Source organism: Molothrus ater, chromosome 1, assembly GCF_012460135.2.
Source record: "Molothrus ater isolate BHLD 08-10-18 breed brown headed cowbird chromosome 1, BPBGC_Mater_1.1, whole genome shotgun sequence".
Lineage (NCBI taxonomy): Eukaryota > Metazoa > Chordata > Aves > Passeriformes > Icteridae > Molothrus > Molothrus ater.
In genome coordinates, this window is record NC_050478.2 from 118,111,703 (window position 1) to 118,233,598 (window position 121,896).

Consider the following 121,896-nt stretch of genomic DNA (forward strand, 5'->3'; position numbering starts at 1 on the left):
AGCCAGGAGTTGTACTCTCAGAGAACATCCTATACAATGAACATCCAGTTGCAATTCTTCCTTGCTGCTTTTTTTTTTTTTTTTTTTTTTTTTTTTTGTTAGTATTTATCATAAAATCATATAAAACGTTGGGGAAGACCTTGTACTGAGTCCTACTGCTAACCTAACACTGTCAACCAAGTCTACCACTTAACCATGTCTCCCAAAGTGCCACACCTACACTTCTTTGAAATAACTTCAAGGATGGTGACTCAACCACTTCCTTGGGCATCCTGTTCAAATGATTGACACCCTTTCCATGAAGAAACTTTTCCATAATATCCAGTGTAAACCTCTCCTGGTACAACTTGAAGCCACTTCCTCTTGTTCTATCACTTGTTACCTGTGAAAAGAGAACCCCACCTTACTACATCCTCCTTTCAGGGAGTTGTGGAGGGACATAAGGTCCCTGCCGAGTCTTCTTTTCTCCAGGCTAAACAACCCCAATTCCCTCAGCTGCTCCTCATGAGACTTGTGCTCCAGACCCTTCCCCAGCTCTGTTGCCCTTCTCTAGACTCACTCCAGTACCTCAGTGACTTTCTTGCAGTGAGGGACCCAAAACTGAACCGAGGACTCAGGTGTGGCCTCACCAGCGCCAAGTACAGGGGGACAATCACTGTCCTGGTCCTGCTGACCACACTATTCCTGATGCAGGCCAGGATGCCATTGGCCTTCTTGGCCACCTGGGCACATTGGTGGCTCACATTACCCAGTTGTCAACCAGTACTCCCAAGTCCTTTCCACCAAGAAAATTGACACCAGAGTGCAGGACCTGGCACTTGGCCTCATTGAAGCTCATACTGTTGGCCTTGGCCAATGGATCCAGCTTGTCCAGATCCCTTTGTAGACCCTTCCTGCGCTCCAGCAGATCACCACTCTTGACAGCTTGGTGTTGTATGCAAAACGAGTGTGCCCTCTATCCCCTCATCCAGATTATAGATAAAGATACTAAACAGGACTGGCCCCATTGCTGATTCCTGGAGAACACCACTTGTGTCTGGCCAGCAACTGGCTATAACCCCATTTTCCAGCACTCTCTGGCCTGGCCATCAGCAAATTTCTTGCCCAGTGAACCATGCACCCATCCAAGCCATGATCAGCCAGTTTCTCGCAGAGAATGTGGAAAATTATGTCAAAGGCTTTCCTGGAAAATGTCTACAGCCCTCCCCCCATTCGCAAAATGGGGCACCTTGTAATAGACAGAGATCAGGTTAGTCAATATCACAAACTAAGGGTATCATTGGTACTGCAGTCCATAAAACACAGTGCCAAATTTACCAACTTTTTTATGGGAAATGACATTAAAGCAGCCGCTTCTATATCTCTGGTGAGCTCCACATATTGTACAGACAGCTCTGAAGTTGCCTTTAGATCTGTCATATGGTGCAAACAGCTGTCGATGAGCCATGTGAACTGCTTTGACCTCCTGCATGCCATTTTCCTCTGGCTTCCCTTTGACTTTGAGCATGCGGCCTCTTTTACACAGCTCACAGGATTGCAAGGCAAAAGGTTTGCTCCCATTTGAAGGGACCACTGATTTTTCTTGGAGAATACAAATACAAATCAATGTTTTCTCATTTTGACATAAGGGAAATGCTTTTTTTTTCAACAAACTCTGTTTTCACCCCTAAGACTAGTAAAAGCAACAAGAAGAGGCTAGAGATGCATGAGTGATTTTAAGACTCTGCTTCACTTGCACCCACTTCACATTGTCAAAATATGTAAAGAAAAGGATTTCATTTCACTTACAAAAGACATGTCAGTAAGTGTACAGCTTCAGAAGTTTAATTGCATGATGAATTCACAGGTGACAAGGTGCTAGCATTTGTATATATAAAAACTACCTGACCACCTATGTGAAACCACCACGCTTTCAGAAGGATTTTTTGTTCAACACAAGGAAATTAGGTCTACTATATCTCACTTTTATTTAAGGTCAAGAACTCCAGTCAGATGAGCACATAGGACCCTGGGCTGACTGAACCAGCAGCAGAATAAATGCAGAATGTCCCCTTTGAATTGTACATTCCCTTTTCCTCCTGGACACCACAATGCTGGGGTTTTGACATGTATCTTTTTATTTTAGGTTCATTTTATCTATTTAATATCTGACTGATTTACCTAGGAAGTAAAGTCATCTTTACATAACATGCCTCAAACACCAAGTGGTCTGCTAGGCAGAAATTTCATCAGAAACTTCTGCCCTTTAAATTCCTCTTGCAGAGCAAGAAGCAGCATGAAGCCATAGGAATTGAGCAGAGAGCTGTTCTGGGGACCATTACCAAGCCATGACTCTGGGTACAGCTGGAATTAGGAGCAATGGATTTCCTTATGGGCACTTTATGTCAGTTCAGGAAAATGCCACATGCCCCAGCTCTGTCCCACCCTCTGCCATGGGGGAAAATGCCCCAGGAGGTTTCAGTGCCAAAGTGCTCAAATAACATTTGAGTATCCTATGCTCAGGGTGTCACTGAGCAAGATATGATATCAGATGCAGGTCTGGAACCCAAATTTTGCTCCAGTAACCTGTGTGGCTTGCTGAAATCTTGCAAGTCTTACACAGGACTGAACTGTTTAAGACCAAAGACAAAATTTGTTTTCTTTTGTTTAGACTTAACAGAGCTCCATTTCATTTCACGTTCCTTATTTGTACAGCAAAGAAGCAGATTGATATTTCAAAACCTTTTCCAAATGTTTATTTTAAGCAGTGATACAGGAACTCTGTATTTTTACATATGGTTAGTGGTGCTGTTTGCAAGTTATCAGTCATCAGTTTAACTTTTAATCAAAGGGTTTAAAACATTTGTGTATCTTTGAAAGTTTCACACATATTTAAGTCAAGCTTGATGAGTAGCAAAGTTTTAATTGAGCAGGTGGTCAGGGATGGATGCACACTTCCTGATTGCCCTCCTTGGGGCTATCCCTGGGTAGCAAGACACTGAGTGGCTGAGAGTACAGGTAGCTGAAAGTAGGTGTGCTGACAATGCACTTTATTTAGTACAAAATCTCTAAAGAAAAAAAAAAACAAACAGGAAACAAGGACAGGCTTTGATGATTATAAAAGTTACAGAGATAATTCTACAGCTACCATTACATTTTGCGCATACTGCATAAATTGTATCCTATTCTGTAATAGAAATCTTCATACATTCAAGTTTCCTGGGTTTTTTGTTTTGCTATTGCCACTTTCTGATGATTGTCTTTGATTGTATTACTTCATTTGAGTTGACTGTTTATTCCTCTGCTGCTAGAAACAACAGAAAAGGATGTAAATAGTGCAGGGAAATAATCTAAGCCTGGGGGGTCTAAGTACCAGCATTTCTGATTCCTGTTACTTCTCTCCATTTTGGGTCACATATATAATATACATGTGTACAATATGCCATACACAGCCTTAGAGACTTTATTCTTACTAGTTAAAATGTCTTAGATTTTGATGCATACATGTTACACAGCTAGAGAGACAAGAGCAAGTATTAAACATTCACAGGCAAATATGAAGATTTAATTATACAATCAGTTTTGAAGCCTTGGAATCAATGTATTCACACACACATGCAGACATATACATATAATCATAAATACACTTAAGTGCAAAGTGATATTATTACTGGATATTGTTTTCTAAGTGACAGTGAAAAATAAGTATATGTCTGTCGCATTCAAAAGTCAGCATTCAGTTCCTCTAATGAGTTAAAATGTAAATACACCAAAAACTAAAGACAAACTACAGATTTCAACACAGGAAGAATAAAAAAACTTAACTTCACAAAAATAAAATATATAAATTGGATCCAATTATCTGAAAGGTTCTTGATGTATATAAAATTCTAAACTATTAATAAATATATCTGATAAATAATGATGATATTCTCCATATTTCTTTGTTTAATTCTCAGTTTTCTTGCAAGATCTTCTTGAAGTTTGGTTGTAATGGATCATTACGTCCATAATGTGCTCAATGTTGGAGTGAATTTTGAACAGTTTTTCGGCTGCATACTGTTTTCTTCCAGATAATTTACTGGATTAAAATTAGCAGTGTGAAAAGCTGTAGAGAAATCTAAATGCCTGCCAAATCAAAGAAATAATCACATTTTTATGAATATTTAATATCATAGTCATGGCAAATAAGGCAAGTAATTAGTACTTACCATAAATTTGCAAAGTATTATTTTATGTAAATGTTACATTCTACTAGTTTGATATGAATTATTCATTGTATTACCAGACAGTGACACAAACCAGCAAACACTAAAATCTATGTGTTATTAGTTTACTTACCTTTAATGATATTGTTTAGAGGATATTCTTCTGAGATTACTATTTTTTCTCAAACGGGATGGAAACAACAAGAAAGTCATTTAAAGTCACCTACTGCACATTCCGATATTGGAGGAACTCAAGATGCAAATCAACAGAATGCAAGTTCTTTCATGTGTGCAGATGAAGAGCTCTCAGCTATGTCTCCAGTTGCAAAGACTGCACAGGTGATTACTATTATTGAAGTATGGTAAAAGCTGTTTATAAAAATAATGGATGTGGGAGAAAAACACACATCTTTACAGATAGCCTCCATAACCCCTCACAGTCAAGGGGCAGAGTCCTTGGGTCGGGTAACTAAATGATTAAAAGAGAATCTAGCCCTGACTATAACACACAATATCCAAATAGCACTTTGGGACAAAGAGACCCACCCTCAGTTTATCTACAGGTGTGGGCTATCACCTGTCTTTCAAGCCTTGACTCCTAACTTTCCTTGATTCCTAAAAATATCTGTTCCTTTTCCTGATTTGTGATTAGCACCTACTGATCCCTGAAAACATCAATCTTCATTGTACTTCCAGCATTATAGTCTACTAAATGGCCAAAGCCACCGAAAACTCTTGTTCCATCTTATATATAAACTTAAATATAATTTATATAATAGTATAAATATCATGTCTTTCTGGTGTTAGTAAAACCTTTCACTTTAAGTGGCAAATTTTCACTGATACTCCTTTAGAACCACCAATATAGAGAACTACTCAACACTAATTACTGAAACATACACCCCTTTGCAATTACCTTATGATGTGAAAAATAACCAATAACTTCCTCATCTATCTTTCACCTACCAAACTATTTTATTGAATCTTGATGAGCAGCATCTGACTGTTTTTCTCGTACAAAACAAGTCTTCTCCAAACAGTAAATCTTTCAGTCTAAATAAATTACATCCACTGCTTGTCACCTTGCTCTGCAACAAACTTACCAAAATTAAAATCAGCTTATGCCATACAGCCTCTCCTTTGCTAAATCCATGCACATTTCCTGCAGAAATTTTGATCTACTCTAGTATTCAAGTCTCCTAGTATAAACCAATTAATTGCTCATGAGGCTTTCAGACTAATTGGTTCTGGAGCCTAATTCTCACAAAAAAATTCTGGTGTTCCTATACAATAAAAAACATATATTGGTCTTTTGAATCACAATTCAACTTAGACCTACCATAATACATTTGGCATCTACCAAAGGGTATTGTAACTTTCAGTGTCTGCTTCACTCTTCATCTCTCTGGCAGTGTCTATGGGCAATAGGGTTCACAGTACATAGTCGAAAAGAAAATATTCTGTTTCTATTTTTTTCCAAAATTCATCAAAGCAGCAAAGAGTTTTCTTGTCCTAATAAAACTCTGAATAATGAAAGTGTGAACTACCTATATACAGTAAAAAGCAATATTACCATCTTTGGACAGAGACTGGAACAACTGGAGTAATTATTTTACTTGTGGTAAATAAATCAGATTACAGGCTGATAATAGATTACAGTTCTTTCTGAGCCTTTGGCACCTCTGAATGGGGAATTTGCAAGTATGAGCAACACTGGTTTAAATTTTGTTTATTTTATTTAAATACAGCTTTCCTTATGCAATCTTAGCTCTGTGTTACCTGTGCTTTTCACTGATTGGTATCTGGAGTTTTGTTCAGCAAAGGCCTTTCCTGCTATCACTAAAATTGTAGGTGTGATTTTGAACAATGTCATGCTAAGGCACACACCTACCATAACACCTCTACAGCTTCTAGTGCATTTCACAAAATTAAAAATATCCCATTTCCAGAGAACTGAAATACAAGGATTTTAGCTAGGGGAGAAGATGAATATCAAATGTGTCTTCATAAAATGAACTATTTCAAAGTACAGAGGAAAAGGTGCTGTTACAATAGCTCCTTGCTATGAGCTCATGGTTTCATGCTGTACTTGGGAAAGTGCATCAAGGAACTGGCAGCTAAGCTTCCAGTATTAGAAGCAGCTTTAGAAACCACAGCTCAGTACCCCCCATTTTAAATAAAAGCTTGCCAGCTGGCAAGTGGGAGAGAAGGAAATTTCTTGTCCTTGTGGGTGGTTTGGACTGTGCACCAGTAAATCATCAGTCTTTACCCTAACAAAACTCTCATCAGTCTTTGGAAGTTGCATGTTTTCCCCTAAAATCACCCTTGTGTAACATATTTTATTTAGGTTCAAATTTGTTTTCACCTCAAGTAAGTAAGGTAGCAGGGTCTGTAGAAAGCATAGAGAAACAGATACAATGGTCAAAAGCTCACACTAAAAGAATCCTTCAATCCCTGACTCTTTCACCCTTTGGTATGGACTCCCCTGCACCCCACTCTGGCCTCGTCTCCCCCGATCATAATGATAAGCAACATGTGCAAAACATCCAATTAAAAGCAAAATTTAAAGTGATGATAGAGAAGAACACAGCACAATGGACAGCAAAAACGCGGTTCACATAAATGTTTGGTTTTAGCTTTAATATTTTAAACAAACATTTCCTTCCACTTAGACTCATCCTAATCTGAAATCTCCACCTGGTGTTTTTCAAACCAGATGGAAATGTAAATTATTTAAAATCATGAAATTCCATTAGCAGTTGGGCTTAAGTGCTTAAAAAAAAAAAAAAAAAAAAAGGAGGATGAAAGATAACTTTTCAGGGTTCCAAAATGCGACTGCGCCACCCATTGTGTGTGGCTGTGGCCACAGAGCAGGGCCCAGGAGTGCTCTGCTCCATGCATGCCCTGGCTGAGCTCTGAACACTGGGGGAGAAGCCCTAGATCCAAGCCATGGCTGAGATTTGCACTGCAGCAGCACCTGCAGCTCACTCTCTCCCACAGCAGAAAGAGTGTGACCCCTGGAGAGCCTGCAGAGCTGACATCCATTTCACCTCCCAGACTGCTCCAAGCAATGCTACCTACTTTGCTTCTGTTCCGTGGGGAGAAAGAATTTCCCAAAAATGTTTTTTTTTTTCCAAAGTGCAACCAATGCCCATGATGATGGCTGTTCATTCCTGTTTGTAGCATAAAAGCCTGTGAAGAAAGCCCATACAAAGAACATGCCTGCATGAACAAATACCACAGTGAAATGAGAAGGACCACAAAGAAGAAAATACAAACAAACTTCATCTTTCTATATGCAGGACTTTTGGCCATGACAACTAGTAACAAAAAATAGATTTGGGGGCATGATATTATTTTAATTCTCTTCTTTGTTGAGGCCTTGTACAAAAGGAGACTAACAAGAAGCAAATGCTGATGTTGTTGAGGCCACTGACAGCTCTCAAGTGCATCACAAGACAGGAGCCTACAGCCACTAACATGAACAGGCTGTCACACGGTCTTCCCAGCTCCCATCTCTCTTCCTTTAAGTTGATTGAGTTCTGCCAACCAACATCACCCTCTGCTGAGCTCCCTATTGCCCTGCACAGCAAGAAATCAAGCAGAGACCTCTTCACCACTGGCTGAAGGATTTTCTTGCACTTTCAATATCTGTTTTTGTGAGACAGGAGTTCTCTAACTAATCTTTCCTTGGATTTTCTACTATTGGCCGCATCATACTGTAAAAAATATCTCTAAAGCTCAATTATATTAATTAATGTAGAAGAACTTCAAAGTATTTAGAAAATGTGTAAGAAGGTATATGTACAAGAGTCTATCCAGTGGCATGGCTATATTCTATTCACATGTACCATTCATGTACCATTCCACATGTACCATGTATTCTATTTACATGTACCATTTACAAATCCCACACCAGACATACCCATTCTGGCTCTGTGATTAGACTCCAGTTATTAACAAGCACACTATTCTTACTAACCTCCCAGCTTGAGCTAGATGGTAACCACACCTCCATCTTTAATCCCACTTTCATTGACCAGGGAAGAACAGCTGGATTTGTTAATTGTTCATGGACCAAACGCACTGCAGGAGATTTAGGCACTGTAACATGATCGTAGCTCTCTTATTATGAATCCAGAACTCTCTGAGAGGTGGCTATGGCCCTGTTGCAAGGCAGGAGAAGAACTTGATGCTTGTGAAGGGAGTTCACAAGAATCAGCTCACTGAATGACTGTTAATGCCCCTCTTACACCCTAGGCCTCTCAGAATACTGACCTGCTGCAAGCATTGCCTTGAGGTGGCACAGATCTCTCTGCTTGGTTTGGATCACAGATCTGAATCCAGGTCTAGTCTAACAGAAAATTACTTCATAAGAAATCTTGAGCCATACAATCAGAGGATACAGCAGATTGTTAAGGGCATTGGATAGATGAGTGGCAAGTGAGCAAGGAGCTGGAGTTGGAAGTTTGATTTTAAGTTCTTTGTTTGAAGGTGGTGCCAACTGTATGAGTTTGGCCTTCTGTTTGCACATTGCCTAGTCCAGTATGAGTCCTGCCTGCTGCAAGTTTATATGCTCTGTGAAACTCAGAGAAACTATGCTTAATAATGATCATATTTACTGTGGAAACAATCACTTTTGATTTTTTTCTTGCTTTGCTCCTTCACACCAACACTTCTGCAAATCTTTTATGCCTTTGATGCTCGGGCCAATGTAATAGCAAGACTTTCCTAGAAAATCATGTACCTTCCTCTTACCTCTAAAAAATTGGCATATTGGCTAAGGAATAAACTCCTGAGCCTCTACAGGACACTATCTACCTACAATTCCTGGTATTTCATACCCCTGGAAAAGAGAACTCTCTTTCATAGGGAAAAAAACATATTAAATGTTGTAGCACTAAAAGCACCCAGAAATGGCAATGCAATCAACAATCCAAATTTCAGTATCTCCAAACAAATTTAAGAGTAGCTGCCTTATGGAAGTTCCTGCCTTATGGAACACAGAGCTGGTTGCTTCATATGGCTCTGCTCTTCTCTGGTCTGCTCCTTTTTCTCATTACATCATTTAAATTCTGGAGATGTTCTTGCCATGGCTTTTTGTCTCTCTGATTTCAAAGAATGAACCTGCGGCTTCTGATCAGGATGCAGAAGCAAGGAGAAAAATAAGCATTTCTCTAACAAAGAGAACCCTGTCAAAACACATTTTAAAATAAAGATAATATTATATGTATACCTATTTTATAGGTATATCTTTATTGTATTTGTTGCAGTTTGGGCAAAGAGAGCTGTATTCACTGTATGGATCCTGGGGATGATAGCTCTTGTTGCACATAAATTGGTGGGACTAAATGTCTCAGTGTTTTTTGAGTTCCTCAGAAGGGCTTTGCACCCTGCACAGAGCTCTCTTTCATGTCACCAGGAGCATCCAGGCAAGCCAGTTTAAATCTAGCTAGGATTTCCATACTGCAGTCAGCTCAGCTGCAGAATAACTGCAGTGTATTCTCTCCTCCCGTGCAAAACAAGTGACTCTGAGTTGTTAATTTTCTATAAGCTTGCATACCCCACAGGTAGTCCAAAATTATCCTGCTTCATGGAAAGAAGTCATCAGCCATCTGCCCCAGAGTGAATGGCGCTCAGCATGAGAGACGTCCCAGTGGGGACCCAGTCTTCCTCTCATTCTCATCTGAGACTTCCCTCTTCCCCTAACAAAACCCAGAGAAGCCATCAAAAAGTACTCTGAAGTTTCCATAGCTTTATATCCATATAAAGCTTCTTTTGTACTCTCTGCGTAGACCAGCTTGCAATATCTGGGGGTATTTCCATTTTGGGGGTAGAGCCTCCAGAAATACAGTCAGTTTGGCCACAGCCCCCAGGGACAAACTCTGCTGTGGTTCCTTCATCACCATCCTCCAGATGATGCCAAAGGTAAAAAGGCAAAAGAAGGTCCAGCTGGGGCTGTACTGTCTATCACTTTGGACTCAGAGCTGCAGAAAGAGAAAGCTTCTCTCCAATGCTTTAGGGAAATCAGAATTAGCAGGGATTCCCCTCCAGCCCATGTGAATCAGAGGGCAATACAACTTGGACAGGTCATCCTTCTTAAAGCAGGCACAGCTATGAGATCAGGTGATGTTACTCATCACACACAAATTCTAATTCTGTCAACATGGGGGTGAGCAGGTAGAGCATCCTTTTCCATGGCTTCACTGTTCTCATGGAGAAAGAGTTTCCCCTCATATCCACTAGGACATGTTTTTCCTTGTTTTATTTTCTCCTTCCAATGTCTTTCAGCATACACTGCTGTTAATTTCTTTCTGCATCTTCTTGATAAATTCATTGATTCTGGTACACTTTTGATAGGTCCCCCAGAAGTCATATCTTCTCAAGGCTGAATGAATGCAGACTCCTCAGCCTCTCTTCTCAAGACTGGTGCTCCAGCCCCTGATAACCTCAGTGGCCCCCTGCAGAATTCAGCTTATTGAATGTTTATTGACTTCAGTTTATTGATGCCTTACTTATGTTGGCATGCCCAAAACTGGGTTCATGAATTAAGTCACTAGGAAGATCAGAAGGAGTCAAAGCAGGGAGACATTCTAAGAACTCTCTGTGGTTTTGACCGGGCATTTCCCTGCCCTGTTTGGTATGTTTCAATACAAAATCATAAATGATGGCACACCCAGAATGCAATAAGTTATTCCCTTCTGGCTAACAGGAAACGAGGAACCAATGGAATGCACACATCTTTTCCCAGTGTAGCCTAGTTGCAGCCATTTAGGAACCTGCGCACAGCATTCTCACCAGTGAGCTGATGGGTAAAGCCCATTAACCTTCAAGTTTAGTTTATCTGCTCAGTCTGGTTTATTTGACCAATGAATGCAAATTAATCTCAGTATTGTCTCCCTGTCTCCTTTCCTGCATTGCCTTTCAGCTCTTTATTCCTCTAAGCTGCCCAAACCTTTTCTTCCTCCTTCCTCTGCCATCTTCCTTTCTGAAACTCTGTGGGAATTCCTACAGCAATTGTCAGCCCCCCCTTACCCCCAGCATGCAGTTTGGGTCTAATCCATTTCAGTGACAGGCTTAGTAGACATGGGACCAGTAGCCACTTCAGTTTTGACCAATGTCTAGAGTTAGGGGGCTTCTTGTTTTTCTCCATAGGAAACAGTTATTTATAATAACAAGAGATGTCACAAATTAAGTGTATGTATTACTATGGCTGTATCTTTAAGATAGGTCCAGTACAAGGATGCTAAGGGTGGATTCCTATTCAGATTGAGGGATCTGAAGTTAGGTGTTTACAGCTGCAGCACAGACCTAAATTCCCATTAAAAAAGTGGATAGTTGAAAGAGTTAAGGTTGTGAGCTTCCCACATATCACTGCAGGCTGGTTTTTCCACATACCCTGCAGGCTATTTTTATCTCAAATCACATCCTACCTGAAGAATTAAAAAATGGCTTTATATAACTTAGAATTTTCTTTTCCTACTGCAGACACAGGAAAGAAGGACCAAGTTAAGTAATTACACTTTTTGTGCTGGCACAGGTCTCGCAGTGGCTTGCTCCAAATACCAAACCTTGCTCCCTTAAGATGTTAAATGCAGCAAATCAGCTGCATTTCTCAGAGCTCCCACATGCTTTGTGTTTTGCTGCAGGCCAGCTGTGGCACAAGGATGCAAGACCCTCCAGGGGCCTCCAGCCCACCAGGCTCCCCAGTCCTGAGGCACATCAGTGAGCACAGACTCCACCTGGGGAGTCAATCCCCACCTGGGGCACTGAGGGGGGATCCCTTCCACCAGCAGGTCCCAAGGAGAACTTTACTACCAAATGGAGGCAGAAAAGAGCTCCCAGGTGAAGGGGCCTGTCTGAAACAGTTAGCTGGGGCACAATATCAAGGGGGAAAGATTGCATCCTCTGCAGTAGTCACTGTGCCTTCTTTTTTTGTTTTCTTCTTTGTTTGGATCCAGGGCAACTCAGGTCCAGATGAGACCATGTTCAGAGCCAGGGGACTGAAGCAGTTTCCAGTTAAACAAAAACCATTCAAAGTTAATAAACAAGTCTCTGCAAATGGGAAGAAATACATTCATGCATTAAAGCTGCATTAAGAGAGCAAAGAGAAAAATAATTCTCTGCCTGCCACAAGCTTCACTTTAGCTGAACACTATTGGGAAAGAAATGCTGTTGGTCCCCAGTGCAAAAGTGGAAGGGGTGGGAAGGTTACGTGGGGAGAAGAAGAAATCACTTTATTTCTATCACGATGCACTAAGATATAAATACAATCAAAAGGGGTTAATCTAATCCTTTTGTGAAGCACTGAGTCAGAGAACAAGACAAAAACAAATCTGTGATCTGGAACTTCCTGAGCACCCACTCAGGGTGGATTAATGAGGAGTACACGGCTGTGAAATTACGTGCCCTCTGAGTCAGGAAAATGGTCCTAGTGGTGCATGACCTTGAAATGAGGGGAACCAAACTTCACCTGATCCACAATTATAAAGACCTAAAAGGAGGGGGACTAAGGAGGAGAGAGAACACATTAAGAGCTGAGAAAATGTTTCTGAATATGAAACCAACAAAATATTAAACAAACCCAAGGCTTGAAAGATGAATTAAATGTAGCATAAAAAAATCCAGAGGCTTTAAAGGATACTGGCATTAGTGTTTGAGCATTATAAGGAAAGCTTGTCCTCTTTATTTACATGAAGTGGATATTTTGTTGCTGTTGTTATGGACTTAGCGATGTTTGTCTGCCTTCAATTTTCTCTTTGCAATGAAAAATTGTTGTGAGATGATTTCTAGTCTTAGCTGCTTTACATGACAGTATTATCAAGGATTCATCAAGAGGCCATCTGTCGAATTTATGAAAAAAAATGCAAAAACAAAACAGATGAAAAGGAAAGAGCAAGACAGAGACTAGTCCAGGGGACGATAGATGTGGCAGCATGTGCCTCAGTGTGAAAATTACAACATTTAAATACTGTAGAATAAATTACTGTGCCGAAAAATTAGTGATGCTCTCCCACTTCAGATTCTCTCCTTATGATGAGAACATAATGAAATAGATCACAGACCAAATCATTTTTTCCTGTGGCTATTATTATATTCTAATGAAAAATTAAAATGGAGTAAAGAGATAAAACCTGTAAGGGAATCAAATAAGCTTAGCTACTGAGTCATTTCTTAGGTATCTCCAAAACATACAGCTGATGTGGAAACAATAAATTCATAGCTTTTTATGTCTGTAATCAACTGATCTCCCCCTGTTTTTCATATCTTCTTGCATCTTTATTGTTGGTATGTGCAGACTCAAATACATGCCTGTGACATAGAAAAGATAATGAAAGGGCAAAAAAAACTATTTGGCTTCATTACAACTGGTTGAGTTGCATAGCAAAGTAAGTAAAATATAAGCATCTCTTCCCAAAAAATATATATTACATATAAAATTCACTATTTGCTGTTTTCTAACTACATTGATACTTATTTTTACATACTGTGTATAAGAAATAAATTTGAATCAAACACATTCATATTGAAATCAAGCTGTTTGGATTTAATCAGAATTTAAGAGTTTTAATCCAGCTTGTAGTGTATTTTAAAAAATTACGTGTCCTTCCTAGCCTCTGCTTTCACCTGTCTTCCATAAGGAATGCACTTGAACTTCTGTGAAAATTTGTCATAAGCTAAAAGGGGAAATATTTCACTGATTACTGCACAAATTCAAAGATTTTCAACAAGCTTTCCCCAGACACAATTGTGTTTTACTCATTATGTTTAAAGTTATGGAAAGCCAGCCATCAGGCTATACCCATAAAAGTGCAAAAAATCAGAATCTTTCATACCATAGATTTTTAAACATAACTGTAATACATAATGAAAAATTTTAATTCTACATGTCCACACAGGAAGAAAAACTGAGAGAAAAAAGGCTGATACTGCTGTTATACCACACTTAGAAAGACACTCACAATAGTTAACTCTGACTTTCTCCACCAAAACCTCCCCCAAAAGTAGATGGCTTACCAATGATGACCTACCTAATGATGATCCAAAGCAGATGAAATTTCCCTCAAGCTTTATTAAAGACCTTCCTCAACTATTCTAGTTTATGTGTCAGAAACCAACTTCTGCACTAATCTCCTTGAGTTCCAATTGTTAACTAACAAGTAAAGAAAGGCTACATCTGGAAGTCCATCAAACAGTCCTCAAGCACGCAATCACTCAATTTAGATGATGAATATTCTTGGTGCATGGAGAAGGCAACACCCCAAAATGTTCAGTTGGCTTGAAAAAAAAAAAGCACCAAGATAATCATTAATTTTAACATAATTGAATTGGGAAGATCATCTTGATGCATCAGTAATTAAATGACAGCAAACATCATAAAAGCAAACTGTGCATATATCTTAATGGCACAGAGCAAAGCAAAACTACTTACAAGGTCTAAGCTCTGTGTCCTTCTAAAGCTACAATAGAGTTTATGGCTAAAGACCACTGTATCATTCACTGGAGCCTGGGGAGGCTGCATGAGGGAGGATTTGCAGGTTTAGACCTGGAAATATATGCTTACTTATTTAACTTTACTCGTGAGGGTAAGCTCACGAATTTCAGTTGTACTTGACCCAACTGTAAGGGCAAGCACATACAAATCCCTCTGAAAGATGGGACATAAAATTTACATTCTGGAAACTTTTTTTTAATGCAATTATGCAAATATTACTATCATGTTATTATGCTTTAAGGATCAATTCTTTAATTATATAAGCATCAATATTCACTTGACAACTGTGATGTAATTACAAGCAAAAGAAGAGGTAGTTATGCTGGGTGGGGGCTAACAAAGTAAAAGTCTTCTGTGGAGTATTTTCTTTTGAATCTACTCAAATATCTGAATATTAAACAAAGTCAGGAGAATGAGTCTATTACAAAAATATTGTCTGCAGGACTTGCCTTCTGATTTAAAAGATTGGTACATGAGTACCAGACTTGGTGCCTTTTTTGAAGAAGGACCTGTCATGCACATGAAGTGAACCCAGAGTTTCTCAGGGATCAGTAATCTTGCTTGTGAAAATTAACAGAGAAGAAACCCACAGCAATCAAGTATATTCTATCACATATACTCTATTAACATTTATGATATGACGAAGCATTTAGATAAAGATTGTGCCATAGTAAAAGGGAAACAAAAAACTTGTTGACAGTGACTTTTGCTCCTCATTTCACTGCATCTCTAGGAACAATTCAGAAGCAAAAAATGGCATCAACAAACCACCAGTGTCTTCTGTGACTGATTTTTATTAATCCAGATGCCTTGTTTAGGGCTGACCATTTCTTTTTCCCTACATTCTGCAAGGAAAAAAAATTTAAAGCCTTTGCCTCGACCAATGTGAGGACCAGCTCATGATGAAATAGTACGAAACTCCTTCAAGTTTCAAGGGAATGGTGTTTCTCACACAGATGCAGAATTCTGCAGATGTCCAGCCCAATTCCTGCAATTGATGGATCATTTAAGTGCTTCACCCATGCCAAACCATTATCTCTGTACTATGCAACAAAACCCAATGGTCACACACAATAACAGTCAGCACCAAAAAAAATTGTCATGCAAGCACTGGAGGTCTGGTTTCATCAGGAGCAGAGAATTCCTGGTAACTCAAATTAATTTACTAGGCTCAGACTCAGTTGTTTCACTGGCAGCAGATTTACCACAGGAGTTGTGGTGCCATTTTGGGGAAATCAAGAGCTTTTGTGCCACTCTTTACCTGTCCCGAATTGCTGGCACCCCGAGAAGAGAATTATGCTCAGGCAGAGCTGTGTGGGAGAACATGAAAACACATTCCATTAAATTAGTTACTCAAGTGTGTAGCTCTGCCATGCACAGGAGTCAATTACCCTGATAGCCCTGCTCTGCCCCACTCCCTATCACCATATGACTGAAGATCCATTGTGTAATAATATCCTGCAATAAGGTGTCAAGATAGGACATTAGGGGTCTCTGAAGCAATGAGCATTAACTGGGTACAATATTTTCCTGGGTCCATTTTATTGGGATAATCCTTGAACTATTCAAATACATGAACTCCCATATGAAACAGGTATCTCTCCATCTGCACTAGCCCTGTTACTGATGAACAGGCTGGAAATATATGGGAAGCGACGAAATTTTAAATAACTGTTCCATAAAATAAATAGTAAGCACACAGCTCAGCATTTCAAGAGCCATAAAATAAACCATCATCAAAAAAGCTTGTTTTATGAACCCATAAATCGCCTGAAAATAAGCGTTTTCTTCATCTTCCTGTGTTTTAATAAAAAATTCCTTTTTTTACTCACTCAATTACAATATCACTATCATTTCAAATTACAGGTCAAAGATATGGGGCTTAATGTATGTACAGCCAGTTCTCTTCTCCTAATAACCTGTCATTCCCAGGATTTGAATGTCAGAACAGAGCCTGCCGTGGTAATGCTACCCGGCAGCACAGTGATGAAAACTTTGGACAAATCATGAAGAACATTCCAGATCCAAATCATCAGAAGGTTACTGGGGAGAGCCTTTCATCCCGCTCTGACCCCTTGATCTGACAAGTGACACCTACAAAATGAACAGCTCTCCAGCTTAAATTGTTTAACTGTAGCCTGATCAGTTTTATTATCTTGCTAATCCGGATATCAGCCATTTCATCAGAATGGAAGATATGCATATCATGAATTATTTTGACACCAAGACCTTTTAATTTTTGCCAGCAATATTTCACTACACCAATCAGGGCCTGCAGTCAGTGATGCTGTTCGCCTCCTGGGATGTCAGAGGACAGTGCACTCCTGACAGCACCAAATCATCTGGGAGCTGTAACGAGCTATTGCTGCAATTATTATTATCTCTTGTAGTCATGCATTTCATTACAGTGCAGGCAGACAGAGGTTTCAGTTTCAGGCCGCTCTTATTTAGGAATCTCTGCCATTTTATGGGCTGTAGGGCTCTGTAGTGTAATTTCTTTTCTCCTCAGTAGACAAGGATAGGTGAATTTCTAATAAAAACAAAACACTAGCGAGGTACTGTAGAAAGAGGGAGCACAATACAGTACATTAACCAGCAGTGAAACAGCTTAAATGGCCCACTTGTAGTTTATGAAAGCAGTGGTTAATCAGCAATATGGTTTGCTGCAGAGAGAAATAAAGAACAGTTTATCTTTAAATACATATATATTATCCTTTTCCAAATTACCCACTGCTAAACTTTTTTGAAGGCTAACACTAAATCTTGAAGGGCCAGATCTATGGCTTATAGTGAACTTTTTTCTGCCGCTTCATAAAAAAAACCCCTAAAATAGTTTAGTGCATATGCCTGTTTTTTTGTCTAAGCAGCTTAGTGGCCATTATTAGAAAGCACGGGTATGCAAAGCACGTTGGAGAGAAAGGGGAGAGGAGTAATCTCATCTAAAATTATTAAAAATTATAAAAATTTTTAAATGGATATTTACAGGTAGAATATACCATGTCTTATGAGTAACAGCTGAGGGAGCTGGGTTTGTTTATTCTCAAGAAGAGGAGGCTCAGTGGATCTCCACAACTCCCTGTTGGAGGTTGTGGTGAGGTGGGGACCAGTCCCTTCCACCATGCCTGCAGTGAGAGGACCAGAGGGAATGACCTTAAACTGGGATAGGAGAGATTCAGATGAGATATAAGAAAAACCTTTTAACTGTTTGGATGGTCAGGCATTGGAATAGGTTGCCCATGGATATGGTGGAGCCACCATTCCTGGAGATGTCCAAGAGCTGCCTAAATCTGGGTGATGCTTTAGTGGTGTAGGGGTTACAGTGCTAAGGCTGGGTTTATGGTTGGACTTGGTGATCTTGAAGGACTCTTTCACCTTTGATGATTCTCTCATTCTAGGACCAGAGGCCCTTCCCAGAGAAAGCAACAATCACCATTTTACTTCTTTCTTACATCTAAGGATAAGTGGTGGGCCAAAAGACCTTGTCCTGTCTACCATGTGTTGAATGTCCTTTGGAGGGTATTACCAGCTTCCACAAGCATTACAAAACAAAAGAAGATGACAAAATGTGAGATGACTGTCTTCAGGAATTCCTTTTCCTCAGTTTCCTTTCTCCTTTTCAAACCCACTCCTTCTCAATGTTTAAGCTACAAATGACTTAATTTCAAAATAGAAAAAGAAACACCAGCAAAAACAGGGATAGAATTCATCAGTTTCCATGCTCTTTAGTAATGGTAGGAGATACCATGAGTAAAAAAAGTAGGAAACTTTCTCTTAAGTGTGAGGAGCACAGCAAAGCTCCTGGCTATCTGTATACACGTGATAAAACACTGGAAAGTCAACCACACATTCAGAGAATCTAAAACTAAGTTACCACTGATACGGACAGAAATTGCTGCTACACTAAATAAAATAATAATTTGAAGAGACTAATTTAAGTGTCAACAATAAAAAAACAACTTCACACCACCTATCCCCATGAAAACTACATGATGTCTTCTGTGCTGAGGTATTTAATTATGCACTTTCTGTATTCAGCCATCTCCTCCACATGTATAGTTTCTTTGACAGCAAGAGAGACAAAGTTCTGAATATTAAACTTAAAGTAACATATTCTGCCTCATCACTTGTGTAAAGACAGCTGATATTGCCTGAGAGTTTGGCACCAGGGGCCAGGCACCATATTTTCAGCCACCCACACATAAACCCTTTCAATACAATCACTAGCAACTTGACTGTGAAATTTCCAGACATTGATGGCTAGCAAAGACTAATAGCAATGCTCCTGTGATGGACTCCCGTCAGGAAAACGCAGTTCTTCAGCTTTTTGATCCCATCTGTGTGATGCAAAGAGAGCAGGGAAGAGTTTGCCTCAGCAAAGATAGGATAATGTGTCCAAAAAGGAGCAGAGCAGCACACCAGGGTCTGTAGTGTTGTGTTTATTTACAGATGCCATGCAGTTCTACATAACTCCCTTGTTAGTTAAGGGTTGCTGACCCTACAGACTCTTACACATGTGAGCAGTTCCGTCAAAGTCACTGGGACGTGCATGAATTAAGATTCCTCCTTCAAGAAAGGCTTAGCAGGATCAAGGCTGGTCCTCGTGGCTGTTGAAATCTTTGAGATTGACTAAGAGGAGAAGCTAAATCCACTCAGTCCTAAACAAACTAGAGAATAGTTTCTCATGACCCGTGTCAGTGTCTCTTTGTCTGGTAAGGCAGTAATTCACACCTCTGAGGGACTGGCTCTGCTAATCCATGCTCCTGGTGTGCAGCTCTGGAGGAAGAGAGCTGGACCACAGCCCCTGAACAGAAAACTGAGGTTTGCATGAAGAGCATCAGATCAAGGCACTGAGATGGGCAGCTAAGGTTGCTCTATTGCCTGAGGGTCATGATGCCCCCTGCTCTGCAAGGGCTGGCCCATGGGTGACTTGGAGCTAAATTCTCCAAATCACCCATGGGTGACTTGCTAAAATAGGCAAGAATCATTCCCTCCTCTCTTTGCCTGCAACACTTCAGAAAACAACTTTTCTAAGTCACTGCACTTTGCAGGTCCTTTACCATGAGGTTTACATTGGCTGTGGCTATCACAAGTCAATCACAAGTGAAGATATTTAACATAAAAACAAAGCAAGACAGCTCAGCCAGGAGGATCTAAAAGCACCCCAAACCCAGGCTGGAATATTTTGGACATTTGCCGCTTTTTCTCTACCTTGAAATCCAAACTCTATGCTTTGCTTCATCACAGCGAAGAACAGGGAGCAACTGAATCAAAGTCAGAAGTGTTCTAGCTGTGCCAGGTGGCTTCTTTTTGAGAACAGGTGGGAAGGCAAAAAATTGCCTTCAAATTACTGCAAAACTTTAATGTAAAAGAATTTTTTTTTAATTAGAACAATTCATTTGAAAAATTTAAGAGGGAACCCAGGCAATGGAGTTCTCCCACTCCCACTCTACAGCCTGTCACTGCTTTCAATGTCCTTTATTTTATTCATTTTATAATAATTTTTATTCCCTTTTTAAGACAAATGTTTTCCTAAATGACTGTCAAATCCCTTTTTAAAACTACAGTCCCCTCTTTATTATCACTTTAACTAGATATACTTGATGAAAAGTCTTTTTAACTCTTGAAAAGATGTAATTCTTTCATGTGCATGAGGAAGAAATTAAGAATGCGATGCAATAAAAAAGAAACATGAAAGTTGCCATTCTTCAGGTCAGTGAGAAGCTCTTCAAACACATTCATGCAAACACACAAGAGTACAGACTGCATATAGACTCTTAAGATAGTTTTGAATTCTACATTATTGTGAATAAAAATTCATAGGAAAATATGCTAATAACATCAAAACCACCTGCATTTCAAGCATATGTTAGTGTGTAAGTGGTGGTTTTTTGTTTAAAAGAACACAAGAGCACCTGACTGTAAGGACGGCGCACAACAGATACAATTACTTAATTGGATCCTCATAATATTTCCAGACAATCAGTTCCAGAATTCTCAGAATCTTTGGGGGTCAAATTCCACAAAATCCACTAAAGTGAAACAATGTGGTTCATTGATCTGGCTCAGATCACACTCCTTATTTTTTTCAAGGATTTCAGCATACATTAGCATGTTGCTTAAATCTTGAAGTGATTATTACTTCTTGTTTACTACATATTACACTGTCTTAGTAACATCTCAGCTTATTTATTTACCCTAAGAGCCAGGTCCTTTGTATTACAGCCTAAAGAGTGTTTTAGCTTATAACATCAGAATTTTAGTTATCTTTAATGGAACACAGCAGATTTGCACTAAAATAAACATAAGTTCTTCATTAACTTTAGAATGTGTACAAACTCATCTTTTCATTTTTTACAAAATCAAGCCTGATAGATTCCCAAGACCTCTTAAAACAGAACTTGACTTCCATCTGAGTCCTGACGATGAGCTGCAGTGTAACATTGCAGCCACCAAATACAGTGCATCAGCATTTACCATCTCAGTTTATAGGTGCATTTAGTCAGCTAAATGATTCAACAATAATTAAGTAAAAAAAACTACAGGGATTTTTTTTTTATCTGGCTCTCAGCAACCTGTCTAAAGCTTTATCCTTAAATCCAGGGTAATAATTCAATACTTCATAGGTATCATGACTGAGCTTCAGCCATCTATTGGTTCCTTGTAGTAACTCATGGAAAATTTTTTTCCTTCCCCCTTTGCCCTCCTGTAATGTATTGTGTCTTTCATTCTTGCCATGCTAAAAGGCTAAGGATGCAGTGTGCACCAGTAAGAGCACTTTTTACTTTTGCACTGGTAGCCTCATGTCCATGCAGGGAATGTAACACAAACTGCTTAAATTACAGCCACTTCTACCTTTGGTTAATATAATTTCTTAAATATCCTGCAGTTTATGCCATACTTACAAGTAAAAAACCAATTTAATGAAAAATTTCATGGTTTATGTATCACATAGACATGAATACTCATTTTAAAAACAAAACCAGAAATCTGCAATCCAATGACCTGATAAAGGTTGGACCAAAGTTTCCAAATGCAGTTCCTGGTGGCAGGCTTCCAAGTCTATGTTAGGCTCCCAAGCCCACATTAATCTTACAGCTTCCATCCAAAAAAAAGGGGGTTAAGCCCTGTGTGAAGGAGCCTTACAGCATTTCAGTAGGCACCTGCTGTTTTTGCAGAGAAGGAGCCAAGCACTGCCACAAACAAGTCTTGCTGGATCTGTGCTGTGCCAAGGTATGGGCTGGGAATGGAGCAGCTCTGCTGGCTGTGCCAGGAAGGAGATCACACTCAGCATCCAGGGAAGAGCTGCAGGTTTTAGGGAGTCAGTAAACCCCAAAAGCTAAGTGATCTGGAATAATGTTCTCAGCAGAAATCTTTAGGGGTATAATGTTGGACATTAAAAGCTAAACTCAGAAATAATTAAGTGACCAGACTCACATTTGGTTTGACTTAAAACCACTAAGTGCCTGTATGTCCCACTAATGCCAAAAGCTACTGTGGCTTTTTTATGGAAGAGACAAATCTGGAATGTACAATAAAGCAAAATATTTGAAAACTTTGGCCTATAAACCGTGTGTATATAGCCAGTCTAAACTAAACTCCTAAATATTTAAAATCTTGTTTGCTTTTTATTAGACATAATTTTGATTTCAGGAAAAAGAAGAATGGAAATAAAACCTCTTATTTTTACTCATAGGATTCATTTAGATGACTCCATGAGATCACAGTCAGATACATAAATTAAATTAAACTACACAAATAAGTCTTCTTAGGCTTGAAAAGAAAGGGAAGAACAAATGACCATTTTTCCCCTTCTGCTTTATTAATTTTTAACCATTCTTCCTTGTGCGACCACCACTACCATTCATAGTGAAGTTTAAGGGAATTAAGAAAAAGAGTGCATGGTACTCTGCTGCATCCACAACCACTTACTTAATTTTAAATATTGCACATAAAATTTTACAACACTAAATCTGAAAGTCTAATCTTGAAAACTTGTTTGGAATCCTGACCAGTGGAGGGACTTCACCACTCTCATTTTTCAGTGGAACTAAGAGAAGGGCCCCAAGCTGCAAGCCAGTGTAGGGTAATGACATTTGTGCCTTCCCTCAGAAAACCCACTCTTGGCTGGAGGTTTGGCAAGTTTAGAATCACTCCCTCTGTTGGTGTTTACATGCTGCAGAGAACCTGACATGTTCCAACAAAGCCTGTGTGAAACTTTCAGAATATTTGCTTCCCATATACTGGCTGTGTTCACACTTTTCTTTTAAACCTAAGGCAACAGTACACTTACCTGGGCTGTCAGTTTGTTGTTAAACCACCACACTGGACAGAGAAACCTTTTGAAAGAGGGCTTGTTCAGTCTACTTTATGGAATGCTTCAGGATTTCTTTTGCCTTTCTCATTCACACAAGGAAGTTTTCATTTCCAAATCAGTCAGAATTAACTCATATACTGCTCCACAGAAATATTTATAATTTTGTTTTACCCTGTACAATGTTTCCTTTTAAAAATTAAAAAGCACTTGGTTGGTATAAGTCAGTAATTCAGATTTGCTGTTGTCATTCTATAGTAAGTAACCTTCTGAATTACTTGTAAAAGGAATGGTCTCCTTAAAAGAGGAGAAAATCTCTTCAATTAAATCATAAACATTTTATAACATATACTGTCATCCTGGGAAAAAATGTGTAAATTTTTGTAAAACCATGCTACCAAAATTGGGGAAAAGCATAATGCAACTCAAATCTTATGAAAACAGTTTTAATAATGCATTTTACTTTGTAAGCAGGTGGCCAACTAGAGATCTCACACACTATTACAATATGCAGGGGTGGGCCACTTCTTGTAGAGGTGCTGAAACTCAATGGTGTGTTCAAATGTGTGTTCACATCCAAGAGTACGTAACCAGTTTTGTTGGGGAACAGACAAAGCTACTTCTAATTACAGTCTTCATATTAAAAGCTGAGCATGTACTTGTCTTCGCAGAACTGTGGCCAAAAGGATTTTACAATGCAAAAGATGAGGCAGGTTACTCATTTGGTGAATACTTATGTGTGCCCCTGGGTTAGGTAGACAAAACAGTACTTCACTGTCAAATTCAGATCAATCATACTTTGCTTTATTTGCAACCATTCTGCCACAGGAGCCTTGCGGTTCAGTCTTCATTATTTGTGGGTTTGGAAAGCAAAATTAAAATGTGAAACCCTATCAACATGTGAACTCTGCACCCTCTGACATATGGGGCATGCCCCTCATCCAACACAATCTTTGGTTAACAGCTGTGAGGAGTTTTACCAGGCTAAACAGCTTTTTAGTCTAACCCAGGGGAACTGGCATGTGTTAGCACAGCTACAGAAGGTCTCTACAGTCCCTAAATGCAAAAACATATTGAGGATTGCAAAGAAAAAGTTACAAGGGGGACAGAGTTCAAATAAAATTTGTTCTCTGCTTCATGGCAAGATCAATCTATGCTCACAAACACATTCCAGACAGGCTCATTTGCTACAGGTTTGCATTTGTGAATGCTCAGTACGAAAAGCTCCCGTTGACATCCCCAGGAGCACTGGCACACAGAAACACCGCTCCTCTGTGGAGTGCAGACAATTTGAGCCACCTGAGGATTCAATTCAAAGTACTTACAAGATGAGGTTAGAGGGCTCTGTTCCATTACAAGCAAAATAAGAGGCAGCATCACTTTTGTTTCTTTTTTTTTTTTTGGGGGGGGGGGGGTGGTTCTTGTCAGTGGAATATCCTTAAAATTCATCCTGGTATGCAACAATCCATGGGCATAGCAAGACTTGAATATGGCAAAGCACAAAGATTCACCTAGGCAATTTTTGGGTGTGGCCACTGTCTGAAGGTAATCCTAGCAGCACATATTGATGTTTTTGCTCTCAGAGTAGCAGTGGAATATTAACTGCATGCAAACTGGTGTCAGTGTCTAGGGCTGCCATACTTCTGCACCTGAGCCTTCTATAACGCAAGTGATGCATATGGATCTTAACAAATCTTGTATGCAAATATAGGCAGACCATTACATCCCAGAACCTGAGGCTTACTGTACCTTTAGAGTTCATCTGTCACGCCCAGCTGCCCTTCAGTGCATGCAGAGCCTGGTCAGACCCAGTAGCCTGAGTAGGCATCAGACAGCCTGAAACACTGAGCAAATGGCAAAGTGTTCTTTTCTTGCCAAACAAAGGAAAAAATAAATTATTTTCTAGGAAAACTGGATATATGGTAGCAGTGTCCACATAATAAAGAATCCAGACTAGTTAAAGTAAGTCTGACAGCAGGGCAGTCTGCTCAGGCCAGTGTAGCCTGCACATGGCCCACTGACCACTTCAAATCACCACCATGCTACATGGAGGGGGGACATGAACACTTATGTGCCACAGGCATGTGAGAGTCGGAGAGAGGGGGGTGTTCACTCCCTTGTCAGTGTGAAGGGTTTGTTTCATTATTCTGGCTTTGACTGAGTTCCTCTGCCTCTTGCCAAGTTAAACTTCCATTATCACAATAATTCTAGGTGCTGCTAAAGGCATTTGGCGAAGCATGAGGAAAGCTAATTGACATGGAAAAGGAAAATTTGCGGGCCATGTTTTCTCCTGTGGAAATTATGTTAAATTGTTGCTGCTGCATTACACAAATAATTTTGACACATTAACTTGTCTTTTGCTTGTCTTTACCTCAATCTCACTCAAATACTATGGTTTTTTACATACCTTTTTTAGTTCTTAATTGACTGGTTTCTGGAGAACTCACAAAGGGCATCCTAGAAAGCAGCTTCCTTCGCATCGCTTCGAATGCTGGTATGGAACACCAGTTATTCAACAATACAATTATTTCTCTAAAAAGGAGCACTACTTTATCAAGCCAACCAGCATTTCTCTGAAGGACTGACAGTACTGACTGCAGTCAGGCTCTGCTGTGCCTTGTGCCATGGCACGAGCTGAGGCTCTGCAGTGCAGCAGGGCTGCTGCCAGGTGAAGGTTAAGTCCTTTGTGGTGGCTCTGCTGTGCCCTGATGAGCTATTTTTGCCTGTCATCATCATCCTCATGCACCACCTCAGGAAAAACCCCGACCTAGCCCATGCTGCTTGAAAGTCATATTCACTGCTCCTGTGGTGACAACTTCATGTGACAACAGGGTTGCCTTCCTTCCCCATCAAAGGTACAAAAAGCATCACTGCCAGAAAACAGCAACATTTCTGTAGCATTTAGTTCTGCTTTATCTCTGTCTTTGTTCAGCACTCACCCACACTGACTCTGTCATTAGTTTCTAACAGTTTAAGGCATTCCTGTTTTCAGCTTTCTCTGAAGCAGCGTGTAAGCCTCTGACAGTCATATCTCACTGATACTTTTCTGTAATTTAGGAAATCTAAAGATAGATCAGAATCTGACTCAAAAAATTGAATCAACAGACACTTTATAAATTTTACACAATTTTCACCTACCCATTGCAATGACAAAAGCAGGGACTATTAGTTTTTTATAGCGTTAAAACTATGCAACATTTATAATTCAATTTTATTTTATAAATACATAAAAGCTTAAGCAAATTATTTCACTGCAGAGTGCTGAAATACACACCCACTAAATTGTGGCCAAATCTGAAGATGGCTATGAATGAGTCCCTCAGAAATTTAAAATAAAGAAAGAACATATATTCATATTAAATTATTTTTAATTATTTACATCTCTGTTGTTTCATTGTATCTTAGATGTCATTTTAAAAATGAAGTGATATTTTATCTTGATTACTAATAAATATATTATCATTGTTTTGCCATAGACTTCACAACACTATCTGTCTCGCTAATGGATATTTAGAGAAAATGAGAACAATTCTGTTTTATTCAGAGAACAATAATATTCTTGATTTTTCATCCTCACTGTTCTGGAAGAACAATGAAACAGCACTTACAAGAAGGATTTACTGGTTTGCATGCCAGGACAAAAACAGATGGACAAAACAAGTTTAGACAACTGAATCTGAAAAATTGGATGACCTTTATTTCACAAGCAAAGTTACAGAAATCCAGAAAAAACCAAACACTATTTTATTGCCTTCAATGAAGAAATTTCAGTATTTGTACTAGAGCCAACCCCTTGAATTTAAACCTGATGATGCAATGTAAAAAAACCCTTATAGCAAACACAATATCATTCCTAAAGCACAAATATCTCAAATGCTATAAAAATGCCCCACTCCATTCCCCAAAATACTTATCATTAACTTAGCTTAGGTAAGATCAGACCTAACGAAGGAGATATATGGATTTGGTCTTTTGGTTGTTTTTTGGCACTTGATAGCATTGACTCACAGCCAAGATCAAGTGACTTGCAGTGACAGTGTCAAGCTTGGGTTGATCCTGACTCTGGCAGCTTGGGGGTGAGGATAAGACAGAAATAACACCAGGCAGACAAACAAGAGGTCTGGTAGGCTGCTAAAGAGTTAGGGAGGAAAGAGAAAAATGCACCCTTGTTAGCAACAAAGCATAAGGTTCAGATCACTGGTTTTAAGGTATGCAAAAGGAAATTACGCAAAGGAAGCCTTCCATCGATGTTTCTAAAATATCCAATATTGCTCTTTGCTGAAACCATGAGAATTGAAGCAGTCAATTCTGCAGAGAGCAAAGACATGGCAAGGCCACTGCAACAAGTAAGTATTGTAACTATGCCCATTTATATTACAGATTTGGAAGGTGTATTTAAACTCTGTAAAATCTATTGAATACAAATACTGAATTAAAAACATTCCCACATGAATTCTTCACACCCGTTTGAGAGCACAAGTGCAAACTGTGATTATCATGAAAAGCTCATCAGTGTCCTTTCAGCTTTAAATAAAATGTGTTCTAAGAAGCTGGAGATTCAAGCTAAACAAAAGGAAAATTTAAACCTACACAGGAGAATCACCTTATATAGAAGCAAATAGGAAACCTTTCAAAATATGGAATAGCAAAGTTTAGGAATCAAAACTAAGTTCATTCAACAATCAAGCCCCAGAAACAGCTAGGTATTGGGTACATTTGCAGGTAAACATAGAAAATTGCTTCCTTTTCATCTACCTATGGTCAAAAGATCAATATATGATTGACACAACACACTAGAAATCAGCTGCTATTGTAGGAAACAATCAAGGCCACTTCTCATGTTCATGTGGTCCTTCTCAGAGAAGTATCCTACTCACTAAGGATTCCTGTCAAGCTTTTTGTCCCTCATTGTCCTGATCACACTGGGAACTTATGCTCCCACACAGCAAGGGATGAACATGGGCTCATGTGAATGGGTGGGTACTTCCTCCATACAGCCCTTATGCAAAAATCAACTTTATTCATGATGGATAGGGGAGTCCTCATGAGAATACATCAGGCAATGCAGCAGAGGGACAGCCTAGCCTGGTCATTTTTGAATGAATACTTACATTCCTACTGTGGGAATACGGGTTTGTTATGTTCTATGCAGTTTTGTGTAAATTCCATATCTAGAAAATTCATCTAGTACCATGATTTTTCGAAAAAGAGACATCTCTGAGGACATAAGGACATTTGCCCTTCACTTTGTTGCCTGTCCCAGTAGTGTCCCCTCTACAGTCATGTCACACACAGAACACAGACGTCTGCACCTGCTTGAAGTGGCTGGAATTCTAAACTGGACACTGCCATGTCAGAATACCATTTTTAAGAGACCCCTCTGCCTGGATTTCTGGTGGTTATGACTTTGGTTCTGACTCAATCCATGCACATCCCAATGCCCAAGTCATTCTCCATTAACTTTAATGGGACTCTGCCGTGGCTCAGGAGAGGCAGGATCAGGCCCCAGGAACAATCTGTGACTGCAATAGAACCAAGAACTTTTGCTTTTGAGTGAAAAAGCGTCTCTTTTTCAGAATCACTTTCCTGACTGCTTGAGTTGTGAGCCAGGAAAGATGCTGAGGCAGACCACATAATATTGTTACCTTAAGGATTTTTATTTTCCTTTTGTGGCAGGGATAAAGTGCTCCCTCTTCTGCATCTCTCAGCTGTATCAGCCTTTGTTTCTCAGAGCTGTTCAAAGATCCAAAAAGACAGAATCCTCCTGTTCTGCCTTTTGCTAAACAAGCTGCTGTATTCAGAGTGAAAATGCTCTGCAAAGACACAGCTTTTTATTCTCAGTAATTCCGATTTTCGTTTTTAGCAGAAAATGGTTTAATTCTGCCTAACAAGCAATTAATATGTTCTTCCAAACAAATCAGAACTGGAGAACCAAATTAACACCCTTCAAGACTGATATATCAGCGCCGGATTTCACAGAATGCTTTATGACCCTTCCACCTAATCTAATGGATGGATTTTAAGCAGAAGAAAGCCTTAACATGGCTTGAATTTGAGCACTTCAACTTCTTATAAGTGTGTGTCACAAATTACAGTGATACTTTATTAAACCAAGTAGTCATCTGTGTATTTCAAAACAAGAAAACCTTTTAAAAAAACCAGCAACCACTAAACATTACATTCACTCTTATTTTTACTGAGAAATACCCAGTGAAGGAATATTTACCATTTCAGTACTGCATACATACCAAGATTATTTGTAAATCTAAAATCAACTAAATATTAAACACATAGCAGTATCTAGTCAGAACCAGGGATATCAGCTGCTAATTTTTTCCACTTGTCTTTCACTTCCTTCAGCTCATAAACAGATTTAATAAAAAAAGAATCATGGAATCAAAACAACATATTCATGGGGAAGTATGTTCATTTAAGCAACAGGCTGTTCCAATGTAGCTTTTAATAAGATAGATGAAATTGAGTAAGTGACAATTTAACCAATGACAGAAATGGTTTTGCATACATTGCAATAATGCCAAGCTTTGAATTTTAATGAATCCTCTGTTTTTCTCATAAAATCTCAGCTCTTATAGTCAGTTAATTAGTCAGTAATTTCATTTTTTATTTGGAGGAGTGTGCAAAAAGGTACGATTCTAGGGGTTGATTTAATTTAGAAAAAAAAAACTTGATATGAAGGAAACACCTTAGAAAACAGACAGTAAAGGAAAAAAGAACACAATGTTCAAAACCATGCAGGTTTTGTGTTGTATGGTGGGCAGAGCTCATGATTATAGATATATTCAAAGTATCCACACCAGGATGTAGATGCTGGAAGTCCAGGTGGTACAATTGCTGCAGTACCTGCAAAAAAGATGAGGCAGACTGGGAATATCATTTGTGCTACTGAGCTCTTCATGGACTAATATCCAGGATAAAATCCAGCATCAGGGTTTATAGCCCCCATGAGAGTGGTCAAGTGTACACAGAGTTAAACAGCCTAAATAAATGGGCAAAAGCAGGGCAAGATTCTAATGATGCCTCACTCACTTAGGGTAACCTTGTCCTGAAGAATTGCCTCTGAAAACAAGACTAAATCAGCCTGCATGCCTGTACAGCTTCTTCACTGCCAAATCTGGCAGCAGAGGTTTCTGCCAATTATTTTTTGTTAAGGGAATTGGACTGCAGCCTGTGATTCATTTTACATATAGTAGAGCAAGAGTTGGCCTACATATAAAAATTCACTGGTAAAACTGTGTCATTTTGGGGTGTGATATTTTGCTGACAGTTTTACCTTTAAAAGACCTAAAGTAGATGTGGTGAAATCTGTGCCGAGATACCTTATACTCACTGAGGTTCTTTGTTGGGTTGGTATTTTTTCCTGGTTTTCAGCTAGAATAAACAGGCTAAACTATGCAACTATGGCACCTTACAGCAGGCTGCATATTTATCTGTTCTTATCAAAATGATAGAGATGCCATGCAAGCCCAGACATGTACCAGAAGCTCCCTTCCAAAAAAGGGAGGATCATTAATAAGCCCTTTGCACGAATCATCCCTTCACAGAATCACAGAACAGCTAAGGCTGGAAGGGGTCTCCAGAGGTCACCTGGTCCAATGGCCCTGCTCAAGCTGGACCACCCAAAGCTGGTTGTACAGGACCATGTCCAAACAGCTTTTGAATGTCCTCAAGGGTGGAAAATCCACAACCATCCTGGGCAGCCAGTCCTCAGTCATCCTCACAGTGAAATAGTGTTTCCCAATATTCAGACTGAATCTTTACGAGAAGAATAAGCTTGTTGGGTACAGATATTTTAAAAATCTACCAAATATACCAGAATTCTAGAGAGGTTAACAAATATATATAATACCTAGTATTACCAGAAATGAGTCTATGTCTGTTCTGAAAATGGTACCAATGCAATGGCCTCATTATTCACACTTTCTAGAAATCAGGGTTTATACTGAAAAGGGCAATTCACCATATTTAATTGAAAGGAGTCTGAAACCAAATCCTCTTCTTGGATATCAGCAAAGTGAGACTTGTCAGAAAGGCACAACCAAAAATGAGCTTAATTTTTCAGGTGCACTCCCAGTTTATTTCTCATGTTAGTTGTAGATGGGAAGAGACCATAATGCAATACAAATGGTTTAAGAGTCAAGATTTACATGGGGAAAAATTAATTTGTTAACCAACTACATCTTGTTTTATTAGAATCATTATTTCTAAGAAGACTGAGCAATGAAAAAAAACTGGCTTTCATTTTTAACATTTCCTTCGCCCATTAATACTCCTAGTCAATTGCAGTAAATCAATTTCAGTTTGACCCACTGAGATTTCAAATTGTAGGGTCTGGAGGGGGTAGATGGCTTTTACAACTTTTCCATTCCGCTATTTCCTCCGACAAAACTGGTTTGGCAACCACATGTCAGGCTCTTGGCAAAGGATCTGACCTGAACATTTTAAGCACTGTTTTCTTAATATAATGTTGACATATGGCTATTGTGCTCTTAATGTAGTTATTTTGTGTCTGCTGTGTTGTTGCTATCTCATCTTCTGAATTTTCTTCAGGCAATTACTGTCAGAGGCATTTAATTTCTTCTGCTACATATTAAGCAGTTGCCAACATTCCCTTCTTTTTGGTGTGGAGGGGATATTTGTGAGGCCAAAGAAATATGATTGCAAGGCGTCCTAGGTATGTCTCTATACTTGCACGGCCATGTAAAAACATCCTGATCACACACCAAAGAAAGGTAGAGAAGCTTTGGGGAGAATAAAGCTGTTCTTTTGGCCTTCACGTGTCATGAAGCCAGACGAAAAAACACACTATGTTGCTTTCATGTCTAATATGTTGAATAGTTGCCTGTGGTTAATTACACTGCATCGTGGAAGGTGCCACAATCAGGCAGTAGGTTTAAGCCAGTTGAAAGTGATGTGAGGAAACAGATGGAAAATAACTCAGGTAACCATAGAAAGCAAGTACAAAAGCTCTAGTCATAAGTAGGCAAAATACCACATTTAACCATTTTACACAGTGAAAAAAAGGAAATATCCCTGCAAGAAAAAAACAGTACAAGCTAACACACATTGTGCACTACCACGTGTTGACAATATTTTGACCTTGAGCATGCAAGACCAAAGGTACATGTGATAAACTGAGAAATTAAATAGCTTGTAGTCACAGATTTAACACAGGACAGGGGAGGGGATGTCCTTCACATTAGCTCTTGCTGGTTCATCACACACTCCACATCCTGTGATGGGGAGCAGTAGCTGCCCTGCTGCAATGCTGTCCAACATCCATCAAAGCTGCATCCTCCCTGACCAGCCTGTAGGATTTATTAAAGTGCATGCCTTCTGCTGGGTTCTTGTGTCTTGTTCTAATGTCCCTTAACTCTAAACTATGAAAAAACTGCCATGTATGAGAGTACATGAGTATGATCAGGAAGTTTTTATTCTACTAGGCTAAGTCTGAATGGTCCTCTGAGGAGCTTTTCTATTTTTCCATTACGGTAAATAATTCACCTCACAGGCACCTAAACTGTGTTGTTTTGTTGCAGTGTTTTGTTCACATTCCCATGCATGACACAACCTCATTTTCCTGTGTCTCTACTTACAGAATGGGGTGGCAAGACCTACTTCACCAGCTGCAAGTGTTCCAGCATGTTATCAGGTGATCAGCTTTGCCTTTACAGGCATGGCTCATGGTCATAATGCTTGCTTTCACAGAACAAATTGCAGATCTCTAGAAAATCAGCATCTAAATTTGTTGCAGAAACTCATTTTGAATGCAAGCTAAGTCCTATGTTTTCAGATTGTACCCCACAAATACTAAAATAAGCACTTCCTGGGGGCTGGAAAATAAACCTTGAAAAAAATATACACTTGATTTCTCAGAGAATCAAGAGTAGATATTTGAAGAGAAAGAATGAAAGATATGCGATCTATTCCTATACTTTGTAGTTTTCCAGATTCTGTACTGAAATTCAACCAACCATTAAGTCGTAGGATAATATGCACTATTTACAACAACCTAAATATAACAGTTGGTTTTACTCACAAATGCTCATATTTTTCTTTAGTGATTTCTAAAGGAATTTTATCATATGACCATAGGTTTCACAAATGCCAGTTAGACAGACATGACAAGGGTACTGATAATGTCATAAAAGCAGCAGTTACACTTTACTTGAGCACTTAGAATAAATTGTATCTGTAGCAGCTAATCAGACAACTGGTTAGCAATTTAGAAACCAGTTTATTCATAAAATTAAATGTAGCATCAAAAACAATGTGGCAATATGACTAAGCTGTGATCATATAGGTTGAAACATATTGGACAAGAGACCTGTTTGCAAAGTTCATGAGAATTCGGCTGTACTGCAATATTCTATCAGCCATCATCATTATCTTGTACAGGTACCTAGTGGACAAAATAATAATCTGAACTACAGACAAACTGTTAAAATTCACAGTTGAGTGAAATGCTGATTACAGCAGCAGCCCTCTTTTCTTCTCCCTGTCACTCCCACCCTTTTGTTCTCTTCCACTTTGCTTTTCTCCTCGGAGCAGCAGACCGCGGAACAATGGCGTGGGTAACATGTGGTATATTGGCCTTATTAGCACTCGTTTACACCGAGCTGCACTCCTCCCAAACCCACTCTGCTCAGCATCCCTACTGCCACAGCACACACCTGCCTGCGCAAGGGATCAGGACACCTTCTCCTCTCATGGGCTGTCTTCTTGTCTGCCCCAGCAAAGAGGAGCTGCTTTCTGCCCAGTTTGTGCATTCGAATGAATAATTGTTTAATCAAATTACAAGCTTACATTACAGCCAATCTCTTTATCCACTGAAACCAAGTTTGAATGGATAATACAGTATTCACCATAAATATTACTCTGTTCCATGACTGTATTTTTGTCTCTTAATTGAAATATTTCTTATTTTCCTTTCCTCAGTGAACTATTTTAAGGAATAGGTGAATGAGATTGTGTCGGAAGACACACAGAGTATTGCTCAAAACAGGGATTTTTTTCCTTCAGAGTGCAAAATATACCAGTTCCAAAATAGGTTTACCTGACATGAACCTAGATTGTTGAAAATTGGCCTTTCCACCAGCTTTCATAGCCAAGTCATTATGAAAGCAGAACTCATTAAAAGTTATCCAAAGAACACCTATATGTCATGGCTGGATATAATCCTTGTGTGAGGACTAAGACTACATAGACAATAAAAATGCCCACCCATCTAAAACATCCTTTTGAGTGCCACAATGTCACTGTTGCTTGCTGAAAGAGAGGTCTCATTTTTTAAGGGACATTGTAAGATCCCTTAAGCCTCAGCAAACAAAACTTTGCCCAATATTTTTACTTCAAAATGTAAAGAATTACTTTAAATTTTTCAGAGTTATCTTAAAATAGGAAGCTATGGGGGAAGAAAATAATTTCAGACAACAGCCCAGCAACTGAATGGATTACTTGATGCCATCCCCAAAACCTGGTTCACAAAATATCTGGCTCATTGGTCAGGGAAATGGGAAGTCTGTGCAGTACCTGATCTATTATTCTGAGCTGCTAAATTTTTCTTCTTATCTTTCCATCCCTAATGCATTTAAGCAAGCACAATCAGTGTGATTAAAAAGATGTTCTAAGACACTGCAAGTCACCTGTGAGACAACAGATACATAAAAGCAAGGGTCAGGAAAAGGAGCTGCTTTGGGGCTTGGATGGAGCTGCCCCTCCATCATGCAGCAGAGTGAAAAAGCAGGTGTCGGCTTTAGGACAAGCGAAACATTAAGAAAAAGAAAGGTATAAAAAATGGGAAAAATACAACTGGTGGGTTTCCATCTTCCTTTTGTTTTCCTGCCCCCTCACCACCAACAGAGAGATAATAAATTGAAAGACTTGGTGCTGTCAGTGAATCAGGGTCCAGCCTCCATCGGCGTCTAGAATCCAATTTGAAATCATCATGCCATTTTCCAGGTAATAGATATAAAAGTTTCTGTAGGAGACAAAGCACCTGAAGTTGGATCACCTCATCAGTTTTGTACTGATGAGACATTGGATGGGTTTTCTATTACATATCCAAAGAGCGAACATCTGTCTTACCAGAAAGCTTATTCAGGCTCAGCCAAAAGCTTTCATATTCAGGGATACATGTCATAATTCGAGCCTAGTGAACTGGAGATATTCTAGGGGAAGAAACATGCCAGCACAGAATATTTTAACACAGACAAGATTGATCTAACATGGAAAGGACACAGAAGAACCCCAGAATTTTTGAGTTTTCTATTCCTGTTTAATTCTGAGAAATTTGTTTTTCTCTGTAATTCTAGTCTGCTATATACACAATGGCACTTAACAGGAGATAAAGCCACTCTCAAAAAAGAAAAAAAAAAAAAGAACATTAAACAGAACAGTAAAGAACATTTAAAAAGAACAGTAAATTTCAAAAGTATTGGCTCTCTAAATAATTAAAGTATGAGTTTTTTGAAAATGACATAACAGAAAAATTCTCCCAAGCTAAAGCAGACCTCCTGAGACTCAGTAAGCCTCCAGAAAGTGTTTCTTTCTGGCCATCAAGGAGATCAGGCTTCAGGGAAATTTTGCTTTAAAGTACACGGGGAAAAGCAAGCTTTGATCATGCATGCTCTGGTTTGCCTCCTGAAGGTGACCTCCTGCCTGTGCAGTGACCAGCCTCCACACCACATACCTTCCCAGAACACCTAAAGTCACCTGGGGTCAATATTGCCCAATGTGACCATAAAATAGAAGCCTCCTGGAGTCACACCATGCTATAAATCAAACAGCTAGAAAATTTATCTTTCCAAGAGGGCTTTTAGAAGACAATCTATTTTGGATGCTTAAGTATTCAGGTACAAAACAAGAGGGTCCAACCTGGAAACAACTTCCTCACACGGGCAGAGCCATCAACTTTAACGTAACCATTTGCATGAGTAAGTACTTTGCAGAGTCGTGACTTTATTTCTTAAGTACCTTTTGTAGAAATGGCATCCTAAAGCCCCTTATAGAATTAAATAATGCTGTCCACTCTCTTGTATCTCATATAAATTACAGAAAACAGCATCATAAAGATATTGCACAGTGAATAAATTAAACCATTCAGTCGTAAGGCCAATGACCAAAGGAAAGAAAAATTAAGAGACGTAGGCAAAGGAGGAAAGATATGTTTAAAGCTCAGGTTTGAAAAGAGATAGAGTTGATGAAGCAGAGAGACATATTCACGCAATGGGAATGAGTACCAAGAAAAACTTTCAGATGTCCTGATAGCCAGACAAAACAACCATGGACAGGCTTGACTAGACACATGGTACATGGAGGCTGTCACACATCTTCCTACACAAACAGCAATTCTCACACCTCACAAATTAATTATAGGGAGAAGCCTGGTGCTTGACTGGTCTATAACTTGTTATGTCTCTTGTTTTTCAGTTCACTGCCCTATAAAAGGCATTTATGCTAGCACAAATCCAGCAAGGCACTAGGAGCATAGCTTCAACCCATAAACCAGAGACATACGGAGTGTTTCCTGAGAGAAAGAGCAACATTTGTGAAGGTACTCCAAAACCTTGTGCAGTTATGTGCAGCCATCTTGAGGTGCCAGCAATCCAAGGTGCTAAACAGGTGGACAAGATTACTGCAGTAACAGCAGTAGTTACAGCAGAAACTCCAGCCAGGTGGCATTGGGCTTGGTTTTCACTATTGTATTTGCAGGGAAGCCCTACGAAGGCAGGAATGATGCATCTGACTCCATGTTCTCAGAAGGCTAATTTATTACTTTATAATACTATATTATATTAAAGAATACTATACTAACCATACTAAAGAATACAGAAAAGATACTCACTGAATGCTAAAAAGATAATAATGAAAACTTGTGACTCTTTCTAAAAGTCTTGACACAGCTTGGCCCTAATTGGCCAATGAGTCAAAACAACTCACACCGAAGACCAATGAAACAATCACTTGTGGGTAAACAATCTCCAAACACATTCCACATGAGCAAAACACAGGAGAAGCAAATAAAATAAGAATTGTTTTCCTTTTCTCTGAGGCTTCTCAGCTTCCCAGGAGAAAAATCCTGGGCAAAGGAATTTTTTCAGAGAATATGAATGCCACATTTCACTTCTATCAAACTCATGGGCCATACCCACATTCATGTTTGGGTGTCCTGTGCCACTAATTTCAGTGAACCTAAATACCTCCATAAGAACAGGTTTTATGCTTGCTCTTCTGCAAGTCATTTAAAGATTGTGTAATTCAAACCATTCTCTACCAAGCTGGGATGTTAGCTCTTGGTAACAATAAATTAGGCCAGTGAAAATTCCTGTAATAACACTCAGCGCTAGAGCAGTAATATCTGCCTAACGCTTCCTGTGTCACATCAACCAAGAGACAAACAGCCCAATGCCAGAATTAGAAACAGTTGCCTGATAGGGCTTACTGCCTTTACATGCAAGAGCAAGACACTGTCAGACCCAGAAAGAGATTCTGAAAGTTCATTTAAAACCTGCCTGTATGTCAGTTTCACCAGAGCTGATGGAATAAAGCTGGAGTCCACGGGAAGACAAAGACAAAGGATTCCTTCCATCAGTGCAGAGATAAAAGGTGTATAGCCTCTTCCTGCTGTCATACTGGCTGTTTTCTCTCAAGGGGGGAGGGATCAGTTATATGATTGTAAAAGACTCTTTGCACTATGTACATCTTCACTCCAGGTCCTCTTGCCCCTGTTCCCACATGCACCTTCTCTCCGTCATTACGCTGATCAATGTCCCAGAATATCCCTGCCACCTCCACCTAGAAGACTCTCAACCCCATCTGAATCATCTAAATTTTTCTTTTTCCCTAGAAAACTTATCCTCTGAAGTTTCCACTCATGTCAAACAGCTTAGGTGTGATCTGAAGAGCAGTGCTGCAGAAAAGGCCCTGGGAATCCTGGTCAATGGCGAGCTGAATATGAGTCAGCAGTGTCCTGATAGCCAGGAGGGCCACCTGCCTCTTGGGGGACATCAGGGACAGCATCACCAGTTTGGCAAGGCAGGGCATTGTCCCACTCTGTGTCACTCTGGTGTGGCCTCACGTTTGAGCGTTGTGTGCAGTTTTGGGTGCCACAATATAAAAAAGGTACATTAAGCTATGAACGAGTGTCCAAAGGAAGGCAACGAAGATGGTGAAGGGCCTAGAGAGGAAACCTTATGAAGAACAGCTGAGGTCCCTTGGTTTGTTCTGTGGGGAGAAGAGGAGACTGAGGGGAGACCTCGCTGTGGTTTTCTGATGGGAAAGTCTCCTGATGGGAAGCAGAGGGGCAGGATGAGGCTGGTCTAGCAGACTGCCCGGCAGTAACCTTGCTGCCCATGGCAGCAGGGCTGGAAATAGATGATCACTGAAGTCCTGTCCAACTCAAGCCATTCTATTATTCTATGACTTAAACTGGGAAACCCACAAACCAGTCACATTGTTAAGCTGCTTCTAAAATATCATGCTAACTTTTAATGCTCTGTGGAGATGACTGCTGATGAATAATATGGTCTATCCTGCTAAACAAAAAAAAAAAGAGAAAAAATAGTTGTCTTGTTTTTGTCTGAAGACAAGAGGGAAATGTAATCTTATAGGTCCATCAGTAGGACAGGTAGTAAGCATTTAGGTTCTCAGTTTTGGCAAAGACTTTTCACCTTTCCTAAGCTGAGTCATGCTGGCCTGTGTTTTCCATGGTACCTTTTTTTGCATTATGAGACACCATAGGTTTGGCTCACTGAGAACTTCCAGATTCATAGAATCATAATTGATCAGAATTGTAGAATTATCAAGGTTGGAAGAGGCCTTTATGATCAGCAAGTCAAACCATCAATCCAGCATTACCATTGTAATCATACTGTTTTATCTGGAGGTACAGCCAAATCGTGCCTCCATGAGCACTGGTTGTGAGGAGAGTCGAGTAAAGAACTCACAAAAATGCACCATTGCTTTTGAAAACTTGGATATTAACAACCCTTCCTCTCAATTTTTTCCCTAGTGCAGAAATGTTGTACCTGCTCAACACACCAGGGCATAATGAAGCTGAAATCAAGCTTAGAAATAATGTAAGACTCTTGGAAGGAGCTGCCTCAGAGGAATGATTGCTTAGCAAATTCCTCCTAGGAAAGGGAAGGGACACATGTTATGTCTTATTGAGCCTGGCTGTTGAAGTGAGACCCCAAAGATTGCATGGTACATGGCCAAGATTACATGGTACATAGACGTTTGCAAAACAGACACATTCTTAATATGCTCTTAAAGTCACATGGACACTCACTAATTCTTCATTAGGCTGATAATCCCTCTGCATGAAAGAACAAAGACTACAGATTTTTCCATGTAGCCTGGGAGACATGAGGTCAGCTTTACTGAATGAATTTATCAATAGAGTTAGAGTTTCAATTTGTCTAATATGTTTTACCTAATAAGGCAGTTCCTGTTGTAATTGCTGCTGTGGAGATAGGAGGTTAATCTTTTAAGTGATGGCACTGGACTTACCTGCTGAGAGATGATCTGGAGCTCTCCAATAAAACATTCATGGCTTCATGCCTCCTCTGCTGCACTTAAATCTATGTTAACAGTTTCAAAAAGCTGAAAAGTCAGGTCTGTGCCCTGCAGTGATCAGTGGCACCAGAGTTAGATATCATTGCATTCGGCTCAGTCAGATGAAAGTTCAGTCTTTGGTAGATTTAGTAGTGGGTGGAAATGACAGATGGAATTTAAGTCTTTTGTTAAAAAGCTTTGTTCTCCTCCTGCATTAGTGCTAAAAAGTTTTCTGTGATGTTTTGCTTGCTACCCAAGAGACCTGAAGCACCAATCATTTTGCTGTGTTCACCCTGGAAAATAAAATAAAAGAAAAATATCATATTTACTGAGTAGGTTGTGAGGAGAGAAAGGGCAAAAAGGGACACACATCACCCCTTCCCTACTGAGGTGACCCTGAGAAGATTACATAGAGTAATTGAAGGATTTAGAAAACAAAGAGCTAGAAGTAACTGACAAGAATGGCAAGACTTAAAAGGAATGACTCTGCCATGTAATAAAAGTTACAGTGTGTTTGAGTAGAACTTACAAACTAGTTACACTTTACTATTAAATCTGGGGGACAGAGATTGCTTTCATCTGTTAATGACAGAGTTAAGAAAGACTATGATTATCCAGTGAAAAATGGCATTCAAGTGTGAATCATCAAGCTCCCAAAACTACTGTCTTCTTTCTGAAAAATAAGAAGCCTCTCCTCAACAATGGTCATGTTACTAGTGCAAGTCAAGCACAGAATATGATTTATTGGTATCCTCTTTATTATTATTAGATGGATGTTACACTTGCAATTTGCTTTTTATAAAAGTGAGGTAGTTTACAAAGATACAGTGGACGTAATTTTAAACTTGTGACCCAGTTAAGGTTATAGATACCTGCAATCTCAGCAAACACCAGTCTGCAGTGGGGAATCAGTAAATTGTCACCAGGTCACCATGGAATTCAGCTGAAGAAGACTCAAAAGAAGAAAAGCAAAAAATATAACAGCTGAAGGTTAAAGTCTAGTCAGCAGTGGCAAGGCCAAATACAGTCCTGGGCAATAATTTCCTCAGAAGTTGAAACAAATATCTCTTAAAAGGCTTTTTTCAAGCCACATTCAGAATAGTTTGTTTGATGTGCTTCTTCAGAAGAAGATAGTCAGGTACGGAGAAAGAATCTAGAGAACAAACAATTCAGCAATAGACTAAAACATAAGGATTAAGATAAAGTTATCAATATTTCAATCCGTAAAAGGAATGCCTTTTGTTTAATCAATAAATTTTTCTCTGAACAAAGTCGAACTTGAAAAATCCTTGAAAAATCCTACTAAAAAAAGGCACACAAGGGTTAGCATAATTTGGAAGATGCAGCATAAGTGGAGCCATACTGAATATGAAGATGAGACACATTTAGTTTAAACCTCAGATAGGGATTTTCTCAAAGGAGGATGAAACATAATGTTTGCTATGTGCAAAACATAAAGATTGCATCACCATCCTTTTAGATACAGCATATGAACATATCTGCTGAAAGTCAAAAGTGAAAGACTCTAGGAAGCTGCCAGACCTAGGGAAAATGAATATTCTGCAAATATATTTATTTTACATGTAAAGCAAAGCAAAGAAAAATGTTGTTAAATATTTACTCATCACCCAGTAGCTTATTAATCTTTGTTGCAGCAAATACAGCTGACTATAGAGTGTGGGCAGAGTGTGGGCAGAGATGGTCCTTACCAATAAATAAAGCAGAAGATGCACCACCACAGCCTGGGTAAGCACAAGCCCCAAGAGTGGCAGTGACTCAGCTGCACAGGCAAACCTGGCCATTGCTCTTACATCTTCTTGCTTTTGTTTTTGCTCTGTGGTTTCCTTCATCTGGCCCCCAGAGCTGTCCTGCTCTAGCAGACATCTCACAGCTATTGCTGCAGCACCACCTCAGAATCACTGGAGCCCATGAAGACGTGGACTATGTTCCTACTTCAGACACTTAATATTGAGGGTTGCAACACCTGAAAATCAAATGCCTTGTCCTAGCCTGATGACTCAGGAGCAAAGGCTCCTCAGCTGGTCTGTGGGGAATCTGATTCAGTGATGCAGGTCATCAAATGTCTTTTTCTCCCCTTGGTCCTCTAGGTTTCCCAAACATGGAACTTTCTGCCTCCACCTGGTAGGAAACACTGGTTCTTAGCAGGTCTGCACTGGAGCTTGGTGCAGTTTCATGCCACTGCCTGCTGAGAGAAGACTCAGAAGTTCAGGCACTCTTCTGATGGATCGAGCAGCCACAGTTCTTCAAGTCAAGAATGGACACTGATTTCCTGCCTTTGCACAACAAAGATCCCCAAACCCAGGAAGAGGAGACTTAAAATCTGAATTTTGCTTCAGACTGAGGGCATCAACTCCATCAAAATCCCATTTCCCTGGAAGTACCTGGCTGTACAGATTACACACTAGGACACAATATTCCCTTTCTTAAAACTATGCCTTTTTTGTTCCCCTACACACTTCTGTGCAGGACTCACAGCACCAGACAACAGACTGGGAACCTGCCTGCACCATCCAGAAGAAATCAGAGAGGTCTGATTCATGGTTGCTGTCATTCAGTGGAATTGTCATCAATTCAAAAGAAAAATACCAAACCTCCTGAAGCAGGAAGCAGATGACCTTGAGAGAGTCTCCTCCTCATGGATGGCATAGAGGCATAGAGGAAAGTCTTTTATTAGCTTTTGATTAAAAAAAAAAATAAATTAACACATTGCACATAGAAAAGACCACAAAATAGTTAACAGAGAGCTTCATTGGGAAATGTGCTAAGAGTTGCAGTGGGCTCTGGCAATAAAATCATGATTGGCTGTTTTCCTTTGGGATACACTGGCCTTCAAGTGTGAGTTATTTAGCAAAAGTCCAAAGGTCTATGTTATGCAAGAAGGCAGATTAGATGGTCATAGCAGCCCCTTCTGGTCTTTTGCAATTAATCTATGACATGATGTCAGAAGGTTGGTTCATCACAGCCAAGAAAAAAAGCAATTTTCTTGCTGATAAATGAAAAAGTAAATCAATTTTTAGTCCTGAGGATGGGATTCCACTGGTCCCTAGGGGCTGTTTCCCTGTTCAGGCCCTGAGCAAATGAGCAAGGGACTGTTGGACCAAACAGCATGTGCTCTTTCCAGGACCTGGATTTATTCTCTCAGTTTCCAGCAAAATCACAGCCACAAAAGGTGAATTCTGGCTTCTGAAGACACTGATGAGTTTAGATGAGGTCTTGGCTTCCAAAAGAGTACAGAATGCTGAATGATACTCAGCTAAACAAATGATGGAAATCAGGGAAGGAAAAATGGGCTGATATTTATGCTGCAGGATCACAACCTCACTGGTCTACATTTTCCCCACTAATTTTGTTCTTTCCCCACTAATTTATGTTCTTCAAGTCAAGAATGGGCACTGAAAGACAGTTTTCAGACTTCACTACAAAATTGTGCAAGTATTGAATAACTGACTCTCAAATACTTGTGTGACACCAGGGGCAATGCTCTTCTTACCTCCAGTTCCATAGGGAGGGAAGTGAAACATGAGAGGACATGGCCAAGGGACAAAAACCAAATAAATAAAAGAGAAGGAATTGAAAGTGGAATAAACAATTCTCCCAGTCCCCATACTCCTACCACCAAATTTCACAATCCCTCAGAGGTGATTCCTTCCATTTGCAAGACTCATACAACTTAAATCTCCATGTAAGTTTAAATCTCCATTTAGATAGCACTGTTTTCTTTTCCCTATACTGGGATCTTACAAAGTGAGAAAACAACAGTGGTTAGAGCCTGTTCCTTTTTCAGCTGAGTAATGCCTGTAATACAAAATGGCAGAAGGAAACCAAACCACAAAATGAGTTATGCACCATCATCCTCAAAAACTGAGATTGGGTGGATTACACTGCCACTACCTTTTTAATGATACCACTGCCAAGAGGATTTCTCTACAGCAAATGTAAATGTAAATTTTTCATTAATGCAGTTGCAGAAACTACATATTTTTTAAATTTCTCATTGGTTATCTTTAAGTGTATAGCAGAATCGTTGATGTGCATGTTTGCAAAGGACAGATGCAGAGGAACTGCTCAGAAATAATGTGAAGTGGAGCCACAGTGCCTTTATTTTGTATTTGAGGCATCTTCCCAGTCAATGAACCTCTGTGGAAGATAAATGTCATTTGAACATTTATTGTGGAATATCATTCGTGCACTGTCACACTTCGCACAAATGGTGCTTCAGTCACAGTTGGGTAACACTCCAGCATATTATTTCCCAGGCATTTGAGAGTTCAGAGAATTATTGAAGGGCAAACTGTACTCATTTGGTAATAAGGCAGAGTGCAGTTGCAGTCTCCATATGAATTCAACAAATGGAATCAATGTTAATTTCATTGAACGTAGCAAAATAGTTGTGATAATAACCCCAGTGAAATATTTCACTAGAGAAAAGAGATGAAGGATAGTGTCACAGTGTTTTATATTATCTACACAAAAGATTCCAGAAAATATACAGAAAAAAATGGGTGTGAAAAAAAACCTTAATAATTTCTGAAAAAATATACTCACTTGGAAAATCAAAACTGTTATTTCTCCCAGTCCTTACTCTTTGATTTTAAGAATGTGCTGCAGAAGAAAGACTTAAAGAAACCAACTGAGATTCACTTCCTATTTTTACCAACCACATCCAGCTTTGAGGGAGTCTAGATGTTTCAATTTGGCATTACTGTTTGTGCAAATACATGTTATACTGATCCTGAAAGTAAACATTTCCCAAAGCCATGATTTGTTAGCACTGTCTTCACATATTATAGTCAATTAGTCAATAATTAGTCAAATAATTAAAAATATAATTATGCAATGATGTTGCCTTATTTTTAAATTAAGGACTCATTCACAAGCTGATTCCTTTTTCTGATTATATATTTCTTTGCTGCTAAGCACAGAAAGTTTAAGCATGTAAGCCTTGGTTTCTTTTTCTCCCTCTCAGATTTATAACAGGATTCTGTTAATAAACAGACAAGTGCTTATTCATATGCTGTCACCAGCAAAGACACAAATGTGCAACTACATACTTATGCATCTCCCACAGATGCAAATATATCTGTAAGAACCATCACTGATGTGTTAGAGACCTCTAGAGCTGTAGCTCTTCTCATGAAACTACAGTTGCTAATGCTACCAATTATTTTATTAGAGCTATGGTTCAGGTACACAATATCAAGCTTTAATTTAAAAAACTAAACGAACAAACAAAAAAAACCTACAATAAAACAAACAAACTCACTAGCTAAAAATGAGAGTTCCCTCGCAGAATTATCAAAATATCTCCAATAAACAATCATAAAATGCACAACACCCCAACAACCGCCATAGTTTCAGTGTCTCTAGAAACTTGCTTGAAACAGAGGGATGTGAGCCTTTACATGTAACTTCTACATGAACATCACAGCCATGAGACAACCAAAATCAGGACTTTAGTGTGTCTTTAACCATCCATTCACTTATCTGGTTCCCATCCATCTATACAAAGGCTATAGGACTTTCAGCTTGCAAGGTCTGCTAGGAGGGACTAGGATAGCTTGGAGTGAAGCAAGACACACACTCCACCTCAACCTTCAGAGCTAAGTCTATGTTTCTAACTTAGGAACAGATATGTATTGCTCCAATGCTCTCCGGTGACTATATTCACCCTCTTATCTAGGTACCTTTTGTAGTTGTGGTAATGACACACAAATTCTGAGAATTTCTTTCATCTAGGCACTCAGTTATCAACAGGATTGTGTGATGCTATGCCATGCTCCATTGCAGCCACCTCCTGCTTCTTCACCTTAGGGCTGCGAAGAGACCTTATCTCCCTGCAATCTCAAGTTAAGAGTTAGTGACACAGTCAAAACAAACACAGGACGACTATTCATTAGTTCACCTATAGATGGAAATGGAGACTTATGCAGAAGAACAGTTAAAATTTGAACAAAACATTTGCCAATCCTCTCATGTCTTTAAAAATGCTATTACTTTAGCAGATGCAAACGATTCCTATCAAAAACTCATAAAGGTCGCCTTACATTATATTTAAGGCCATATAAAATCACCACTATGGGCCAAGCTGTCCTGAATAAAATATCATCAACAAATGTATCTTAATGATTGGAGGGTTAAATACTGAATCACAGAACCACAGAAAGGGTCAGATTGAAAAGGACAGCAGTGGGTCATCTGGTCCAACCTCCCTGCTTGAGCAGGATCATCCCACATGGCATAGCGTTATGTCCAGATGGTTCTTGAATATGTGCAGCAAGGGACACTCCACAACTTTTCTGGGCAATCTGTTCCAGTGCACGGTCACCCACATAGTATAGAGGTTCCCAGTATTCCAGTGGAACTTTCTGTGCATCAGCTTCTGCCCATTGCCTCTTGTCCTATTTTTTGGCACCACCAAGAACCTGGATCCATCCTCTTGACATTCCCCATTCAGACACTTGCATACACTGACAAGGATCTCTCTTTGCTGTCTCTTCCCAAGGCTGAACAGGCCCAGCTCCCTCAGCCTTTCATCACAAGAGAGGTGCTCCAGACCCTTATTCATCTTTGTAGCCCTTCACTGGACCTGCTCCAGAGTCTCCATGTTTCCCTTGTCCTGAGGAGGCCAGAACTGGACAGAGCACTCCAGCCATGCCCCACCAGGGCTGAGCAGGACAGTACCAGCCACTTAGCCACACAGGTGAGCCACATTCTTGTCTGAATGAGGACTGAGTAAAGAGATCAAAGCTTGACTGCAGTTATGAAGGCAAGCGTCCAATTCCAGTCACACATAACATAAACTTCTAAACTAAATGCATCCAATACACTATCAAAAAGATTCATTTTTGTAATATGTATCCTTTTCCAAGAAAACTCTCAACCATAATTGGTACCAAGATGTGGGCTTGGTAGGTGTATAGAAAACTTCAATTTTTGTCTCTTAATACATGGTACTAGAGATGGGAAACATTTCTGCCTTCATACAGGACCCAGATGGCAAACCGTGAAAGCTTAATTTCAAGAGCATTCAGGCTGACAGCTCTACAAGCAGCTAGCTGAATTTAACTTATGTGATTATGACACATACACAGGACTCTTCAACCAAGTGGTCCAACACTCTACCTATTAGAGGCACAGCTATGAGAGCTTTCCTGTGTGTGCTGCAGGAAAGCCTTTACTGTGCAGATCAGGTCTGGATTACTACGCTAGGAACCCCATGTGCACGTGCATACAGCAGATTTACATGGTCTAGCCTGTCAACCGGGGTATTGGTTCTATTTCTGCTTTTGCAAAGGGTAGTGAAGAGTCTAAACTTAAAGGGTTTTGCTTGTGTTATGACTTACTCAGCTCCATGCTGGCACACCACCTACTGACAGCCTAGCGTTGCTTTCCGTGTTTATTAACATCCTGTCCCTATGTGAGCCCAAGACCTCTGACCCTGTGGTGTGTGGCTGTGCAAACCAGAGCAGCAGCATTTGTCAAGGCTCTAAAAAGAGAAGAGCGGCCTGAAGAGAAAGGGTCTTCAGGCCACTGGTAGTATATTGATAAAAATTAATAAGCTCAACTGTTCAGCATTTCAAGCCAAGCAGTGGGAAATGAATTGTCTCCCAGCTGAATGAGAAGCAAGCAGTAGGACAGCTTATCAGCAAGCAGTTAATGAGACTCTGGTATTCTGAGGATCTCTTTCATCCAGGCACAAAGTTAGAAAAAGGAGTAATAATTGTATGGTTATATCCCATCCTCCATTTCAGGCATCTCCTCATCTCCCAGGTGCAAAATCAGTTTAAGATTCTTTTGATTCCACATTATTTTAAGGTGTTTGTGTATTTTAATGGTTGCAGATATGCAGCTGGATTGTGGTGCACTGAACAGAAATGCATTAAAACACCACCTTTTGCCCTTCCTGACATTTTTTGTATACCACTACTGCACAGCTCCAGAAGGTTGAACTTCCTGTCCTTATTTTTGGCAATATTTGGCATTCTTTTCCATGTATTTACTTTGATGCTCCATAAGTAGCACCCTTGGACCTCACAGGCTTTTCTAAGTAAGAGGAAACCATGACAAAATAGTTGATCCTGATAGTGAAATTAGGCATGTCTAGAGAGAATTCACAGCAACTAATGAGCTCCTTTCTCCAGGTTGCAGCTGACAGTACATTAAGTTAACCAAGCATTCTTGAACTTAGTAATGCTGGGATTTGACAGATACTTCACATCATCTTTAACACTATTTAAGGCATCCTGATCCACCAACTTTGTCTCCTTCAGCAACCCACTGGTAGCTATTCATCTCCCTTTCCCCCTGACTTCTCATGACATCTTGATTTGGTCTGGATCTCCAGATATCAGCCCATCTGTTCTACCTTAACTCACAAAAATACCATAAAAACACTATTTCTGGAATTTTCGGTGTGAGGAAGACATGAGTGATAAAAAAGGAGGGAGAGACTGTCACATATCTGACTGAAGAGCTGTGTGATCATCCTCCTTTTCCTCTGCTCACAACATGAAGGGTACACAGTCACATCCATGGAATTCCTGTTCCTCAGTGCCAAGATCATCATGTGCCTGTCCCTGTTAGACACTGAATAGCCATTTAGAATAATAAAGGGAGGGATATTTCCTATGGAGGTTGCTAGTGTTGCAGTCTCTTAAAAAGATTAGTCTCTAGAAGTATCTAGTGTGTCTAATCATCTCAAGGGCCGATTGGAAAGAAGATTAAGAGTGGTCTGATCCAATTAGCAGGGATTTGAGGAAGAAACAAAAAAGTTGTAGATTAACCTTTAATAAACCCTCAGGCACAAGTCTGAGGAATTGATAGAGGTTCTGCATAGCTGTACAAGAATGTGTTCATTTTGGTATGTGTGGCCTTAATGGGATCACTGCTGCAAGGGGCTTTGCCCTCCTGCTGATGTTTCCCCTGTTTGGTGTGTGTACCTCAGCTGAGATGGCACAGGGCATCCAACTCCCTCTGCAGCTACATCCAGCCTGGAACACTGTTATTAACCACCAAGGGAGAAAACCTGATGCCTTCACTTGTCCTGCTTAGAGCTACAGGGTGAAACATTGGATGATCTCCCTAAGTCACACAGGTACAGCAGGGAACGTAGCCCTGGGATCACCAAACAAAAATTACTGTCCACAACAAAGAGCTTTTCTACCTGGAGACAGAAGAAGCAATAAGAGTTAATCCTAAAGCAGCATCACAAAGACTATCAGGAAATGGGCACAAGTTTCTATTGCACAAAGGTATTTGTAGAAAAATCACCCTCTTTACTTCAGTTTTAAGTGTTGACACTAAAATTCCATGAAATCTAACTGTAACAATTAAACTAATGAAGATCCAGCAGATGTTGGATCTGTGATATTTTATAGCATTATTTTAATTGGGGAAAGAATCCAGTTTTGCTAAATATTAATGAAAGCATGCTCATTTTGCTTCTGGATTCACAAAATGCCTCTTTTCAAAAGCTTGTTCCTGTTTTCAGTTCTCACTGTTGCTTCTTCATCTTACTAGCAAGACAGCAAGAGGCAAAAACAAAGAACTAATAGTCTTTGTGCACTGAACTGTTGAATGCTTGCTGCGAAGAGGACAACACAGAGGCTGACATGGGCATATTTTTTCCTCTATGAGTGCACCTTGGAAACATGTCCAATTGAATCCCAATTGAATTCAGACTCCCCAAATTTCCTTTTGATTATGTCCATACTGTGCGAACAAAAGTCACAGGAGACTTTCCAAGTCTCGAGCTTCAAAACCGCAAACCTCATTATGGACAAAATATCCCAGAGTAAACTGGGAGGTTTTCATATAACAACTATGTTTGACTTGTTATGAAAAGGTAAAAAAACCTCAAGTTTTGCACTCAGCCTAAGTCACGGGATCACAACCATCTAGGCTTGCCACGGGGCCTTGCCATTTGGAACATTTCTAAAGGCCTAGAGTGAATTCTCATTTCTGACTGACTGTCAGGAGAAGTTCTCTTTTCTGTCCCCAGAACAGAAACCTCAAATTCTGTCATTTCCATAACAAGCAATCCTGTGCCTTTTTTTTCCTGAATCACTCTGCTATATGTGCCTCTCTCCTGTTATACTTCTGTTGTGGAACAAGCTCATTTCCCCACTGTCATTCTCTGAGTCAGTATTTGTACTTCTGTCTCATATTATGAAGAAAACATCTCTAGTGGCACTACATTTTAATTGGTATGAAAATATTTGGTAGCACAGTCAGTAACACCCACAACTTTCATTTATTGCTTCTCTCTCTCTATGGAATACTGGTATCATCATCCACTTTTAAATGGCATTATTTTTTATTTCACTGATGGAACTCCAAGTTTTAAGCAGTCCATTTTACTAATACATCAGACTCTTTTCAAGGAAATAGCTTAGAGACGTGAGAAGGGAATTTAATCATGACACAAACATCAATGAACTTTACACCAACATCTTCAGCTGCACTTACAACCAGAGCCTGACACAAGGTAACATAGGACCATAACACAAAGCTATTGCTGAAATTTCTGTGGGCAGGTCTTCTTGGCCAGCAGCTGTGGCCACAGACCAAGCTGACTTCTCTTGGAAGGGTCCCATGAGGAAAATGACCATGTGCCCTGTTTATTACACTGCTAGAATATCAAAGCCTCTGCACCTGCAGCAATTTTATGAAATTGTACTTATATATAACATAGGGTATGGTGATGAATATGCACTGTCGGGGGGCAGGAGGAAGTCTATAAACAGACTGTTGTCTATTCAGAAACATTCAGGTAACAAGAGCCTTTTGAATGAATACACACATTTCTCTCTCCCACACATACCCACCAAGTCAACTGATCTTCCAGTAATATATTTTAAACAGGCCCTACAACAGAAAAAAATACTTGTGTCTGCTTTCTGTTCTTTGGAATAAAAGTGCCTACATGGCATTGTGAAAAAGATCTTCTAGGTTCTAAATTAAAATTCCTTTCTGTTTCCCATCTGTACTGATTGTCTCCATAACAGTGGCACTAGTTTCCTCTAATTTCACAGTTAATTCCTCTGTTTTTCAGAAGCTAAACAAAATAGAGTGGAAGGGCATCACTTTCTAAAGAAGAAACTTGGAGCTCAAATTTTGGCTGCATTAACCTGGGCCTAACTTTACATATCCCAGCACAGCTAAAGGGTGCAGACCTCTCCTTTGCCTCACTCGACCTTCCACACACCCATGGACCAACCCCACAGGCACAGCAGCCAGGAGACTCTCGTGGTGCCAGCACCATCCTTGCAGGGGAATCAGCTCTCCTTAGGAAAGGAGAAGCCAGGGTGCCATCCGTGCTCCCAGAGCTGAATGAGGCACAACACACTCAAAACAAAAATAAACACACACAGACAAAACCTTACACTTCCAGGAAACACTTTTTTTGCACTTCTCACTAATTCCTCATTTAGATGGACATTCTTCCAACAGGTATCACCATGAGAAACACCAGAGCAGCTGAAGAAGAGAGGCACTGCTCACATTCCTGTATTTTAAAGTCAGCCAGTGATGAGGCATTGGGTGAAACCCAGTTACAGCAGCCTCTGCCATGTGCTGGGCAGGTCTGAGAGCCAACCACTGCTCATGCAAACTAAACCTACAAACCTACAAACTCCTTGGCAATTCCTGGAGCCTGGCTCAAGCACGGGTCTGGAGGCTGAACCAAAAGGAATGTCCATTGCTCTGGAACCAAAGCATGGACCTAGAAGGGGGCATTTATTTGCAAAGAACTAGGGCTGAATCCTGATTTGTGTTACATTTGGGATAAAACTAGGATTAAGTTATCCTGTACTTGCACTGCTGCCAGGTAGATCAGCTCAGGACTCCTGTCACTCAAGCAGGTGGCACACAGAGCATAAATCTGCAGATATTTACACACAGACATACAAAACCCACTATCCATTGCCATTTCATGGGTCATTAAGATCGTCTGTAGCGCTTTATATGCAGTTATGAATAAATTATTTGTAAAAAATAAACAGGTCTTTATTTAGAGACAAAACTCATTTCCAGGGTTTGTTTTAAAAAAAAAAAAAAAACAAAACAAACCCCAAAAAAATAAAAAATTGAAGAAACGCAAGTGTGAGATCCATATGAGAACAAAGAAAGACTAATGCTCCATTTATGAAAACCACACGAAGTTCGGCAGAAAAGTGAAAGAATGCATTAAAACAAACAAACAAGCAAAAAAAAAAAAATCCAAAGGAGTCAAAGATGGTCAGACATCTTCAGCCTCGCATCCCAGCCGGGAAGGAGCCGGGGGCTGCGGTGCCAGCATCCCCGGGCGGGCTGCCCGCTCTCCTGCTCCCTGTCTCCTTCCCTTCCTCCCTCTCTCGTTCCCCGTTCCCGTTCCCTGCCGCCTCCCGGCCATCGGCACGTCCATGCTGCCATCTAGTGCTGCCGCCCCGCTGCGCACCCGCCGCGGCAGAACCGCCCGGCACCGCCCGGCACCGCCCGGTACCGCCCCGGCACCGCCCGGTACCGCCCCGGCAGAACCGCCCGGCACCGCCCGGCACCGCCCGGTACCGCCCCGGCAGAACCGCCCGGCACCGCCCGGCACCGCCCGGTACCGCCCCGGCAGAACCGCCCGGCACAGCCCCGGCACAGCCCCGGCACCGCCCGGCACCGCCCGGCACCGCCTGGCACCGCCCCGGCATAGCCCCGGCACCGCCCGGCACCGCCCGGGACACCCCGGCACAGCCCCGGTACCACCCCGGCACCGCCCGGTACCGCCCCGGCACCACCCGGCACCGCCCCGGCAGAACCGCCCGGCACCGCCCCGGCAGAACCGCCCCGGCACCGCCCCAGCAGAACCGCCCGGCACCGCCCGGCACCGCCCGGCACCGCCCCGGCAGAACCGCCCGGCACAGCCCCGGCACAGCCCCGGCACAGCCCCGGCACAGCCCCGGCACCGCCCGGCACCGCCCGGCACAGCCCCGGCATAGCCCCGGCACCGCCCCGGCACAGCCCCGGCACCGCCCCGGCATAGCCCCGGCACCGCCCCGGCACAGCCCCGGCACAGCCCGGCACAGCCCCGGCAGAACCGCCCGGCACAGCCCCGGCAGAACCGCCCGGCACAGCCCCGGCACCGCCCGGCACCGCCTGGCACCGCCCGGCATAGCCCCGGCACCGGCGGCACCGCCCGGGACACCCCGGCACAGCCCCGGTACCGCCCCGGTACCGCCCCGGCACCACCCGGCACCGCCCCGGCACCACCCGGCACCGCCCCGGCACCGCCCCGGCACAGCCCGGGACACCCCGGGACACCCCGGCACAGCCCCAGCACAGCCCCGGTACCGCCCCGGCACCGCCCGGCACAGCCCCGGCAGAACCGCCCGGCACCGCCCGGCACAGCCCGGCACAGCCCCGGCACCGCCCCGGCACCGCCCGGTACCGCCCCGGCACAGCCCCAGCACAGCCCCGGCACCGCCCGGGACACACCGGCACAGCCCCAGCACAGCCCCGGTACCGCCCCGGCACCGCCCGGCACCGCCCCGGCAGAACCGCCCGGCACAGCCCCGGCAGAACCGCAACAGGTGCGCGACCGCCGGGACCCGCAGCTCGGGAGGGAGGGACACGGAGGCGAGAGCGGGGCGGAGAGGAGAAACGGAGCTGGTGAAGGGTCTGGAGCACAAGTCCAGGGAGGAGAGGCTGAGGAAGATGGGAGTATTTAGCCTGGAAAAAAAGGAGGCTCAATGATGACCTTATTGCTTTCTCCAACACCCTGAAAGAAAGCTGTAGCCAGGGGAGGGGCTCAGCGTCTTGTCGCAGGCAGGCAGAAAGCATGAGAGGTCACAGTCTTAAGCTCACTAGGGGAGCTTCTGGTTAGACATAGGAAGAAATTCTTCAGAGAAAAAGTGATTAGATATTGGAATGGGCTGCCCGGGGAAGTGCTGGAGTCACCGTCCCTGGAGGTGTTTAAGGAAAGACTGGATGTGGCACTTGGCCATGGTCTAGGTGACAAGGTGGTGTTTGGTGACAGGTTGGACTCAGTGATCTCAGAGGTCTTTTCCAGCCTGTGATTCTGTGACTTACTAGCTTGCCATCTTGCTTAATGTGCAGAAGTGGTTTCAACAGGATGGCAGAACATCTCAGAACTGGCAGCATCAGCTGCCAGCCACGGGGAGCAGCCCCCAGTGGCATTGCTGAGGCCCAGGATACAACCCCTGTGCTTGACATGGGTCCATGAGTAATGGGAATGGGCACAGGCAGCAGCAGCCGAAAGATGGGCAAACACCTGAGACACAATACAAGTGGAGTTTCTTCCTAAAGTCTCTTCCCATGCAGCAGGAAACCAGCATGGCCATGCAGACCTTTTAGGACTTTGGACTCTAAAGGCTCAGTTAACTTTAGGTGTTGCTGCAAACATCTGTTTATGTGGGGTGTCAGTCAGTCCCTCCTTCCCATTGCCCCTTCACGCAGGAAGTTTAGCGTGGTCAATTAGATGGAGATGGAGCATCAGCCAAGCCAGTGCTGCAGGTCCACAGGCTGGAAGAGGAGGAGGTGGGGAGGGTTTTCCCTTTGCATCAGAACTTCCCTTTAAAAAGTGCCTCTTCAGAATTTTCATAACATTTACACAGTCATCAACCACTAAGCAGCAGCTTGGGGAATAAGGCCAGACCACCAGTTACCAAGAATACCTGAACTGGTGGTAGTAGAAGTCCAGGAGTCCTTCCTGCCTGCACTAGTGGGTTGCACAAGCAGCCACCCAGGCTCCTGGCAGCAGCAGAGACTAATACTTTCAAACAGAGAATAAAGGAGTTTCCTGATTTCCCACATTTTCATTTATACAAGAATCATCCAGGAGGGGAGGTGTTACAGCTTCTCTTCATAATCTTCACATACCAGAGACAATTTCTGTGATTTCATAATATGTGTGGGGTGAGATTTACTAACAGCCCCCTCGTATCTTGGCCCAGTGCTTGCTGCTCAGTCAAGCCTCTCTGACTTGTTTCAAATACTTCACTTTACCAAATCCCAAAGGAGCAGAAACTCTCAGCCCTGTTATCCTGCTTTGCCTGGTTGAAAAGTGAGATGCAAAGCTATGGCAATCAAAACAGGCAAAAGAAAACAAAGCAAAACACAAACAATCCAAAAGACTCTGAATGCTTCAAAATCACAAGCCAGGGAAACAGGAATAGGTTGCATGAAACAGCAGGATGAAGCTGAGGCCAGCGAGGAATTAGCAAAGTAAGGGTGAAAAACTTTTAACTTTCTGTTTTGTTTTGTTTTTCTGATGCAAAGCCCCAATTTGTAAGAAAAGGAATTCCACAAAATTTCAATTTTCATTTAAAATAAGCATCCCTAATCCTCACAGCTGCAGAAATGATGGGGAAAAGCAGGGAACTGCATTCTAGCATACCCAAACATCATGATAAAACAAAGAAACAAAATTGTTTGGTTTGAATCCTAGAGAAATTTAAATCCAGGTTCTTGTGGGAACTAAATTTCCATATTTAGTATTATAAGGACTGAAAGGATGAAAGACTACAAAGATGATGACAACAACAGTATTGTAATAACAGCAAAAACAAGGAACAAAGTGTGCACTAAAAGAATAGTTTGTACAAAAGAAAAATACTTACTTGTCTAAGGATCTCACACTCTGTGCTGATAGACACTGCACCAAGACTGGAACTCCCAAAATCCTTGGATTTACTTTTTTCTATGAAGGGAACTGTTAATTTTAAGTGTCTGGAGTCAAGGTCCTGAGGAGCAAGAAGCTCAGGTCACAGAACCCAAACCAATTTCCCTGTTTCATGCTGGTCAAGCCAGCATTTTGCAGGATGGCCCAGCAAAATGCACTGCACAATTTTTGTGGGTGTCCAGTTTCTTAAACAGCTCTCCCCTTGGCAGGAGACAAATTTGGTTCTTAGTTTTGCCTTCTCATGTCTCACACAGAAACTTTCTTTGTATAAACAGATACTCTCATCCACTTTACATTGTTTCATAATTCTTGGGTTTAGAGAGTGGAGGCCCTTGGTTATGCTGGAATTCAGTCACCTTGTAGGACAGTCCCAGTTGTACTGCCCTCTGCTATGGAAAAAAGGAAAAACTCCTTTATGGAGGCCAGTTCTGGTTATGTCATAAAAGCTGGTACAAGGAGCAATCACCAGTAACTTTCTTCAGATTTTTAACTTTTGCCTGCCAGATTTAAGGGCCAGCCTCAGAAAAGTATGAAGGAAATATGTTCTTGCCAAGACACTATTATTAGAAAAGCTATCCGTGGAACAGCCATTGCTTTGGGGTATTACGGTGGCACTGCAAACTGCTACTGATAATTAATAAGTGGCTTATAAGAGCTTTGTCTTAGGAAAGTGAGAACACATCACCCATGGATGAAATAAAAACATTTTTACATTATTTATTCCTATCAAAGAAAGTTTCCAATTAATAGCAGTGGAAGATGTTGATCAGCTCACAGACTTCTTTAAAATCAGCTTAAGGACAACATTGCAATCACAACAGCATTATGTGGGGGCATTTTTGTCAGCATTGACAATTTTTATCCTGTACAAATGGTGGTGTTTAACAAAGACATATGTTTACACAGATGGAGGAGGGAGGTTGTAGTAATGGTGTGATTGAAAGTAAATTGGATTGGTTGAGTAGCTGATGCCAGCTGCCGTTTCAGCCTAGGAGTAGGTGGGTACTTGAGATGGGCTGTAGTCACTGGGACCAGATATTGGAAGTTTGCTGGGTACCTCTTATCATTCATTTGGATGATCCTAAACCCATCACTCAGCAGCTGAGAGCTGGCTCAGGGTTCAGGATTCAGTGAGGAATTTTGGGTTTGGATGTTCCTATCCTGAAGGAAGGAATGGCATTTAAGTACACATCTCTTTAGAGGCGGGCACACAGCACATAGATGAAGGCTAAACTTAAGTATCCTTACAGTTCCCCAAAAGGAGAATTTATTTAAAGACCACCCTTTCTCTCTTCCCTGATGGTGGCAGACTGTCCCACAAGCCAGAAATACAGACAACCATACTGTTGTTTAGCCAAAATAGCATGGCATTGACATTGCAAAGGAAACACTGGTCCTAGAGCGCTAATATTTTGTCTGGTCAAAAAGGGGTTTCTAAAGATAGAAGCTCAGTTTCAGAATTTGTGTCTTTATGAGCAACCACTACTGGAATGTTGAAGTATCTCAGATCTAATGGGAATGACAACTTCTTCCACTCATTGCCAGTCTCACATGAACAGAGGGTCTGCTCCTCCCCACATCTCTGTTTACAGACCCTGCTGCAGTCTAGTGGTGTTGGGATGAGGGACAGAGAAGGACCAGGAAGGGCTGGGCTATGTTCAAGCTTTTTCTTCATTTTGTGGCATTAGGTTTTTTTCTTCTCTTCCTCCTACTCAATTAATTTAAATGATGCTGGAAACTCTTACACATTCAGGGTCTTCACAAATAATAGTCAGGTGTAGCTCTCACTGTAGTTAACCAGTATCCATCCATTCTGCAGACAGCTCTGCATCATGCTTCCCTATATATATTATGAACAGTGCCTCAACAAAGCATTTTTTAAATTTCTGAAGTTATTTTTGGTGCTTTACCCTAATAATGACCATTTCCGTTTCATAATAAAATCATAGGCCCTTGATTAATTGAATTGCAACTGACTATTTAGCTTTACCTACATCAGGTTCATTATACTGGGGATGATGTGTGTGGAAGGCTGAAGAAAAAAGAAAACAGCATAATATGACATTCTTCACTTCTTTAGCCAGTACCACAAATATGAATTACAAACATAATATTAGAGAGGGCATGACCTCTGAGACATTCCAGGTGAAGAACTAGCCACTGCCAGCTTTTATTTACAGGTTCCTAGCTTTGAAAAGTGTAACACACACCTATTTGATAATAATCACTGTGAAATTATGTATCAAGAAGCTGCTTTCACAGTGAAGGCTTATATCCAAAAATCTATTTACTTTATTTTCTTAGAACAAAATTTTGCAGAACAGCAGAGAATTTTTATTGTTGAAGCTATAACAGTGAAAAAGGTTTCAAAAACCAGTCATTATTTATATTATATTTGTTTAGCCTGTTGTAAGGTTCAGATATAACTTCATTTAAAGAGCAGGAGTATCCTTCGAGCACACGTAATTTACTGTTACAAACACCAATGGATTTTATACACCAGAACATCTACACATATGGAGAAACAAAAGCAGCTACATTGACTATAACAATAAGATTGCTTCAGCAGCCTAAATGACAGAGTTAATGCTCAGCTATGTTAAATGGCTGCTATTTCCCTATTATAGTGGGTGATATATCTTCATTGTTTCAGTAATGTAGCCAACAATTGAGAGCTAAGTAGTAGCCACTCTTCACCTTCAGTAAGCTTTACAGGTATTTTATATGCAAAGAAATAGACTCCTTAAAATATGCCATTTACTACATCCCACTGAATTACAGTGTATAAACACTAATGGTTATTTGCTAAAACATTACAGCACATATTTGTTGTAGCAAAGGAGGTAAAGCCATGAAATCCAAGGACAACGTATAAGCTGCTAGTTTTATACCAAGATTATGAACCTGAATGGCATTGTCAATATTGAGTGTGGGACTTCCATACGAATAATACAGGATTTACAATCAAAAATCCATTATGGCAGTTTAAGATTTTATTCAGAAAAAAATTAATCTTGCAGTAATGCATATTAAATCCTCACCTTGAGACAACTCATGTAAAGCTAAATTAGCACTGTTCCTCTGGCTAGGAGGAGCAGCCATTTGCAGATGCAAAGTCTCTTTGCCCGTGAATTGCCTTCCAGCTTCCTTCCACTCCCTCCCAGCCTTCCCAAAACCAGGACTGCCTGTGCTGGATCATCTATCTACCCTTTAAAGTTAAATACAAAACAATACACCACGGATACTTGCCCAGTGAAGGAAGCACAGGCAAAAGGTCACACCACAAAAGGGACACTTTGGTGTGCTGTCATTTTCTACCTGTGCTATACACAGGGGCAGGAAGGGAGTTTAACCAAAAAATGCTCTTGACAAATAATTAAAACGAAACACCACATTTATATAAGATATATAATACTGTGTATATGGGGAGTCTAACATTTCTCCTTAGAGAAATGTTAAAGATTAAAACCAATTAATAACATTAATTGCTGTAAAGAGCACAGATACCATGGTCAGGGTGGTGTTTAACTCTGCTGAAATAGATCATGTTGTGCAAAGCTTTTGAAATACAACATATGGAAAGATAGCTCATTTTTTTAAACAATTTAAAAAGGTATTTGTTACCAAAAGTTCTTTGCTACCTAGAACTTCAACAAATCAGTAAGAACTATTTTGAGATGAAAATTGGCTTTTGACCACGCCTTTCAACATCCTGATGTAGGAAATGTATAACTCAATAAGGAAAGTTGCTTGTGACAGGTTTGACTTTCCTACTCCAGCCCGGAGAAGTTGACAGTGCAAAGGTCTCTCTTAAAATGGAAAACATTTCAGTTTATTTATGAAGTGAAGCATGAACTAAGAATCCGAGACAGCTCACAAAATTTTGCACTTCCCAGGATTCCTGAGCAATTTGGGTAAACAGATTCTGTTGTGCCGTCTGTAAAAATGAGGTCAGTAGAAAAACCCTTTTTAAAAGACCTTGTGTTACGTATGTTCACGTGTCTGTGGGATCTTAGGTGTGAACAGTGTGCCAGCTGCTCCCTGCTAGCTCACCATGGGCTCACAAGGGATCTCACCCTCCCCTCACCAGCAAACATCCAGAGGGGCAGCTCCCACAGAGAAGCTGACACAGCAATTCTCTGCACCGGTTAGCATGCCATGAGCCTGAAGGATCTCAGAGAAAAGAGATTTGAAACAGCAAAGTATTACCTCAAACAGTACCCCCTTATTTTCTGTATTTAAACTTAACTCAGTGCTCTGATAGGAAATGAAAACAACACTCCTGTCATATGGTGGGTTTGTGGCATTCAGATTTCTCTAACAGCTACTTAAAAGACCTTTGGTATGCCAGTCAGACACAGTGCCATGCACTGCTGGCACAGAAGTGCTTTTGACATAAGAAGTTTGGTTTCACTTGTGATTTTATTCAGCTCCTTAGAAACAATAGAGTAGCACAAGCAGCAGTGGCTGATCAATCTGAACTGTAGCCACTGGGCAAGTATTAAACACTGCAGAAATTATTTAGCTACCAAGTTCTGTATCTTGGTAGCCACAAAGAGAGAGAGCTGCTGGGAACTCGATCCACATAGCAGCCTTCGGATCCTAACATAATAAACAACTTCTACCATGACAACTGGCACAAAAATCTGTTAACAGTGTGCATCTCCTCTGAGATGTGTTTGTATCTTGAGACTTTAACTGCTTTAAGGGATCTTAATTTATTCCACAGAGGAAGCTCTAACTCTTGCCATCACTTGCATAGTGCAGCATGCACATAAATGAACAGCAACTTGAAGAAACTTTAAAATAATGCAATTCTGATGTGGCACATGTGTCAGCTCACAGAGGTAGACTGGCTCTCTATGTGCTCTCTATATACATGCAAAGTACTGCAAATTTAAATCAGCTTTTTTCAACCCTATCTAAAATCTGCAATGCAGGCTAAACAAAGACCATTGCCTGCCCTCTGTAAACTACAAATAGAACAATTTCTTTTTCTAATAGCTTTATACTAAGCTTTAGAGCAGAGCCTCAACAGGCAGTCACCCCTGGGGCTAATTAGATGCTGTACCTCACTGAAGAAGTCTCCAGTGACCCCTCCACTCACTCCCTTTTGCCAAATCATGTGCTTTCAACTTTTCCTGAAGAATTACAATCAGCATCAGAGATGGGTTGAGACATTATTCTCATCTCTATCTGTTTTCAACCCTTAATTTTACCAGACAGAGGCTGCTAACGTTTTAGGAACTCTGAATAATTAGGTACGGACAAAAAACCAGGAAAGACTGTAAGATCCAGCCTTCTGCCAAAGGGATATGGGAAGGAGTGGTGCTGCTAATTTTTATTAGGTGTGTTTTTAAACTCTGCTAGTTGACAGCTAGAACGTTGTCAGAGGCAAAAAGGCGCACCCACGTTTTATTTTACATAGCAGGCAGTTACAGGAGTACTTCACACCTGCCACTTTGCATCTGCCTAGGTAGTCAATGTTTTCTTCCAAATTAGCCCCACACAGTACCCGCCTCACCAGCTTACACGGCCTGTGGCTAAACTCAGCCACATCAGCTATTTTTGTACAGAATAAGCCATAGGTGATTTGGAGTGGGAAAGCCAGAGTATAATTTATTTCACTGTACTGCAGAATGCTTACAGTGCTTTGACAGCTGCACACAGAGGCACAGCTATGAGCCTCAATTTTGCCTCAACCTATCCCATCAGCATTTACTCTTATTATGAGGAAACATGGTAGTGATTATTCCATTATGCTGTACAGAAATAACCCTAGGACAATTCAGGAACTTCCACCATGATGCAAGCAGCAACTTCCTTGGCAACTGAGTACTTTGCAACTTGGCAATGCAATACCAATGCCCCATCCCCCAGTTCAGCTTGTTTTTAGAAGCCTCTAATTTTGCAGTAATTTTTTTTTTTGTCATATCCTTAGGTCAGAGCAAAAGGGTTTTCTTATTCTTCATCTGACCTCTGAAAAAGTAGAAACATAATTTAATGAGTCTGTGTTATGACTTTCCCCCCTCCCCCCAGTTTTATCAAAGCAATTTCTCCAGAAGTGTTGATTTTTCTTAATTTCCCTAATGAAATATGACCTACATAGCATCAGTTATTAAAAAAGCTAATGTCCAAAAAAAGCCCCCTAAGATCAATTTGAAATAATATTGTCAAGAATCATCTGCTTACCCACTTTTTACAGAAAACTTTGAAATGTAAGCATGTTCTTCACACATACAAAAGACCTGCTGTGACATACAGCAAAGGAGTCACTACAACTGGACATCTGCATTCCTCGCTGTGAAATTACAGATGAAAACACTTTAAAACCACAAGCAGCTTAAAAGAATGGCAGAACATTTAAGAAGGCACCAGATTTTCTTTAGACATTTAAAAAGGCACCAGTCATGCTTTGTTTAGTTATATTATCCTTTATTATTTTACAATGTATTTCAAAAACTTTTACAGATGCCTTAAACTGTTCTACAAGAGCTGCAATACTGTCATAAAAGCACATCTACAGACCGAATGCACAAACGAACTGTAATACCTACTGGTATTGAACCATTAATATCCAAAGGGTGTAGTCTTTTAGTAAATAGATGTGCAGTAATGCAAATGCAAACAGATGTTAATGCAGAAAAACAAAACTCTGCATTCATGGCTATAGAACAGAGGACTTTTCAAACACATTTGGTACTGTAACATTCTAGACAGCAATATGAAGAGCATTACATATTTAAAGCAATACATGCCCTGAAAAGCCTGTATTTTCAATCTGTGCGTGTAAACCTGAATCAAAAATAAACTAGATATATTAAAAAACATGAGACATCTAGTCTGCCAACAAGATTTTGGGTTTCTTTTTTTCCCCAGAATGACAATTAACCTGGGTGGGTGAACTCTGACCTGCATTATTATCATTATTATTATTATTTTACATTATCATATCCTCAGCATTTCTGTAGGACTACGACGGCCTGTGGGTTTTTTTATTTATTCCTTGTGCATAGGCACAGCAGAATAACTTTGATACATTAAATTTCTTTTCTGAGTCTCCAAGTGGTAAATATGATTCATATTATAGCAAATACATTACCACAAAAAAGCACTATATAACAACATTTATAACATGTTTCAAAGTTCTCAGCTGTATTTCTCTGGTGCAACAAAGCAGGGGCACTGCAGCTCTCAAGCACTGTGTATTGAATCCTCTCAGGCACAGTGTTTACTAACAGCTCAGATATATGTTATTCTCTACCTACAGAAGTTTTGCTTTTATTATCACTTCTGCTCACAGGAATTACTAGGACATCTTTAGACTTATACTGTCTGTAAGTTACAGGGCAAAGCCAATTGTTTGCATATGTTTTTAAGCCGAGCTGATGTATTTTCATGGGAGTCTCATGAAAGACATTAGGAGGAAACAGTAATTGCATATCGAGATTGTTAGGGGGGAACAAACAAAAAAAAGTCAAAATTTACGAGTGTGGCACTGTGGCAAAAGAGGCATTCTGTCCTGCTTTATACTTCAAGTTTAAAGTTTTAGTTACCATTAAATATTTCCTAACAGTAAACACCATTTCTTAATCAAATATAGTCTACATTCCTCTATTCTCTGCAGGCAGAGCTGCAAGGGGTCATCACTACATTAGACCACAGCTTTTTCTGCTAGTCTTCCCAGCTAGCCTAAACAGCAGTCAGTGGTATTTATTAGTTATATATATGTATATATATAAGTCAGTCACACCCATCATTACAAATATGTTCTAGTTTATTTACTGTACAATGTATGTATACATATTTGTGTTTTTTCAGTCCCTTTTTTCTTATCTTAAGCACTCCAATAGTTAAGGGCAGGCTGGGAAAAAAATCAATATACATAAAATGGTTACACATTTCAAGTCTGTAGTGATTCTAGTTTTAACAGCAAAAGGGGGGGGATCCTCGTGCTCATGCTGTGAACACAGCTGGCAAAAACAAAGGCCAAAAAAAGAGGCAGACTGTATTTTTCTCTGGAGTCAAAATCTAGAAAATTGAACAAAACAATGTTAGTCCAAAGGGATGTAGAAATGAAAAGGGAGTTTCATTCAATGTAGAACTGGAGCTATTAAGAATTTTCTTTCACAGAGGCCCTGAGACGAGTTGAATGGATTCTCTCTACCATGTGTTTCATGTGAAGTCAAACTTAACTTAAAGCTCTATAGGTATAGCATAAACATTTGGTATATAAGAGTGGACCCATTTTTAAAAAGTGAAGCAATAAAATCTACATGAAAAACTAATGAAGGAACAATTTGATTGGAGGCCTCTGTCCTTTGACCCCTGCCCTATCAGGCTTAACGTCCAATAAAATGTAAAATGCAGCATACGTTTGCTTAATCTAAAATTTTCGCGATGATTTATTGCAAATTGCACTTGGCAGTTCACCACACCAATGGAAAACTGGCCCCCTTGTTGGTTCATTCACACAGTCTTTCAACACCAAACACAAGTCACCAGTAGAAAGATCTTGATAGAAAGTTTGCTGCTGTGCTGAGCCAACTTGCTGCACCTTCTGGGTGTGAGCCAACACGAGACACTGCTTTGTCCTGCTCCTTAGTAGGGCTCTCATCTTCTGGCAAATACTCAGGTAGATCTGTGTTCTGCTCTACTTCCACTGGAGTATCTTGGAACGGAACTAGCATCTGGTAAAACACAACAGATTAAAATTATGTCCAATGTTGCAACTTAAAAGAATGATTCAAAGTTATAATATACATAATATACATGTTCAGGGTGACAGGCATGTACATTGTGAAACTCCTCCCCATTGCCCTATAGAGCAAGAACATAAATGGAACGTACTATGCTTAGAAGAAAGACAAGAAAAGCTTTGGCTTAAAAGGGAAGAGAAAGTATCAAGTAAATACAACTACCTTTTAGTGTAGTAGTTGTGAAAAAAAAGCACATCAGCAACACCAACCAAGAAAGCCCACCACTGTCATTGAGACCCTTTTCATATTTTTATAGAGATAATCAGTTACAGTACTTTCATCCTTCTTCTGAACAATAATTTCTTTGTAACTGTTCTATGGATTTGTATCCTGACACAGGAGATCCTTGAGTCTCTTGTACTGGATGTGTAACACTCATGCTTAAAAACTTTTGCCTACTACCAGATGTTATGGGCACGGAGGAGCTGATATTGAAGATACAGCTGAGCTGTAACAATCGGTATTTAGAAAGAAAGAAATCCTACCTCCTCACCACTTTCACTTTTCACAACTTGCTGTGCCTTCATAACTTTGGTTGATGCTATCGCTGTTGCCAGCGCCTACAAACACACAGAAAAAAGCAAGAGCTCAGTGCAACAGAATGCAATAACATGAGGGTCTGGAGGGTTACAAAGCACTTACCTCTGCTTTTAAATCTGAGCGAATTCGGACCACACACCTTTGAACAGCCATTTGAAAGGTAAAACTAATAACACCTTTAATTTTCAACAAGGCTTCTTCACAAAGATTCCTTCGAGACTGAAAAACAAACAAAGTCCCACAACTAAAAAACATACCCTTGTGACAATGCTCACAATTAATTGTGTTCCTGTATGTCTCAAAGCACATGGTTACAAAAGTGTGCTTGAGTAACAGAAAAACTAAGACTTACATTTTAGTGCACAAATATTAGACTCTCTTGCTGCAAAAGAAAATTTGCTTACACTTTAGAAGTCAAAGAAGGATGGAATCAACTGTAAATAATTAGAGAAAAGTGCTGAAAAGCAAACAATGTTTTTCTCTGTGTGATCAGCTAAACAGTCCCCTCTGGTTAAGGTCTGATTGACTGAAGTGCTCATTGATGAGTAGTTAGTGTTTAAGTTGCTATTTATCAGACACCTTGGCTCCATACTGACTGAATGCATCAAAGCAGCTGTTGTACCTTTCAGCTGCTTCATCTGTGGCAGCTCACAGACATCATGGCACAGCACATGCTTAATTCTTATTTTAAAGGGAAAATACTTGGTTGATAACCCACAGAGTGTTATGTTTAAAGCAAGTGACATCACCTACTGTGCTGTAACATTACATTGACCCGTGCTAGTTGCATCTGCTACATTACCTTAGAATGTTCCATTTTTTTCCTTTTAATATTTGCACAACATGGTTGCAACAAAAAGAATTAAAGTATACTTGGAGAGACTTCTAGCACAGAAGGGGATAAAAAAAGATGGACTGTATCAGAAATAAAGTGACAGCCTTTAAAACAGGTTTAAAATAATTATTCACTTTTTTTTTTCTGTAAGGTTTTAAATAATTAGTTATTTGAAAGTATATTTGCATTAGTTACCAAATAATCACTAGTCAGTATTCACATGTACAACAAGCAAATTAAGTTCTTTTAATCTCTGGAAGAATGAACTGAAGCAGTTTGGGGGGTTTTTTAGCAGTCTAGCATATATATTAAAACGATGCATTTGTGTAAGTTTACGTATTGAAATAGCTAACATTTTTGAGTTTTCCAAAACGTACCTTTGTCAGATAGGCTACCTTTACTATAGAAAGGAAATATTTGATGCAAAGATGATAGGCTGCCTTACACAAGTGAAAGTTGAAACCTACATCTGGACACAGGAAGCAAAACTTTCATAGCTTCTTAGCCTAAAAAAATAAATTCATACATGGGTGTGTAGCAATTCTGTGACAGAATTCAGCTTTTTACTCTTAAGATCCCAGGTGAGTCACAGGCACCTCAGTTTAATTCAAAATGAGGCTTTCCATGATCAGAAAACTGGTGAATAATTTCTTAAAAGAAAAAACTTATTAAGGTCCACACAAACTCTGTAAAAAGCTGGCAGCTTGGCAGCCACCAGCTTTGCTGCACAGACATACTTTGCAAAAGGCATTTCACGGGCAGGTAGCCACAAACCCAGCAATACACAACTAAACATACTTCTGCATGGTACTCCTGAAGCATGGACACAGGCAAAATTTAGCTTATTTCCTTACACATCAAACCCTGATTACCATGCCTCTCACAAATACTACTATGATGTACAGACTAGAAAACTGACTGAGGGGCATGCCACAAACTCCTGAGCTACTGCCTTGTTTTTTACCTTTATCACCAAATTTGATTATTAGATCTTAAAACACCACATTAAAGAACAAATGACCTTTCCCCTCTCTTCCTGAAACAATCAATTATCTACTGTTTGAGGTTTTGAAATCCACAAGCATTTGTAGGACCTGCAACCATTCCTGACAGCAGTTTCCATTTACAAATGTAAATGACTGAGAACACCGTGTCTAAAGCTCTGTGTTTACTCACTATGCCTCTCAAACTCATACATGCAGCCTAACGTTCTCTGCTACTTAAGTCAGGAATAAACTATTGAATGAAACTAAATGGCTTTTGTTGCTCACAAGCTTTAACACCCTCCCAGTCCCAACTTATCATAACACTTAAAACAGCATTACAGGGATGTTTAACTTCTGGTGAGCATCTCTTAACATTTCTTTAATCATCTGATGAAATACAGAGCTACATACACCAGCTATCTCAGCCTGTGCACAGACAGACCTTCCTTTAACAAGCTAGGAAAACATGCTGGTGTGATGTACCTGCAGTTTTGCTCTCTAAAGATGAATATCTAAATACCCTATACTTTTTCACAATACCTTTACCTCAGCATTGCAGAGAGAAAACTCCACAAATATTGCTAAGTTCCATTTGTTGAAGAAAAAGACATGCTTTTAAGATAGAATTGGACTACAAGCAAAACATCTAAACTCACGAAGTAGAAGTGGATGAAATTTCTTGCTTGGAGATACCTGTAAACAAACAAATCAACTACAAGCTTAAAAACAACAACCTATGGGACTGAATTAAAAAAATTTCACAGAGTAGCAAAGCCAATGGTGTTGACAAAGCACTGCCTTTCTAGCTAGAGCAAGTGCTGGAAGGCCAAAACTGTAAAAAATATTTTTATAAAGTGAGCTAGAGCAGCATGTTATTTCTAAAGGAATTAACGACGGTCTTGTGAAAACAGAACAGTGGGAATGCTGTTGGTAAACTAGGCCCGTGGACATGCTTACTTGGCAGAATGTAAAGCAACAAAGCAAAGGATCAGGTTTGATCATTTAAAATGGGTACAAAACTGAAAGATACAGAGTCCGGAGGGCACTTGTGGATAACGTGCTTAAACAGCCTACATGCTGTTTGGCAGCCGTAAAAAGGCAAACATGGCCCTGGGGTGTTATCTACAGGGGTATGGTAGATAAATCTGTAGAAGTTATTCTGACATTACATAAAGACTCAGTGAGACCTCATTAATTCAAATGCCATTCTGGTCACTACAGTAGAAAAGATCTCACAGACAATGAAAAGATGCAGCAAAACCAGCTCAAAGAAAATACAGCATTGCTAAATTACAAATAATAAAAAAACTCCCAGTGTCTGAAATCTCTCTTAACTAAAAGGAAACTTTTTTTAGATCAACACACTTATACAACTACAAGAGATCCTTAAGTGAAAAATCCTGAAGGCACCTTGTCCATTCTATTCTTTCTTGAAAAACCATCAAGAAAACTGCCTTAAAGCTTCTTCTTTAGGTGTTCTGAGTAAGCTGAATTTATGCAATATTTTATACATATCTCATGCTTCAAAATACAATTCACAGAAATTGCTGACAATTAAAGATGTGACACAGGGAGCCTCACTGGATTTCTGGAGTTAAAATAACTCTCAGTACAGCATACCTTATTTACACAAACTCTGAAGGTTTCCTTACCGAATCATCAAGGCCATCTATATGCAAAACCACTGTCTTGGCACGCTTATTTGTGCTGCCAAGGAAAAACTGTGCTTTCCGCCGACGATAATTCATCTCATTCACGTTGTCCATGTCTGACATGTTGGAAGACTGAAGGATATCATACACTTCAGAAGCCAGGAGTTTAGTCTCTCCTGGTGTAGTGGTCCTGAAAGAAAAAAAGGGACTAAGATTTCCACATATTTGTTTTCACATTAGTACTGCAAAAAGCTGTTGATTACATCCTTGCAACTGGAATATTCCACACGGTACAGTCAAGACGTGGCAAAAATGCTAAGCAGGAAGAGCAAAAATTGGGTAAAACTATTTTCTTTTCCTGATTCTAATTTTTATGTCAATTTGTTGGTTCTATGCTCATTATAAACACATCTGTTCTCAAACAACATGAACACAGTTTACATCAGTTTGACAACTACAAGCCAAACATGGTAGTACACGGTCAGTGTTCCAGGGTTACTTTGTGTTGAGCTTTATTTTTTTATAACTTCTCCAATTGCCTTGTGACATGTTTTGTTTCCCGCTTTCCTTGCTACATAAGAAAAATAATTTCTCTGTAGAACTGGCATCTTTCCCAAAGTTTTCTTCTCCAAATTTATTGAGCATCAGCAGCACAGCAGAAACACAAATTTTCTTGAAGAATCCAAAGGTTATTCCTGATTAGACTAAAATTTATGGTAGAAATTATATGATAGCATTTTTTTTAGATAGAAAAAAGTAGATAATAGACTCAACATATACTGAATTGTTACGATTTAATTAAAACTAATTTTAATCAGGTACTAATATAAATCTGTAGTCCAAATTCAGCCCTGTTTTAATTATGCTAGTGACTTTAAGCTTTGTGTAGAAACAAAATTATTACTGCATCAACTTGCAATTAATTTTAAAATGATGAATGACAGCTCTGCTGCTTTGTTTAGCAAACACTAAGTAAGTAACAAGTACCTTTAAATTTATTTTTTTTTTCATTTGACTTCCTTAATTACCAGCCATTAAACACATTTTCCATCCTACCATATGGACAAGAGAGAATACTAAAGCAAGCATGTTAGGAGTTCTTGGCTTGTGGGGGTCTCAGCTAGCCTTTTTTTTTTTTTTTACTTCTCTGCACCTTGTTTTGAACAGCACCCATTTGAAAAGGAAAATGTCAGTTCTTGTGATAATACAGTAGATTAACAACATTCAGAGGGGAAAAAAAAGAAAGATAAAGAAGTGGTAATAAGCAAATAACCAAGACCTAGGAAAGGGAAAGCATTCCAACATATGTTCAGTTTTAAATACATGCTTATGTTCTGCTTTCCTATACTGAGAAATCACTTATGTTAATTCACAGAAAAAAGTGCTGGGAACTCACCAAGATTTCAACTTCATCCTTCCATCATTTATTAGATAAAGTAATAGAACTGATGATAAAGCTATGCAACAGGATGTCCTGAGATAGTAATAAAACAGCTTTTGCTAAAGTGATAGCTTATCAAGAGATTAAGGAATTAACCCACCTATTATTAGTTTTGCCAATTTCTTTCAACAACAATCCTGTCAATATCAAGTGATTTACAACAGACAAGTTTTATTTTTGGTAAATTTAAATACAGCTCACTAAGCAAACTACTGAAAATGTCACTATTCCACCTACAGCACCCACTATGCAGTTGGTAAGGGGTTTTGCTTCAAAACAATTGTACTATTGCATCAGAGAGTTAAAAAAAGTCAGAAAGACAAATGAGAAATAAAAGCATTCTTAATACTTGCCATAATATGTGTGTGTATATATATATACATATATATACTAACCCATGCAAAATAAAGAGAATTTAAAGCTGTCACTATGTCAGCAAATATAAAATATTCAAATGCCTAAAACAAAAAAGTCAACAGTGATTTTCATATATGTTTTATTCTCCCAACATTATAGCTGGCACATTTCTTGAAAACTAATGATCTGCTATTAACTGCACAACTGAAACAACCTGTTGACTTTAAAACACAAAAGTAAATTGGGTCTTATTTGACACAGTTATTCCAAGATCTTCCTAAAACAAATCTATACTGATAAATTTTATGAGCATACACACACACTCTCGAACAAGATACTCAGATAATTTCCTGTATTTTTCCAAACAGAGGATTACCACTATCTACCACTAAGTTACCCCTATTACCTTAAAAAAAAAAAAAACAAATGCAAGACTTTAATCTTATTTAAAGAGAATCAGCAATAAGCAACTGACTGTGTAATAAAAAGCAGTAAGAAACTCAGACACTACACTACAGGACCAAGGACAATGGCTGCCACTTAGAAATAACAGATTGCACAATAAACAATCCAAAGTGAAGGTGTGCACCAGTTTTACACTGCAGAAACAAAATACTACACTTCCAGCAACTCAGTTAAACAAAGATGCCCAAAATTCTTGACAAAACCTTCTACAATTTAAAATATACTAGGAAAATGAGTGAATACAAGTTTTCTGTTATTCTGAATACAAGCAACCTGTTATTCTGTCATTAAAGCAATTTCTGCAACAGCTGTAAAAATAACAGAAACATTTATATCTTAATATCAGATTAGATAAAAGGAAATTTTTAATGATGAACATGGTGAAACACTGGCACAGATTGCCCACAGAAACAGTAGATGCCCTATCTCTGGAACCATTCAACATCAAATTGGAAAATTCAGTTGCAGATATCCCCCCACTCATTGCAGGGGGTTTGGACTAGAAAGAGGATCTTTAAAGGTCCCTTCCAACCCAAACTACTCTATGATTCTATGATCTTTAAGGGGAAAAAAACACCTATCTGGAAGCAAGTATAATAAAGCCTCTTGGTTGCAAAACCAAGGTGATGTTCAGTGGTGAGTCTGTTTCCTTAGATACTATATTCTTAATAAAAACAAATACAATGAAACTGCACATAAAATGAAACCACAAAACAGTGGAAGTTTTAGTTTTTTTCTAAAACTACTGTAACTCATGGGCTGTGGTTTTGTTGCCTAAAATGAGAAAACTTTAGGGGAAGAGTTCTGAGGGCACTGACACCAGTCCTCCCAGCACCAGTGTGTCAGCAGTTTCAGATAACACTGCTCACAGCTGTGTGAGCCAGCCTCCTGCCACCATCAGAGCAGCACATAGGAACTCTTGCTCTCTCCCACTCCAGTATGGCACTTCAGTCACTACTGAAGGTGCAGGTGCATACTATAAATTCACTGTGCAGCTAGAGCTTGTCTGAGAACACTTCATCATTGAAAATATCACCAAGAGACACAGTACAGCCCCCACTGCTGAAGGTTTTCAAGATACAGATGGACAGGACACAAGATAGTCTCACCTAGGTCCCCTTTCCCAGATCATCTCCTGAGGTCCCTTCCAAGCTGGGCTGTTCTGTGATTCTATGAATAGTGTTCAGCTAGCCTGCTAGGGAAATGGCAGCATCTACTTAGAGCACAGTAACAGTTGGCAAGAGTTGGTTACCATCTCTTTCAGAGGCGGTAACATCTTACATTACTTCAGCAAGACTCAGAAGATGCCTGTCAGAAACTCAAGCCTTTAGTCTTCACTGTCTTCCTGAATTCCTGTCATCCTAGATTGCTGCCTGTCCTTCCATCATGTTTACCCAAGGCCGGCTGTGTAAGAAATATGAACACAATCCAATCCAAGTGACACGTGCTGTATCTGTCATAAGAGGATACAAGAGGATACAAGTAAAAGTTCTCATTTTCTACACTATTATTAGAAATAACTTTTTAAACATGGTCCAAGTACTGGAGAAGTTTTATTAGCATGGCAAGACATTTTTTGAAGTTTTTGCTAACCTTAAAGGACATGAAAACTAATGGCTACAACTCCATTATGTGGGCAGAATATGGATGCTAGGAAAGAATGTGTAAGCAGTGTACAGCATTATGGCTCTGACTGAAGTAAACACACAGCATCATAAATTACAACAGAAGGGCATGACAACCTTCCTACCATAGCTTTATCTGATGCAAAGGTAACAGAGACTTAGTTTCTTCCTTTAGAACAAGCACAAAGACTGAGAAAGACTAATATAGTGATTTTCCCCTTTTAGAGAAGGGCAAGACATAAATAAGTTTATAAATGCATACATGGGGGCGTGAGACTGTAAAAGATAATCTTATCCTTTTTTAAGCTATAATATTTTATGCATATTTTTAAAAATAAACGTGTGTACATACTTGTAAATTACATACTAACTCCTGCACCAGAGGAAACACGCAACTGTAACTCTATTCAAAGTAGAGCAGACCTGTGCACAAGCACAGGAACTATTACATGCCTTTCCTTAGTGGCATCTATTGTGCTCTAAAGACACATTAGCCAAACATGTAACACACTGCAACACCATTTCATTACTGTGTTGCTACTGAGTTCATAACGTTGACACAGGAGGTTTCCAAATAAAAGAGGGGATTTTTCTTTACCCAAGACTCAATTACATCCCAGACTCTATTGAAAGGAGATTTATGTCATTTAATTCCAGAAGTTTCACTTCTATAGTAATTCTGCTTTTGGATGTACTTGGTCAGTCTCCCCACTACCCACAATAAAGATGGCAAAGTTAATTGTCCATTTATGAAATTTCAAGGCTCTGATAATATCTGAACCCCTGGGAAGGTGATGGAAAAAATCTGAAGGTGGTCAGGAGGGTGAACCCAGATTCACAAAGACAAAGTCATACCTGAGCACCCCAGGAACCTTCTACAATGAAACAACTGGCTTCACTAGGATGGGACAGCAAATGGCTACTTGTCTGTTGACACTGGCCCTTCCTTACACAATTCCCACACAGAAGCTGATGCAGGATGGACTGGCTGACCAGATTGAGATGGGGACTGAAAACTGGCTAGATAGCCAGGCCCAGAAGGTGGTGATCAAGGCCATGAAACCCAGCTGGAGGTCAGTATCTAGCAGTCTACATCAGGGATCAACACCAGGTCCCATTCTGTTCAGTATCTTCATTAACTATCTGGGCCACAATGGACCCTTAACAAGATGTGCAGATGACACAAAACAGGAAGGAGTGACAGATACATCAGACAGCTGTGCCAGACAGACCTCAGGAGGCTGGAAAAAAGGGCTGACAGGCATCTCATCACATTCAACAAGGGCAAGTGCAAAGACCTGCATCTGGGGAAGAACAGCCACAGGCACCACTCAGATCAGGCACAATCTCTGAGTGAGCAGCTGGAAAGCAGCTTTGCAAAGAACCTGTTCAACACAAAGATCAGCATCAGCCAGCAAAGTGCCGCTGCAGCAAAGGTTACTGGTTATCCTGGGCTGCATTGGCAGGAGTGCTGCCAGGAGATAAAGGGAGGTGATCCTGCCTCTTTCATCAGCAGTGGTGAGGCCTCACCTGCAGTTCTGGGGCCAGGTCTGGGTTCCCAGTACACAAGATGTATGAACCCACTGCAGAGTCCAGAAAAGGGTCAGGAAGATGATTACAGGGCTGATGAGAGAAGGGAGAGAGATCTGGGATGGATGAGTCTAGAGAAGGCTCGGGGGGAGCTTATCAATGTACATAAATACCCAAAGGGGTGGCAAAGAGGACAAAGCCAGGACCAGAGGCAAAGGGCACAATCTGAAAAATCAGGAAACACTTTTCCACTGTGAGGGTGACTGAGCACTGGCAGAAGCTGTCCAGACAGGTTGTAGAGTCTCCATCCTTGGAGGTACTCAAAAGCTGCCTGGACATGGCTCTGGGCAAGGTGGTTTAGGTGCCTATGTCTGAGTAGATGGGAGCTGGACCCATGACCTGCAGAGGTCCCTTCCAAACTCAATCACTCTGTGAGCCTGTGAACACATATCATGAAGTCACTAAGTAAATTCAAACAGCAATATACATGGAGCACATCTATTTTTACCTACTTGTGGGTCTCTAATCTTTCAGGTTAAGAATATTTTAGAAGATAGGCTTTATGTAAGTAAAGCAAAAATTTATTTAATTTTCTGCCAACTATTTTCCTTACACATTGTCTTCCAAAGAGTTCTGCATGACAGCTTACATAATTCTAATGCATTTGAAAATTACAAAAAATGATTTCAGGAACTTCCTGCTCTCATATTTAGACTTAGAGTTCACTGCTCAGTCCTAAATTGTTCTATCTTAAAGCTTCATGAACTAAAGGCAAGACTAAATTTAAAAAGGAAGGCATCATTCTCAAAGTCATTAGAACTTGTAATTTGGTACTGCTGATGTTTTCATCTTCCTAGAATCATCCTTGAATGCTTAAGGTTGGAAGAGGACCCTGAAGATCGTCTAGTTCCAACCCTCCTGCCATGGGCAGCAACACCTTCAACTAGACCAGGTTACTCAGAGCTGCATCCAATCTGGCCTTGAACACCTTGAGGAATGGTGCATCCACAACTTCCCTAGGCAACCTGTTCCACCTTAGGTTATAGCAAGATCTTATTACACACACTCATCACAAAAAAACTACACCTTATAATCACAATTTAGAAATTTTTAATACAAAACTTAAAAATCCAATAGTTCACTGGTTCAAACATGACACTGACTTCAGGAGAACACTGCTCCCAGGTTTCTCACTCCAAATATATAATTTTTTGTAATTCTACTTAGCACAATAACTGTGTTCAGTAAATAAGAGTATAAAGCCAAAGATGAGCTCACACAGGCAAACTAAAGAAATATTTTAATCTCAAGTAACTTCACAACATAGATCAAAAAGCCAGTATATATATAAACTCACTCAGTTTACACTGTTAATCTCTGAATCTGATGTAGCTCAACAGTATTCAATTTGTAATTTATGGACCAATCTCAGCCTGGTACTGATGGGCCTGTTTTCTCCAGGGTTGCTCATGAGCAAGAGAACCGAAGACAGACAGAGAGACCATTCTCAGCTTTTAGGTTTAGAACACTTGCATCTCAAGGCTGACCTGTGAGGCTGTCCTGCGCAGAACCAGGAGCTGAACTCAATGGTCCTCGTGGACCCCCTCCAACTGAGGATGTTTTACAATTCTCAGGAGACATAGAGAAGAACTACAGCTCATTCCCCTCCTCACGGAGAAGAGCTACAGCTCATTTGTCTAAACTGAGAAACCTCTGTGAGAAAAGGGCAACCAGAGGTAGCCTCTATGATAGAACTCACGGCCCAGAACTCTAAGATCCAAGCAAGGAAATTGATACAGAAGAATGGTACATTTGCAGTACACCACTTACATAACAACACTTTTCACATAGAGAGTGTCTGCACTACATATATTTTCAGTTGGCATGGCTCCATAAGTAAGGGAGCACAACATATAGCCTTACAAATCATGGACAAAGCCTGTGATACAGCCAAACAGAAAAGGTGGACATGCACTGTATGGCTCATCACTGAGCTCTTGCTCACTAATACTTGGGAAACCAAATAAAGAAAAGAGCAGCTCTGTGAAAGCAAAAAGAAAAGTAGCTAACAGTGGTGAAGGAAAGATAAACTCTAAACACAAAATAAGGAAACAGATCTAGACATTTTAAAGTTAAGTAAAATTTCCTGTATTGACATCTCAAGAATTTTACATAGTAATGGACAGTAGAACCTTAAAATGCAGATCTGTAAAAAGAATCCACAACACAATTCAAGTCTAACGAATATGAAGAGTTTGAAGATGAAAAATATCTTCATTACCCAAGGCTCCAATATTTGACAAGACCTTGGCAAATGCCATCCTAAATAACCTACTCATAAATTAAAAATATAAACAACTCTCTGACTTAACTTACACTCACAGAAGAATCCTAAATCACTGAACATAACAAAGGACTGAACGTAATTTTTCCTTCTAAAACATTAGTTTGAGAGACCTCATCTACAGAGTGATGCAAGTACCTTTCTAAAAAGTTAGAGAAAACCTATCATCACATAAAAGCAGATATTTTCATTTGATCCCAATCCTCTTCATACATGCAAGCACTGTCCCTATATTTTTCCCTAGGACCCTGAGTAGTGATATTTTGAACCATAATTTTATTTCGATAACAAACTTAATTCATTACAATGCATATAGTAGCCTGTATGACACAAAAAGCACAAGTAAGAATTTCATGGATTGACACAAACTCTATCACTGTTTTATCACTGTTGGGCAAGTGCATGCATATCAGAACATTCAAAGTATATACACAGTAGAGATTTATTATTTAGTCATGGATAACAAATGGCTAGTCAACATATACTCAGATCACTATGCTTTAAGATCACTCATGTATTTGTTTCCGGGAACAATTTCTTTTGGAATACTTTCTTCCTATATTTAAAGACAGAAGTTGTTTCCAGCAACTAAAGGGAGCAGTAAGCTGCAAAGAGTTGTTACATTCTGTAAGAGGAGGCTGGGAAATCACTAATCTTTGATTTTAGAAGTGAGACACAGTGATTGACATGGTTTTGATGAAAACTTTGAGCATGAATGACAACCCTAAAGAAAGAGCATGGTATTAGAGAAAAAGCAATCTGTTTCAAGACACTTATCTGATCTAGCTGCTTTTCTGCCTGTTCTGCTCCAGTGCCAGGGCAAGATTCTTTCTTATCTCCACGAATGCTGCTCTTTCTTGTAAGCTTTTAGTGCATCCCGTGATGCAGTGGGCTCACTCATAAGCACATGACTGCTCTCCTGACTCCTTCCAGGCAGCAGGCACGTTATTTGAAAACAACTTGAAGAGTAGTGTTACTTCAGCACACACCTTCTCAGAATCCTGGTATGGTGCTACTACCATGCTACACCTCAGTTCCCTCTAGCCCCAAAAACACAGCAAAGACCAGATAATATCACAGAGCAGCTGACAAAATGATTACCACCTGCTTTCTGAAAAGAAAGAAGTCAAAATCCTGAAGAATACAGACAGCAGGATCCTTATGTTGGTCAACAACAATATAGAAAGCATAGTGATGGATCAACAACAGGAAAAACAATTTGAAGGTATAGAACAGGAAAAACAAGAGAACCTGTAGGACTGGGCAAGCCTTAAGTGACAGAATAAGGAGCAGCACCATGGATCTTCAAACCCCAAAACCAAGCAGGTAGACTGCTCAATGAACCTAAGCCCAGCCTGAGTACAGCAGTGCTATGTGCCTACACTCCAGTGGTATCAACCACGTGCTCCAAGGTGGCTGCACCACAGCAACAAGGCAAGGTCACACATTTTCCTACACTGCTCCCTAGAATTGCAAGACATCTTTCACTTGGCAAGCCTTCCACACACTACTCATGTCACAGCTGTGACAATTTGACCAGGAGACACTAAACTAAAAAGCTTGTAATGAACAAGGAAATTGGATATCTTAAGGCTGACTTTGTACTTAACAAGACATACTCCACTGAAATTAGGAGCAAGGATTGGATTTCACAATGCCACTTCCAGCTCAGTTTACATCATATACCCACTGACCCTGAAGATGTACAAAAACCCCATGAAATTGCTGGGCTGTCCTGAAGACTGTTGACAACAAGCAAACAAAAAAGCCTAAATATTAAAAAAGTTTTAAGTAAGAGTAAAATCACAGTACAATCCCACTAACTGCTGTAAAATCAGCAACTGTGATTAATTTAAACATTTAGCAAATTGATTATTTACCTATACTTAAAACATTTTCCTGATTCATTCTATTGTCCTCTGATCACAAGAAGAGAATGAACTTCCAAGAACGGGATAACGGATTTGAACATATGCCATATGCTTAACCCAGCTATTCATCCAATTTTGTTTAACTCTTGCTATTTATACACTAAATGGAAAATCAACTTTTGATCTCCCACAGCTTGGTATCTACCATATGGACATACTCTGCATGAAAAAAAAAGATGCAGGGCCTGTTAACTCAACTACACTCAAAAGGCTTCCTAGCAGCATTTGTTAGACAAGAGTACACATAAAAGACAAACTCCATGTTGAAATTCACAGTAGCTAATTCCAACATCTTGCCTGCTAATGAACAGTAATAATTCCATGGATGGCAAAAATCATGTTTATTATAGGGTTCCAACAAATTGCATCAGGGCTAAAAAAAAAAAAAAATTTCTTAAGGGCAGCAACTGTCTCTGGTCCTTTACGATGAAAAATGTAAAGTGTTGGCATTAAAAAGCCAGCTCTTCCTGGGGATGATGCTGTGGTGACTAGGTAGAACTATTGGCAGTGCTGAAATCAGTCTCAATACAGAAGAATTTTAGAAACATCTTGGAGGAAGCCAACCACTTGCTTGTGTTATCAGCATGCTAACAGCACTAAGTATATAATAATAGTTGATTATAGTCCATAATTATCTGGAAAATCCATTTATATCTTAAAATCTCCAGTGTTTATTTCAGTTTTTAAAAGTAAGGTTCATCTGATTATTTCACCAACATTTACTGGAGAAAAGTTTAAAAAAAAGAAAACAAAGGGTTTGAAAGCTCTAAGATTCAGGCTTCCCTGAACAAAGCCTGTAAAAATAGTAAGAATTACACTCCAGCAGCAACCTGCCCCAGAGGAAAAAAAAAAGCAGGTTTAATCTATGTAGGCATATCTATGTCTAAGCTTTGTATTTGATTAATTTGCTAATATAGTTAATATTAATTCAGTAGAGACTCAAAGTAGGTAACTATTCAAACGTCTTCTTCTCCTACTCTTAAACTACTTAATTATTAGCAAGGAACTGACTTTTTTATTTTTAAGTAAGCCAGTATTAGCAGCTTAATTTCTAGTCAAAGGCACTGCAGTCCCCATGCAAAATAGGTTAAAGCATACAACAAGGTTTAAAAAAAGTGCTGTGGGAACTTGATGATGTACTACATAAATACAGCATGTGCTAACAATTTAAATTTGTTTCAAGTTATTAGATAGGACTTTCTACTGCAAAATCCAATGGAAATCCGGCCAGAAGATATTATAGCAGGTACTACAAAACAACAAAGTATCAAAACATATTCCTGGATAGAAATACATCCTGTTGAAAATCACATAAAATTTACTTCCTTCTGAAATAACAGCTCCATCCAGAAACTACTAATGAAGGCTGTATCATCATTAGTAAGTTCCTTTGTAGCATTTATTGCCTGTAATACCCAACTGAAACCATGTAAGTTCTAATCACACACCAGCACCTCTATGTTTATTGATCAAGCAGCCCTCAGAAGAGTAATAAAAGGGTATTCACTTATGGTTTCTTAGGAAAAAATCTGCAATTTTTTGGGATGCTTACTATGAAGGTCAAAGACCAGGGCCAAATACCACCTGTGGACAAGGTCACTGTAAACCAAATGTAGACATTCGACACTGGTAGGAGAAGGTGAGAAATCTCAGAGTGCTATGAATGTATCAATGCCCTCTTTGTAAGTAAATGACTCCAGCCTACAATACTGTCAATCCACACCTGCACTAGTATTAAATACTTCACCACACAATTTGTTGCTTTAATTTCAAAGCATCTTCAGCTTTCTTAGCTCTTAATTTTAGCAAGCATAAGTAAAAATCAGCATATTGAAGAATCTACCTCAGCAGTTTTTCTTGTAAACTCAATAGTAACCAGAGAAGGTCACTGTATTCCTGAAATGCTTTCACCACCAGCTGATGACAAGGTTTATCAAGCATTAGAGGCACCCATACCATTACAGGCGTTGCCATTACTAATCCTGACTCTTATGCCAATCCACTTAAATCTCTACCATTCAACACAGGTACAGAACTGCCCCACAAAAAGAAAAGAAGCTGCCTTTGGCACACCATGTCAGGCAGATCTTGAGGCACTAAGTTCAGCATTAGTATTTGTTTCCTATCCTACAGTCAGCAGTTATTTAAATATCAACTCGGATTCTTTATTTTTTAACATACCATAATATTGTATCTCACTCTGTAAACCACTTGATTTTTTTATAATCAACATTTCTGAGTTCTTTATTTGTTTTAATATAAATTCTGCAAAAATATAGCAAGTAAAACATCTAAGCTTCAATGGCTTCCTAAAATATTTAGCTCCCTGTTCCAGTCAATTTCTAAATAAAGAAGAAACTGCGTAAGACAACCTATTGAGCACAAAAGGCTTTTAAACAGATGTTGTTTTAATAAAGTTAGTTTATACTTAATAACTTTTTCTCAGTGTTTCAAAGTTCTCTATTTTTTAAATTCTGCAATACTCATCACAATTATTTTTTGCCTACAGTGAAAAGCAACTAGCTCATTTTTAACTTCCCAACTAATTTTTTCCCCATTTAAACAGCAAGCACTGAAAGCAATTATGATTGTGGCACTCCCTCTGTCAGAAAAGCAAGAATAATGTCTACTTACTCAGTAACAGGTACTGAAAATTCTCTTCCAGGTTTAGGAACAGACAATTTGGTAATTGTACATAAATCACCACTGTACAACTTAGGCACCTCAATGGATAGGTCACTACTTTCATTGCTTATATTCTTAAGCCAGTCATTGTAAACCAGCCAAAGGCCATGATTTTGAAGAACTAGCAGGTACTCATTATAAAAACACTGTATTAACAACTACTTATTTTGTTAACTAACAAATAGTGAGGTAACATGAAATACTCAAAATGCCAAGAAAATGGAACATTTCTATCAAAGAAAAGAAGCAAAAGAAACTGTTGAAATGCAAGCAAGCAATGTCATGTCAGAGAAAGTTTTGCATCAACTGCAAGTGCTGCACAGAAACCAGTAACAAAAGTTCTGCTGTTTCATGGAGCGTGCAAATGTTTTGATGTAGCAGAGTAAAAGCTGCTCCATTGAACCAGTATGTACTGAACTGGTACTCTGAAAAGTCCATGGAAGCACAGTACCTGGATTTCAGTGAGACAGACATCAGGCAGTGTAAAGCTGCCCAACCAACAGTCCTGATAGAAGTGCCAGACAACAAGTGGAACATTGTGAGGTAGAAGCAATAGCTTGGAGAACAAAGAGCAGAACGACGCGGTATTTCTGCAGTCAAAAATACTGTGATAGGAATTACACCCACATGACAGAATGAAAAAAATAGAAAACACTAAATCCCAAACTAGAGATTAACAAACACCTAAACTGTTAAGTACAGAAACAGTACTGATCATTGCATGATCTTGCTTAGTGAGCTAAGTACTGTACATGTTGAGTACAGTACAGCACTTAGCTCACTAAGCAAGTTGCATAAAAGCAGAAATGATGACTGTGTAATGTCTCTGACTGCAGAGAGGTCCTGAGATAAACAAAAAATTTTAAAAATCCCCCACTAACATGAAAAGTACAACTTGTAAGGGCACAGAAGACACCCCTCTATTAGGCCATGCTTTTGTATTTTTTTGTGATCAATCTACACACGAACAGGGAGCTTATCCTAAGTTGTACCTCTCAAAACAAACCTTTAGAACAGTTATTTACATGACTGCTAATTTCTATTAACCCATGCAAATATAAACTCACAGTAGTTTTTCAACACCTAAATTGCTAGCTACATTTCAATTGCTGATGATCCAGTCTTCCACTAGTCTTAAAAATTACATCCATCTTTACAAGACTTTAAACCTTATTTGCTTACCTCACAGCAGCTGTAAAATTCTCCCAGAAAGCCTATTACACTATGACTAAAGTCTAGGTTAACACCAATATTGCAACAGTAAGATTTTAACTAATGCTTCTTGTGTTTTATTTGTCATCATTTGCCCCTGTGCCAGCACCTCCACATTGAGATCATAACCTTCTATATGGTTACTAACACTGAAATACACTAGAGGAAACAAAGACTGCTGAACCAAAGTTATTAGTTGGTTTTTTGTTTGTTAGTTAGCCACAAACAAAAAGAGCAGAACTTGTACTGAGAACACTCCTAACTAACTGAGGTCGCTCACTACATTAAACCCTCTCCCCTAGATACAATCTCCTTCAAATACAAGGAAGATTTGATAGACAAAAGGAGCCTTCAGTTATTTATAACAAATAACATGGTATTTTTAAAGAGGACATACTGATGTCTCCCACATTTTGGGGGAAAGGGGGCAGAGAATGCTTTTTCAAAAGTAACTTCAAGAAACAATCTATTTCCAAAACTTGCACCATTTAGAAAATACAATGAAAACATTCTTTAAAGAAACTCAGGGTATCTAGGGGAGAGGGGGATATTAAGCTACTTTGCTTAACAATGTGAACAGAACAGCCTGCAGGCGTCTTCCTGCTGTGACCTTCTATTATTAACAAACACATTGCTCAGGCCGTAAATACACTGGAGCCCCACAGCCCAGAGATGCACCAGCAACCAAGGGTGTCATTTTATTGGGAAAAATAACAGGAAAGGAAAGCCCAGGAAAGTTAACATGGAACAGACAGATGTGTATATTATTCTTCCTTCAGGTGATACAGTACAATTTGGAAATAGCAACTAAAACCAAAGTTTTTGGAACCTACTGCTCACATGAAAATCCAAGGCTTAGGATAATCATATATTTCTCCAAAAACACAACTTCTCAGTGCCGAATCATAAGTACTGCAGAGTGCAAAAATAATCATGCAACAGAATCATGCTTCCCATTACCCAATCTCAACTGCTTCTCAACTCTGACGTGTTAAAGATACCCCACATGCCAAGGATTACAAAAACAGCATTACTAAGTGATTCAGGCAGAGAAAAATAAAATCTCTACAGTCTATAAAAAGCTGTTTCCTTCTCCTTTGCAGATCAGAATTTAAGCATTCCACTTAATAACATCAATGCATTAAATGTAAGAAATTTAGATGTTTTTAACTGTAATTTCTCACAAAGTATTATCTTGAAGCTATATGGCAACTTCCCTTTAATCATCAGATATCCCTTTAAATACATAGTTTGCCTACTTCCTAATTAATATATGGCCTTTGCCCTGTCTTTCTCCAACCATTCATCCTCTCACAAAGAAGAAAAATAGTATGCCATACAACAAAAAAATTATAAAACTGTTGTGATGCAACATCCCTACTATTTTAATTTCAACAAATACTATCTGAAATACTTGGCTTTTGCCTTTTTTCTTTGTCAGATATCATAAATTTAAACTTTGCTGGTCTCAATGAATAATTAAATTTTCAAAAAGTGCAGGTAATTAAGACTACCAAAAATTAAAATTGAGTAAGAAGTCAGCAATTATAGACTGCATGTATTTTACCAGATCTGCAAGGGACTCTAATTAAACACATATTAATTGCCCTAATCTTCTTAGGCAAGTAATAAATTGGAAGAGCTGATTAATGCACTGGATTTAGTTCAGCTTGTTAAATCTGACAACCTGGCAAAGGAAGACTATCTTGAAAAGCTCTTTTAGCTAAGTAATTGGAATTTTACTCTCAGTAATTTGCCATTCCATAATAAGAGCTATTTAGCGCATTGACTCTTCATCAGTGGTTTTTTTTTAAATACATACTGGTTATACTGAAACAGTACCATTATGCTGCTCATAAAGATTATGAAAAATTATGAACTTTGACCTTTATTGTCCATCAAAAGACACTTTCAGTCTGAACACAAATTAGTGTATTTCCTTGTAGGCAATAAATCCTAATTAATTTTAATTCTAGAAGCTGCTAATAACATTTTAGAAAGTCCATATGGACACATTAAGTCCTCTACACAATTCATAAAGCCAGCAACTAAACCAGTTTTCAATATTAAATTACTGCTGATGACTGCTGGAATACAATGAAATACCAGTATTCAAAGAGCTTCAATCTCTTCTCTCTTTTTTTACCTATTTATAAAAACACTTCTGCATGTACACAAGACAAAGGAATGTAACATTTTTGTAATATCAGCCTAAAAAAAAAAATAGAGAAGATTGGAAACCTCCAGGCAGAGATTTTAAAAGGTCTGCAATCTCTCCAACACAACTGCTTATTCCTAGCTTATACCACGGAAAAATGTCTCAAGTTTCACTTAAAAATAAGCAGATGTAGGTGAACAAAAAAAAAAAAAAATCTCATTTGCTAAGGAAAAAAGCACCAAGTAAAGAACAGGGAACTAGAAATTTTTATACTTGAAAAATATTTTGAAGTATTCCATGAAAGCTGAAACAGCTCTTCATATGTCCTAGAAAATGTGAAAGTATATAAAGTCTTTCACATGAAGAAGCTTAGAAAGTCATGTGTTCCAAATCAAGTTCAGTCAGAAAACAAATCCTAAACATAAAAATATCTAGCTGCCATCAAATTTTCATTCTGTACTCCTCAGAGCTGACATTCCATACTTCTCCTGTAGAACCTGTAACTTCCAGGATCTACATTTAAAATTTGTTACTCTTCTGTTAGCAAAATCTAGTGTTCATATGCCTTGAAAATCAGTCACAGTGAACCTGAAACCTATTCTTTGTTCCTTAAGTGCAGTATCAACTAAGGAATCAGCCAGACATCAGTTTTGAGCAGCAACATGATTTTCACAACTAAGCTGTAACACTCAGAATAAGCAAAATAGCAAAAAGTTGATCAGATAATACTAGAGGACTGATAAGCCAGAGAAGGAGACATGAAGGTACCTCAAAGAACTGTCAAACTCAGATGTCCCAAATATTTCCTATTCATTGTTCATGATGCAGTGCAATTTACCACTTACCACTGAGGTCCCCAGCACAGGAGAAATTCTTCACTGTGAGGGTGGTGAGGCATTGGCACAGGCTGCCCAGAGAAGCTGTGGATGCCCCATCCCTAGAAGCGTTCAAGGCAGCTTGGATGGAGCTCTGAGCAACCTGGATGAGTGGAAGGTGTCCCTGCCCAAGGCAGGAGGTGGGAACTACATGATCTTTAAGGTCCCTTCCAACCCAGACCATTCTATGGTTCTATGGTTGGATAAACAGGTGGCACTCAATTTCAGCTCTCATCTCAATAGTGTTCATGAAAGAAATAGTATTTTGCCATCATGATATTGAGTTTAATTCAGTGGCATAGCCTTTTTCCATTGGTTGTGCACACTTGCAATGGAAGGGTTAGGGCTTGTGCCTAAGGCTCCCATGTACTACTGAAAGATGCCAGCAGTAGAAAACCAATTCCAACCACTTTCCAGTTGATGGCATTGACCATCTAAAGATCTGTTAGACTTGTTAGCTGCACTTAGGCTATGAGAAAAAATTCCATACCTGGACTAGAGGTCTCTAACACAGAAACCTTCAAGGCTTATAAAAAGACATATGATGAGAAAAGCCCTGAAATTTCAGGATCTGCATAACTGAAAGGAAAAGAGAACTGGAATGCTAAAACACCTCCACTTCCTAGCACAGCATCAGTTCAGCACTGCTGAACATAAACTTAAATTTGAAATATGACAATTATTCAGTTTGTGATTTGCCTGCACTCCATTTCATTGCTTGAGAAGACACACCACAGCTTTATCAGTGGCAGAACACAGTTTGTCATAAATCAGCACTGAACAGGGAAAGCCACTGAATATTATTTAGTTAAGTGAGAAAATGGACAGTGAGAGTTGAAAATTCCTTGGTGAAAAGGAACTATTCAGATGACAGGATGTGCGTCATCTGTCAGGAGCTAAAAGCACTGACTACAACTTCTGGTCCAAAAGATGCTGGGTTCTGTCTCACTTGAAAGAAAGAAACAAAATCAGGAAAAGCAGAATTCTGACAGAAGTTCCTATCTTTTTTGTATAATTTCTTTGCATTTTTGTACCACATTACCAAAAAAAAATTAAATCCCAAATTAAATTCTGAAAATAATAAAAAAATATTTTAGATAGAACAATGAGTTAAATACACAGATTTTGGAAAGTAGATGGAAACAGAAGAGCATGAAGTAATTTTGACCAAAGCATCCATTAATGTTTAGTTTCAGTTCAACAGACTACATTATCTTCTGGTAAATTGAAATCAATTAAAAGCTAGAACCTGCAATTTGTAAAGCAAATCAAAGACAGGAGAGACCTTGTTTTCTGCCCTACAGTCTTTCTAACAAAAAACCCCACAACCCAAAACCTAATTGTGATAAAAAGAAGTCTACATTTATCTTCTCAGCACTTTTCTACCATCTTTCCCCATATTTATGCAGGCAGTACAAAACTCAACTTCAGCATTTCCCGTCAACATTAAAACCTAAAATCCTGACAAGCACATGACAAAGTCTTGTGGTTGAAGATGCTATGTATTTAAATTTTCATGATATCACACTTTCCAAATGTTACAAGCATACAAATCCAACGTATGTTCTTACTGTTGCCAAAGAGCTTTCTAGAAAAAAAAAAAAAGAAACACCTACAAGATTTCCAGTTTTCATTGACTTATCTCTCATTTTCTGCACATATATGAACTTTGCTCTTTTGGCCCTTGAAACTGAAACCTAGAAAAATATGTCGCTGAAGAGATTTCCAAATTCTTTAATGTTTCCCAAGTAATATTTGCAAGCTACAGACACTGATAATGAACAACCACTCCCCTCTCAACTTTTACAGAATGTCTCTGCACTCTAAATAGACATGTAATTCATACTAAAAGTAAGTCCTTTTGAAGCACATGCTTCTGTTATTACCTAAATGTTTCAGGTCTTATTGTTATTATAAAAGTAGCAAAGACTTCTGTATAGTTCACTTAATTATGCTTGTCCTTAGAAAAGGTGAATATCTTAAGACTTAATTCCATTTTTCTATCCATACATCATATTAGAACACCAATCATTTCAAAAGTTATAATTTTGACATTATTTTTTAAAAATTGACACATCTCTTCTAAATTTTAGTAATTTTGTTCATTTTTCTTTTTAAGACATATGTTTTAAACCCTTGTGTTTTGCGTAACTGGTGAATCATAAGATGATACTCAGACATAATGCTGAATTCCATGCCAATACCCAATCGTCTTTAGCTTTAGCACAATTAATGAAGTACTTAAAGGTGAACAGTAGTGATATTTCCTAGATCACACAGGACTTGAGTACAAACCATAATTTCCCCTCCTTCAGGTTCACACATATAGATAAGGAGTGTCAGACAGAGGGAAATACAACAATAATCCTGTAATATCCAATAATAATCCCAAATCCTGGGCAGCATTAAGAGCAGTGTGGCCAGCAGGTTGAAGGAGGTGATTCTGCCCCTCTACTCTGCTTTTATGAGACCGCACCCAAACTGCTGAGCACAGTTCCAGTGTCCTCAACATAAGGACACAGAAATGTTGGAGCAAGTCCAGAGGAGAGCCACAAAGCTGGCAAGAGGACTGGAGCACCTCCTTTACAAAGCCAGGCTGAGGAAGTTGGGGCTGTGGGTGGAAACTTCATTGTAACCTTTCGGTTTCTGACAGGGCCTACTGGGAAGCCAGAGAGGCACTCTTCATCAGGAACTGCAGCAATAGGTGCTATAGGTACAAATTGAAAGAGGTTAGATATTAGGGAGAAATTATTTACAGTGAGGGTGGTTAGGCACTGGAAAAGGTTGCCCAGGGAGGTTGTGGGTGCCCCAACCCCAGCAGTGTTCAAATCCAGGTTGGATAAGGCCTTGAGCAACCTGGTCTAGTAGGTAGGGACTAGATGATCCTTAAGGTCCATTCCAACCCCCTAACATTCTATGATAATAGGGCACACGGCCAAAACTGGCGGGGCTGTGGGATGAAGGAACTAGCAAAGTCTAGCCTTGTGTTTTTGCTAAAAGAAACTCATACATCTACAGCACAAGTGACAGAGGTTCAACTAAACCATGAAAATATTCAAAATTTTTCTACCTAAATATTTAATATACAATTCCACTTGTGTTTTACCCTATTCTAAATAATTGTTTTAAACATTCATCTGAGGCATCTCAATGCAGCAACATGACTTTTCTCCATCCCCATGGAACAGCTCCTCACATCTCCGAAGTCCAGAGCTCCAACAGAACACTACCAAACTGTGTGTAAAATAATCACCTTCAGATAGTTTGACGGCAAGTTAATTTCTGCTACGACAGAATAATCTTTGAAGGAGGCTGTTGGGGCTCCTTTTGAATAGTGATTCAACTTAGTTATATCACATAAATTTCTGTTGATTAAGTGCATCATCTCCAGTGTGTATGTACACAGAGATCTTCCAGTACTCAAGACTCAGCAGTTAGAAATCTTGAGAAAGTCCAACAATCACAAATTTTAAGAGACATAACCTATCTGACACTTCATACAAAGATATCAGAGACCACTATAAAACTCATTAATTTCTACTCCACCTGCAAGATGTTCTCTCAACACAGAACTGCAGATACTTACTTCCAAAAATACACTGAAACAAATTCCCTACCCAAAGGTGGGGTTCAAAGAATAAATCTGGCAGATGCCACGCAATTTCTTTAACTGTACTACTTCAAGGCAACCTTATACAATGATGAGAAGGATTATAAGAGAACCTGAAGGAAAAGGAAAAAAATAGTTATCATGTAACACGGCAAAGAAAATTTGTTGTTGGCAAATGACCTGTAAATTAGTATTTCTTGTAGGCTATGGTCTAACTACTTCAAAATACCGTAAAATGAAAATCATTATTTGCTTGCAGCCACATAATTTCAAGAAGGCAATATTAGAAACTTAGCATACAAATTCAGTCCAAGTTGCACTTTGTACCACAATTACATGTTTACACTGTTTGGATCCAACATTCCATTGTAAACTTACTTTTGTATTACATTCTGTAAGCTGAGCATCATACCCAATTCACTTTTCATCTTTTCTCTGTTGACACGGCACTCAGCCAAATAGCGGAGAGCCTAAAAGGAAGAGGAGCACAGCAGATCAGCAATAGATCCAGCACATCACCAGTCATTTCTGTTAGTGCACATCTGCAAACAGTCACAGAGGCAGGTCTAGTAGGGAGAGAAAGAATTATCACCTACTACAAACATAAAAAAATATTTTATTTTTATAAATACACAGAAAGCACAGAGTATCTAATCTATGAGAAAGGGCTGAGAGACTGGGTTTGCTAATACCAGCTGAGAGCCTAAGGGACAATTTAACAGCTGTCTACAGCTATGCAAGAAGCCTTTACAAAGATGGTCAAGCCCAACTTTCCTCTACAGCAGCAGACAAGGGAGAACAGCCACAAATTGTAGCTTGGGAAGTTCAAATCAGGTATAATAAAAAGCTTTTTTCCTCTGAAGGTAGCACAACAGTGGAACAGATGACCTAGTGGAACTGCAGAATGAACGAGACAAAGCTACAACTGACCTGATTGAGTGCTGGTGACAGTCCCAATTCAAACAGGAAACTGAAGTGAATGACTTCCAGAAGTCCCTTCCAATAAACATTTATGTGACCTGAGATCTAAAGTAATTTTTATACATGATGCTTCCAGTACAATTTCCATCAATTCTGTGGGCTCCTCCAGTACTAGAAATAGAAACCTCACCACTACCAAGTTCCTACTGTCTACAAAAGGAGGTCTAAAACATGTATAAACTTTTGAAGACTAATTGCAACTTCCTAATTCCATACAGGAATAAGAACACCAGCAGCAGCAAGCTTCTTAGCTTACTGTGACCTAAACTGGGAAATTACACTTATTTGTTGTTCAAGGTTTTGTTTACTTGACTGTCAAGGCAGGCTCTTTGCACAATTTTACATTGTTGATCCCAGTTGGTAACTGCATATTCATATGATCCTCCTAACATAACACTCTTCCAATTAAAATGTCAGTACTTCTTTTCATGAGACATCTCTCTATTGCTTGTGCTGAGAAAGTTTTCTTAGAAGGAGCCTCCAAAGGTGTTTTACTGATGTAGGTACAAGAACTGCACTTGAAAAATCCTTCAATACATAAATACAGTGATTTATAAAATGGGGTTTGTGACACGAGGTTTAGAAGCACACCAACTCTTTATATATAGCCATGTAGTAGCTACACTGCACAGTAACTGCTTTAAAAATAACATGCTCCTTAATCCCTTCAGAAATAGAGGACTAATCATCAGGGCTTGTTTTTCCAAGTCATCTTCTGCACATATCAGGTAAAATTCTCAAGACTGTTTTATTGCCTTTCAAGACACTCTGGCTGCTGTCTGGCATGGTAAGAACCTGAGATGTGATTTTTGTTATTTTCTGATGAGGACCAGTATCAATAGTTGCATCTTATAAATGTTGGATATCCGTTTATTATCTTACTTTTCAACTATGGGAAAAGACCTAAATGATATCTCTCAAGCAACTTGCATGCTATGAAATATATCCTTGCCTGTGTAACAAGTTTCTTATTTTTATTCTGGCAATTTAATAAGGGTGCAACTCAGCTGGACAAAGAAAAACCTATTCTCTTAACAGCTAATTTTTTGAGTCACAGCTCAAGCAAGGCCAAAGTCATGAGACCAACTTAATTGACCCAACTTTTCAACACCAGGAAGTTCCCATCCCTCCTGCCTCCCACAGGAGATACAAAGGTATCCCTTCAAAGAAGTGAGATAATTTTACACTTATTAAATCCAGTATACTGAAAGCATAGGGAAAGCTATTGATATAAACTTTGGCTCAGCTTCTGTTCAGCTAAACACTTACCTGTGTTAGCTTTAAGGCTCACATAGGTGAGTTCATCAAGTAAGGTCAACATAATGAATAGGACTACCTGCATATTTTAACACAAAATACACTGCTGCTAGTCTTGATAAAAAGACATCTTTGATGGTTTTGATGTGCAATTTTAAAGTAGTTCCTTAACTTCAGGGTTCTAGTTCATAAAATTTTAGTCCAAATTTCAGGGGAAAAAAATAGTAGTATTGCCTGTGTTACTTCTGATTTTAATTTATATCATTCAAAAATTCTAACATTTGAAGTATATCAAAGAATTTCTGAAATCAAGACTAGAGAAAACCAGAAATAGAAATACACAGAACATACATATCAATTCTTCATCAAATACAAAAAAAACACCCTCCCTAAAAAGTTCTACAAAACATAAAAAAGTTATATATGGAACTATTATGATTCATACACATTATTACAATTTCAAATGCAGGAATTTCTGAGCAGTATGAGAAGAAATTTAAAGCCAGTGCTGCACATCCTTTTATTAGGTACACACTTAATGGAAGATCATTACTTTTAACTATTCCCATTCAAATGGAAGCACTTTTTGACCAACAGGATGACTACAAAAACAAAAAGACTTTTCAGAATGGAAAAATATAAAACATGAAGGCTAAAAAGTTGTCATCAAAGATATTTAAACCTTCAGAACCTAAGAAGTTCAAGAACTCATTAACACAAGGAGTCTGAGCAGAAGACTAGAACTTGTATCCACAGTAAACGGATCCATTTCTCATTGCAGCCACATCCTGGTCTCTAAATCCTGATTCTCAATCCACTCTAACTGTGGGTTATCAATCCATGGGACAACCCATCTGCCTCCCATCCTCACCCAAGGAGATTTCCTTTCAACACAACTTGAGTACTGTCAGGGGCTGTGGAACCACACTGCAAATTGGGTTAGTGCTCATCACTTGACAAAACCAGTCCTTTTATGCAGAACTAGTTTTTGTAACATGATCAAGAGACTGATTTGCAAATCTCATGCAGGCAGTAAGAACACACAGCCCAACATAACAAAGGAAGGAAAGACAGTGGGACATCCAAACAAGAACTTCTTTTAAAAAGCACAGCCTAAGGAAACTACACTGGGAAGAAAACCAGTGCAACAGATTTCCAAGAACAGTAAACTCAAATCTATGTTCTCCTACCAAAGAAAACTACAGTCTGCCAAATGCTATGGCAAGGCTAACCTAAAAAACAATTAGCAGGACACAGGTTTCCTTATGGGACCTCCCTCCCCAAACACAAAAGAAATCAGTCACTAAAGTAATTTCAAGAAGTCCACTAACACCCACCATGAAAGCAACTCAAATGAAAACCAAAGAATTATGGTACAGATAGGTCTCACTGATATCAAGAATAATGTACCCCTCCCATGTACACATGTAAAAGCCAGAGCTCTTTGCTCTTTCACATTCTTTACAATTAAATAATGACATAATTAAAAAAAAGGGGCATCACATAAACTTCAGTAACTTTAAATCTTAGAACCCTAATTCAACTCTTGAAATTACTAAATCCTGACTTTCATTTCTCCCATTTCTAAGCAAGAAATACATTTTTAAGCTAATATTACAATTCAGGATAAGAATCAGGACTTCAGCATTTAAGATTTAGAATGAGAAGAAACAGGCAAAAGTTGGAACAAATTGTATTAGGTACTGATAGGTTTTGGGTTAGTTTCTTTGTTTTTAATACCATGAGGCTGTTCAAATGCTGGAAGGGTGTACCAGAGAAGTTATGGAATCTTCATCCTTCAAGGTGTTGAAGATCAAGTGAACACAACCATGAGTTGTGATCTGAGTGCACCTAATTTGGGCATGGGATTGGACTACATTGCCTTGGGAAGTTGTTTCTAACCTAAGTTATCCTATGACTGGATTTTGATTTTTATAAAGGGAATATCAAGTCACTGTCCATATTTACCAAACTCTATGGCTTCATCTTAAAAAAGAGATTTAAGGGTCCTTACCTCCCTCCACACAAAAAGTGAAATAGCTGTATTAGGGAAAAAATGCAAAGTAAATTAATATATTTTTTTTTAAATCCCCTGTAACAATGTGTCATTTTTAAAATACATGATTTTCTAAAAAAACCCACATGTAATGAATATGAACATAATATAAAACCAGGCAATATTTTTCACATTTTCACTTGTTTAAACAGTTTCATTTGTAAATTGCTTGTTTAAACAACTTGCTGAACAAAGTTTAAAAATTCCCTACCAACCAAGAAATTTATCTTCAGAATACTTACTAGTAAAGCTGAATGAACAACCTGAGGGTTGGGATGGTCCAAAAACAAAATGAGACCTGGCAGGCATCCTTGATCCTGAACAATGGCCCGTCTGTTCAACGGATCAGCTGCTAGATCTCGGAGTTGGTTAACCACAGATAGTGCATCAGGCTCCTCACTCATAGCAGAATTCATCTTTTCTGCACCATTCATACAAAATACCTGCTGGAAAAAAAAAATTATTACTACTATCATAACATTTATCATCAATTAAAACAGAGACAAAAAAAGCACAAAGGCAATGATTTGCTCTAAACAAAAAAGGTACAAAAACCCAAAGGACCAGAATTCATGAAAGCAGATGGAATTGACAAGGACGTGAGTCCTGAAATTTATAAACTGGAAATCTAAACTTCCTATGCAGAGAACAGCTATATTTGGATAATAAGGTTTTTATTTGTTTCCTATATGTCATTTCAGACCAGTCAATCTTTACGAGAGTATTGTGTGTTAGTTTTTTTCTCCTTACACCAGTGAAAAATGTTTTCAATAAATCCAGTCTTCTCACAAGCCACTCTAGAAGTCCATAAACATCCTTCTGTGCAAGGGTGCAAAACCAAAGTATTTTCAGAGCAGCTTCGGCAATCAAAAAATTTTACAAAAAATGAACCACAAAAATCACCAAAATATTAACAGTGTATCAAGAACAGTGAACATTAAGCTTTATTCTTCATCCATATATCAAATAACTAATGCAATACCATACATTCAAGGGCAGAAAGGGCTTTGGAGGCTGGGTTTGAGCTGTTTTTTCTCCTTTTCACAAGTATCCCTCAATAAAAAGAGAGCAAGCAGGTCACACCTTGCTGCAGTCGAAGTCCAAACCACCAGATCAATTTCAAAGGAGACACGTGTTAGTGTGAGAGTATCAGATTGCAGAGTTGTTTAATAATAACTACTTAACAGGCAACAAAAGCATAAGTTTGCTCAAAGAAAATGCTAAAATCTTGGTGCAAAAAAAAAGAGTTTCTTTGTGCCTCAGAAATTTCTAAATGCTAACTGTAGTCCTGGTTGTTGCCAGTACCAACTCAGCCAAGTAGCTCAAGGCACAAAAGTGGGAGTGAACACATATTGTTAATTTGTTAAATCACTCACTGTCCCCCAAAACAAAGAATAAATACAATTTTTAAGCGATCACATTCTTTTAACATGATTTGCCAACATTAAATAGTTTTTCTTCACTGAAGGTTGGCCTCTGAGGAACATAAATTTATCACACTCATCAAAAACAATGAGCCATAAACATGCATTTTGATTATGATAATTTCTGAAATTTTCACAGAGAAAAAATTCTGTTAATCTCTAAGTCAATGCTTCTTACTTCAGGAGAGTGCTAGAGTGAAAAGTACAGGCCAATGATTAGTCTCCAGACTATTTCTCTAGACTATCAGAAATCAAAAAGATATCAACTGGGAGATACAGTAGCTCAACCAATACAAGTTTGTGTTTCCAAAGGAAAAAACTCTAATATTAAAAAAAAAAACAAAAAAACAAAACAAACAAAACAAAACCTCAGCAAACAAAACGACCAAACAAAGCCAAAGCAGCTCTGTTGAGTATTATTAACTATTTTCCATAGTACACAAAGGAACTTATTATTCAAGACTTAGAAACCAAGTCAGGAGTAGAGCTGATGCTAATCAAAGTCTCTGACTTCCAAGTCTGTGTCCCAAGCACCATATCATTCCTATAACTCTTTCCATCCTGATGACCTTTTGCCTTTTTTCTTCTAATCCTCTGAAAAAAACCTACCCACAAAACCAAGTTTTACCCCCACCGATTCCACTAGGCTACACTCATCTGAAGGGAGCTACAAAAAAGACGGAGAGGGACATTTTACAAAGGCATATAGTGATAGGACAAGGGGTAATGTCTTTAACCAGAAAGGGGGCAGGTTGGGATTAAATATTGGAATAAATTGCTGTAAGGGTGGTGAGGCACTGGAACCCGCTGCCCAGAGAAGTTGTGGATGCCCCATCCCTAGAAGTGTTCAAGGGCAGCTTGGATGGAGCTCTGAACAATCTGGTTGAGTGGAAGGTGTCCCTGCTCAAGGTACGGGGGTTACAACTAGATGCTCTTCCAGGTCTCTTCCAACCCCAACCATTACGTGATTCTGTTATCCCCAGACCCTTCTCCATCTCTCCTAAGCCCCAACTCCGGAGACAACTCTGAAATCCTCACCCTTCTCCATGACCTGCAACAATCAATTCCACCAAAACTCACGCCCTCGCCCACTTCCCGGAGAGTTTTTTAATTTAAAAAATAGGCGGTCTTAGAAGTTATAATAAGATAACTATAATTCAGGAGTCTGGCAGAGCAGCGAGCCAGATGCCTGCTCCTGTGTCCTCTCGTAGCTTTGAGACCAAAGCCTGACCCAGGCACCACAGCCCTGTCTGTCTGTCGCTCTCCCCCCCGCTTTGTGCTCTCGCCGGGGCGGCCCTGGCGAGGAACCCGCACAGCTCCGCTGCCAGCCTTCCCCAGGCGCCCGAGGCCTCAGCCCGGCGGAGACCAGGCCCCGGGACTCAGCTCCCAGGACCCGCGATCGGCGGAGACTCAGCCCCGCAGGCACCGGGCAGCAGGAGCTCCGGGATGGATCGGGCAGCAGGGGGATCTCGGCCGCACACGCCGCCCCCTCACGGCCCTTCCCGGCGCGGCCTGTTCCCCTCCCCAGCAGGGCCGTACCGTCGCAAAAGCCGTCCCTAGGCGGACTCGCAGCTCAGCTCCGCTCCCCCATGTCCCGCGGGGCGGTGCGGCCTGCGGCGAGCGGAGCACGGGAAGCGGCTTGGGAGGAACCGCGGGCTGAGCACCGGAACGAGAGCGCCTGCACCACCCACCGGAGCCCGCTCTGACCCCGCACCGCGCCACACCGCGCGGCGCGATTGGCGCCTACCGAGGGCGGGCCCCCGCCAATCGAGGAGCTCTTTGTTCCTGTGAGGGGCGCGGTGCAGGCCGGGAGGTGTAGTCCGAGCGCTATAGTCCAGAAACACGCTCCTCGCGCAGCTCTATTTGTGTTGGATTTTTTTTTTTTCCTCCAAAGACGGTTACCACGATAAGTCGAATTTACTGCTTAAATAAAGCTGTATGGACAGAGGATGCCCATATCTTGGTTCGAAACCCGAAATGGGTATTCCCCACACCACGAGACATCGAAATTAGATTTGGTTTCATATCGAATCAAGGCATGGTTAAGGCTGAAAAAAACCTCTAAAAGCACCAGGTGCTGCATCTTGATCTTTTACGATGGTTTGGGTCCCCATCAAGGCAAAGGTTTTCTGTTTCCTCGTTCCTCCACATGACCCTCACACCATATTTTAAAATGCTTGAGGTAAAGTTCTCGGTAGTTTCTAAAGCTGAAAACACCCGCTAAGTAATGCTTAAATCAATTCAGCCCGAAGAAACTCTGAACTCCCCTTTATCACGCCGCTGCCCCACAGCGATCCCGACTTTCCGCCCGGTTCCACAGGGGTCCCGGCCCTCCTTTCCACAAGGTCTTAATGGGACACAGCCAGCCCAGGAGCCACCGGCGGTACCGCAGCCGACAGCCGCACCTCAGAGAGCCGCAGGCCGCCGGCAGCCACAGCCGGGGCTGTGGTGGAGTCAGAGCCGCCCCGCAGGCACCACACGAGGCGAACACGGCAACGCTGGCCCAGCGGTGACAGGGCAGGGCCGCTGCCCTTCCCCACCGCCTCAGAATGAGGGAATCAGCGAGGGCTATCGAGTCCAACCTGTGGCCGAGCACCACCACCCTGTCACCTAGACCAGGGCATTGAGTGCCACTTCCAGCCTTTCTTAAACACCTCTGGGCATGGTGACTCCACTGCCTCCAAGGACAGCCCACTACAACATTTAATCACTCTTTTCGTGAACAAATTGCTCCTGACGCCCAACCTGAACCTCCCCCGGCACAGCCTGAAGCCGTGTCCTTTATCCACTTCGCTAATTGCCCGGGGACCGGGACCGGGACCGCCCGGCGTCCCGCCCCTATTGGCGGGTTCCGCTCACGTGACCGCGCGGGGGGCGGGGCGGGGCGGCTCCCCCGCCCGCTGCCGGCTCGGCGCCTGCCGGGTAGCGCCTCACCCTCGCTGCGCGCGCCACGTCCCGCCTCCCGCGCCCGCCGCCGGGCCCGCGATTGGCCGGGGCGGCGCCGAGCCGGCCCGCCGATTGGCTGCCGGGGCAGGGTCGCGAGCGGCCGCGCGAGCAGCGGGTGAGGCAGCGCGTCGGCCGCGGCGGCGGGTGAGGCGAGGGGGGGGGGTGGCGGCAGCGGTGGCAGCGGTAGTGGCGGCAGTGGCGGCGGCCGCGGCCGAGATTCTCCCCTTCCTCTTGGGCAGCCCCTTCCTCCCTCCTGGGCACCCCCTTTTCTTCCCCCTGGTCAGCCCCTCTTGGCGTGGCCGATCCCGGGCGAGGGGCGGTGCGTGAGGGGAAGCTCGCCTGGAAACCGCGTACAGGCCGCTCGGGGCGGCTTCGTCGTCCCCGGGCAGGGCAGGTGCCGGCAGGAGCGTGGAAGCGCCTCGGGGTGCTGGGCCGAAGCTTTTGTTCGTGCAGGTGAACTGCTGTGATGAGAAGGTGACAGGTCACGCGGAATAATGTAAATACAAGATCATGTGGAGATAATATGGAAAGTTTTTTTTGAGGACGCTTTAAAATAGAGAGTTGGCATATAAGAGGAAAAATGAACCCTAAGGGGCATGGTGGTTTAATTTCTCTTTTCTGTAAACTTACACTGCTTGCTGTGTGCACCTTTAGTGATACTGGTGCCGTGCTCAAGTTCTTCTGTAGTGGTCATAAATAAGTAACTTGCTGGGTGCGTCTTTTCCTTTTGTTTAACGAGCTGTTGAAATTCCAAATACTGAGGGTGAGTAGAGTTTGAATGCTGAAATCAATCGTAGTGCATTGATCTCTGCCTGACAGCGTCAGCAGTACTTCATTAGTATTAACATGCTGTCCTCAGAGTGCTCTGCAGCTCTTGTGAAAGCAAGACTTAACAAAGATTAAATGAATCGGAATTATGTCTTCTCATCCCCACTGGCTTTTACCTAGGTGATTAAAATGAGTCAGTCGAGTTATCTGCACATCAGGTCTAAAAGTTCTGGTTGCTTGTTGCTGAATGCAAATAATGTGCTTTGTAGGGGTCACTAGGTAAAACATGATTACTGTGTGTAGGAACTCTGCCTTGTTACACAGAGAGATATCTGGGGGGAAAATTGGACATTTTAAAATGTTTTTTCAGACAAACACACCGTTTTGTTTGTAAGACTTACCTGCTGTTGTCTCTCAAAGCTGTAGCAGAAAGACTGACATTCACAGCAGCTGGTGGGGAGGTCTGTCTGTCTGTCTGTCCGGCAGGGAAGTGCAGGTGTCTGGTTGTCTCTGTCACATAATACCTTGTGGTCTGTAGGTGTTGAAGGGTTTCACTTACCTCTCAGTGGTATCACAGTGCACTGTGCAGGTATAATCATTGCTGAGCAAAGGCTTTTGATTAAACTAGTGCTGAAACATAGATTTTTTTTCTCTGTCCTAAGTTGACAAGATGGGATAGCATGAATGAAATCTGATTAACAGGGCTTTGCGTGTTCAGGTAAATACAATGGGGCTATATTTTTAAGAAAGCTTTAGCAACTTCTGTTGCAAATATGTATGATTTTCAATTCCTGCTTTAAATTTCATACCAGTACTAGCTTAGATTATCCCTGTAGTATTTACTGACTTTTATCTCTCCATATCTTTCCAAACAGGTGTTTCTGTTAGTACTGGGCTGCTCCATTATTTATTGCTTCCACACCAAAGAAGAGACTCCTGTTTCTGGCTATATGACCTCTGCCAAATTCATATTTACTTTGCTTGTAGCTGGTCTGTGTCAGTTTGGGACAGAGTCTGGTCCTTTATCCAGAGATTATTCTGCCCATTTGGCTGTTGTGATAATGGGTTTTTTTTTTGCTTTATCTTCCTTTATTACTTTTTAAATAATGTTTCCTTGTGGATGTAATTTTATTAGATGGACTTGGGTCATGTGGTAGCCTAAAAGACTGAGGAGGTATGCTTGCCCTAGTTCTTGCTAAAATAAGGAGGAGCCTGGTCTCTTTGCATTTCATTTTTATGTGGCTGGTATTCCTTTGAACCTATGCTTCTTTGAAAATTTTAAACTTCTTCAAGTTATGCCTTTTGAATTTAGAGACTACACCTTTCATTTTTCAGATTTCATACCTTTGTTTATTCTTTGTTGAGACTAATCTGCTCCATCAATCCCATCAAGTCATTCTCTTTTATGTTTGTATGGACCTTAAGTGAATGAGAGAAACCTTCAGTAAAAAAAATATGAATATCGTATTTCTTTTAAAGAGCAAGAACTCATGCTCTGAAGGGGACCTGGATAAATGCCACATTGAAAAACTCATAGAAGAATTTCAGTTTGAAAGCAATTGCATCTGCTTTTCTTTTAATCTTTTGTGTGTAGGACTCACTAAAAAGCCTGGCAAAGGGCTTCTGTTCATATTTACTGGATATTATACCTTATGTGCAGAGATTCCAGAGCTTTTATTTTTATTTAATTAACTTTTTGTCATTTATCAGTGGTACTATCTCTCAGCTTTGTTGGCTTGCTATTTGATATGAGAGTATTGCACAGAGCCTGCAAAAGTGGTTGGGAAAAGTAGGGGCAAACAAGCTCCAGGGGGCTTGGAAATGTAGATTTCCTCATTTCTAAACCAAGGAATTCCTCTATAGTTCCATATCAGTAAGAAAGTTCTTCAGCACTGCTAATTTCTGGGTTTCATTGAAATGAACCCGTGAAATTCCAACCCCTCATGCTTTATGCAGTGAAATGTAATTCTTTATGTTACAGCTCCTTGGACATCTTGGTAATCTTGTCCACAAGTGCTGCTCATCCTTGTAATACTTTTGCTGAGGCAGAGCAGAAGGACTGGTTTCTTTATGGCAATATTACTATCACTCAGGGCTCTTCATTTTAGTAATTGGATTATGGAAATTTTTGGGAAATTAAACTATTTTTACTGTAGGTAGCACCAAGAAGAGAGAGGATAAATACCACAAAGGTCAATATTTTAAAAGAGGTATTATTCTGTTTACTAAAAGCCATAAACATTTAGCTTCTGCTTCTGAAAATGCTATGTATACAGGGCACGAGAGGTGAATTTGCTAATGATTTCATTCTTGCTGTCCAGCAGTTTCTTTTGGAATGAACCCTGTCTGTTCTTGGCACATAAACCAATTGTGAAATAGTTGAGTTTTGTGAAGAAAGGTATAGTGCAACATAGTTGGAAAGAAACAAGTATGAAGTTTGCCTGGAGATAGTCCTGTAAACTCATAATCTGATAAAAATACACTAAGAAGCATTTTTCATTTAGATAACAGATTAACTGGAGGTTGTTCAAACCTGGTGGTTTTCCTTAGAGCCACAAACTAAGGAAGCTAGTCCAGGAACTGGGTGGTACTCTTGCTCTTACAGATTGATTTCAGTCACTTTCTTCTGCAACAACACACAGGTCATTGAAAAGAGCAAGATGTTGATGACCCCAGTCTCAAATACTTGAAGTATTTAGGCTACAGAGGAAAAAATAACTTATAAAGTGTACTATAAATATTCATTTTACTGAAGTAGTTGTGTTGTTGAATGAATGCTCTTTTGTGTTCAGTCATCAAAGTCTTGGAACCTGGAATTATAAAGGGTCACCGTAATATTTTAGGGCAGGATAAGTGTTTTGGACTATTTCCGGTGCTTTGTGTCGTCATGCTCCTTCTTTGATTCCTGGGGTTTTGAATCCTATTGACCAAGTTTCTGAAATTAATTATCAATATTTCAAAAATTACTTTGACAAGTTTCTGAACTTTGCAAGGTTCACTAGAAATTCACTAGATACTGTTGTCCTGGATGCTTATAACTTCTCAGCACTGTCTGTATTCCGTATTAACACCTGTCTTACCTGCCACTGTCAGGTGAAAACACTGAATACATACTGACTATCCAAATCACAGTGTTCTCTTTCCTGTTGCATCATGGTTGTCTCTCTTGCCTCTTACTGCTAATACATGTAGGACTGTTTTATGCCTGTGAGATGAAACCCATTTTGTAGCTTGCCTTTTTTAGCTTACTACTTCATATTTATACTATTCTGTCATCCTCATGTTGTGCTACTTTTTTTCTACATCTGGTTTTGTGCTTTTAATTGGTTATCTTGTCAGTTTTTGTGTTGTTCTTTTATCTGTTTGCCTTTAAGTTTCTTAAATTCTTAGAAACTTTCTAGACCTGCTCTGATTTCTTTGGAGGAAGTTCTAACACTCACTTTTCACTTCTATCCAGATTGTCTTTATTGTTAGACTTGGACCTCTCATTTAATCAGGAACAAAATCATACATTTTCTTCTCTGCCTGGAAGAAAACATGACTCTGACTTCCTTTAAACCTATGAGCTGGCTGAGAGACCAGTGTATCAGGATACAGTCATTCCTTTTAGTCCTATCACTTGCCTTTCTCAGCCAGCCCTGTCTTTGCAGTTGCTCAGCAAAACTATTACAAGTTTTGTACTTCTTTGTACCCTAGCTTTTTCTTTCGTTTGAATTTGTCTTGATGAAGCTTTCTTTTTTTTTTTTTCTTTTGATTTCCACACTGCTTGTTGAACAAGTCTGGACTTTGGAATGAGGTGGAGTAGATCACATGTAATCACACCTTTGGAACAGGTTTCCCCTTTTAAAGGAGCATTCCTCTCCTTTGTGTAACTGCATGCTACAGTGGCAGATAGGATGCCAAATCCAGTGTGGGGCATTGTATTCTTCCTGTTTTAAGAGCACTGCAGGTGCAATGAGATCCAAGGTCTAAAGAGTGGGTTGTGTAATGGAAGAATAACAGATACCTAAAGGAATAATAGATCAAGTAGATGGTGATGCTTCTCTAATAGACTTCTCAAGCATTCTATAAAGAAGTCCATGACTTATTTATTTACTATGAATGAGTGTAGCTTGTATTCATGGCTGTTTGGTAGCTAGCCCATTATTCTTCCCTATTGTTTTTCCTATAACAGTTGTCATTTTCATTCTAATCTCCTGGTGTAGATTAACAGTTTCTTCTGAGCTTAGTCACAAACAAAACAAAATCCTGTGATGATGATGAGAAACTAATATCAACCGTCTTTTAAGCCTGTCTATAAAAAGATAACTGTAAGATTGTACTGTTTCTGCCAAGTTTCCACACGAGATACGTTATTACTAAGGAACTGTAAACTGTTGAAAAAAATCTGTAATGGAAACAATGATGGTTTAACTGAAGGGCTTGTTTGGCTTCTCCAAACAGCAGAGCTTTTCCATCTCCTGACTTTCCATCTTCCCAAGTACCAGTTCCTTGCTGCTGCATTGCTTTAGTCATCCCTGTCTGTATAGAGAGTGACTACAGCAACACCATTGTTCATACTGCAAATATATTGCTCAGGGATGCATCAACAGAGTGTTGTTTCCAGCCTGCTACACAAAAGAAATGTAAACACAAGTCTGTGGCTTCTTTTCCTGGTTTTGGTGGCATACACTTCTCAATGGTGTCCAGGTTATGACTGGTGTAGAACACAGTTAAAGAAAAAGTACACTATTTTTGCTAGAGGAGCAATAAAACCATCTTGAGTCAGGGGAATGGAGTGTGTATAAATAGACAAAATTTGAAATCTGTCTAATCTTATAAACTGCTTGAATATTTTCATGTCCTACATCTACAGTATTTAATGTAATTTTCCTGCATTAGTCATTTTTCCATGTTTCCTTTCTCTCCTTAGTTGTAGGAAAAAGGAAGGAGCAACAAAGCTGTCAGAGAATGTGAATCAGGAGAGGTGATCATCTTTCTGCAGTCTGTTCCTGCATAGAAATGAGTTTTAGATATGAGTATGGCACTTCAATCTTGGTGCTAATCCCCATCTGCAGGCGTTCCATAGGGCTTGATGCTCACTTAGAGTTGTTGAACGCCATCATCTGTCCAAGCTCAAGTGAGCAGTCATTTCCTCAACTTTTTAATTGTTAACTTTACAACAGCTTAGATTTCTTCCCAGTACCTGAAGGGGACTACAGGAGAGCTAGAGAGGGACTTTTTGCAAGGGTATGTAGTGATAGGACAAGGGGCAGTGACTTTAAACTGAGAGAGGCTAGGTTTGGATTAGATATGTACCACCATGAGGGTGCTGATGCACAGAAACAGGTTGTCAGAAAAAATGGTGGATGCCCCATTCCTGGAAGTTTTCATGGCCAGGCTGGATGGGGCCCTGAGCCAACCTGATAGTGGAAGGTGTCCCTGCACATGGCAGGAGGGTTGGAACTGGATGACTTTTGAGCTCCCTTCCAACTCAGACAATTCTATGAGTCTATAAAAACGACACTACTAAAAAGTCATTGTTACCTGTATTAAGTAGATGCCTTCTGAACACCTTTGCTTTACAGTACAAGGTATTGGTGTCATCTGTGTTGTATCTAAAACTTGTCTTTTTAGGAATCTAGCAGTTTACTTCTGTACATGTTCCACAACATGCATCTAAAATTCTTATGTGTCTCATTTCAGAACTACTATGGAACCTTGGCAGCCTTGTAGGTTTGGAAGGCTTAAATCCAAGTTCGGAAAGGCCTTTTCCAGTCCTGATGATTTGCTGGCTGAAGCGCTTAATTAGGATGGCTTTTGAACAAATTGGATTGAACATGGAATCAGTAAGTGTTTCAAACTTCCTTTATGTTTTCAGAAAATAAGGTATAGAAAGCATTTCATGTGGTTTAGTTTGTGCTGATCTAGAAGAACACTTTAGGTACACTCAATACTGGGATGATTCTGCATTGCTGAAAAGTCATCAAGTTTATGACTTGAGCACTGAAATATTGAGTAATAAATGTGTTAAAAGTACTACGCAGTTCCTTGTGGTTCCAATAAACTGTTTACTTTGTAAACATTGCTGTTCATGCTGGACTTCTATGTGTGTTTTGAAGCTGAAGGAGAATTCCATCTTATTTTTAACAGTGATTAAAAAAAAAATCTTATTGCTTGTTCTTACCTTGGAGATACAAAAGCCCCATGAAACTGAGATGATTATTATTGTGCTACATTTACCTCTTCTGTGCTATAGTTACCTCTTCTGGAGGTGTAACAGTACGTGAGAGCAGCACAGCTGTGTTCTTTGCTGTGTGTAAACAGGAACAGGCCTGCATAGCTCTCCTCTCGGTGAAGACTATATAGAGAGTTTTCTTTGAATGCTTAGCAGAGAGAGACAGAACTGCTACACATCAGCTGCTCTGTCACTGATATTTAGGAAGCTATTTTGAGTACAAATGTTGACCTCGGTGCAGTAATCCCTGTAAGTGAAGTATTTTAATGTTTTAAGAATGGGGAAATCCTTAAAAGCTATGTGTGGTATTTAGTCAGTATTATTGTGGTAGAACCGTTTATCAGTCTTGGGAATCTATGGAGAACAAATTGTTTATACAGTGTAAATAAAGATTGACAACCAGAATCTGTGTTTTAGGATTTTATTTGAATTTTGATCTGAGATTCCTTGTAACTTTGAAAATTCAAAGAATGTATTGCATTATAACACTAGTAATTCAGCAATTTCAGCCTAAATAGGGAGAGAAACAAGTTTTTAGTCTTTTTCTCCCCATTCTCTACTTGTATGAAGCTTGTGATAATGCAGTTACATTTCCAAATGTCACAGCGAAGAACTGATGCAATAGCAGTGTATGACTAAGTAGCATTTTGCAGACTTGCTCAGCCAGTGCTTCAAGTCAACAAGAAGTTGTGTGAACTTGGTTAGAGCAGTGCTGAGACCTCAGCTCAGCTGAGCAGGGAACTGATTTTACTTGAATCCCTTGTGGCACAGTTTGCATGCAGTATTCTGACAATAATGTCCTGCCATATCTTGTGGTACCAAAACTGAGTCACTCAGCATTTTGGTGCACCAAACCACTGTTGTTGAAGGGCCCCAAGGGCATTTGGAAACCAAATATTTTTGACTGCTAGTCAACAACTTGTCTGTGGTGTGAGCAATATCTGAACAAGTTTTGCTGCTTGTTTAAAATGCATTGCATTGTGTTGGTAATAGAGCGTGTAGTCTAGACTGTCTTGCTGTTGTGGAATTACTTCTGCAACTTATTAAGCCTTCCTTTGACTGGCATTATTTGTTCCAATGCCCCATCACTTTGAGTCTCTTGCCAACAGTTCTGCTTTAATCAGAATCAGTTGTTAATAATGAGACTGTATTACTGTGGTGCTGTTTGTCAGTGACTTGTTCTTGAAGGCCACTGATCTACCTGCTGTTTGCTCAGACATGTAAACAAACAGGTGATAGGCACACATGTGAGGTCTTGGTTGAGGCAACCAAAATGCAGCATCAATAGACTACTCTGCATTGAAAAATTTGTGTTCAGCTTAGCAGTGTATTAAGCAAGATAATGTTTTTTTTATAGAATGGAAAAAAATAGATCTGAGTGGATTCGTGGCAAAGTTGCAGCTCTGTTGTGAGGATGTAGCATATGTGCAGTGCACATTTATTATGTCAAAAATTTTACATTCCAGTAAAGCCAGAGGAAGGAAGGATAGAAATTAGAAATAGGCATGTTTGTGAAATAATCTGGGGATCAATACCATGGAACATAAACTTTCCTTTTTAATAGAACCTTCAATATCTACAAGTAGTGAAGTGATCTTTGCTTAGTATATTAAAATATTCAGCTGTGTGTTATACACCTCCCACAGCACCACTACAGTTATCATACAAGCAATATTGCCATTGCCAATTAGAATAGCCTGGATTTTTCCTGTTTTCTTTGTTGGGCAACCTTCTACCAGGATGTCAAGTTTGCTTGAAGCTATGATCTTTTAAAAACTAAAGTCTGATAGGTAAATTCATATTTACAGCCATAATTAAACATTGGCCCAAGTTTTTTAAATTACCATCCAATGTTCTAATTGTTTACTAACAATTTACCCTGTGTTAGAGTCCTCTCATTATTCTTTTTCTCGTTTGCATTGTTTTTGTTGCCTTTGCCTGTGCTGAAATCTTTCCTACTTCTCTCCGGGGTGTTTGCTTCTGTTCTGGCTCATTTTGTAGTATTCTCCTAGGATTAAACTCCCATTTTATTTCCTTTATAAAGCTGTTGTAAATACTAAATACAACAAAAAGAAGCAAATTTAATCCCTGTTGAAACAACATAGAAAAAATGTAAATTGAAGTAGAAACAGTTATAATGAAGCCTGGTGTGTTGAGCTGCTGTGGGCAATTATCTCTAGGTGAATCTATTTTTTTGGGGCAGGAGACAAAGTTCCTTTCATACAAAAATTTTGTCTTATTTTCTTCATTTTACTTTCCTTTGCTCCTTAATTTCACAGTTACATTTTCATATTTATTGTAGCTGATACTTACTTTCATTAAGAAGGGTAGACGCTATTCCTGTTAGAAGAGCTCTTAAAAAAGAAAAAAAATATTTTGAGAAATGAAGAACTATGTGACTTCAAGGATTTTTAATGATGGAGTGGCTTTTCTTGAAACCCTATAAAAAGAGGTGTCTCTCTGAATGTAGGTTCTTTATTGTCTCAAAAATTTGAATTTTGTGTTTTTGAAGGTACTTTCAGCTCCTGGAGTCTTCTGCATTACCTATTTTATTGTTTTGGCTTTAGACTTAATCCAGAGTCTGTCTTGACCTTAAGCAGCCTGTACAGTACAGTACTGTACTGTACTGATGATGTGTAATGTGTTTGTGCCAGTTTGGGGATAGAATGTAAGGAGTTCACTGGGACAGAATTCAGTGTATAAACATTATATCCTATTCCAGCATGAAAGAAATTAGTAAATATGTTTGGCAAAAGCGTGGTACAGAAGAATAAGGGAAAGCTATTACAATATGATACAAAACTCAGTTCCCTTAACAGCTGGCTTCTCTATTTTTCCCATGCAGGTGCTTTGGTCAAGCAAGCCTTATGGTTCATCTCGAAGTATTGTAAGAAAAATTGGTACTAACCTCTCTCTTATACAGTGTCCAAGAGTTCACTTTCAGGTAGGTGGCCTCAGCAATTTAGAATCTGTTTCTCACTATACTGATAAAGAGATTTGCTCATTACTAGAAGGTTTGTAAAAGTAGAATATGATAAACTAGATATAGGAGAATTACTTAACTTCTCTCTGCTTCCAGTTCAGATTTTTTCCAAATAGGAAAGTTGAAAAAAAAGTCATAAAAGAGAAAAATGATTGAAACTTATTTATATAAACAGAACTTATAAGCTAGGCTTAAGAGGCCTGTAAAGATGAACAGTATTAAAAATACTTGGGAAAATAAACAACTTTATCAGAAATCAAAAAATTAGTTACAAGATAACATGAGTATCCTGTTTGCTTCTGTTTAAAATACAAGGCTAGCACTGTGTAGGTGAAAGGGTAGGGTAAAGAGCAAGTGTAAAAGCTTAAGGAAGAGAAAACCCATGCTTTCTATAATGAGTCTTTCAGGAACAGATGGGAAAGTGGAAGCTGTTACACATAATCTCTTCAACTCTGGTGTTAGGGGTAGGGGGTGGGTATAGAATTGGAGAAATTTAGTGTTTGAAATTCAAGCTGAGAGAGGAATGTTCCGTGGGCTGAGCAAGGGTGGGGAGTGTAAAGATGAATGGAGGGAATCAGCTGCCACACTTAAAATATAATAATTTCCACAGTGCTAAATTTTTCAATGTTTAAATTAATTTCTTTATCATAAATGAAATGTATGAACAATATTTAGACTTGAAATTACAGTAGCAAAACTAGATAGTTCAGATAACCATAGAAGCCTTATTGGTGTGATAGTAAAGGCCATGCTAACATTTTGCCTCTCTTAATTGAGAAACGGGACAGCCATCTCACATTTCTACTGGCTTGTTGAAAAAAAAAGTAAAGGAATGTGGAGTTTTGTGCAGGTGAGGACAACAAATGGCATGCTGGATTAAACTTTTGAATATATAATTAGTAGGTATTTTGCCAGCAAGAAGGCTCCCTGTGCCTCAGATTTAAAATGTAGTGAAGTCTCTTGTGTGTCTGATTTTCTGTGCTGTGAAGGCCATACAAGGGAAGATGATGCTCGTTTGCAGATAGTTAGCCTAATACTGACTTCTCTTAATATGGTACATAAAAGAGGACATGTCTGGTTTATGTTCTTGCAAGGAATGGTAAGATATATCTGAGGAATCTGTTCCTGATTATTTTTAGTATTTAAGCAAATAAATAACTAAATAAATACATACATAAATATGTTTTGGTCTGGATTCTGTTAAAATAAATATAATATTTGACTTTTTAGTCCTCTTAAAGAGACATTCATTCAGCTTTGTGTGTACACTAAGTATAAGCATTCACCTTCGATGAGATGAAAGGATCCTGAAAACAGAAGTACAGTTGTGAGAGTTGATTTAATTAAAAATAGGAATTCCAGAATTTGAGCCTTGAAACACCTTAAAATGTATATGGTTTGTGTGGACTCTATTTTAAACTATAAACTTCTGAACATGGTAAGTGTGATGCTAACATCTGCTCTTTGTGTCTTTATCTCAGCATTAAGATTCTATAGTGATGTTCAATACTGATCTCAATCGTTTTCGTGCTGTTGCAACTGACACTTTCTATAGCTGTCTCTTCCTCTTTCTTTCTTACCAGCTTTAGCTCTAGTATGAAAGGACCATGAGCTGAACCTTGCTGTAAGTCATTCTGTTTAAAAAAACAAATCAAATCTTACTTGCATCATCTGAGGGTGCATGTATGGAATCAATGTTTCTAACCCCAGAGCATCAGGCTTTTCACAGGTCTGCATTTTCCTTATGATAAATGGATGAGATTCATTGAAAGAATATCTCTGTAATGTCCGTACATACCTTCTAGCATGCTTTTGTTCAGCTAGCCTGAAAAAATAATAGTAGCCAAACATTTTGATGTTTGAAGTCTACTGACTCTGGATCTTGCCATAGTCAACATTTAAATTAACTGCTATATACTAAAATGCAGCTTACATATTCAGTAAGAAGTGGCAGAGTTTATGTACCTTATCCACTCTATATGGCACAAACAAATGAAAATAGTTCATACGGATCTTTTGTGTGTCATATTTTTTAGATTTATATGTAGTATTTAGGAGATAATAAAATTAAACTTACTAGTATAGCTTAGGTAGATTCAACCAAACCTACAGTAGTGTCTCTCAAGATAGCATCCTTTAACTACAGCACTTCTGTTTTAGTCTCATGCTTCTCCTGTCTGTCTGATGGATACCTGATAACTCAGTGGAAGTCTCCTAATAAATTGGTGGGCATGTTACAAACATCTGAATTTACTGGGCTAATTTGGAAAATCACAGCAAGTTTTTCTTACCTGAAGTGTTTCTGAATGTTTAATACATAACTGTATTAGTAATCTGAAGCTAAGAGGTTTTTATTCTGTTGTGTGTAAAAGTCTCTGTTCTGCTTGGCACTTGGTGGAGCAAACAAAGAGCAGGGAGCGTGCCCCGCGGCGCTGCCGAGCAGCGTTTCCGTAGTGTAGTGGTTATCACGTTCGCCTAACACGCGAAAGGTCCCCGGTTCGAAACCGGGCGGAAACACTGGCGAGGCTGACTCCTTCTTTGGGAGTTGGACTCAATGACTCTTTTATGTGTCCCTTGCCACTCGAGGTGCCAGAGCAGTACAGTGTGTGTAGTCATCAGAAATCCATGATGGGTCTGCAGCCCTCAGGGTGTCTGTGTGTGCAGCACACATGCACACTAAGGCAGAAAGCCTGGGAAGGAAGAAGTGGGGGAAGCAACTATACAGTTTTCAGAGAGAGAAAAGCAGGCTATAGCACAGATTCATTCAGTTCCTGCCATCCAGTAGAACTGGGCCTCTGTTTTCAGTACTCTGTTCTCCATTTTAGGTGCTGGCAGAGCAGTTGTTCAGGCTTTTTTCTGCTGAAATTGACTGGAGGATAGGGGTAGTCACAGAGGTGTTCATAGGCAGGTGAAAGTTTTGAGAGATGGGTATTGGCTTTTCACCTTTAAATTACAGTAAAAATCTTGCATTAACTTGAAATTCGAATTCTACTGCTGAGGAGGGCTTTGTTGTTTTTAGGGATAGAGAAAAGAAACATCTGTATATGGGGTAACAAGCAGATTCTGTTTACATATAAATATGAATTAAAATTAAGAAGAAACTTGTATCACAACATAACAGAAGGCTTACTACTAAATCTTGGATTAGAAGTTATTTATCTGTGCAGGAATTCTGGCAGTGGTAAATATATTCTTTACTGTTGATTTAGAAAATTATTTTTGATTCAAGTATGTGTAGTGTCTTTAAAAGTGGCTTCAATCTTTTAATGGTAATATTACTGCTAGAAAAATCTGTATCACCTGCAAAAAGTGGCTCATGTATTATGGCTCTTTTAAAATTGCCATTAGCATTAATACAAATGCTGTGGTCTTGAAAATTTCTATTCATTTTTAAAAAGAAAAATGCCAAGGAAACCTCAAACAGCAAAAATCCTAACATGCAATATAGTATTCTCTAGACTGCTTTAAAGAGAGGCAGACTGTAATGGTATTAGGCACAACTGTTAATGTGATAAACATATTACCATCTGTGCTGATGCTACCTGGAAAAAACCCTGTTGTTTCCAAATGATCCGATGGTGCCAATATGCACTCCTGGGAGCTGTGATAAAGACTCTCATACAAGTGAGAGTGTGAGGTGAAGGCAACTAATCTCAATTTCTAAGGCTGTTTGCAACAACTCCCAGGGAAAAAAACAGCCCCAAGCCCACAACTTCTCTCTGCCTGAGACTTCTGTATCCGAGGCTACTACTAAAATATGTGTGGATGTTCTTCTGAAACAGTTTCACCTCATCCAGGCTGCAGTCCTGCTGTGATAGTTCTGCTACAAATTCAGATTAATGCTAACATTTCATAGTAGTTGGCTCTTACAGAGTGGGGTTGCCTTGAAAACTGACCTCGATGCTGATGGTCTGGGTGCAGGCTGCCCTTGCAGACTGGCACCTACTGCCACCATCTTTGTCAGTGTTCCCAGCTCCTTGGCCACTGCTGGCCACAGGCAGCACTTGAACAGCTGCAGCAACTCATGCAGATTTGGCTGTGGGTTTGTAGTGTTGGGTTAACAGCTGGACTCAGTCATCTTAGAGGGCTTTCCCCACCTTAAACAGTCTGTGATTCTTTGGAATACAAGCAAAAGCTGGGGCATTTATGCATTGGAGATATGGAACTCAAGGTGAAAGACTGAGCAGAGCAAATTACTGAAAGTTGTTTCAGTAGCTTTTATCTGCTGAGATACTGATCCCAGGCTGCTCAGGAGTCCAGTGACTCTGAACACATTCCCTCATCTGACCTGGGGAAGCAGCCAGTATTTCAAAATAGATTTGAAACCATTTTGTTGAGTTGTGACTGTGGAGTGAGTATTGATGGTCAAAACAATTTTTCAAATCACTGTTCAGGTCACTTAACTGGAAATTGAAGAAAGGTTCCAGACTCTGAAACCTTGCTCACCTTTGCCTTCAGACAGCTGTAAAGCTAATGGCCAGAACCATGCTGGAAAATGGTCCATTTGTTTGGCATGTTGTAAATAAGATTGTTAGCACGTAATGTATAATGTTATGATTGCATCCTACCTCTCACTCAAAGTCTTTGTGATTACTGAGCTGGTAGAATTGCCTTTTTGCCTGGTTTTGGGGTTGCTTTGCTTGTTTGCTTTTCCCCTGTGCAATGTACATACTTCTTATACAGAAGTTGTAGGGAAAGGGAAACTTTGGCAGAATTTCACTTTAAAAATAATATTAAATTAGAACAAAATACTTCAGAAGTATTGGCAGCCTTAATGTCTTTTTTAACTACTGGTCATGAATATAATTTAAAAACATACTATTTGAGTTAGTATAGAAAACTGTGTGAGAATGTTGATGTTTGTTTGTTTTAAAGGTAATAATTTGCATTGGATTTTTAGTATTCATTAGCATCATGTGATGGTGTATGTAGTTAGCCATGAACTTCTGTGAAGTGTTCAGCAGAATGGAATTAATAGTTTGAAGTCAGTGAAATTATTCTGGACTTGAGCACAGGACAGAAATAAGTTCTTCAAGTCTACAGATGTGTTTTGTGCATGTGTGTGTTAATAGTTACATGTAGCCTCAGTAGAAGTATTGGGTAACATAAATGTGACTTGGGCTGAAAGTATTGACTCTAAAACCTTCAATCTTGCCTTTAAAATTTAGCTAATTTCTCATGTCGGGGAAGGAAACACTCCTGCTCACCTCAGAGAAGATGCAGTGGCCTCCTTCGCTGATGTAGGATGGATTGCTGAAGAAGAAGGTGAAGTCTCTACAAGGCTCAGGTATGTTTCCAGAATCTTCTCTCTGGACTTTTTAACTGAAAGGAAGAAACTTCACTTCTGTCCTCTGAGACTCTGCTGTGCATTACAAATTAACAGAGAGCACTGGAATGCTAGGAGAAGAGACAGAGGTAAAGTCTGGAAAAGAAGTAGTAGAGGTCAGACTAATAGGATTATGAAACCAAGGCTTGTTGGAAAACATACAGGAGATTGACATTATACAAGGAAGCCTCTGGATTTTATTTATTTATGTATTGCAAAGAACTGCACACAATAGCTTCAAGCAATGAAAATGTCTGCTGTGCTATGGCAAAATTGCTAACAGTGATTCTGCAGTTCTCCTGAGATTGTCATTACCATGGGGCAGTGAACTGTACAGCTTCTCATTAGCAGCAATGGTCATTCTGGCAACCCAGTAATTGGCATGTTGTTTTTCACCTTTCTGGTTAAGGCTCTGTAGTCTGCTGAATACAATGAAAAAATTGTGGTTTGTGTTTCACATCTTTAATCTTCATAACAAAAACTGGCAGGGAAGCATGTGAGCACCTGTGTCCAGAAGGCTGGGTAGGTACTGCCGTGTTGGACCAAGGGTTTTGCACAGCATTGTCACTACATGAAACAGTTTGGCTGAAGGGATGAAGTTCTCTATTCCATCCTACTCAGGTTGCTGCTTGGGCTATGCAGAAATGAAAGTACAGTACTGTAGTGCAAAGCAGGTTTTTCTTCTAAACAAACTAATCTGTCAGAGAAGGGCACAGATTGTTGGCTTCAGAGATTACAGGAGGATACTGTTCTTAATTTGAAAGCATAGGTTTGAAAATAGGTTAGTAATGACCTAGATGCCCTCCAACATGACTGGTTACAGTGAAGCTTTGCATAACAAACATTCTGGCACTGCCACATTAATTTCACAAACTCAGAGGGGAGTCACAGAATTCAGCACTTGCTTGGGAAACAGTTTCTGAAGTCTGTTTGATAGGAAGGAAATTAACTGTCCAATACTGCTTTTGTTTGCACAGAAGTATTTCGTTTAAGGATTGAACTGTAAAGCTCTTATATTTAATGGAGGCAACAGGGAGAATGGCTCTTTGGTGCTTCAAAGAACCTATTGTGAAAGATGTAGGACTGCATTTTTGCTAAAACGTCTGCATGGGAAGGGGGGAGCAGGGACAGATGGATGTGGGATGGGACTAAAATAATCCTGCAGATACATGGTGACCTTAAGGCAAACAGCTTATGATGGAGCACAGGAAGTGAATTACTTAGCAAATATGACTATTTCAGTGTGCACTGTTTATTACGTCTGTGCACGGTATTAGTGGAGCTGGTATGCATTAGGTGTTTTCCAGGCATTTGAAATTCTCTGTTTCGACAGGATCACATAGGTGTTACTGTTCAATATTTATCCACTGTAAAATTTAGTAAACAGTCTTGCAGACATAGTTTTGGGGTTTTTTTCTGTGAATACAGTTTTATACAGGAAGCAACTAAATGAGAAATCATTTTTCCTCTACCCCTGGACAGAGTAATAATGACAACTCAGGCATAATATTTTTCCATAGTGTTAGATTCCAGTCAAGACATCTCTATTAGTGCTCTCAGCAGAAAATACCCTTTGTTGTTTAGCTATTCTGCTCCTTTAAATTTCTGGAAGGCAGGTTTTAAGGAGTGAAATGACCACTGGCTCCTTCCACCTTACTTAAGAGAGCAGGAAGGTGGCTGCTATAGGAGGTATCCTGTTCTCAGCTTGAGTTGCTCTCTATTCCTGTCTAGATAACACCACCTAAATTTCAGCATCCATAATACTCACTTCTCCTTGATCAAATTTCTGCAAGTTGTGGTGATGGTTTTTGTCAGTGTCATAGAAGACTTAAATGTGTATCTAATCTTGGTTTGATGTGGTCAGAGCACAGGGCTTGTTCTAGCCTTAAATCTTGGCTCTTGCTTTAGGTCTAGCACAGCTGCATATCTAACCTGATGAGCACTCACAGTAGCTCAATCCACTCATCCAGAGTGATGGGGCACTTGGGCTGAGTTAGCCTGGAGCCATTCTACCCATTTCAGAAAGCCCTTTTACCAGGCCCTATTCTCACTCTCCTGTTTAAACAAACAATAGAATCCTGGCATGCCTGAGAAGTTTGGGGATTGACATCAAGGAGGATTGAGGAGTTAAGTATGTGGCCACATTTTGTGTTTTAAAGTTTATGATGATTTGTTGTCATCAATCCTTATCAATTCTACTTACAGAATCATAGAACAGCTTGCATTGGAAGGGACCTTTAAAAGCCATCTTGTTCAAGCCCCCCCCTGCAATGAGCAGGGACATCTTTAACTGGATCAGATTCCTCAGATTCTTGAGATAACCAGTTTTAAAATGCTGGTGTCTTTGTAAGGGCTTATTGGACTTGTTTGAGCAGATGCTCAATAATGCCTCAGTGTTTAACATGGCTTGAGCTTTGGTGGGTATTAAGGGAAGGCAACAGTTACATTTTCTTCTGAGAAGCACAGGGGAGGTCATGGACTCTTTAAAACTGTATGGAAATTTTCTTCTCTGTAGTTCTAATTATTGTGTTAGAAAACTTGATATGAGACCCTCTCCCATCAACTGGCAAGCAGTCTCTGCATCACTAAGCTGTTTCACGCACTCCATATTTCCCAATGCTGCTAAAATGGGAATTTTTTTTTTAATTTTTAAAAAATTCAGGAATCCAAACGGTACAAAAAAAATATCATGTGGAATAAAGAAACTCTTATTTCTTCAAAGGAATCAATTGCAAATGGATATTTGCTGCCCATGGGGAAAAATGGTAGCGTTTAAGGGAAGAAAAATCTTAATTCAAATGAAATATACAATAGGTTTGAGGCAGAGCAATAGAGTGGGATAAGAAGAAATGTATTCCTTTTTCCTTGCTGAAATATGAAATATACAATATATATGAAATATACAATATATGAAATATACAATAGGTTTGAGGCAGAGCAATAGAGTGGGATAAGAAGAAATGTATTCCTTTTTTCTTGCTGAAACCAAGGATTCTACAAAATGCTGTCTCGGAGAAGAGAAGAAACACAGCTCATGATGCAAGGAGAAAGGATGTGAAGCTCTTATTTACTTTAAACTATTTAAGGTTTTGGTGGAAGTGATTTGTGTAAAAACAATTCTGAAATCAGGTCTTCAACTTGTACCCCTGATTTGTAGGTAACATTGCTTTAGTCTTTGTCTATTTCAAAGGCCTTAAAACATGTTGTGATATGTTTGTTACAGGTCAGAAGTTTGGTTAAAAGCAGCCCAGCCTCCTCCAGGCGAGGCTCATCATTCCAGGAAGCCCCCACTCAGACAAATGTCCTTGCAGAGCCCGGCGGGAGAGGAGCCAGTGCCCAGGATTGCAGTGATGGCAAACGAAGAAGCAATGCAGAAGATCAGTGCCCTAGAAAATGAACTGGCCTCTTTAAGAGCACAGATAGCCAAAATTGTAACCTTACAAGAGCAGCAGAACTTGACAACAGGTATTAAATCTGCTGCGCTCTTAGTAAAAATTACTTAATGAATGTGTCCCTTTTATAATTACTACTGTGTTAATTCTTTTTTTGTGAGATACTGCAACACCAAACACTTCTCCATATTGTTTTGGTTAGTTTGGCACAATAACCAAGGGGTACAGAATAGGTCTTGAAGACAAGTGACTTGCCAGATTTTCTGTATTTTTTTAGTATTCCTAAAGTCATTGTGTTTGTCTGTAAATCTGCCAGAGCTCTGAATCTGTGAATGAGTAAAGAAGTATTAAACAGCTTTCAGAGCAAAGCTCATGATAAACATGATGGCTTAAACCAAACTAAAAGAATGTAACTTAATTACTGACACTGAAATCTTTCCATTCAATGAGGAAATAGGCTCTCTGATATCATTAAGTATTCATACAAGATGCTAATTATGTTTTTGGAATATGTAATATACATCTCAAGTAACAGAAAAGGCAATTAATTGTTTACTGCAGTCATCTCTGGGACCAGACACATTGTCCATATGGAACCAAAAGTGGTGCACTGTTTCTGGTAGTAAACAGAATCATTCTTTTCCTGGATTTTTTCCTCCTCTTTCCATCACCTCTGACTCCTTTCAGTTTTAAGTCTTCAGAGATTAGCAGGAGAGGGCCCTTGTCTGCTGCAGATGACAGGCATTTGGTTGTCACTCTTTCCTAAGGTCACTTCACAAGTACAAGCTTTGCCTATGTTTGTGTATAAAATCATATTGTGATTTTTCAGATGCTTCTTTAGCTGTTTACTGATAGGAGTTACTTTATTGTTCCTGAACTGCTCATATTCAAAACTATGAAATAGTTTTAAGGATCAGCTAGTTTCACTCTTGAATTTTAATTATGGGGGGGAGGGTGGGGGCATGTGGAATAAGTATAAGCTTTTTTTTTTCTCCCCCTTTACCTCTATCTATTATGGAAATTAAATTTTTATTTTATCATCTTTATCTCCCTCTTGTGGTAGAACGTGATAATGATGCTGTGTGTTTTCCTACAGATACAGAGTAGACTCGTCTGTTTTATTTCTATAAATATCTTTACACACTTTATACTCCAAGCCTCAAAATTCTGGTTTGATTGGTTTTTTTTTGTTTTTTTTAAAGGTGCAATTAAATAGAGGTTTCTTTATTTATTTGTCAGGTTGTTACTATTACTGTATTTATAACACAATTTTTTACCTAAAGTCTACATGGAACTCAAAATCAAGGTTATTGTGAGAATCTCTATGAGTAGAGACAGATGAATAGCTGGCCTAAAAATCCTCAACCTCGGACAGTTTCAATTGAATAAGCTTCAATTTAAGCACTGCTTGAGCTCTGAAATTTACATTGAAAAATGTTGTATGGAAATTTCTTACTTGTGATGATAAGTAGGGAGAAACACTGCTCCTGTGTCAGATTGTGACTTCCAGCTCAGTAGCTGCCTCTGAGAAGAAAGGGAAATACTGGTAACATTAGGGCAGAACATAACCAGAAGATGTCATGGCATCTGTCCCACTGCAGTAAGGACACAAATGCACCTAGAATTAGGACTGGAATTTCAAAGGACACTTCTAACTTTTCAAGAAGGATTTTCATATGTTTTTTTTAGCTGAACCTACTTAGATGGTTTAGGAACGAAGAAGTTACAATCTAAAGGCGGTAGAGGGGGCTCAATTAAAGATAATACAGTGATTTTCTTACCTGAGCATTTGTGACATGTGAAGGGCGGTCACAAGTAAGCTGACTTGTATTGCATGTTTGATTTGTAGTTGGGTCAAGTCCACTTGCTTCAGCTGCTGTCCCTGTTGCACCTCCATCACTGCCACCACCTCCTCCTCCTCCTCTGCCTCCACCCCTTCCCTCAAGTCTGGGTCAGAGTAAGTCTGCAATTGATCTCATTAAAGAGAGGAAAAACCAAAAAATGAATGCTGGCCAGGATGTGGTGGAAAACGGGCCAAAGAAGCCTGAAGTACCAAACATGCTAGAAATCCTCAAAGACATGAACAGTGTGAAACTGCGCTCGGTGAAAAGGTAATAAATGTCAATGTAACAAGATTGGCATTAGTGATTTGGTTTTATGACTCAAAACGATTTCAGGGTGAGACTGATACCATTTTCTTTTCTAGATCCTTAGAAGGTACAAAACCTAAAGTGTCTCAGCCTGCAGATCCGGCAGCATTAATAGCAGAAGCTCTCAAAAAGAAATTTGCGTATCGATACCAAAATGAAAGCCAAGGTGAAACAGAAAAAGTGATTCCAAAGGCTGAAACAAAGACACAGACTGAGGTAGTGCTGGTGAGTATTTGAGTATTTTGATTCTGAATACATCCTTGAACTAAATTACAGTTGTGCAAACCAACCTACATCTTTCTGCTAACATGTGTAGGTGTTACACAAGTTAGCATCTCATTTGTTAGGTCCACAAAACCCTGTGAAGTACAGCTGATATGCCAGGACTTTTGGCAATTAAATGTTTTTAGTGGCAAGTCTTAGGATTGTGTAGTGTCTTGGCCCTAGCTTTAAAAAGTCCTGTTACAGTTTTGCTATTTTTTAAAAAAGAAAAATGTTTTCTATTGCCACAGCATCTGATATTCTGAAAATCATTGCTAAGGGCTCACATCAAATCCAGTCTGAACTGAGTTGCCTGTTACTACCAACCTTAACCATTCAGCTGGTGCAGGTGAAACTTTGAAGCAAGATCCTGAAACATATCAGACATTCCTAGAATTTGGAAAATAAATTGTTTAGAGTGCCTGCTGGATCTTGATTCTTTCTTATAGGGAGTTTCTTCTAATAATTGGAAATGCTGAGCATATGAAAGCAGTTTCTTTATAGTGTGAGAATGTTAAAATGAAACTGTACTTGAAGTCCACCTCCTGGCACAAGTTATTAATGGCTTCTAGTTTATTTCAGATGGATTTGAATTTGTTTTTTAAGCAGTGAACATTCAAAATACAAGTCTCTGTCAATGTACACTTAAAAACCAGCCTGGTATGGATCAGTTTTGTTTGTCAGCAATCCTTGAAGCCTTATGCTGTGGAACCAGACAAGAAGAGTAAAGAGGCTTTTTTTTTCATTTGTGCAATTGAAAAAATGCACATTAAAGTCCAAAAGCTGGCTCTGCTCTGAATTATGTTTTAAGGAAAATAACATTTTGTTGCCACAAATCTCAGGACTTTTGAGTACTTCAGCTAATTAATGTTGACTTACTTGCCTTTTGGCCTCTACTGGTTTATTTCTGTAATGTTCAGGCTGTTCTTCTCAAATAAAAGGCTAGATGTTTCCCAAGAATTAATCACATTTCCTCAGCATCTCTGGTGCATTGAGAAGAAAACAAGTTGGCCATGTTTATTCATTCAGGGTTTTTTCATGGTTTTCTGGTTTTGAAATTTACAATCCACCTTTTGAGGTAAAAGATCATCAAGTCATCGAGAGCTAAGAAAACTGAAGATTTTGATTAAATGATAGAATGTTGATCCATAAGGAGCTAATAAAATCTGTCCATCAGTTACTTACCAGTATCTAACTTTGTTAGATCAGACTTGTATGACAGTTTTGCAAGGGACTTGCACAGAAACACAGGGTGGAGTAAGAGCAGAAGCACTGTTAAACTGCTGCTGGAGCAGTTGGTTGTCAAGGTGTAGGGACAGTGGAGTCTATCTCATTTTACTGTGCTGGAGCAAACTGCTTCCAGCCCTGCTCCAGCAGGTCGTGGGCTCCCTCCTCTGAGCAATTTCAGCTGTTGCTAACACAAGTTTCCCCTTACTTGGTGACATCCACATGCAGAGAAGCAGGTGATAAAGGAAATTATTTCTGCCCAAGTTCTGCTTTTACTGCTTGGATGGATAAATAGTTCAACAAGAGGTGTGTTGAAAGCAATCTGAACATGTCTCTGGTTTTCTTTCCAGTTTGGACCACACATGCTGAAGTCTACAGGAAAGATGAAGACTTTAATTGAAAAATCTTAGTGTTAAAGATTATTCTGCAAAAGACTGTTAAGCTGCTTTGTATAAAATATTTTATGTTGCAAATAGCACTAGTACTGAGAGGTCTCTTTTCTTACAGCCCCGAAAGATCTAAAGTGAAATGCAGAAACGAGGCACTAAACATGTTTGTATGTAGGTGATTTATCAAGGGGAATAAATTGGACCATTATACTCAGGTATTAATTTTGTATTCAAGCTTGGCTTTCCACTCAGATTTATGTGATGGATTTAGTCCATTAACACTAAGTTATATATGCAACATTTTTTGTGCATAACTGACCAGCTTAAAAATTTGTGTACATGTTAATAATGACGGTGATACATCCTTAAGTTAATACCAGTTTTATGTGAGCTCTACCTATAATTTGCACTACAATGTGTAATTTTGTACTGAAATCTTCATGTTGAAGTCTTTCTTTTAAACTTAACTGTAGCAAATTTTTATCCCAAAGAAAACCTAGAGGCACTCTGCTTTTTACTGACACAAAGTGAAAACTTGAACCTGCTGCAGAGGTCCTAAATTAAAAAAAAAAAATCTCTAAATTATACATAGTAGTACATTTTTGTGCGGGGTTTTTTGTTTGTTTCACCTCAGCTTGCAAGGGTAAGGGAGTAAAACCTGCTTGCATCATCCTGTGGCCATTATAAAGAGTAAAATCATGCTGTGGGAGCCTCTGTCAGAAGGTAGTCAAGGGAATTTGGAATAGTCAGTAAATAGCAACAGATTAAAATAACAAAGAGTATGTGTTAGTTGGCATAAAGTGCTGTAGGTAAGAAAACAAAGGTACAGAGTACTGTGGGGTGCAAGTTGCCAAAAGCAGCTCATCTGTGCTGCTCTAGGTGATGCTCGTGGGCACCTTCTGCCCAGCTTGGCTCCCTGGGTACATTTCTGGCAGATGGGGCTTGCACAAGCCCTCGTAGCCCCATGTGCAGGGAAGAGGTGGGATAAGCTGTTGCCCATGGCCCATCTTCAGGGGAAGCCCTTCTGATGCAGCAGCTGTTTCCTGCCACACCTGTACCAACCACCTGAGCTCATGTTCTCCACAGGTGTAGAAAGGCTCAAGCTGAAAGTACAAGTCAGGGTGAAAAAGCTGCTCAGGAACCAAGAGCTGTGGCTGAGGTGCACCCTGGTTTGCTCTCACCATGGATGAGCATTGAAAACGCTGAGCTTGGGTATTTTTGGTGCTCTAAGCTGCTCCCGGCTACTGGGGGGACAAGTACAACTGCCTCTCGGAGCTTCTGTTTGCCAGGAAAAGACAAAAGCAGCACTTTTTAAATAAAGACAGCTGAATGGCTCTGACAAGGTTACTGGAGATGGGGAAGCTTTGCTGCTTATAACTGGAATGTAGGTTGTACATGGTTTTGTACAAGCTTTGTTTTCTGGTGTGGAACTTGAATGGTGTTAATACGTACACAATGTAACTTCCTTCCAAAGTGCTCTGCCATCAGTCCTACTGATTGGTCACTCAGTCCTTCAGTTCTTTTAAGTGCCTTTAAAACACCTTTGTGAAAAGTTAACTTTGGTTTTAAGTTTTGTATTTTATGCTCTATTGCCACTATATAAAATTAAAAGCAGATAAAATAAAGATGCCATATTTGATTTGTGGTACTCTACAAATGATAGCAGCCACAAAAATTGAAGTTTCCATTTTGTTACAGTGACTATAAATCAGTATAGTGACAACCTCCTTATAGTGATCCTCCAGGGCTGGTTTGCTTACTTTGCTGTGCAGCAGGAGTAACAGGAGGGGTGGCTGTGAAACAGCCCTGCACTGTTGATTCAGCTGCATGCTGGTTAAACAAACAAACAAACAAACAGTGGTTCTCAGGAGCCAGTGGGGCGTTTATGCCTCAGCACAAGGATAGCAGGAAGGGACTTGTTCAACAGCCTCTCCGTCCCCTGGTACACTGAGGGCCTCTGGCAGCCCAGTTAAATACAAACCTGTAAAATTCAAGATGTCACTTGACCTGTTAAACCAGGCTAAAGCATGAGGATCATCCACACCAGACACTGCTCACCTGAACTGGGGTATCCAGCACCAGAAATGAGCTGTAGCAGTGATGTAAAATTACTGCAAAAGAAATGTCATCTGTGCCAGAAAATCAGTAAGTTGCCATCACATATCTTACACTGTACCTAAATGTGTATCTTTTTCCTTGAAATTGCACACAGTGCCACTGCCCACAGAAAAACACCTCAAGTGCTCAAACTAAGGCCA

At 39.8% G+C, this 121,896-nt stretch overlaps 2 protein-coding genes and 1 non-coding gene across 6 annotated transcripts; 2 read left to right on the forward strand and 1 right to left on the reverse strand.

The window, feature by feature from the left end:
• Positions 1-61,670: 61,670 nt before the first annotated feature.
• On the reverse strand, positions 61,671-95,672 carry ARMC1 (armadillo repeat containing 1). Of its 2 annotated transcripts, none has more exons than XM_036406329.2 (7): positions 95,519-95,672; positions 92,798-93,001; positions 88,640-88,731; positions 68,029-68,218; positions 64,658-64,774; positions 64,501-64,575; positions 61,671-63,946 (listed from the first exon to the last, which is right to left on the reverse strand). In XM_036406329.2, the coding sequence occupies exons 2-7, from the start codon at positions 92,987-92,989 to the stop codon at positions 63,755-63,757; spliced, it is 858 nt and encodes a 285-aa protein (XP_036262222.1). In that variant the 5' UTR covers positions 92,990-93,001; positions 95,519-95,672; the 3' UTR covers positions 61,671-63,754. The 2 variants fall into 2 exon arrangements, with proteins under 2 accessions (XP_036262222.1, XP_036262221.1); XM_036406328.2 differs by having other exon boundaries at positions 92,798-92,998; positions 95,519-95,671.
• Positions 95,673-97,144: 1,472 nt separating this feature from the next.
• On the forward strand, positions 97,145-121,298 carry MTFR1 (mitochondrial fission regulator 1). Of its 3 annotated transcripts, none has more exons than XM_036397709.2 (8): positions 97,145-97,378; positions 103,379-103,521; positions 106,756-106,854; positions 112,062-112,180; positions 115,443-115,684; positions 117,461-117,722; positions 117,818-117,986; positions 119,600-121,298. In XM_036397709.2, the coding sequence occupies exons 2-8, from the start codon at positions 103,456-103,458 to the stop codon at positions 119,657-119,659; spliced, it is 1,017 nt and encodes a 338-aa protein (XP_036253602.1). In that variant the 5' UTR covers positions 97,145-97,378; positions 103,379-103,455; the 3' UTR covers positions 119,660-121,298. The 3 variants fall into 3 exon arrangements, with proteins under 3 accessions (XP_036253602.1, XP_036253589.1, XP_036253595.1); XM_036397696.2 differs by having other exon boundaries at positions 97,293-97,421; XM_036397702.2 differs by having other exon boundaries at positions 97,296-97,399.
• TRNAV-AAC (transfer RNA valine (anticodon AAC)) lies at positions 109,338-109,410 on the forward strand. The gene has a single exon. It is a non-coding gene; the product is annotated as a tRNA-Val (tRNA).
• Positions 121,299-121,896: the final 598 nt, after the last annotated feature.

Excerpts from the sequence above, each read along its gene's own strand:
- MTFR1 (XM_036397709.2), top strand. The coding sequence starts at position 103,456 with ATGATTTGCTGGCTGAAGCGCTTAATTAGGATGGCTTTTGAACAAATT. Across the intron at positions 103,522-106,755 it reads TTGGATTGAACATGGAATCA|GTGCTTTGGTCAAGCAAGCC; the intron begins GTAAGTGTTTCA and ends TTTCCCATGCAG. Across the intron at positions 106,855-112,061 it reads GTCCAAGAGTTCACTTTCAG|CTAATTTCTCATGTCGGGGA; the intron begins GTAGGTGGCCTC and ends TTTAAAATTTAG.
- ARMC1 (XM_036406329.2), bottom strand. The coding sequence starts at position 92,989 with ATGAATGGTGCAGAAAAGATGAATTCTGCTATGAGTGAGGAGCCTGAT. Across the intron at positions 64,576-64,657 it reads GCTCAGATTTAAAAGCAGAG|GCGCTGGCAACAGCGATAGC; the intron begins GTAAGTGCTTTG and ends GTGTGTTTGTAG. Across the intron at positions 63,947-64,500 it reads AAAGTGAAAGTGGTGAGGAG|ATGCTAGTTCCGTTCCAAGA; the intron begins GTAGGATTTCTT and ends GTGTTTTACCAG.